This window comes from Heptranchias perlo, chromosome 11 (genome assembly GCF_035084215.1).
Source record: "Heptranchias perlo isolate sHepPer1 chromosome 11, sHepPer1.hap1, whole genome shotgun sequence".
Lineage (NCBI taxonomy): Eukaryota > Metazoa > Chordata > Chondrichthyes > Hexanchiformes > Hexanchidae > Heptranchias > Heptranchias perlo.
In genome coordinates, this window is record NC_090335.1 from 38622696 (window position 1) to 38766874 (window position 144179).

A 144179-nucleotide genomic window follows, 5' to 3' on the forward strand; every position below is an offset into this window, starting at 1 on the left:
TTTATAGAATTACCCCTTAGGTTCACACAATAAAAACAGGAATTGCTTGGAAAATGTAACAGGTTAATTCTCATTTGAAAAGGGAAGTAGGTTGATGTTTAGCTGTAACCATTCATCAGTTTAACCCACTGTGCATTTCCAGAATTTTCTAATTAAATTTCAGATTTGCAACATTCATGTTTTTTTTCTTTTTATCTCTGGGCTTACACATCTTTCACTTTCCCGACTCCCAGCACAGTTACAAAGAAGTTTATCTATGGTAGATGGGTGGAGAGGGCTGGATACTAACTGGAATGGCAATTGGTATCTCATTACACATTTCTTCTACTCTAAGATGGTTTATTTGATATACAGTCACCACCACTTATGGTGGGTACATTGGTGCGAAAACAATTTGTCTGCTATATGCATTGGACGGTTTAAAGGGGTAGCACTATTACTATTGGTCAAGACTGTAGCAAATCACTATTGAATAAACAAAACAAGACCGTATGCTGTGCAATTAGCTTTATTAAAACCACACTTGCTAAAAAGTCAAATACATATGTTTTTTTTATTCGTTCATGGGATGTGGGCGTCGCTGGCGAGGCCGGCATTTATTGCCCATCCCGAATTGCCCTTGAGAAGGTGGTGGTGAGCCACCTTCTTGAACCGCTGCAGTCCGTGTGGTGAAGGTTCTCCCACAGTGCTGTTAGGAAGGGAGTTCCAGGATTTTGACCCAGCGACGATGAAGGAACGGCGATATATTTCCAAGTCGGGATGGTGTGTGACTTGGAGGGGAACGTGCAGGTGGTGTTGTTCCCATGTGCCTGCTGCTCTTGTCCTTCTAGGTGGTAGAGGTCGGAGGTTTAGGAGGTGCTGTCGAAGAAGCCTTGGCGAGTTGCTGCAGTGCATCCTGTGAATGGTACACACTGCAGCCACTGTGCGCCAGTGGTGAAGAGAGTGAATGTTTAGGGTGGTGGATGGGGTGCCAATCAAACGGGTTGCTTTGTCCTGGATGGTATCGAGCTTCTTGAGTGTTGTTGGAGCTGCACTCATCCAAGCAAGTGGAGAGTATTCCATCACACTCCTGACTTGTGCCTTGTAGATGTTGGAAAGGCTTTGGGGAGTCAGGAGGTGAGTCACTCGCCGCAGAATACTAAGCCTCTGACCTGCTCTTGTAGCCACAATATTTATATGGCTGGTCCAGTTAAGTTTCTGGTCAATGGTGACCCCCAGGATGTTGATGGTGGAGGATTCGGCGATGGTAATGCTGTTGAATGTCAAGGGGAGGTGGTTAAACTCTCTCTTGTTGGAGATAGTCATTGCCTGGCACTTATCTGGCACGAATGTTACTTGCCACTTATGAGCCCAAGCCTGGATGTTGTCCAGGTCTTGCTGCATGCGGGCTCGGACTGCTTCAGTATTTGAGGGGTTGCGAATGGAACTGAACACTGTGCAATCATCAGCAAACATCCCCATTTCTGACCTTATGATGGAGGGAAGGTCATTGATGAAGCAGCTGAAGATGGTTGGACCCAGGACACTGCCCTGAGGAACTCCTGCAGCAATGCCCTAGGGCAGAGATGATTGGCCTCCAACAACCACTACCATCTTCCTTTGTGCTAGGTATGACTCCAGCCACTGGAGAGTTTTCCCCCTGATTCCCATTGACTTCAATTTTACTAGTGCTCCTTGGTGCCACACGCAGTCAAATGCTGCCTTGATGTCAAGGGCTGTCACTCTCCCCTCACCTCGGGAATTCAGCTCTTTTGTCCATGTTTGGACCAAGGCTGTAATGAGGTCTGGAGCTGAGTGGTCCTCGCGGAACCCAAACTGAGCATCAGTGAGCAGGTTATTGGTGAGTAAGTGCCGTAGCATCCAAGAGTGAGATTCTTTTTACTCACTGGGATGCCATTAGTTCAACATTACTGTCCATCTCTCATAGAGAGGATTAAGTACACAAGGCAATTTGATCTTAATGAGGTGCTATTTACTTATTGAACATGTTTGTTACTACAGTCAGTGCCGACTAGTGCAAGTTATAATCTGATACCTTAACGAAGTGCAAACTACTGAGTGAACACTTGTTTCTGCCCGAAATACGCGGCGTGTGTAACGCACTGTAAGCGGTGACCTTGTAATTGACAATAATATGAAATGGTTAGTGCTTTTTAGCCGATATAAACGACTGCCTGATTTAAACGTGGACAGTTTAAGTTGTAGGGACCGCGTAACCATCAAATTGCTAATTTACCTTTAAACATTGTGAGAAATCATTTTAATTCCATCTTAGCCTGAAAACTTTGTTGTTAGGCCCCTGATCGATCAGTGGGTAAATGCAACACCTAATGCGATGCAAAGTCATGTAGACCAGGAGATCCCACATTCAATCCCTAATCTATCTTGAGTTACTTGATCTCAATTTTGATAGTAGAAGCACCATAATAATTATACTCAATGCACCGGACTACGAGGAAAGGAAACAATTAAGGTTCATTCTCCTCATTAATATCCAGTGAGCCCCGCTGGAAAGTGCACATACATTGATGTAGGGCGAGGCAAGGAGAAGACTCGGTCATGATGTCTTCCCCCCCACCCCCCGCCATAACTAAACACATCACTGGCACACACATGAAGAATAGTCATTTGGCTCAGATATTGGAGGACTGCCTGTATTTTTAACCTTATATCTCAGTTTGAGTCATTTCCTTCAGAGAAGACTTAGAGAAAACCAAAAATAAAGCTTTGATGGTCACACACTTCACATCCCCTCTGGTTCTCATTGTCCCCTCTCAAGAATAACTTAATCACATAAGCCTATGAAAGAACAGTGCCAGAGTAATTATATGTCAGTCTGGGATTTGGAGATAGTTTAGACTAAAGAAAATGACTGACATTGTTCTCCAAGGGCTTTTTGCTTTAAATCGACTTTTGAATTAACCGCATGTGTGCTACTAGTTCCTCTGTTCACTGGTTGAAAAGAAACAGAACGCCAATTCCAATACTGTAAAATATTACATATAAGGTAAGAAAATTACTTTTGGACATAAGAATTTATAAAAGCTGATTCTGGTTCCAAGGATGCTGGTGTTTGCTCTGTAGTAATCCATATCAACTAGGATCGAGTGTCAGAATGATATTGACCTCCAAAAGAACATGCATAGGAGGAATTTTAACTCCCCCAATTGGCAGGAAAGGAACAGTGGAGCAGTTAAAATGGAGAGACTCCATTTTCTGTTCTCACCGATTCCCCATTTTGACGTCACTGGTTTCGGCGGCAGATGAGGCTCCTGCCAGACTCCAGCAAGAGCCTCCTAGTAATTTGTTCTATGATGTACATGGGTCCCTGATGGAACTTGAACCCACTCCTGAATAGGGTGCCCAACATGGCTGCCCCGCCAAGTGAAGCTGTCAGGAAGCCAGCAAGGCCTGCAAAGGTAAATTAAAGAAACTTTCTTCAATGGGGCCCGGAGGAGCAGGCGGGCAGAAAGCACATGCTCATTACGAGCTGGAATTGCGCTGCCCGTCATATTGGCATGGACAAAATAATAGGCGTCCAGGGCCCATGCCTGAAACAGATGTTAGGCCCGTTGCATTTGCAAGTAAAGGGTCTGAAGCCTGTTTGAGGCCCCCTGTGCAAAATTGGGTTGCCCTAAATCCAGGAACACCAGGTCTACATGCATACTAACCAGCGGTCCCTAAATGAACCACTACAGGCTGCCTCCAAAAAGGTACATTTTGAAAATATACTTACTTGAATGTGGAGCCGGGAAGTGTAAGAGTGCCCCACCCAACTCCACAGTCAAAGCACTAGCCCCTGCCGCTAAACCCCCTCCCCCCCGATCGTGACCTTGACCCCTAGATCGTGACCTTTGCCCCAATCATGAATTCGACCCCCCCCCGATCCCCGCAGCCACATCCCTCCCAGTCTCCCCCTCCTGATCACCCTCCCTTCCCCTTTAAGGACTTACTTGAAGGCCAATGCATTGCCAGCAGCGGCCTGATATTCCAGGCCCCTTCACAGGTGAGCTGCCTGGGGATGCTCAATAGGTGCCTGCAGCTCATCGATGTCATTTAAATGAGGCCCAAGGTCCAATACCAGGTGCATTTAGGGCCTACCTGTTCAGGCGCAGACAATGAATTTCAACTCCAGGCCTTAATTTATATAGATACAAATTTTATAAAATACAATAAAGTATTTTAGATTGTGTTAAAATAGCAGGCAAAGGAATGTCATACAAAATTATTAAGGGGCAGATCTTGACTTTGTGTGATATTGTAAAATGGGTGATAGTGAATCAGTAGCCCATTTTACATCTCTCCCGATTTTTATTTCTATTGAGTTTAATGGAAATAAAGATCGGGAGAGATGTAAAACAGGCTGCTGATTCGCTATCATCCATTTTACACTATCACACAAAGTCAAGAGCTACCTCTAAGCGTTGTACGCTAATACTGCCGAGTATAATTTCTAGACTTTAATGGTGGTAATAACATGATTCTCAATGTACTAAAATAGCACAGGCAATTTCACTGTAGGTACCAGAAAGAAATGTCCCTTCCCCCCACTTACCATAGCCATTTACAACCACTCCTCCCAGTGCTACAGTCAGAATTGATGGATAAGATTTCTGACTGCAACTGAAGCTGCAGTATGCCATACGTATTATGTGTGGCACAGTTAAATATAAAATTCCATTTATATTCTCTGTTATCTTATAAAAGAAATAGTATAGTTCTTTTAAAAAAATACGCATGGTGGTTTTAGGGCTTTGGCTCTGTCAGAGCAAGGTTAAATATAACTAGTAAATTTAGACATATTGAAAAACTGTAACAGTTCCAGCTTTATTAAATATATTAAACCTCCTTTTAAAAATGTTTGCAGATTAGGCCAATGTGTGCAACTGCACGTCCCACTGGTTGAGTGATGGAGGCACTCCAGTAAATCAGAGAGTGAGTCACGTCACCCACTTAGTCCCCCCACAGTGACATGAATATGGTTCTTGTACAACACCTCGAGTATCTCAGTGCACATCTGCAATACTGTTATGAAAGCAAAATACTGTGAATGCTGGAAATCTGAAATGAAAACAGAAAATGCTGGAAAACACTCAGGAAGTCAGGCAGCATCTGTGGCGAGAGGAACAGATTTAACTCCCCCATGACGGGCGGGAGAGATTAAATCAGCACACAAGTGAAACCCAATCCCAAACCACCATGAATGCACCTGCTTCCATTTCAACCGGGGTGTGTTTGGGGACCTCGGAGTAACCCATTCTGGAGAGGCAGGTCCATGATTATAACATGTTAATGAGGCTCCGTTCCTCAGATCTGGCAGCCATTTGAATTTCACGCTGGCTGGCCATGTTTCCCAGAGCTCAGGAAACCCAGCAGCTAAAGGGAGGCGGGAGCAGCCAGATCCAGCAGGTAAGTGCTTTTTAGAGAGCTGCTTGTGGACCAGGAGGAGCAGGAGTGCTTCTCCCCAGCCCCTCAAGCAAATCTTCTGCTGTGATTGCACCCCCCCTCCCCCAATTCCAAACTCACGATCTCTCCTGGTCCTCCCTCCCTCCCGATTGCCGATCCGATCCCCTCTCCTCCCAACCCCGCGATGTTTCCCGGTTGCTGGGGACCATTCCCAACAGTCCATGGCTGCAGCCTTCTACTGCAGGCTTTCCCGCTCGTCAACCAGCCAGCCTCTCAATCTGGCTGGCTGCCAGGAGGGAAATGGAGTAAAAAAAGATAGAGGTCCTGCCGTTAAATTCAGCAGGACATCCATGTTCCTGCTGAATTTAACGGCATTATTTCTGGGTTTCCCAGCCACTGACATGCATCCCCGCTCCCTCCCCATCTCCCCGTAAATATTGGGGCCCACGTTTCAGGTCGATGACCTTTCATCAGTTAACCTTAAATGGTGTCTTCTGGTCCCAGATCCTCTTATCTCTGCCTTCACCTGGCAGGAAAGCCACACCATCAGACCCTGATCTGCAGATTTAAAGAAGGACTCCGCTGTCTTCAGGTGGTTGGTTTGTCACCTACACAAAAGAGCATGTTAAAATCAGGATCAGTGTGAAGTAGATGGGAAATCACGAGTAAGTCACCCAGAGCATTTTAACTGCCCACTCACTTGGTTTCTGCTGGGCGGATAGGTTTAAAATCTTCCATTTGTTTAGTGATGATGCTTGTGTGGCATGACGTGATATGTTGTCAATTGTTCTGTTCCTGGCTGCCATTTACTGGTTTGACCTCATCTTGAGGAAAACATACAGATTAAAAGGAAGATTGCATAGAATTCACAGAACAGAAATAGGCCATTCCATGACCAAATTGATCTATGTCAGTGTTTATGCTCCACACGAGCCTCCTCCCACCTTACTTTATCTAACCCTATCAACATATCCTTCTATTCCTTTCTCCCTCATGTACTTATCTAGCTTCCCATTAAATGATTCTATGCTATTCACTTCAACTACTCCATGTGGTACTAAGTTCCACATTCTAACCTTTATCTGGGGTAAAGAAGTTTCTCCTGAATTCCCTATTGAATTTATTAGTGACTATCTTACATTTATGTAAATCTTCCTCAGTATTAACTATACCATGTGTTACTATGGTTTCAGGATGGAATGTTTTGTAACAGAGGTACAATGTCAATATATTGTGTGCCATGCTAGTATTGTGGAATTTTGTGTGTTGTGTTGCTGAATGAGACAAATAAAAGGACAGTTCTTGCTGGTCAAGATCTGCATGCCTCTATTTCATTTCTGCACCATTCCTCCCACAAGCTCCAGGCCAAAAATGCAAAGAGCTATCTCCTCAAATCTGGGCAGCTCCATAAAATTAGCAAGTATCCCTAGTCTTGGACTCCCCGACAAGTGAAAACATCTTCTCTACATCTGCCCTATCAAACCCCTTCATAATTTTAAAGACATCTATTAGGTCACCCCTCACCCTTTTCTTTTCTAAAGAAAAAAGCCCCAGCCTGTTCAATCTTTCCTGATAGTTATGACCTCTCAGTTTTGTTATCATCCTTGTAAATCTTTTTTGCACCTTCTCCAGAGCCTCTATATCCTTTTTGTAATATAGAGACCAGAACTGTGCACAGTACTCCAAGTGTGGTCTAACCAAGGTTTCATACAAGTTTAACATAACTTCTCTGCTTTTCAATTCTATCCCTCTAGATATGAACCCCAGTGCTTTGTTTGCATGTTTTATGATCTTGTTAACCTGCATTGCTACTTTTAATGATTTGTGAATCTGTGCCACTGGATCCCTTTGCTCCTCCACCCTACTTAGACTCTTATTTTCCAAGGAATATGTGGCCTCCTTATTCCACTCACCAAAATGCATCACCTCACACTTATCAATGTTGAAATTAATTTGCCATTTAAACGCTCATTCTACAAGTTTATTAACGTTCTTGTATTTTGTTGCAGTCTTCCTCAGTATTAACTATACCATGTGTTACTATGGTTTCAGGATGGAATGTTTTGTAACAGAGGTACAATGTCAATATATTGTGTGCCATGCTAGTATTGTGCTGTGTTGCTGAATGAGACAAATAAAAGGACAGTTCTTGCTGGTTAAGATCTGCATGCCTCTATTTCATTTCTGCACTATTCCTCCCACAAGCTCCAGACCAAAAATGCAAAGAGCTATCTCCTCAAATCTGGGCAGCTCCATAAAATTAGCAAGTATCCTCCTGGCACACATTCACTTACAACGGTTCTGAGAAGCCTTTTCCTTGAAGGCTTCTCAGAACCGTTGTCCACACAAGACATTCAGATGTTAGAAAGAGCACCCAGGCAGCCATCCAGGTGAACCCACACCACAGGTTGGTGGATCCCAAATGTGACAACATTACAAGTTTAGAGCTTATATCTATTTATTCTGTGAGCAACATAATGGGCGATGTACTGGTGATGTACTATTTTTATATCAAACATGTCATTGTTTAAACAAACATTATGTGATATGTCAGTGTTTTTGTCCAAGTATTTTATTACAATGATGATCTGTGAATGGTCTTTTACTGTCAGAATGATGCTTTGTTTTTGGGTGTGAGATGTCCCTTGATTTATTTAAAAGGTGTGTTATACTGTACTATATCTTTTTATTAAAATTAAGATCCAACAGAAAGAAACACCAGCAACACATGAAATAAGGACATGGAGGATTACACGGGAGTAAATACATGCTCAGAGAAGAGTGAATTTACATATGCTGTCAGTCACTGAGGTTAAACTCCTTCACCACAAACATAATTTCAGCATATAAGTCATTCTTGTGATAAACGTATTCTGATAGACAAGTTAAGTAGTTGCTGAAATAGGAATACCATTATACACAGAAAAGCAGAACTGTCCAACAATATATCAAATGTTTTTCATTGGCATTCTCGGTATGGTATCAGAGAATTTAATGGAATTCACAAGAGGAAGAAGTTTTTTTTAAATGTAAGACAACAGTGACATCTACATTGTAGAATCCAACTAAATTATCCCAATGTACAAAATTATCATTTCCTACCCCATCCTAATTCTGCCTGTACTGAAAAGGTTGAATACTAATGTAGGATTTTAAAAAGGGGTCAAACTTAATAACATCCAACAAGAACAAATAAGGATTTAATAGTATTCTATTGGTGTGTTTATTTTCTCATGTCCTAAAAGCAAGAATACCTTTCAGAAGCAAAATAATAAATACTCAACTATTCAATTTTGGAAGAAGAACACTGGGTTTCGGCATCTTGACAAATATATGCCGAGGAACAAGACAAATCCTCAAAACCCTTGCTAAGAACTGTATGGGGTTTAACCTCCCCGCATAGGCCTAGGATTGAATGATGCCTGTGTTGGCTTGCCAAACAGTTCTTACACCAATCAGTTCAGATTAAAGTTAAATTTTAGTTCCTTCATTTAGAATACCTACAAGCTACTGAGCAAATGAATGAACTTTTTCTTGCCAAATCATCAAGGAAAATGTCAGACAACTGGTCTTGCACTATAAGACTGTCTATTGGTTACAAAATCACAACTTAAGGTTAAAGATAGGTATTTGAATATTTAATAGTTCTGAATAGGTGTAGTCAGAGCTATCTAGCAGTCTGCATCACAAATGATTAATGGACAGTATTACTTAACAAAATGAGTAGCGAAAATTACATAGGCAATTCAGCGTATCACTATAAATCAGCATGAATGCACCCTGTGTATTAATTGTAGCAGTGATCAGAGGCTGAGATTATTATGGTTGTTGGTTATTTTAGGTTTAAACCCCTAGATAGCTGACAAGGCAAAAGTTTTAATAGCCAGTTAATTAGATAGATTTTTGACTAGATGCTGGTGGTTATCAACATTCAGAACTCACATGACCTGGTCTTTGAGTGGCACAGTTGGGTCAATCTCCTTCCTTCACTGGGATGCAGACATTAACGCCTGGAGGGTCAAATCGATTAGCCCGCTCTTAACAGCTGAGTTAATCCGTTCCACTTGGATCTTCAGTTTCAGCTTAACCCACTTTACACATGAGCACCAACATCTGAGCTAGCTTCATTCTCATCTTTTTCTGATCGCGGGCACTTATAAAGTTAAGTAACACTTTTCTCTAACTGTAACTGACTGGTACAACCTCACAAGCTAACTCAGTATTTTATTTCCTGCCCTTATATGCTGTACTTGTAAAGGCGTCTTTCTGCATCTGTTAGGTAAAGGTTCTGAGTGAACCAACAGAGAGGCTGCTACTTCGACAAAATCAAAAAGAGAGACAGCTTGTTCTCTCTAGAAAAGAGTCCTACAGGCAGTCTACTTCTGCTACTACTACTGACTACTGATTGTCTTTCACTGGAGGGGTGTAACAGCTCTCTGTTTTATGTCTTAATTTCATGGGGAAGTATTCCTACATTCACTTAACCAATCAGAGTGACATCTATGCCAGAAGGTCTTGCCACCTTGTGCCAATCAAACCTGCTAAATGTGGTGTCCTGTGACTGTCATTGAGTCATTGGGCACGTCTTTTTCCTCAGCAAAATATATTTGTCTTTATGATTTTTACGAACTTTTTCTTTTCAATCTTGCATTTCACGTGTTTTTCACACAAAAGGGGAGAAATTAAATATGTTTATATTCAATTAGGTGTTCCATTCGTGGCCTGAGCTAGGAATAATGGGATCTCATATTAGTAGTAAATGTCTGTAGTTTAAACACAGTCCTTTCTGGGGTCATTACTTAGGACTTTTTATGGCATTAATTTCTATATGTCCTTTAGCTTAGAAGATTTTTATAGCCAAATTATCTGAGAACTTCCATGGCCAATCGCCTGGGTGATGGTTTGAATTAACTTCTGTTGTGTTAGCTAAAAGCTTTTTCCTAGCTTTCAGTTCAACAGCTGAACTCCATTTTGTGTGGCCAGCTTTCAAGCTATAACTCCATCTTAAGGCATTTTCCCTATAAATCTCAAAAGGAACCCTTCAGGCAATTTACCGGGCTCTGTTCCTACAATTTCCTTCACCTTACTCACAACCAGTCTATTGAATCCATTGCTATTTTACTCTGCAGATGTGAAGTTTTTACCCCTGCAAAGATATCTGCCAATAAAATGGTTGTTTATATTTATTGTGTGTAACAACATTTTTTTTGCAGGAATAACAGTGTGATTTTGTTGTGTGAAAAGGATAGGAAGGGACCAGCTGAATTAATCTTTTTTATGAATGCCAGTGCAGAAGATGGCACTCTTGCCCTATAAAATGTACTGTTGTCACACGTAGATTTTATGAAAAAAACTTTTCTGGTCATTGTGACTGAAGAGTATTTACCTACCTCCTTCCTTTCTTCCCCCAGGATGTGCTCAGACTCGATCATCACATGCCACAGATTTTACACTGTAGCAGCACCTAACCATGATGTTGTGGGACCAGGGGTGAGACACCGAGAAGCTATTGCTGGAGGTGTTCTGACTTCGATCAGATAGATAAGAGTGGACCAAGCAAGGACAATCCCACTCAGCTGGACAATGGAGGCGGGGGGTTGAGGAGGTTGGTGTGGTTGACCATGTCAAAGGCTGCAGAGAGGTCTGGAAGGACGAGAAGGAATAGTGCAATGTGGTCATAGTCACAGAGGATATCATTTGTGACTTTGATTAGAGAGTGTCGTCTGCTCAGAGTAGGCTTACTAAAATAATAACTCGATAATGGAACTTCATAAACACTCTGCCTGATTTGCTGCCTGAATTAATTCAATACCATCAAACTTAAACAAAAAATAATCTATTTACAGTTCACAACAAATATGTAACAGTTATATCCAATTTCAATATGTTGTGAAATCAATTATTTCTTGTAAACTGTATTAATATATTAATTCCAAAAAAAATGATATTTAGGATTAAGTAAGTATCTATGGCTTGCAAATTAGTTCTGGCATTAGATGGAACGTATCTGGCTTGACCACATCAGGCATTATCAGGTCTCTCTCTCTCCTCTGCTAAAACCGTTCACTACTCCAGGATCATCTTGAAGACCAAAGATAACCCCTGGCTTATTTCATCCACTAGCAACCGGCTCCTTAAACACCTCCACCCTCACATCCAACAACAAATACGAGGAGCAATCACTAAGATTGGGACCATCCGATTAGCTGCCTCTGCCGCATTCCACCCTTCCCCTTTCCCACCAAGCCAAACTACCCCAAGTCTCTCCCCTGACCTAGCCCTGAACCTATCTTTCTCCAGTTTCTCTCCTATCTCCCCTCATGCACCACTCTTGCTCATCCTGTCCATGACACCCACCTCCTGCTCCCTTGACCCCATTCCCACTAGATAGGCTGACCACCCAACTTCCCTTCCCGTTCCCATGCTAGCTGACATTGTATGTGGTTCCCTCTCCTCAGGTACTGTCTCCTTTCAAAACCATCAACAGCACCTTAAAAAAAATCCACCCTCAACCCCTCTGTACTTGCAAACTACTGCCCCATCTCCAACCTCCCTTTCCTCTACATGTCATTGAACGTGTTGTTGCCTCCCAAATCTGTGTCCCAAGTTCCCGCAATTCCATGTTTGAACCTTTCGAATCAGGTTTTCACCCCTGTAATATCACTGAAACGGTCCTAATCAAAGTCACAAATGTCATCCTCTGTTACATGATCATGGGGCACTATCCCTCCTTGTCCTTCTAGCTCTCTACAGCCTTTGACACAGTCACCAATCTCCTCCAACTCATCTCCTCCATTGTCCAGCTCAGTGGGACTGTCTTGCTTGGTTCAACTCTTATCTATCCAAACCAAGTCAGAGCATCTTGAGCAATAGCTCATCTATCCTCCCCTACACCATTACTTCTGAAGTCTCCCAAAGGTCCATCCTTCGCTCCCTCCTCTTCCTCATCTCCATGCTGCGCCTTGGCAAATCATCCACAGACATGGGATCAGCTTCCATGTGGACACAGATGACATTCGGCTATACTTCTCCACCACCTCTCTCAACCCCTCCACTGCCTGATTACTTGTCCGACATCCAGTCCTGGATGAGCCGCAATTTGCTCGAGTTGATTGGGAAGACCAAAGCCATTGTGTTTTGCCTCTGCCACAAACTCCATTTTCCATGTTGTGTTCCTTAGTATGGTACAGCACAAGAGGAGGCCATTCGACCCATCATGCCTGTGCCAGCTCTTTGAAAGAGTTATCCAATTAGACCCACTCCCCTGCTCTTTCCCCATAGTCCTGTAACTTGTTTTCCCTTCAAGTATTTATCCAATTCCCTTTTGAAAGTTATCATTGAATCTGCTTCCACCACCCTTTCAGGCAGTGCATTTCAGATCATAACAACTCACAGCGTTAAAAAAAAATGTTTCCTCATGTCGCCTCTGGTTCTTTTGCCATTCACCTTAAAGGCTAGTACTGGTTCATCTGCAGTGTTTGCCAATTTGCTATCCACAGATATATCAATAAGATTACAAATGCATTATTGAGCTGGGCTTACAACGTTATCACTTTGACCACTGACCAACAATAACATAGTAGATTAGCACAACTCTACAGGTGGTCTGACTTTCCCAGAGTCTAGGGAGCCATTCATTGCACTCATTTTGTCATTTGTGCCCCTGTGCTCAATATAAGCCATAGGAATTTTATTCTCTCAATGTCGAGTTAGTTGTAAGACTGCAAGCACAGAATAATGCAGGTAATTGCTTTCTTAGAATCATAGAATGGTTACAGCACAGAAGGAGGCCATTCAGCCCATCGAGCTCATGCCGACTCTTTATAAGAGTAATTCCAGATAGTCCCATTTCCCCATAGCCTGCAAATGTTTCCCCTTCAAGTATTTATCCAATTCCTTTTTGAAAGCCATGAGTGAATCTGCTTCCACCACCCTTTCAGGCAGCGCATTCCAGATCATTACTACTCACTGCGTAAAAATGCTTTTCCTCATGTCGCCTTTGGTTCTTTTGCCAATCACCTTAAATCTGCGTCCTCTGGTTCTCAACCCTTCCGCCAATGGAACAGTTTCTCTTTATTTACTTTATCTAATTCCCTTCATAATTTTGAACACTTCTATCAAATCTTCTCTCAACCTTCTCTTCTCTAAGGAGAACAACCCAAGTTTCTCCAGTCTATCCACGTAACTGAAGTCCTTCATCCCTGGAACCATTCTAGTAAATCTTTTCTCCACCCTCTCTAAGGCCTTCACATTCTTCCTAAAGTGTAGTGCTCAGAATGGGACACAATACTCCAGTTGTGGCCGAACCAATGTTTTATAAAGGTTCAACATACTTCCTTGCTTTTGTAACCTATGCCTCTATTTTCAAGCCCAGGATCCTGTATGCTTTCTTCAACGCTTTCGCAACCTGTCCTGCCGCCTTCGAAGATTTGTGTACATGTATCCCCAGGTCCCTTTGTATCTGCACCCCCTTTAAAATTGTACAATTTAGTTTATATTGCCTCTCCTCGTTCTTCCTGCCAAAATGTGTCACTTCGCACTTCTCTGCGTTAAATTTCATTAGCCTATCTATGTCCTCTTGAAGTCTATTATTATCCTCCTCACTGTTAACTAAATTTCCAAGTTTTGTGTCATCTGCAAATTTTGAAATTGTGCCCTGTACACCCAAGTCCAAGTCATTAATGCATATCAAAAAAAGCAGTGGTCCTCTGGGGAACACCACTGTATATCTTCCTCCAGTCTGAAAACTAACCGTTCACCACTACTCTCTGTTTCCTGTCACTTAGACAATTTTGTATCTATGCTGCCACTGCCCCTTTTATTCTATGGGGTTCAATTTTGCTGACAAGCCTATTATGTGACAATTTATCAAACACCTTTTGAAAGTCCATATTCACCACATCAACTGCATTGCCCTCATCAACCCTCTCTGTTACCTCATCAAAAAACTCAATCAAGTTAGTTAAACACGATCTGCCTTTAACAAATCCATGCTGGCTTTCCTTTATTAATCCACACTTGTCCAAGTGACTATTAATTTTGTCCCGGATTATCATTTCTAAAAGCTTCCCCACCAACGAGGTTAAACTGACTGGCCTGTAGTTGCCGGGTTTATCCTTACACTCATTTTTGAACAAGGGTGTAACATTTACAATTCTCCAGTCCTCTGGCACCACCCCCATATCTAAGGAGGATTGGAAGATTGTGACCAGCACCTCTGCAATTTCCACCCTCACTTCCCTCAGCAATCTAGGATGCATCCCATCCGGACCAGATGGCTTATCTTCTTTAAGTACAGCCAGCCTTTTGAGTACCTCCCTCCTCTTTATCAATTTTTAGCCCATCCAGTATCTCAAAAACCTCTTCTTTTACTGTGACTTTGGCAGCATCTTCTTCCTTGGTAAAGACAGATACAAAGTACTCATTCAGTACCTCAGCCATGCCCTCTGCCTCCATGCGTAGACCTCCTTTTTGGTCCTTAATCAGCCCCACCCCTCCTCTTACTACCCGTTTACTATTTATACGCTGAAAGAAGTCTTTTGAATTCCCCTTTATGTTAGCTGCCAGTCTATTCTCATTCTATCTCTTTGCCCCTCTTATTTCCTTTTTCACTTCTCCTCTGTACTTTCTATATTCAACATGGTTCTCACTTGTATTACAAGTTCCTGCAAAGTTCTTGTAATTCTTAATTAAAAGAGAAGGGACAGACAAAAAGAAGGCTCCTGGGTGACCGATGCCCATGGTTCATGATACTCTGGCAGAGCACAAGTACAACAAAGCTTTTACGTTTATTTTAAATATTACACATGGGAGTAAAGTTAATTGGAGTTCATTTTCCTCTCATTAGGTACTTTTCTATATGGCTGTATAAGAATAATAACAGTGGCTATCTGGACATTTGTTGATTATTATATACGAAAGCAAAATGACACAGGGATATGAAAAATACTGTCCTTTTTAAAAAAAAAATCCAGTTCCCTCTTTAATCCCCACCCCCACCCCATCAAGTATTATAGTCTTAGCTTCCTAATACTGCTGCAGGTTAGGGGCAAGAGGCAATTCAATGAGCAAATAAAAAACTCCATCTGTACCTGAAATTGTAGCATAAATCATTTGGCCTAGGCACCAAAGCCTCGCAGCCAGGGGAGAATCAGGGCCAATATGTTGTGTTCTTTGGTGATTAATAGGATGTGCTTTTAGGTTAACCTGCACAGAAATACTTTCTTGATTTTCTTTGCAGCCTTCAAGTCAGACATTCTGTTCTAAACAAAATATTCTGTTGCTATTTCTATTGTTGAGTGTTGTAAAGTAAAATAAAGAACAGGGATAGAAGTAAATAATCCTTCTTCTTTCATCTGTCTAGGAATAAATTTAAAAGCTGCAATATTTCTTATTTTAGTGTTAAAATCACCCTTCAGCATTCAAGACTGTTGAAAGACAATAATGTGGCTGAAAGTGAAACAGTGAGGGGCGTATGGAATGATAGTGAATTAAATAACAAACAGGATGAAATATCAACTAAAATCATTTCAGACTCTTTATGTAACGACAGTGGTTGAGGGATTAAATGATTTATATGATGACTGTAGAGACACAATATTAGACTTTATTCAACAGTATTTTTTTAATTTCTTACTCTCTTACAATAATGCCTGGCTATAAGTTTAATTACTCAAATATCAATCAAAGTAGAATGTACTAGTGTAGACGTTATCTAGAGTCGTGACCTTTTCAGAAGATATTAGAAAAGCTAAAAAGGCTCAGAATGTTTCCATTTAAATAAAGTACAATTGTTATAATGGAATTTGTGTTGTCTTAGCTGCATGTTATAAGACATTAATATGCTCTTTCACCTATTGTCCTTTCTCTTCTCCCCATCCCCAATTCTTTGAAATGTAGTTTTTGAAGAATATGGCCATTGGTGTAATCAGATGTAATATTACAATTCTAACAATAGAAAGCACCATTAGTTAAGCCTTGTTACAAGATGCAACAAGGGCAGCTCTTTAGAGCAATTATCAACAATTTGCACATTAAAATTAGAATAAACCCTGAGTCTAACCCCCTGAACTTAGCTTAATTAAGGCCATAAATTGTTCAGACAAATCAAGACAGTTACAATTGGCAGAAGTAGGCTGTTAAAGTCACAAAATAGTTTCCAGATTCATCTCGTCTTTACCTTTTTTCATTTCAGTCTCTTCCTGCTCCCTTTCGTTCAACAGAGCATCACAAGCCAGGAGCAAAAGCTTTATTTATACAAGGCTAGTATAATTACCTCACTGCACTCCAATTATAGTCAAGATGTCCTTGTTTACACTGTAGTAAACTGGAAGAGTGTTTGTTAATAGTGCAGCAAACTGGGAGAGTGTTTAGGGTCTATGATACAGTGCTATGCATGCATCTAATACTCAAGTTATTTCACTCGACTGACTTCTTCATTGCCCGGAAACACAAAGCCCATAAAGAGGATCAGCACAGACTCGAGAGTCAGACTGGAGGCAAACCATCTTCCAAAGAGGATAGTCATGTATTATGTATTTAATATAGATTGCCTTCTATTTTAGTGCTCAAGCTCTAGAGAAATCATCCAAGTTGCTATTTAAACAATGTTGACGTAATTAAATAAATTCCACCTTATAGACTAGTACAATCAGACATGTATGAATCAAGACATGTTACAAGAATCCTCTCATTCTTCTTATTTTATGGGCTGTCTCCATGTATTGAAATTTCCTCAGGCTAGGCTTCAGCTAGGTCCAATAATGATTTTGCTGCTCGAAAATACTCGCTAGAAGTAATGAATGTCAGGACCAGCCTAAGCTTTGTCTTGTTAAACTTTGACCCTATGTCGAAGTTTTAATGTAGCTACCATCAAAAATAACACAAAGCTTTCCATTTGAACCAGCCTTTCACTGCTCTTTGTAATTTATATATCGGCCAGATTCTAGTCCACCTGAATTGGAAGCACGAAAGGGTTACTAATTCTAGCAGAATGGGTGTTTCATTAACAGTTGAAACATAGCAGAACTGAAGTCAGCAGTTTTTCCAGTTAAACTTTAAAGTTAAAGGCACATTTATTATTGACATTACAAACAGAATAATCAAAAATTTGGTTAAACAGTGGGACTGTTTTCCAAATATTGGTGATTTTTATGGTAACTTAGCGTGAGTCAGAAAATAGCAGATTTCATGTTACTGTCCATTTAGGCAGTGAATATTGTTATATTTTAACTCAGCATTAAATGATTTCCATCAATGGCCTAAAACACCAATTGAACTATTTTTAAAATTTGGTCTTTTGATGTAGATAATGCTGACAAGGGCACATTTATTACCCATCCCTGGTTGCCCTGAGTTGATAGTTTTTTTAACGACTGAGTAGCTTGCTAGGCTTCTTCAGAGGACATTAAGACTTGGGTTTTACTCCGATCTAACGCTCTAAATTATGCAGTATAACAGCAGAAAATTGGGCAGAGGCCTACCACTGCATCTCTGCCCCAACCTTAAAATTCCAATAGGGTTAGCCACCGGCCACCCCTTCACTGCCCTACCGCATATAAATGACAGTGATGAGGCAGAACCCAGCCAATCACCCAACTCCCATATCTTCTTTAGTTACTACTAGGAGAGAGGTGCTGGTAGTTCCTGGGCTAGCAGCGAAAAAGCAGCTGAACCACCTTTTGGAAGGAGAAGGCCCAGTTAAGGTGATTGGCAAAAGAACCAAAGGCGGCATGAGGAAATACTTCTTTATGCAGCGAGTGGTTATGATCTGGAATGCACTCCCTGAAAGGCTGGTGCAGGCAGATTCAATCATGGCTTTCAAAAGGGAATTGGATAAGTACTTGAAGGGAAAAAATTTGCAGGGCTACGGGAAAAGGGCAGGGGAGTGGGACTAACTGGATTGCTCTTGCAGAGAGCCAGCACCGGCTGGATGGGCTGAATGACCTCCTTCTGTGCTGTAACCATTCTATGATTCTATAATGGGTACCTCTCCCTCCTCTCAGGCTCCAGAAATTTATTTAATTTTAGATCTTGGCCCTGCTCACTGAGCAGAGGGACTTGGGACTTGGGACTTGGCCCTCTCAGAGAAATACACACATAGAAATCACAGCACGGAAACAGGCCATTCGGTCCAACCAGTTCATGCCAGCATTTATCCTACATTTGAGCAAATAGCCCTAATCACATTTACCTGCCCTGTTTATATATCCCTTTATCCCTTTTTCATTCATCCACCTATTCAACTAATCTTGATGTTGACATAGTTCCTGTCTCAACCACTAACACTGGAAGTGAATTCTACAGCTTCTGTGTGTAGAAGTTTCTCTTGCTCTCTGCTCTAAATCTCTTACATTTAATCTGGTATCTATGGCCCCTCGTTCTTGACCCCTGAACGACTGGAAATAGTCTGGTTCTATCTACCCTGTCCCATCCTTTCATAATTTCAAACACTTCTATCATGTCACCCCTAATTTGCATTGTTCTCACCAAGACCCAGTTTTTCAAATTGTTCTTCGTGTCTGTATTTCCTCATACCAGGCAACATCTTAGTGAATCTGTGTTGTACCCTCTCTAAAGCCTCAATATTCTTCCTAAAGCGTGGAGCCCAATATTACACAATGCTCTAACTGAGGTCCTAATAAGGTTTTATATAGACTCGTTGTTATCTCATGGCTTTTATAGTCTATATCTCTTGTAATAAAACCTAGAATTCCATTAGCCTTTTTATGGCCTTATCAACCTGAGGTGCTACCTTTAATGTCTAAAGAACCTGTACCCAAGTTCCTCTGCTCTTCCACATCATCGAACCTACTTCCATTTAGAATATATTTACTGTTTTTTTTAACCTAAATGTATCATTCACATTTATTGATACTGAATTCCCTCTGCTACTTTTTAGCTCATTCCCCCATCTAATCAGTATCCCGTTGCAGCTTTCTTTGGATTTCTGAAGAATTAATTATACCTCCTATTTTAGGATTGCCTGCAAATTTTGACTCCACTCCCTCTAGGCCAATATCTAAATCATTGATATATAGAGTGAACAGTAATCTGCTATGTGATACCTTGTCAAAGGCTTTCCTAAAGTCCATGTACACTGTATCCACTGAATTTTCCCATCTTCTATGTCTGCTACTTCCCCAAAGAATTCTGTGAGGTTTGTCAAGCACAGTCATATCTTTTGACATCTGTGCTGGCTATTAATGAACATACAAAATGACAGCTAGGAAAACACCCACTGGTCCATCTTGTGTGTCCCATATAGTTGTGATGCCTTATGCAACACAATACAAACTCTCCCCATCTGCCCAGAGCCATGTAATCTCCATGGAGAGGCGCAAAACCAGATTAAAACCCAGACCAATTAGGGAAAAAAATCTGTAAAATTCCTCTCTGACCCCTTTGCGATCGGAACTCGTCCAGGAGATCACAGAGACCCTGATTATTACCATAGGATACCTATTTCTTGTACGAAGTGATCTCCACCTCAGCCAGAAACAGAAAAGGCTAGCTCTTTCTTAAAGCAATACAGCGAATCAATGTTCACCGCACAAGCTATCGACCTGTTCCATGGGTCCACTATTGTCTGGGAAAGAAGAACTGCTTAACATCCAACGTAGTTCTGCCCTTACATAACTTGTAAGCGTGATGCCTGGTCCCCCCATATCTATTTATTCCAACTATTTTCTCTTTATCAATATACATGGTAATTTCATCCTTAATTAGAGATTCTATCATTTTCCCTACCCCAGATGTTAAACTAACAGAGGTGAAAGGACAATGTACCATCCAACTGTACCAACCTAATTCAAATTTAAATTGATTTTTTCTCTCAACAAAAAATTGCAATTGCAAGGTGTCTTTTTTGACAAGAGTTGTTCTTTCTCTTATTGAGGAAGGTTAATCTGCAAATATTGGGGAACAATTATAGGCCCCGAATTTGCACAGACCTTCCGGCAAACTCCTGCCATAATTTCAATGGGAATGCAGCAGAAGGCCCAGAAATGAGTCAAACCCAGATATGATGGGTCCTGGCCTTCATGGCAAGTTTTCAGGTAGCCTCTATCTATCCCAGAAATGATCTCCATGTCAGAAGGGGTTAGTTTGGGGGTGGGGCTTCCCTATATTAGGAGTTCCCGCTTCCCCAACCTCAGTGGAACCAAGCACATGGTTAGAGGCCATACTGTCCAGTGAGATGAGGAGTACCAGCCCCCAGAGGGGCACAAGTGAGCAAGGGAAGTGGCCTGAACTCTTAAAGAACTGGTAAATTTACAAAAAAAATTATTGGACCCAATACAAATGGACAGAAAAATCACCTCTTAAGGTTTTGGAGGAAGGAAACATGCACCCCTCTCTCATTAGTCAGCGTCGGAATTTCTGATCTATGTGGGCTGGCAGGTATCTGAGATGCATCTGTAGCAGTGACAGAGCCCATGCAAATGAAGCACTCTCCCGCTGATCCCCCATACCCTGGAAGGGTCAGTGCTGGAGAGCATCAGTTGACATAATCCAAGGGTAACTGCTGGAATCATGGGCCTTGCCAATTCCAGGCCATAGTTTTTAAGCTTGAAAAATTCACCCGCATGTTTTGTTTTATAATTCTTAGAAAAATATTGTAATTTTTTTACCATGATATTACTGAATTACACTGGTGTTTTAATGGATGCAGGATGTTGTCTATAAGTAAACTCTTTGACCTCATTTACAAGTCTCTAGCACTCATATGGAACTCATGGGATTATGTACAAGCTTAGACTTAAAATGGCCAAAAGTGAATTGTATTGTGAGAGTCACCTTAATTTGGAGATGTTTAAAATTAAATTAACAGAACTAGAAAAATAATTAGATATATGAAAAATGTAAAATTTACTTTCCTGATCACTTACATCTCACTCAGGCTGACAAGGATGTTGGGGGAAAAAAGAATTCGATAGGGCCCATTTTCAGGCACAGGTAGTGTGATCTGCCATTAACCCGTGCCCGATGGACCCTACACAGGCAATACGTGAATTTCGAGCTGCCTGCTACTTAACACGATATCTCGTGCAGCCAGCGCTACCCGCGCTGCTGAGAGGCTGCACGGAGAATGAGAAAGTCGAAAATGGGGCCTGCACAGCGCATGTCATCGGCTGCCTGCACCTCTTAAAGGTGCAGGTGCACATTTTAAATGGGACATGCAGAGTCCACTAGGAGTAGGGAAAGATGGCCGCAAGGATGTCAGGACCGGTGTGAGAGAGGGCCCCACATTTCTCGGATGATGCAATGAAGGCCCCGATGGAAGGGTTGGATGAAAGGAGGGCCAACATGTATCCGCAGGGTGGCAGAAGACCCTCCAGGAGGATGGCACCATGCATGTGGGTGCAGTGCCGAAAGAAGTTCAATGATTTGACACGAGTGGTCAAGGTGAGTGAATGCAAGTGTCAAGTGGCACATCCAACCAATTGCACCACTGCTCCATGCATCACACCCCCCATCACCCACCCACCAACAAACACTGCCCTTCCATACGCAATGTTGCACTCAGAATGCTGCATCTCACCCACACATAGTACCACACTTGCAGGCCACACAACCACCACTCACAGGTAACCCACACTGGCAGCTATTCGACTATAACAGACACATCACCCACATACCTTGCAGGATACTCACTGACACACTGTCCTCTGTCTTGCAGGAGAAGGTGGCGCATAACAGCTGGCAGCAGCGGAGAACTGAGGGTGGATGGGGACGCTTATGTGTCCTCGCCCCCCGCAGAGGAGACAGTGCTTTGGATCATTGAGCAGGCCGTCGCTGCTGCCATGACAACATGCCGTGCTGGATGTCCCGATGAAGGGGGCCTCTGCATATCTAATGCTCCTTCTCGTATCCCACATCTCCCTCCTCCCATAATCTTTTCTGACTCACGTACTGCAGATGCTGTCGGCACACACATCCTACTTGCTCCTCTCCTCGCTCCACAACTCAACCTGTTTCTCTTTGTCATTGCAGATACCCAAGAACACATGGCGGCACCGTCTGAGGAGGAGGAGGAGGGGGGGACACTGAAACCACACCATCACTCGATCTGACACTTGCTCCTGCCAGCTCAGAGACTGACACTGCGCGTCGTTTAGAGGCTAGGTTAGAGGAGGGATCTGCACGGGTGAGACACTGGGCAGAAATGTGCAGGAGTCGGGGCGGGAGGACAAGGTTGCGGGAGGACAAGGTCGCACACAAGTTCTGCTGCATAGGAGTCAGATGAGGACTTCAATGGGCCAGGCTACAGAAGATGGCTGATGGGTGTACACCACTAAATGCTTGGGGCACTGGAAAGTCTGCCAGAAGTGCCGAGTGGATGATCCATCTCAGCCTCCTCCCGGTATCCCCACCATCACAGAAGCCAGTCTTCAGCCAATTCGATTCACTCCACGTGATATCAAGAAACAGCTGAGTCCACTGGATACAGCAAAGGCTATGGGCCCCGACAACATCCCAGCTGTAGTGCTGAAGACTTGTGCAACAGAACTAGCCGTGCCTCTAGCCAAACTGGTCCGGTATAGCTACAACACTGGCATCTACCCGACAATGTGGAAAATTGCCAGGTATGTCCTGTCCACAAAAAGCAGGATCAATCCAATCCGGCCAATTACCGCCCCATCAGTCTACTCTCAATCAGCAAAGTGATGGAAGGTGTCGTCGACAGTGCTATCAAGCGGCACTTACTCACCAATAACTTGCTCACTGATGCTCAGTTTGGGTTCCGCCAGGACCACTCGGCTCCAGACCTTGGCCTTGGTCCAAACATGGACAAAAGAGCTGAATTCCAGAGGTGAGGTGAGAGTGACTGCCCTTGACATCAAGGCAGCCTTGACCGAGTATGGCAACAAGGAGCCCTGGTAAAATTGAAGTCAATGGAAATCAGGGGGAAAACTCTCCAGTGGCTGGAGTCATACCTAGCACAAAGGAAGATGGTAGTGCTTGTTGGAGGCCAATCATCTCAGCCCCAGGGCATTTCTGCAGGAGTTCCTCAGGGCAGTGTCCTAGGCCCAACCATCTTCAGCTGCTTCATCAATGACCTTCCCTCCATCATACGGTCAGAAATGGGGATGTTCTCTGATGGTTGCACATTGTTCAGTTCCATTCGCAACCCCTCAAATAATGAAGCAGTCCGAGCCTGCATGCAGCAAGGCCTGGACAACATCCAGGCTTGGGCTCATAAGTGGCAAGTAACTTTCGCACCAGACAAGTGCCAGGCAATGACCATCTTCAACAAGAGAGAGTCTAACCACCTCCCCTTGACATTCAACGGCATTACCATCGCCGAATCCCCCACCATCAACATCCTGGGGGTCACCATTGACCAGAAACTTAACTGGACCAGCCATATAAATACTGTGGCTACAAGAGCAGGTCAGAGGCTAGGTATTCTGCAGTGAGTGACTCACCTCCTGACTCCCCAAAGCCTTTCCACCATCTACAAGGCACAAGTCAGGAGTATGATGGAATACTCTCCATTTGCCTGGATGAGTGCAGCTCCAACAACACTCAAGAAGCTCAACACCATCCAGGACAAAGCAGCCCACTTGATTGGCACTCCATCCACTATGCTAAACATTCACTCTCTTCACCACCGGCGCATCGTGGCTGCAGTGTGTACCCTCCACAGGATGCACTGCAACAACTCGACAAGGCTTCTTCGACAGCACCTCCCAAACTCGCGACCTCTACCACCGCGAAGGTCAAGAGCAGCAGGTACATGGGAATAACACCACCTGCATGTTCCCCTCCAAGTCACACACCATCCTGACTTGGAAATATATCGCCGTTCCTTCATCGTCGCTGGGTCAAAATCCTGGAACTCCCTTCCTAACAGCACTGTGGGAGAACCTTCACCACACGGACTGCAGCGGTTCAAGAAGGCGGCTCACCACCACCTTCTCAAGGGCAATTAGGGATGGGCAATAAATGCCGGCCTCGCCAGCGATGCCCACATCCCATGAACGAATAAAAAAAAAAGAAAGCCTGCGCACAATGACAAGGAGCATGGAGGAGTCCAGCTCCAACTTGGCACAGGGCTTTGCACAGAGCTTGGAGTCCATCCTTTCCAATATGGATCGGGTGGTCACCTCCATCAGCACACCTGTGGAACCCACTAAGATGCAGCGCCTGATGACCGATGTCGCAGCTTCCATTGCAGCACAAACCAATGTCATCAAAGGTCTGCAAGCTATGGTTGCAGCTCTGACTGCTGCAATAGAAGCTCAGTCTGCTGCAATGGAAGCTCAGACTGCTTCAATGGAAGCTCAGACTGCTTCAATGGAAGCTCAGACTGCTGCAATGGAAGCTCAGACTGCTTCAATGGTAGCTCAGACTGCTGCAATGGAAGCTCAGACTGCTGCAATGGTAGCTCAGACTGCTGCAATGGAAGCTCAGACTGCTGCAATGGTAGCTCAGACTGCTGCAATGGAAGCTCAGACTGCTGCAATGGAAGCTCAGACTGCTTCAATGGAAGCTCAGACTGCTGCAATGGAAGCTCAGACTGCTTCAATGGAAGCTCAGACTGCTGCAATGGAAGCTCAGACTGCTGCAATGGAAGCTCAGACTGCTTCAATGGAAGCTCAGACTGCTGCAATGGAAGCTCAGACTGCTGCAATGGAAGCTCAGACTGCTGCAATGGAAGCTCAGACTGCTTCAATGGAAGCTCAGACTGCTGCAATGGAAGCTCAGACAGCTGCAATGGAAATTCCGACAGCTGCTGTCATTGGTCTGGGGACCACTGTGGAATGGGGCTTCCAGGGCATCACTGCACTCCAACAATCCGTTCTCCAGCTGATCACCAGGATTGCTGAGGCATCGCCCCGAGAGAGTGGCAGTGGCACCATGGCAGTCGGGCCTGCTGTCCTCTCTCAGGATGACAGCATTCCTGCTCCCACCCCTGCACTCTGTCAGTGACCCTGTTGTTGCCTATCAGCCAGCCAGGCTAGACTGCTGCAGCCTATACTGAGATGGTGCAGTCTGAAGTCGGGCCTTCCTTGCCCAGAGCTGCTCAAGGTCATCCTCCAAGGCCATCTGCACGCTCCTCCATTGAAGGCCAGCAGCATCCCACCACCCATGCTCCAGCCACTGGGGAAGCACCTTGTAGGAGCACTAGGATAGGCTAAGGCACACGAACAACAGGCACTAAGGCAATGCACAAGGGTGAATAGTTCTGTTCTGTTTCCATAATTTAATTTATTCATTGATAAATGTGGCTTTGAATTTCCATTTGGTGGTGGTTTTTATTTGTACAATGAGCTGAGGGGGAAACCAATGTGCAGTCAGATGGAGGGCAATTTGATTGTCTTGTGGGAGTGGAAAGGTGGGGAGTGTAGGACTGTTGGTGAGTTGGGGGATGTAGTTCACATTATTGATTGCGGGCACGAATCAGGCGAGCACGCACAGCCCTTGCAGACAAGGCGTGTGGTCCCTGTTGCACCCTTGTGTCTTCCTCTATTTCCTGTTCTGGCTCCTCAGCCTCTTCCTCCTCCTCAGCCTCTTTCTCCTCCTCCTTCTCAGCCTCTTGCTCCTCAGCCTCCTCCTCCTCCACCTCTGGCTCAGGGTCTTCTCCAATCATTGGTGGCAAAGGCTGGTCCCTCATGATGGCGAGGTTGTGCAGCATGTAGCAGACCACCACGAATCTGCCCACCTGCTCAGGGGAGTACTGCAGGGCTCCTCCAGACTGGTCCAGGCCTCCGAAGCGTTGTTTGAGGTGGCCTATGGTGTGCTCCACGATGTTGCGTATGGCAGCATGGCTCTCATTATAGGCCTGCTGTGCACGTGTGCCTGGGTTCCTGACCAGAATCCTGAGCCACGGCATGAGGGGATAGCCCTTGTCGCTTTTGACAAGGAGCCAGCCTTTGACTTGCCGAACCGTGTGAAAGATAGCTGGCAAATTGGACTGCCGCATGACGAAGGCATCGTGACTGCTCCCAGGGTAAAGGGCATCGACCTCCATGATTCAATGCATGTGGCTGCACACCAGCTGCACGTTCAGGGAGTGGAAGCCCTTTCGGTTGACGAAGACGGCCGAGTTGGTATGCAGGGCAATGTGCGTGCAGTCAATGGCACCCTGCACCATGGGGAAGCCAGCAATGCGAGCGAATCCCCGTGCTCGCTCGTTCTGCTTGTCTCTGTCAAGAGGGAAGGTGATGGACCTGTTCCTCATCTGGTACAGTGCATCTGCCACCTCCCTTATGCAGCAGTACACTGCATACTGCAAGATGTTGCACATGTCACCAGCAGAGGCCTGAAATGATCCTGGTAGAAATTCAGTGCCTCTGTGACCTTCACAGCCACAGGCAATGCTGTCCTTACCCTGCTCTGAGGCTGCAGATGTGGCTGCACCAATTGACAGATCTTGATCATGGCTTCCTTGGTGAACCTCAGACATTGGATGCAATCCTCTTCAGTCATGTTGAGGTAAGAGAATTGGTCCTGGAAGGCCCTCATTGGATACGGCCTCCTGCTCAATGCCTTGCGCCTCCTCGTCCTCCCTCTCCTCGCAGCTTGACCTGCTGTGCGTGGCCTCTCTGCATGCTCCCAGTCATGCTTAATGCCCAACGGGAGCCCTGGCAGACCACCCATGGTTGCCAGGAATAATGTTCAACCATGGTTGTAACTTTCCAAACCGTATGGCAGTACCTGCCAAACCACTCTCAAATGTACTGTATTAACTCTCAGTAAGTATAGGGAGCTTCACGAAACACTTCCTATTTCACCAGGAGCCAGAAGCAATAATCCAGCAACTAACCTGTAAATCCTGCATGGCCCCTTTAAATAGTGCTGGTGGGGGGGGTCCTCCAGGCACTCTAAGACACGTTCAGGTCGTCGGGGTTAAGACAGTGCGTTGAGTTGAGCGTTAAGGTCCAAAATGGTGTCTATCACTTTAAATCAGCGCTGCACACTGATTGCATGCATTTTCTCCTTACTTTACATGCGTCCGGCATTCGGTATTTGCACATGCACTAACTCCTATATCAAGATGGCGTCTGGCGCACATCACACTGGAAACGTGCATGCGCAGCCAAGACGCCATCTTGGATGCTCGAGGGACAACGTAGTGCCGAACCAACAGGCGCAACATGGCCCAATTTAGCGCCCATTGTCTTTTAACTATTAAACCATCAGACAAATTATAAGACAATATAAGGAAAAATACATAGCTTCTTACTTCAGCAAGAAATAAATCCTGAGACCTGAATGTATTACTCTGTGGGATATCTGGGCTCAATACAGAGGACTCTGCTTGCTAATAATCTTGGGAGAAATCATTGGAAATCAGCATTTCCCTAGAAAGGCATACAAGCAACAAACCACAGTAGCTTATACATGCTGTTCATTTATCAGTAACTGTTCTGCCGATTTGCATAAACCTACACTATGATTATCACTGTGACTGCCCTCCCAGATTAATGCTATAATACTGTCACACTAAACACGCTCAACATAATCTCGACGATAGGATAATTGTAATCCCGTTAGTCTTAGTGTTTATTTAAAAATCCTTTGTGTGATGGTTTAGTGGTTGAAAGACAATATCCTTGTCAGCCTGAGAGGTGTACGTGATCAGTGTTGTAAATTTTAAATTTTTCATATATCATTATTTTTCTAGTTCTGTTAATTTCATTTCATTTTTTCCCAAAACTAAGGGGACTCTCACAATACAATTTATTGTTACCCATTTAAAATATACGTTTCTGCATAATCCCTGGAGTCCCACATAAGTACTAAAGATGAATATGTGAGATCAAAAAGGTTACTTATGGACAACATCCTACATCCATTAAAATGCCTGCGTAATTCTGTAATTTTCTATGTAATTTGGCAGGATGACAGTAAATTTAATTTTGTTATGGGTTAGATCCTACTCCTGGAATCATTCTCTTTGATGCCAGCAGGAATTATGGAGGAGGATTGTAATGGCTTATAAAAGTCACCAATATATTCATATCTTTAAACCTCACATAGGTGTATTGATATTGTAAAATAAAAATTACTTCATTTTTTCCCCTGCAGATGGACTGGTGCATGATTTATTTCACCAAATCTGCCTCTAAAAAGTACATTGGTAAGGCTCTGCCCCTATTATAAATATCTACTAGATATCTACATAGTTAATAGTCTTGTGTCTAAATATTGAGAAGACCGAAGCCATTGTCTTTGGTTCCTGCCGCAAACTCTGTTCTCTAGCCACCAACTCCATCCCTCTTCCTGGCCACTGTCTGAGGCTGAACCAGACCGTTCACAACTTTGGCGTCCTATTTGACCCTGGGATGTGCTTCCGACCACATATCCACTCCATCACCAAGACCGCCTACTTCCACCTCTGTAACATCGCCCGTCTCTGCCCCTGCCTCAGCTCATCTGCTGCTGAAACCTTCATCCGTGCCTTTGTTACCTCCAGACTGGACTATTCCAATGCTCTACAGGCTGGCCTCCCATCTTCCATCCTCCATAAGCTTGAGCTCATCCAAAACTCTGCTGCCCGTATCCTAACTTGCACCAAGTCCCGTTCTCCCATCACCCCTATGCTCGCTGATCAACATCAACATCCGGAAACAACTCAATTTTAAAATTCTGATCCTTGTTTTCAAATCCCTCGATGGCCTCATCCCTCCCGATCTCTGTAACCTCCTCCAGTCCTACAACCTTCCGAGATTTCTGCGCTCCTCCAATTCTTGCCTCTTGCATATCCCCGATTTTAATCGCTCCGCCATTGGCGGCCGTGCCTTCAGCTGCCTAGGCCCTAAGCTCTGGAATTCCTTCCCTAAACCTCTCTGCCTCTCTACCTCTCTCTCCTCCTTTAAGATGCTGCTTAAAACCTACCTCTTTGACCAAGCTTTTGGTCACCTGTCCTAACACCTCCTTAAGTGGCTCAGTGACAAATTTTGTTTGATAACCTCCTGTGAAGCGCCTTGGGACATTTTACGACGTTAAAGGCGCTATATAAATGCAAGTTGTTGTTGTGTCATGTCATGTCACACACTTAAAAGGTGTTGCACATGAAAGTCTGACCGCAGAAGCATCACACCTCAAAAGTGTCACACCTCAGGGTATCACAGTTCCAAAGATGTGTGTAACATTTGGGGACTTTTGCCTTTATTAAGTGTGGGCGTGCAACAGCACCGTGTTGGGGGGCTCCACGTCTCTGCGGCGGACGGCGTGGACTGCAAGGCTGCTGGGGCTGGTCATGCTGTTCGTCCTCCGAGGGTGTCCACGCACCACCCATCTGGCAGGTGTTGGTCTGAGGGGTTGTGCAGGGTAGGTGGGTGGTCCCTCGCACTGGGGCTGCAGTTTCACGTCGGTCTGTCCTCTGGCTTGGCGGGGGTTGGTGGAGGGCAGGGTTTGCCCTATGTGACGCGGTGGCCTCCTGCGTGGGTGAGGGCTCTCCCACCCGCTGTGGAGTGCACCTTGGCAGCTGCCACAGGCTGCTGGCTGGAACACGACCAGTTGGAGGGAGACTGTTTCCCCCAGTGTGTGAAACACTCTGCGTTGAAGGTAAAATCCCACACTTCCTGTTTTGACAGCTGATTCAGCTCATTTAATGACCTCAACAAGCAAGGTAAGTACACTCAAGTGGAACCCCACTGGCTTTAATTGTCTGCGGGATTCCCACCAGCGGGGGCCGCGCACGCAGCCCCGCACTTCATCGGGGAACCCGGAAGTGGTCGGGATCGTGGCGCGATCCGGTCACGTGACTGGATATCGGGATTTTCGGGGCTCCCCCGCTGGAAACCCACAGGAAACCCGACAGTAAAATCGAGCCCCATATGTTTGTTAATTTTACTGTGAAGACAGATGTACATAAACAATAGTGTAATATGGGTAGGAAGTATTAATGGACCATTTATCCATTTGTATGGCTGCACAGAGGATTGGTTCTATCCAGAAATAGATTCATTCAAATTAGCAAAGAGTTTTTAAAAAATGACTTTCTGTTTTTTAAGGACTTGTCAATGGTCAATTCCTATCAATTCACTGGAGAATTACGTTAGATGGTGGGGGGGTTGTGGGGGCGGAGTGGGGGTTGGAAGCAGTTTCTGCCCAATTTTGCCACCACTCCCTCCTGGCAGTAACATCCGAGATGTGTTCAGTGCATGGGCTGAATTTCGGGACCTGAGCATCAGTGGGCTTTTCAACAAATAAGGGCCATTACATAGAGGCCACACTCAATGTCCAAACACACACTCTTTTTAACAAAGGGAACTGGATCACAAAGTGGGGACCCTGGCCAGATTTATCCGATTTCTAGCCGGACGACATTGTTGTAAATTCTGGCGCCAACCACCACCTCTGTTGAGATTGATTCCATCTATTCCTGATATTACTGATATAAAATGCAAACAACAACAAAACTCTCAATTTTAAACCTTCAATCCTACTGTGAAGAGGAAGAGGCTTGAGTTGATAGTTTCTGTATTGGCCCAGAAATTGCTCGGAGCGGTGAACTTCATAGATTTATACTAACCCACTAACTTACCGCGGTCTTTACTGGGTACACTTCCCCGAATAGGAAGCGGAGAAGAGCCCAGCGTTAGCTCCAGTGAAGCTAGGACTCATGGGAGAAGCGAAAGGATTGATCTCTCCCCTCAACCAATCAGATTGCAGCATCTTTGACATGCTGCAAACATTTTCTGCCAGCTGGAACGTAAAATCCAGGAGGTGGAAGGTATAACATTAAAATCATTGTAAAAACAGTCATAGATAGCAAAAAAAGAGGGTAAGAAATCATTGAATTAAATAAAAGAGACTGAAGGGAAAAGTAAAAAAAAATGTAATTACATTTTTTTTAATTAATTTTTTTTAATGACCAAGAACTTTTAAAATAAGGAGTTATGAGACTCCACATTTTTAAAAGTTAATTTTTAGTTGTTTTGCAGTCATTAAGACTTAAAACCTAGTTCAGACCTGGTAATTTTAAACGTACAAGTTTTGGTTACTTTCCAGCTGGGCAGATGAGCAAGTTGGCGCTGGTTCAAATGTTTCACTGATTGCAGCCGGCGATATCCCTTTAATACGAAGCTGTCATATCTTCGGCGAACCAGGAGGAGCAAGTTCCAGATTTCCGTGTTTGACTGCGCACGTGTGAACGACGGAACTTGCTCCTCGATTTTGCCACCAACAATGGTGAGCGCTGTTGAGCTCACTGTTCTTTTCTAAGCAATTTCTGGAGCAATATGACGTGAGGATTTGTATTCCCATTGTTTGATAATTGTTCGCATGATGTTACCCAAGGCAGCCTGTATGGTTGTTGATACTTCTACACGCCTGAAACAGCATTTTATTTTTCAGTAACGTGAATATTCAACAAAGTGGGCCATTGGAAAGAACGTAGGAACAGGATTAGGCCGTTCAGCCCCTCGAGCATGTTCTGCCATTCAATTAGATCATGGCTGATCTGTATCTCAACTCTATTTACCCATCTTGGTTCCATATCCTTCAATACCCTTACCCATCAAAAATCTATCGATCTCAGTTTTGAAATTTTCAAATATCCTAGCCTCAACAGCTTTTTGGAAGAGAGAGTTCCAGATTTCCGCTACTCTTTGTGTGAAGAAGTGCTTCCTGACATGACCCCTGAATGGCCTAATTCTAATTTTAATGTTATGCCCCCTTGTTCTGTACTCCCACCACCAGAGGAAATAGTTTCTCTCAATCTACCCTATCAATCCTTTAAATATCTTAAGCACCCCAATTAGATCACCCCTTAATCTTCTATACTCAAGGGAATACAAGGCTAGTCTATGCAACCTGTCCTCATAATTTAGCCCTGGTATCATTCTGGTGAATCTGCATTGCACCCCCTCAAAGGCCAATATATCCTCTTGAGGTTCAGTGCCCAGAACTGAACACAGTACTCCAGATGTGGTCTAACCAGAGCTTTATACAACTGTAGCGTAACTTCCACCCCTTTGTATTACAGCCCCCTTGAGATAAAGGCGAACATTCCATTCGCCTTTTTAATTAGTTTTTCTACCTGTCCACTAGCTTTTAGTGATTACTGTACATGGATCCTTAAATATCTCTCCTTCTCCACAGTTGCTAGCTTCTCACCATTTAGAAAATACTCTAATCTTTTTTAGGTCCAAAGTGGATGACCTCATACTTTCCCACACTGAACTCCATCTGCCACAATTTTGCACAGTGACTTAATCTATCAATGTCCCTTTGCAACGTTCTGCTCCCATCTACATTACTTACAGTGCCACCTAACTTAGTGTCATCAACAAACATGGATATACTGCTCTCGATTACTTCATCTAAGTCATTGATAAGAAGTTTACAACACCAAGTTATAGTCCAACAATTTTATTTGAAATTCACAAGCTTTCGGAGGCTTCCTCCTTCCTCAGGTGAATGTTCCACATCGTTCACCTGAGGAAGGAGGAAGCCTCCGAAAGCTTGTGAATTTCAAATAAAATTGTTGGACTATAACTTGGTGTTGTAAAATTGTTTACAATTGTCAACCCCAGTCCATCACCGGCATCTCCACATCATTGATAAGAAGGCGAGAGGATCTGTAAAAATAATAATAATAAATAGCCTCGTGGATTATAGCTTCCTTAATATCATATTCTTTGTGTGAAATGATTAGGTTTCAAACATTTACTAGAATGTGTCTCATGGATCAACCAAACAAGTGACAATTTCATGACTGTAAACTACTGTTTGATATTACCAGCAGATCACCTGTGACATTGGCAATCTGGAGCACACTTAGCTGCTAAGGCAGAGCTGCGTTTAAAATGGCCACTGCTCAAGAATCCCTTGTGGGGAAGTGGTATAAACAGGCAGGTCCAGGTAACTGTCGGTGTTTGTGAACTCATGAGCCAGTAATTTCCGTAGGAATTCTCCTGATCTCCCTCTGTAACTTCGGCAGAACCTCCCAGAGAAACAGTATAAATTATGGCATGAGATCGTGAGAATCCCTGTAGAAATTCTACCCCGTGCAACTAATTAGAGGGCAATTGAAGCTGCATGTAAGTTTCCAGTTCCAGGTCGGACTAACCCAGCATAAAGTGATTGACTTTCTTGTGTTTTTTAACGATTATTTTGGATCGACAACACAATATGACGTTTTAAAACGTGACATCTGGAGTGTTACGAATGTGTGCTAGAGACAAAACCGTTTCTACATATTAGTTGGTCTCATCTGGTGTTGCTGCACTCGAACAGTCAACCCATACTGAGTTAAAATGTGTCATTTTTATACTGATTATGGATATGATAATATTACTCCTTCAGGTGGGAAAGGCAATAAATGCATGAAATAAGCTTTGGCACTAAATGAACGAATTAAATAAACTTTGCTAATAAATTAAAGATTGAAGGAGCAATTGTGTGGGGAAGCAGAGGAAATTCATCAGATAAATTCAAGCTTCTTTTTGGAAGTGGGATTTGCTGAACTTGGGGATCGAATTAATTAAATAAACTCAGCACTGAAGCAAAGGGAGGGCAGAAACAAGACTGAATTATGTGTGCGCACCTTGGTCTAATTATTCCCTAACCTCTAACCCTGTTTCGTTTGAAGATTACATTTGATCCTGACTCCCCATTTGCAACACCACGAGAGATCAGCTATACAGTATATAAAAATGGACAAATGGTGGTTTCAAAATTGTAACCTTATCTTGGGGTTCAGACAAAGGTTATAAAATATTTGCTTTGCTCTAGTGGTTGATAACATCATCTGAACTTCTTGGTGAGATTATTAGCTTGTAATTGCTCTAAGGGATCCATTATTCTCTGTGTAATTTCACTACACTGAACGATTACATTTCTGAGCAGTAAAATTACCATTCACATGGAATAAGGATATTGATGTGCAGTTATATAGTTAAAAACTAATATTCAAAGGTCATAAGATCATTGGGTCACATGTTTCTGACATCTCACTGACCAGATGGATTTCATTATGGTAATTATATTATAAGCTTCTAATTACATCGACAGAATCAGTGGATATTTAAGTGAGCTAAAAAACATCTGCTATGTGGAGCTCTAAAATTAAGTTATGATTTACTTTTTACTTTCAGTGCTGTGTGAAGGAAACAAAAAGTGCTTATGTCCTGGCCAATTAACTTTGCAGGTTTTACTATGACAATTTCAATACGTAGGTTAAATTAAACAAACTGCAAATGGTAATGACATTAACAAGGCCTGCCATTGTCCAGTGAATCGGGTCAGACATGTAATTAGACTCTGCACATGAGGGATTTAAAATCAGCTCATATTGATCCAAGTATCTTTTTAGTTCCAATAGTGTTAGTATCAATTTTGTAAAAAAAAGAAACAGCTACATTTAATTGAAAGGAACATTTTCTGGGGCTTATTTTTGTGGACACTGTCTTAGAAATGTACTTCTCACTTGTTCAATGGAATTTGCTCGGTCTCCACCCAAGGTGCCATTTTCTACTGGGTGTCCACATAATTGAAAAAGGTTTTCTCCTGGTTTGGGAGAATTATGCAAATTAGGTTTTGGGTCATGAGCATTTCCCATTGGAACAGTGAAAAGGATAACATTGCACTGGTCTGTATTGATTTTAAAACATTCTCTTTTGTACAGGGGTAGTCTACATGAAAGCAGATGATATTTTTTAAAAATACAATACATTAAAAATAGTACAATTAATGAACATCATTGAACTAGTTAGAACATTATTGTGGCAATTTTTCTTTTCCATTTTTAGGTTATTCCACTGAAAAATACCAATAAAGGGTATCCAAACACTGCTGTAGTATTTAAAATGTTACAATGCTAAAAGGTTGATAATTATGCAAGACGTTGAAAGTTTATTTATCCACAACATTTTCCCAATTATTTTGTGATATATGCTGTAATAAACCCGCTGAAGGCTTAATAGGCAAATACACCACTCAGTATGTTAGTGAGCTAAACACATTGGAAAGTCCCAGATTTAATCCCCAGTCTGCATTATCTTAGCTGATCTCAGCTGTGGCAACCAACAGGAGTCTCACGTATGAGATACAAGCTCAGAAACTTAACTGGACCAGCCATATAAATACTGTGGCTACGAGAGCAGGTCAGAGGCTGGGTATTCTGCGGCGAGTGACTCACCTCCTGACTCCCCAAAGCCTTTCCACCATCCACAAGGCACAAATCAGGAGTGTGATGGAATACTCTTCACTTGCTTAGTTGAGTGCAGCTCCAACAACACTCAAGAAGCTCGAAACCATCCAAGATAAAGCAGCCCGCTTGATTGGCACCCCATCCACCACCCTAAACATTCACTCCCTTCACCACCGGCGCACAGTGGCTGCAGTGTGTACCATCCACAGGATGCACTGCAGCAACTCGACAAGGCTTCTTCGACAGCACCTCCCAAACCCGCGACCTCTACCACCTAGAAGGACAAGAGCAGCAGGCACATGGGAACAACACCACCTGCACGTTCCCCTCCAAGTCACACACCATCCCGACTTGGAAATATATCACCGTTCCTTCATCGTCGCTGGGTCAAAATCCTGGAACTCCCTTCCTAACAGCACAGTGAGAGAACCGTCACCACACGGACTGCAGCGGTTCAAGAAGGTGGCTCACCACCTCCTTCTCAAGGGCAATTAGGGATGGGCAATAAATACCGGCCTCGCCAGCGACGCCCACATCCCATGAACGAATAACAAAAAAGGCCTCCTCCTCTTACCTGAGGTAATCTCATTTATATGGAGATCTCCATTTCGTCCAGTACATTAAAACAGGGAAATGTCCCTATCCGAAGCCCACTAGCGCTGAAAAAAAACTTTTTGAAGATGGCAGCAATGCAGCAGTGTGGTGGAAGTGAGTACTTATTACATGGCTTTAATCTGCCCATCCCAAGTCCTGATGCTGAATTCATCACTACTTCAAAAGTTTCACAAAAAACAAAAATAAACTTAAAAAATGTGATTGGGTACAAATTTGGGAATCTCATATAAAACAGAATCTAATTTATTTTGTTGCTTGAAAGCAGAGCTTCCAGTCTTGGCCCATAATCAAGGTTGAGTTACTGGTTGTTTTTTTCATTTGTCTGCTTTTTTGGGCCTGTCTCAAATCATGAAATTGCTCATTTGCAAGTTTTCTATGTTGCTGTGAATGACAGATAAGAACATAAGAACATAAGAAATTGGAGCAGGAGTAGGCCAATCGGCCCCTCGAGCCTGCTCCGCCATTCAATAAGATCATGGCTGATCTGATCCCAACCACAAATCTAAAGAACACAAGAAGTCGGAGCAGGACCCGGCCACATAGCCCCTGGGCCCTCTCCGCCACCCACAGGGCATTGACCGATCCGAACTCAGCTTCATGTCCAATTTCCTGCCCGCTCCCCATAACCCCTAATTCCCTTTACTTCTAGGAAACTGTCTATTTCTGTTTTAAATTTATCTAATGATGTAGCTTCCACAGCTTCCTGGGGCAGCAAATTCCACAGACCTACCACCCTCTGAGTGAAGAAGTTTCTCCTCATCTCAGTTTTGAAAGAGCAGCCCCTTATTCTAAGATTATGCCCCCTAGTTCTAGTTTCACCCATCTTTGGGAACATCCTTACTGCATCCACCCGATCAAGACCCTTCACAATCTTATATGTTTCAATAAGATCGCCTCTCATTCTTCTGAACTCCAATGAGTAGAGTCCCAATCTACTCAACCTCTCCTCATATGTCCGCCCCCTCATCCCCGGGATTAACCGAGTGAACCTTCTTTGTACTGCCTCGAGAGCAAGTATGTCTTTTCTTAAGTATGGAGACCAAAACTGTATGCAGTATTCCAGGTGCGGTCTCACCAATACCTTATATAACTGCAGCAATACCTCCTTGTTTTTATATTCTATCCCCCTAGCAATAAAAGCCAACATTCCGTTGGCTTTCTTGATCACCTGCTGCACCTGCATACCAACTTTTTGATTTTCTTGCACTAGGACCCCCAGATCCCTTTGTACTGCAGTACTTTCCAGTCTCTCGCCATTAAGAAAATAACTTGCTCTCTGATTTTTCCTGCCAAAGTGCATAACCTCACATTTTCCAATATTATATTGCATCTGCCAAATCTCCGCCCACTCACCCAGCCTGTCTATATCCCCTTGCAGGTTTTTTATGTCCTCCTCACTCTCTACTTTCCCTCCCATCTTTGTATCATCTGCAAATTTTGATATGTTGCACTCGGTCCCCTCCTCCAAATCGTTAATATAGATTGTAAAGAGTTGGGGACCCAGCACCGACCCCTTTGGAACACCACTGGTTACTGGTTGCCAGTCCGAAAATGAACCATTTATCCCAACTCTCTGCTTCCTGTTTGATAACCAATCCTCCACCCATGCCAGAATATTACCCCCAATCCCGTGATTTTTTATCTTAAGTAATAATCTTTTATGTGGCACCTTGTCGAATGCCTTCTGGAAGTCTAAATACACTACGTCCACTGGTTCCCCTTTATCCACCCTATACGTTATATCCTCGAAGAACTCAAGCAAATTTGTCAGACATGACTTCCCCTTCATAAAGCCATGCTGACTTTGTCCTATTAAATTATGCTTATCTAAATGTTCCGTTACTGTCTCCTTAATAATAGACTCCAAAATTTTACCCACCACAGATGTTAAGCTAACTGGCCTATAATTTCCAGCCTTCTGCCTACTACCCTTTTTAAATAACGGTGTTACATTAGCAGTTTTCCAATCTGCCGGGACCTCTCCTGAGTCCAGGGAATTTTGGAAAACTATCACCAAAGCATCCACAATCCCTACTGCCACTTCCCTCAAGACCCTAGGATGGAAGCCATCAGGTCCAGGGGATTTATCCGCCTTGAGTCCCATTATTTTACTGAGTACCATCTCTTGAGTGATTTTAATCGTATTTAGCTCCTCCCCCCCGAGAGTCCCCTGTTTGTCCAGTGTTGGGATATTCTTAGTGTCCTCTACTGTAAAGACTGAAACAAAATATTTGTTCAGCATTTTTGCCATCTCCATGTTTCCCACCATTAATTTCCTGGTCTCATCCTCTAAGGGACCTATGTTTGCCTTAGCCACCCTTTTTCTTTTTATATAACTATAGAAACTCTTGCTATCTGTTTTTATATTTTTTGCTAATTTCTTTTCATAATCTAACTTCCCTTTCTTAATCAATCCTTTAGTTACTTTTTGCTGTCTTTTGAAGAATTCCCAATCTTTTATCCTCCCACTAAGTTTGGCTACCTTATATGTCCTTGTTTTTAGTCGGATACTATCCTTGATTTCTTTACTTAGTCACGGGTGGCTGTCATTTCTTTTACACCCTTTTTTCCTCAGTGGAATATATTTATTTTGAAAGTTGTAAAATAACTCCCTAAATGAACACCACTGCTCATGTACCGTCTTACCCTTTAATCTATTTTCCCAGTCCACTTTAATCAATTCCGCTCTCATACCATCATAGTCTCCTTTATTCAAGCTCAGTACGCTTGTTTGAGAATCAACCTTCTCACCCTCTAATTGGATATGGAATTCAACCATGTTGTGGTCGCTCGTTCCAAGGGGATCCTTAACTAGGACATTATTAATTAATCCTGACTCATTACACAGGACCAGGTCCAAGGTTGCCTGCCCCCTTGTAGGATCAGTTACATACTGCTCAAGAAATCCATCCCTGATGCATTCAATGAACTCGTCCTCAAGGCTGCTCTGCCCAATTTGATTTGTCCAGTTAATATGATAATTAAAATCCCCCATAATTATGGCTGTTCCCTTATTACATGCCCCGACTATCTCCTGATTAATACTTCTTCCAGCAGAGTTGCAACTATTAGGAGGCCTATATACTACGCCCACTAATGTTTTTTTTCCCTTATTATTCCTTATCTCCACCCAAACTGTTTCATTATCTTGATGCTTTGTCCCAATATCATTTCTCTGTATTACAGTGATTCCTTCCTTTATTAACATAGCCACCCCACCTCCCCTTCCTTCCTGCCTGTCCTTCCTGATTGTTAAATACCCTGGCATATTTAATTCCCAGTCGTTGTCACCCTGCAGCCATGTTTCTGTAATGGCCACAAGATCATACCCATACGTAGTTATTTGTGCCGTTAACTCGTCCATTTTATTACGAATGCTACGTGCATTCAGATAAAGAACTTTCAAATCTGTTTTGTGACGCTTAGTTCCTGCTTTTTCCTTTTTTAACACTTTACCTATTACTCCATACCTTCTGTCCCTTCCTGTTACGCTTTCCTCTCTCTCCCTGCTCAGGTTCCCAACCCCCTGCCACTTTAGTTTAAACCCTCCCCAACAGCACTAGCAAACACTCCTCCTAGGACAGCGGTCCCGGCCCTGCCCAGGTGCAGACCGTCCGGTTTGTACTGGTCCCACCTCCCCCAGAACCGTTTCCAGTGTCCCAGGAATTTGAATCCCTCCCCCTTGCACCATTCCTCTAGCCACATATTCATTTGAAATATCCTCCTATTTCTACTCTGACTAGCACGTGGCACTGGCAGCAATCCTGAGATTACTACCTTTGAGGTCCTATTTTTTAATTTACCTCCTAACTCCCTATATTCTGCTTTTAGGACCTCATCCCCTTTTTTACCTATATCGTTGGTGCCTATGTGCACCACGACAGCTGGCTGTTCGCCCTCCCCCTCCAAAATGTTCTGTAGCCGCTCCGAGACATCCTTGATCCTTGCACCAGGGAGGCAACACACCATCCTGGAGTCTCGGTTGCGGCCGCAGAAACGCCTGTCTATTCCCCTTACAATTGAGTCCCCTATCACTATAGCTCTGCCACTCTTTTTCCTCCCAGCCTGTGCAGCAGAGCTACCCGTGGTGCCAGGAAGTTGGCTGCTGCTGCCTTCCCCTGATAAGTCATCCCCCCCTATAGAAGGAGTTAAGGAAGAGGTTATTAAAGATATTCAGTCATTGGAGGGGTCACAGAGAAGGGCGACACGGTTGATCCCAGAGCTTAATAAAACGATGTATGAAGAAAGGTTTTATAGCAGGTAGTGTTTTTTTTAAGTGAACCTCGGTCCCTACTATAGTTAACATTTTCTAATTTCAACGTAATTTAAAAGGGGTAACTAAGCTAAGGCAAGTCATGGCAGCAGACCTCGCACCCGTGACATGCCCCTCCTGCAAGATGTGGGAAGTCATGGACACGACCAGTGTCCCTGCCGACCATGTGTGCAGGAAGCGTGTCCACCTGCAGCTACTGACCGATCGTATCTCGGAGCTGGAGCTGCGGGTGGATTCTCTGTGGAGCATCCGCGATGCAGAGAAACTCGTGGATAGCACGTTTAGCGAGTTGGTCACACCGCAGGTAAAGGGTGTACAGGCAGGAGGTGAATAGGTGACCACCAGGCAGAGTAAGAGGTGCAGGCAGGTAGTGCAGGGGTCCCCTGTGGCCATCCCCCTCTCAAACAGGTATACCGTTTTGGATACTGTTGGGGGAGATGGCTCACCAGGGGAAGGTGACAGCGGCCAGGTTCATGGCACCGTGGCTGGCTCTGCTGCACAGGAGGGCAGGAAAAAGAGTGGCAGAGCTATAGTGATAGGGGACTCGATTGTAAGGGGAATAGACAGGCGTTTCTGCGGATGCAACCGAGACTCCAGAATGGTATGTTGCCTCCCTGGTGCAAGGGTCAGGGATGTCTCGGAGCGGCTGCAGGACATTCTGGAGGGGGATGGTGAACAGCCAGTTGTCGTGGTGCATATAGGTACCAACGATATAGGTAAAAAACGGGATGAGGTCCTACAAGCTGAATTTAGGGAGCTAGGAGTTAAACTAAAAAGTAGGACCTCAAAGGTAGTAATCTCAGGATTACTACCAGTGCCACAGGCTAGTCAGAGTAGGAATGACAGGATAGCTAGGATGAATACGTGGCTTGAGAGATGGTGCAAGAGGGAGGGATTCAAATTCCTGGGCCATTGGAACCGGTTCTGGGGGAGGTGGGACCAGTACAAATTGGACGGTCTGCATCTGGGCAGGACTGAAACCAATGTCCTAGGGGGAGTGTTTGCTAGTGCTGTTGGGGAGGGTTTAAACTAATGTGGCAGGGGGATGGGAACTGATGCAGGAAGTCAGTGGGAAGTAAAGTGGTGACAGAAACAAAAGGCAGTAAGGGAGAGTGTACAAAACATGACCGGACAGATAGTCTGAGAAAGCAGGGCAAAGACCAAGGGAAGTCTAGATTAAATTGCATTTATTTCAATGCAAGAAGTCTGATGGGCAAGGCAGATGAACTCAGGGCATGGATGGGTACATGGGACTGGGATGTTATAGCTATTACTGAAACATGGCTAAGGGAGGGGCAGGACTGGCAGCTCAATGTTCCAGGGTACAGATGCTATAGGAAAGATAGAGCAGGAGGTAAGAGAGGAGGGGGAGTTGCGTTCTTGATTAGGAAGAACATCACGGCAGTAGTGAGAGGGGATATATCCGAGGGTTCGCCCACTGAGTCTATATGGGTAGAACTGAAAAATAAGAAGGGAGAGATCACTTTGATAGGATTGTACTACAAACCCCCAAATAGTCAACGGGAAATTGAGGAGCAAATATGTAAGGAGATTACAGACAGCTGCAAGAAAAATAGGGTGGTAATAGTAGGGGACTTTAACTTTCCCAACATTGACTGGGACAGCCATAGCATTAGGGGCATGGATGGAGAGAAATTTGTTGAGTGTATTCAGGAGGAATTTCTCATTCAGTATGTGGATGGCCCGACTAGAGAGGGGGCAAAACTTGACCTCCTCTTGGAAAATAAGGAAGGGCAGGTGACAGAAGTGTTAGTGAGGGATCACTTTGGGACCTGTGATCATAATTCCATTAGTTTTAAGATAGCTATGGAGAATGATAGGTCTGGCCCAAAAGTTAAAATTCTAAATTGGGGAAAGGCCAATTTTGATGGTATTTGACAGGAACTTTCAGAAGTTGATTGGGAGAGTCTGTTGGCAGGCAAAGGGACGTCTGGTAAGTGGGAGGCTTTCAAAAGTGTGTTAAACAGGGTTCAGGGTAAGCACATTCCTTATAAAGTGAAGGGCAAGGCTGGTAGAAGTAGGGAACCTTGGATGACTCGGGAGATTGAGGCCCTAGTCAAAAAGAAGAAGGAGGCATATGACATGCATAGGCAGCTGGGATCAAGTGGATCCCTTGAAGAGTATAGAGATTGCCAGAGTAGAGTTAAGAGAGAAATCAGGAGGGCAAAAAGGGGACATGAGATTGCTTTGGCAGATAAGGCAAAGGAGAATCCAAAGAGCTTCCACAAATACATAAAGGGCAAAAGAGTAACTTGGGAGAGAGTAGAGCCTCGAAAGGATCAACAAGGTCATCTATGTGCGGAACCACAAGAGATGGGTGAGATCCTAAATGAATATTTCACATCGGTATTTACGGTTGAGAAAGGCATGGGTGTTAGGGAACTTGGGGAAATAAATAGTGATGTCTTGAGGAGTGTACATATTACAGAGAGGGAGGTGCTGGAAGTCTTAACGCGCATCAAGGTAGATAAATCTCCGGGACCTGATGAAATGTATCCCATGACGTTATGTGAGGTTAAGGAGGAAATTGCGGGTCCCCTAGCAGAGATATTTGAATCATCGACAGCTACAGGTGAGGTGCCTGAAGATTGGAGGGTAGCAAATGTTGTGCCTTTGTTTAAGAAGGGCGGCAGGGAAAAGCCTGGGAACTACAGACCGGTGAGCCTGACATCTGTAGTGGGTAAGTTGTGAGAGGGTATTCTGAGGGACAGGATCTACAGGCATTTGGAGAGGCAGGGACTAATTAGGAACAGTCAGCATGGTTTTGTGAGAGGAAAATCATGTCTCACGAATTTGATTGAGTTTTTTGAAGGGGTAACCAAGAAGATAGATGAGGGCTGTGCAGTAGACGTGGTCTACATGGACTTCAGCAAAGTATTTGACAAGGTACCGCATGGTAGGTTGTTACATAAGGTTAAATCTCATGGGATCCAAGGTGAGGTAGCCAATTGGATACAAAATTGGATTGACGACAGAAGACAGAGGGTGGTTGTAGAGCGTTGTTTTTCAAACTGGATGCCTGTGACCAGCGGTGTGCCTCAGGGATCGGTGCTGGGTCCGCTGTTATTTGTTATTTATATTAATGATTTGGATGAGAATTTAGGAGGCATGGTTAGTAAGTTTGCAGATGACACCAAGATTGGTGGCATTGTGGACAGTGAAGAAGGTTATCTAGGATTGCAACGGGATCTTGATAAATTGGGCCAGTGGGCCGATGAATGGCAGATGGAGTTTAATTTAGATAAATGTGAGGTGATGCATTTTGGTAGATCAAATCGGGCCAGGACCTACTCCGTTAATGGTAGGGCGTTGGGGAGAGTTATAGAACAAAGAGATCTAGGAGTACAGGTTCATAGCTCTTTGAAAGTGGAGTCACAGGTGGATAGGGTGGTGAAGAAGGCATTCAGCATGCTTGGTTTCATTGGTCAGAACATTGAATGCAGGAGTTGGGATGTCTTGTTGAAGTTGTACAGGGCATTGGTGAGGCCACACTTGGAGTACTGTGTACAGTTCTGGTCACCCTATTATAGAAAGGATATTATTAAACTAGAAAGAGTGCAGAAAAGATTTACTAGGATGCTACCGGGACTTGATGGTTTGACTTATAGGGAGAGGTTGGATAGACTGAGACTTTTTTCCCTGGAGAGTAGGAGGTTAAAGGGTGATCTTATAGAAGTCTATAAAATAATGAGGGGCATAGATAAGGTCGATAGTCAAAATCTTTTCCCAAAGGTAGGGGAGTCTATAACGAGGGGGCATAGATTTAAGGGGAGAGGGGAGAGATACAAAAGGGTCCAGAGGGGCAATTTTTTCAGTCAAAGGGTGGTGAGTGTCTGGAACGAGCTGCCAGAGGCAGTAGTAGAGGCGGGTACAATTTTGTCTTTTAAAAAGCATTTGGACAGTTACATGGGTAAGATGGATATAGAGGGATATGGGCCAAGTGCAGGCAATTGGGACTAGCTTAGTGGTATAAACTGGGCGACATGGACATGTTGGGCCGAAGGGCCTGTTTCCATGTTGTAACTTCTATGATTCTATGATTCTATGATTGTCTGGTCCACACTTCTGCCAAGTGAGGTTCCCTGTTGGCTGCACAAACTTGGAAACTTCCCCTTCTGAGTGTCATTAAAGCCCACATTGATCTGTGCTCTCCCAATATCCACATACATGCATTTTGAAGCATGAATCACTAAGTTGCAATCAGGAGCAGAAACCCTGGCTGGTTTCTCCCCATCTATCTAGGAACACTGAAGCCCTGAAGATTGTAAAGCCCAATCATTATCTCACCTGAGCTGAGCTCATTGCAGAGTGGGAATTGATCCTGCTATCTGCCTGATGTATTTGGCTCAGTGCCACAGTATGCAATATTTACCCACTGAGTTGTTGAGAGAACAGATTATTTATCTTTCTCAGTTGGTCAACAGACAATCTGAAGACAGGATTTGCAACATGGTCATATAACTTGTGTTGAAAAATATCACTGCATCCCAAAAATATCATTGCACCATTTGTGCTCGATTCCCGTGTAAAAAAGATAACATGGTTCTTCCAGCTCTTCTTCTAATTGGCCAGTTTGTCTTTAAATAGAATGTTCAAATAAAGATGTCCCTGATTAATTTTATCCATATGGCTTATAGAATCCATAATCTAGGTATAGCATTGCTCTTGATCTACCTCTGTGGTTCAGGATTCCACAGTATAATTCACCTATTCCTCTATCTTTTTCTAACTGTATAAATTGCTTTTTTTGAGCCAAACTCTCCAATCTCCCATTTATTACCCAAGAACTCAATGTAGCTACATATATAGCATTGCCATTTTTATGTGAGTGCATAATTCTGTAGCGCATACACATAATACACACTTCACATGCATATTAATGTTCCCATTTCCACCTTTCCAGATACTAATCTATTAATACTTCACCTAAACAAGTCAGTTTATCACCTCATTATTCATTAACTATGAAAGTTTAACCAGTGTGCATGTTGTTAAAATTATTCTTTAAAGCAACAAACATTTTTAAGTAAGTTTAATCATATTACGATGTTCTTTAGTGTAATCTTTTCAAACTGAAGAAAGACCCTCCTCTTTTGGAGGGTTATGATGCTGCAGGTGTCAGCACCTCATCCACGTGGCCAATCTTCATCTGTGAACTTAACTATGAGCTTTGGCAGGCTGGTTGTCCATGGGAGCATCACAGCTGAGCCCCATTCAGTCCTCATCCAACATACACATAATACACTTTCCATCGAGAATCATTGAATAACAATCAGGTCTGGTAGCCTTACCTGATATTTCCTCTCCAAACCCACGGTACCATTAAAGCCAGAACATTGAACAAATCCTGGTCGTGAGATTTTCAATTATGATTAGTTTAACAGAGGTTAACTCACACCAAAAACATATACACGGCTGACACAATCTGTTGCAAATGCCTGGACAAGCCTTTACTTTATTCTCCATTTCATCAGTCTAAAATCACATTGTAGAGACATTGGAATACTATTTTTTTTATTAATCTAACAAATGATTCTTACACAGTAACATAATAATAATTTCAAGCAGGGAAAGACTTTCGGTCCATCCAGTCCACCTATCCACAGTATTCTTGTGTTCAGAAAAATTTAGCTACATTTTGGTGCCCCTCAAACTGACAAGATCATGATGGGGGGGCGGGGTGCAATGGATGTATTCCACAGTACATCTGAGGAGGAGGCACATCACCATTCGCAGCAGGCACGGTATACAGTTCTGGGATCTGCAGTTGCACAAGACAGAGGTGTACAACAAGGACCTGGAGAAGAGCAGAGAGGGGACCAACGGAGGGGCTGAGGCCGCAGGAGGCATTACCCACGTGAGAGGGTCTGCAGGCAGAGGCTGAGCCTCCTGGACCACTCTGAGGAGCAATGCCTATGCAGGCTAAGGTTGAGTTGGCAGGTGGTCGCAGACATCTGCAGCCTCCTTCATGAATAACTGCTCCCAGTTTGGCCTGGTGGGCAGTTGAATTCACCACTGCCCTCAATTTCATCATCTCCAGATCCTTCCAGGGCACCACCAGTGACATTTCCAGGGTGTGACAGTTGTCTGCACAGAAGTGTATGAGACAGGCGATGGATGGCTTGTTTGCCAGGGCATCGCCTGAGAGGACAGTGGGTTTCAACTCTCTGGCTGGCTTCCCACAGGTGCAGGACGCAATTGATTGCACACACGTAGCAATCTGAGGACCTCCACATGAGCCAGGACTGTTCATAAAGAGAAAGGGCTATCAATCCATCAATGTACAGCTCGTGTGTGGCCACCAGAGGAGGTTTCTGCATGTGTGTGCCAGATTCCCTGATAGCTGCCATGATTCATTCACTTTGCACGAGTCCGACATTCCGGATCCCTTCCACACAGAAGACAGCCTTAAGGACTGGCTCCTTGGAGAAAAGGTATACCCCTTGCAGACGTGGCTCATGACAACTGTGAGAAACCCCACCAACGAGGCACAGCAGCGATACAACCAGAGCCACATCACCACCAGGTCTGTCATTGAACAAGACATAGGAATGTTGAAGATGCACTTCAGGTGCCTGGATCGATCTGGGGGATCCCTTCAGTACTCACCAGCGAAGGTGTCCACAATAATCATCGTGTGATGCGACCTGCACAAAATAGCGCAGCAGAGAGGGTTACAGGTGGAGGAGGTTGAATGCACTCATCAAGCATCCTCATCTGGCGGCAACATTGAAGAAGAGGAAGAGAATGAAGAGGAGGAGGACAACGACAATGAATAGGAGGAGAAGGAGGAAAATGAAGATGGGGAACCCATCGCCAGAGCAGCGATGTACATTGCTGCCCATGATGCCATGGATTCCCTCATCTCTAACAGGATCTCATAATGAAGTGCGCAAATTGAAGAATTTGAGCTAATCAGGCCACCTGGAACAACCTCCACCACCAACCCGGCACCACCCCCACCACCCCCCCGCCCCCACTTTGTACAAAACAGTCCTTCAACCACGCGTGCACCCATTGTACACCCGCCCAAAATGGGTGTCGTCATGTCTTGGCATTAATGAAATGGCGATTTCACACACGCGACGCAGTAATGGCCAAGACGTGGCAGTGGTGATAATGATTAAATTTAATGTGCCATAACAATCAAAATTTTTTAAAGAACAACATGGCATCTCATCACACACCCATGTGCATACCCTTGGTGAACTACAATTGCTTAGCATTTCTCTTTCTACCTCTTTTACGTGGTGCATTCCCTGTGGCTTCTGCAGAGGTAGTGGCAGGTTGCTCAGATACCTGCCCTGTCTGCTGAGATGCTTTTGGCCAATGAACTCTCAGTTTTGGAGTGCCTGCAGGCCCCGCCAAAGACTGCTCCACTTGGATCTGTGCAGGGGCAGATTCAGCCATCAGGAGAGGAGGCAGCATTGCGGGTACTGGTTGAGGGGGGAAGCAACGGATGAGATGTGGGAGCGCTTTGAGTGGAGTCCCCACTTTCAGGTCCCCTTTCGTCATCATCCCTCTCCCAGGCCAGCGCAACATCTGCTGGACAGCAGGTTTGTGAGCAGGTGTGCTGCATTGTAAGGCCACAGATAAGGTATCTGTCAGCGTGTTTAAGGTAGCAGACATGTTGGCATCCAGAGTCTGCACGGCCGCTAACATGGCCTGCAAGGACTCATTTGACATCCATACTTGATGCTCAATGGAGGCTGCCACTCTGTCCATCGCAGACATGCTCACACTTACCTGCACCAACAATCCACTGGCGATGGAGTTGGACTCCTCCATCCAATCCGCTATTATGGAGAATGTGCATGGCACATTTTCCAGATGTGGAGCTGTACCTCTAACATTCTCATTCTCAACGATGGTCCCCGGGGTTCAGCATCTGTGTCCAACTGAGCAAAGCTCAGTGCGAGAGGAGTGCACCCCCCCAACGCAGACTCTCCACAGCTACCCCTGCCACCAGTGCCTGCTTCTGCACACTTGTGAGTGTTGAATCACCAGGTGACATCCCAACTAACTGTTTAATATGACCCACTGAAGTGCCAGTCTCTGCACTGGTGTATGGCTGGATGTCCTGTGATGATGCACCCTCAGAAGAATGAGATCCTCTGAGGCATCGATGTCTTCCATCTCGGCTCTTTCCTCTTGAAGACAATCTTTTCACTGACCATACTGAGGTCTGGAACAGTTCACTCATTGATAAAATCAATTTATCACGTGTGTGAAAGATGTTAAAGTTCTGTCACCAGCCATTTGCACGTTACCAGTTTCTCCACCTCTGACGGATAGGCATGCAATGGTCTGACTTATCCTCATGGCCTCCCCCTCTGCACCTGTGAGCTGGACTATTTGTGGTAGTCTACCTCCAGTTTTGGTCCTCTCCCTTGCATTTTGTGCTCTCTTCTACAAGGGGAGAAAGAACAGACCTTTGAGTGACTGAAGGTGATATTTTCACCATATGATTGCATTGCTTTGGGTGAGGCTGACAATGGAAGAGATGCATCAGAGGGTGACTATCAGACAGATACATCATCACGTTGCATCAGAAATGGAGTGAGTGGCAGTGGTGGGTGAATAAAAGGGGAGGTGAGGAAGTGCACAGAAAGTGAAGGATGGTTGATGCTGTAACTTAAGTGGGTGTAAAGAGTTATGTGATGGAGTAGGCGTGCCAACATAGAGTGAAGAGGGGGGGAGGGTCTTGTTGTACAACACAGGATGTGGGTGAATCAGCAAATGTACTCAAATTCCTGACCTGGTTAGGTCATTAAACCGCTTCCTGCACTGCAGCAAAACCTGGACACTGTGCTCCTGCTGCTCACCTCTTCTGCTACCTCCAGCCATGCCTTCTTGGTGGCAGAATCAGGTTTCTTCCTCCGATCACTTGGGTAGAAGACCTCCCTTCTGGTTCTCACTGCACCCAGCAGCACTTCAAGTGAATCATCCATGAACTTGGGTGCTGCCCCTGAACTCTTTGAATCCATGGCTTTCTTTCCTCCTTTCTCCCCCAAAATCCATTTTTGCATTGGCCCTTTAAGTAGTGAACTTTAGATTGCGTCATTCAGATGTACTTTACTTTCGGATTTCCCATGCGATTATCTACCCACCCGCTGAGTTCCTGGCGCCAGGTAAAAATCATGCCCCGCATCTTTGCAACTTCTAGTGGCTGGTTGCAGAGTAGCACTGCCAGAAATCTGGGAGCAGGTCACCTGCCTTGCTCAGTCATGGAATGGCGTGTGGTGCAAAAAAATATCAATTTTACCCCTAACATGTTGCCTTCTCTAGATGCAGTTTTACAGGAGATTCACTAGAGAGAGTGTGCTAAGCATTAAAAAAGCAGTAGTTGATGAGTATTTTATGTTGGGATCAAGTAAATTGTTTGATGTATTTGAATTCTATGATTGAATGAGAGTTATGCTTTTATCTACAAATATATGTGTAATGTTTACGAGCAAGGTGGGAATTCATTCATGTATTAACCATTAAAGTGGTACCATTGAGTTATCTTATTTGAATGTGATCAAGATACCAGCACTGGAGACAACATAATTCATTCAGCAGCAATCATGTTTAACCCATAAAATCATATCAAAAATCGATCTGGTTAGGTATATGATATAACTATATCAATTTTCAGACTTCTAGTCCTTCAATATTTAATAAAAAGAGCCTTTGAAGCTGCTTTCAATTGATCAGAAGCCATTTTTTTTATTATGACGCCCACTTTCAAAACAGACAGTGGATCCTATGAGGCAGAGAAAATGGGTAAGTAAAGCATTTTAAACTTTAAATAGAATAGTATATTAGAAATAAAAAGTAAATTAAAATAAATAACAAATATAAGAGGAGATTTTAAAAAACTGCAAATGCTGGCAATGTGAAGTGAAACAGAAAGTGTTGTAAATACATAGCAGTCCCTTCGTCTAAAAGGAGGAAAGATGAGTTAACATTTTGGGTGTAGATTCCGTAGCTTTCTACTTTTATTTAAGATAGAGAGAAATAGAGAAAAATAAATCATTTTTAGTGTTTATTTTTGGTGTGTGGGTTGATATTGCAATAATAAATCTACTTCTGACATTAGGGCATCATTGTTATTGTATTTTTAGGCTTTGTGTTTAATAATCATAATGTGTGATGTAAAAGATGACTGGCCCAGAGAAACTGAAACAGAAGCAGCTGGCAGTCTAAGACTGTAGATTGTCCATTCAAGAGTTCATTTCTCTAGTTTAAGGTTAACATTTCAGCAATAAAGGTGATCCTGACATTGAAATAGCTCAATTAGCATAACATTTGTATTAATTGAGTGTCACAGTTTATGAACTGAAAATATGTAAACTGGCCAGTCCAGGGAGCCTTCTAAGTCTTTGGACCTGCCGATAGTCTAAGGGTTAAATCTTCACAACTTCTGTATTTGAACCGACTGTTAAGAATATTCCCTTGCTAAACAGCTGCTCTGGAGCTGTGAGTAGACTGGCATTAAGTGAGAATAGATGTGCTCTGCTTGCATTACTGCTTGGTCTTGTCAAGAAGTGTGTCCCCATGGAGCTCAGCATAATTTTAATTTCTACATGTTGATGTGAACTAATTTTCTTAGTTGGTAAATTTGTGCTGGTCACAAAATTCAGTTTGAAAAATTAACTGTAGTTTCCAATTAAATGTTGAAATTAAAAAGATGCCAGGATTCAATGGTGATATCTGGGAAGTGCATTTGTGCTTGCCATCAGTACAAAGTTATTCCACAAAGCTTGCAGTTCATTTAAAAAAATTGAGACAACCTTCAATTGGTCACTGGGTAAATGTATCATGTGGTATGGTGTAATACTGAATGATATTCAATTCAAACCCTGATCAGTGGAGTGGGGAGGTAGATACTATGGTTTCATGGGGGTGGTTCATATAGCTCATCCCTGGAGTCTAGGAAGATGGCAATTACATGATATGCAGCTGAGAATGGTGGCGATTAGTAATTCTCTTTAGATTACTATTGTATAATCTTATTAAATGGTTTAATTTATCTGAGAAAGAATAGGTAGCAACCATGAGTTGTTCCCTGCAGTGTTAACGTTTCCTTCATCATTCTTCGGAATATGGGCATCGCTGGAACCGCCGCAGTCGGTGTGGTGAAGGTACTCCCAAAATGCTGTTAGGTAGAGAGTTTCAGGATTTTGACCCAGCGACGAGGAAGGAATGGCGATATATATCCATATCGGGATGGGGTGTGACTTGGAAGGGAACTTGCAGGTGATGGTGTCCCCATACACCTACTGTCCTTGTCCTTCTAGATGGTGGAGGTTGCGGATTTGGGAGACTCTGCCGAAAGAGCCTTGACAACTTGCTGCAATGCATCCTGTAGATAGTACACATGGCAGCCACAGTGTATCAGGCTGCAGAGGGAGTGAATATTTAAGCTCGTGGATGGGGTGCCGCTCAAGCGGACTGGTTTATCGTGGATGGTGTTGAGTTTCTTGAGTTTTGTCGCAACTTCACCCATCCAGGTAAGTGGAGAGTATTCCATCACATTCCTGACTTGTGCCTTGTAGATGTAGGAGAGGCTATGGGGAGTCAGGAAGGGAGTCACTCACCTCAGAATACCCAGCCTCTGACCTGCTATTGTAGCATGGCATTTATGTGGCTGGTCCAGTTAAGTTTCTGGTCAATAGTAGCCCCCAGGATGTTGATGGAACGGGACCTGAAGCCATGATCCCAAGCCTCCACAGCTTTTTATTTGCCAGCAAAGAAATAGAGTAGCACTCATGCCACTGGAAGTTTTCAGTAGGACATATGGGCGTAGCCTGCATCAGTCAGTCCAGTTTATAGGTGCATCTACTGAGTCATTGATATCCTGTTTTCCAGGGCTCATGGCTACATTGTCTTTTCAATGGATGCCAGGGAACATTGATTAAGGAGAATATTTTAGCGAGGGAGAAAGAGGATGTCCTGCAGAGGTCAAGGACAGAATCCATTTGGTTAGAGTTAAGAAACAATAGAAGTACCATTACACTACTGGTGTATTCTATAGGCCACCAACTAGTGAGAAGGATAAAGAGGAACAAATTTGCAGGGAAATTACAGAGAGGTGCAAGAGCCAGAGAGTAGTGATAATGGGGGACTTCAACTATCCTAATATAGACTGGGATAGTAATAATGTAAGGGGCAAAGAGGGGGTTTGAAGTGTGTTCAGGAGAACTTCCTTGACCTGAATGTTTCCAGCCCAATGAGGAAGGAGGTATTGCTGGATTGGTTCTGGGGAATGAGGTGGGTCAAGTGGAGCAAATGTCAGTGGGGGAATATTTAGGGAACAGTGATCATAGTATCATAAGGTTTAGATTAGTTATCGAAAAGGAAAAGGAGTACTCTAGAGTAAAAATACTCAATTTGAGGAGGGCCAATTTCAGTGGGATGAGAACGCAGATCTGGTCCGGGTAAATTGGAATCAAAGATTGTCAGGCAAAACAGTAACTGAACAATGGGTGGCCTTTAAAGAGGAGATGGTTCAGGTACAGTCTAGGTACATGCTCATGAGGGAGATAGGTAGGGCAACTAAAGCCAGAGCTCCCTGGATGACAAAAGATATAGAGAGTAAGATGAAGCAGCAAAAAGGGGCGTATGACAGATGTCAGGTTGATAATACAAGTGAGAACCAGAGAGGAAGTGAAAAAGGAAATAAGAGGGGCAAAGAGAGAGTATGAGAATAGACCGGTGGCTAACATAAAAGGGAATCCAAAAGTCTTCTAAAGGCATATAAACAGTAAATGGGTAGTAAGAGGAGGGGCGGGACTGATTAGGGACCAAAAAGGAGATCTAATCTTGGAGGCAGAGGGCATGGCTGAGGTACTAAATCAGTACTTTGAATCGGTCTTTAGCAAGGAAGAAGATGCTGCCAAAGTCACAGTAACAGAAGAGGTAGTTGAGACATTGGATGGACTAAAGATTGAAAAAGAGGAGGTACTAGAAAGGCTGGCAATACTTAAAGTAGATAAATCACCAGGTCCGGAAGGGATGCATCCTAGGTTGCTGAGGGAAATACGGATGGAAATTGTGGAAGTACTGGCCATAATCTTCCAATCATCCTTCGATACGAGGGTGGTGCCAGAGGACTGGAGAATTGTAAATGTTATACCTGTTTTGTTAGCCACCAGTCTATTCTTATACTCTCTCTTTGCTCCTCTTATTTCCTTTTTCACTTCTCCTCTGAACTTTCTATATTCAGCCTGTTGTTCAAAAAAGGGTGTAAGGATAAACCCAGCAACTACAGGCCAGTTAGTTTAACCTCAGTGGTGGGGAAACGTTTAGAAATGATAATCCGGGACAAAATTAACAGTTACTTGGACAAGTGTGGATTAATTAAGGAAAGCCAGCATGGATTTGTTAAAGGCAAATTGTGTTTCACTAACTTGATTAAGTTTTTTGATGAGGTAACAGAAAGGGTCGATGTGGTTGATGTTGTGTATATGGACTTTCAAAAGGTGTTCGATAAAATGCCACATAATAGGCTTGTCATCAAAGTTAAAGCCCATGGAATAAAAGAGGCAGTGGCAGCATGGATACAAAATTGGCTAGGTGACAGGAAACAAAGAGTAGTGGTGAATGGTTGCTTTTCAGACTGGAGTGAGGTATACAGTGGTGTTCCCTAGGGGTTGGTACTAGGACCACTGCTTTTCTTGGTATGTGTTAATGACTTGAACTTGGGTGTACAGGGCACAATTTCAAAATTTGCAGATGACACAAAACTTGGAAGTGTATTAAACAGTGAGGAGATAGTAATAGACATCAAGAGGACATAGACAGGCTGGTGGAATGGGCGGACATGTGGCAGATGAAATTTAGTGCAGAAAAGTGCAAAGTGATACGTTTTGGTAGAAAGAACGAAGAGAGGCAATATAAACTAAAGGGTACAAGTCTAAAAGGTGTACAGGAACAAAGAGATCTGGGGGTATGTGTGCACAAATCGTTGAAGGTGGCAGGGCGGGTTGAGAAAGCAGTTAAAAAAGCATACGGGATCCTGGGCTTTATAAATAGAGGCATAGAGTACAAAAGCAAGGCAGTCATGATGAACCTTAATAAAACACTAATTCAGCCACAACTGGAGTATTGTGTCCAATTCTGGGCTCCGCACTTTAGGAAGGTTTGAAGGCCTTAGAGAGCATGCAGAAGAGATTCACTGGTATGGTTCCAGGGATGAAGGACTTCAGTTACGTGGATAGACTGGAGAACCTGGAGTTGTTCTCCTTAGAGCAAAGAAGGTTGAGAGGAGAGTTGATAGAGGTGTTCAAAATCATGAAGGGTCTAGAAAGAGTAGATAGAGAGAAACTGTTCCCATTGGCGGAAGGATCAAGAACTAGAGGACATAGATTTAAGGTGATTGGCAAAAGAACCAAAGGCGACATGAGGAAAAACTTTTTTACGCAGCGGGTGGTTATAATCTGGAATGCTCTGCCTGAGGGGGTGGTGGAGGCAGATTCAATCGTGGCTTTCAAAAGAGAATTGGATAAGTACTTGAAAGAAGAAATTTGCAGGGCTGTGGGGAAAGGGCGGGGGAGTGGGACTAGCTGGATTGCTCTTGCAGAGAGTCGGCAAGGACCCAACAGGCTGAATGGCCACCTTCCATTTTATGATTCTATGATTCTTTGCTCTTCTTTCTTGTCTGTATAATTTTATTATAACATTGAGGATGTTAAAGGGCCATACTAATTATACATAATTTAAATATAGTAACTTGGGTTAGTAATAAAATAAATTTTCTTCTATAATTCAAAATCCATAAAAGATACTTTTATGTATACATCTATAAGTATTGTGTAACCTATGATGTGCTGTGATACAACATGGAAAGATTGGAAAAGCTCATTGTCCTATGTTTAGAGAATAGTATGTTGTATGTTAAAAATAAAACAGGTTTTGGTCCAACATAAATGCTCAATAAAGCATATGTTTTATACATGACCCTCTTAAATCCCCCATGCAGGAGTAAAGTACCATTGTTATCGCTTTGTTTTACAATACAGTTAATTCCCATGTTCTTGAGTTTTAAATTTGTCTCTGTAACACACCCAGAATGAATGTTAATATCATACGGTTTAATAAGTACCACCTGACAACAGATCTCTCTCTTAATGTCTGGGTAAAATTATTCATAGACTTTGGAACAAAGCACTGACAATCCCACAGCTAAACTAGTTTTTTTTTTATTTTTAATGCTGCCTCTACCACTCGTCACAAGAAATAAATCATTTATAGTTAAGATACACATAGGGATAAAGGGAGTTGTGAGGTAGAACTGCTTTTGTAATACAGATTATTGGATTTACGATGAGTATAGCCAGCAATGGTTGATACAAAGCACTCAGACCTGACAAATTACAGTAATAAAGTTGTGTTTTTCTTGTCTGGATGGTAATATCATTTTGCCGTGTATTAAAAAGGTGCCTAGAGAATTAGCATTTCTCTTCATTCTTTTTCCTAAAGATTTAATGAAGTGTTGACAAGAAGAATAATATATAAATAAAAAAGTGACTGTGAGAATGCTGATGCTTACATAATCAGTAAATGGTTTCAGCAAATTTCAAATCAAACAAATATAGTTTAGGAAAAAATGGAAGAAATGTTCATGATAAATTGTATAAAGCAAGAATCAATAGTTTTGTTTTCAAAAAAAATACTTTATTCATAAAATTTGCAGCAATACATACAATACAGTTGTCATATCACATTCCAAATGTACACAATACAGTTAATACAATTTGCAGGTTACATCAAGTACAGTTCAAATATGATTCCAACAATACGGTTACACATTGTACATAATTACAGTTCATGACCCTCCAGGGTGCCTCATTGCATCACACGCAATACAGATTATTGGTTACAGGTATGTTACAGATTCATTACAGGTACATTACATCAATTTGAATTTTACATTCTGCCCGAGGGTTTTTTTTCCCTGATTGCATCCCCTCGGTATACAGTGGCGGGAAGGCTCTAAACGGTTGCCTTTCCCCACCGAGCCTTTGCGGCGTCCGCACCTAGCTTCAGTGCATCCCAGAGCACGTAATCCTGGACCTTGGAATGTGCCAGTCTGCAACACTTGGTCGAGGACAGCTCTTTGCACTGGAAGACCAGCAAGTTTCGGGCAGACCAGAGGGCGTCTTTCACCGAGTTGATGGTCTTCCAGCACCAGTTGATGTCTGTCTCGGTGTGCGTCCCTGGGAACAGGCCATAGAGCACAGAGTCCTGTGTTATGGAACTGCTCAGGACGAACGTGGACAGATAGCACTGCATCTCTCTCCAGACCTTCTTTGCAAAGGCACATTCCAGAAGAAGATGGGTGACGGTTTCGTCTGCACCGCAGCCTCCTCGGGGACAGCGGGCGGTAGCACTGAGAGTCAGGGAGTGCATGAAGGATCTGACAGGAAGGGCCCTTCTCACCGCCAGCCAAGCTAGGTCTTGGTGCTTGTTTGAAAGCTCTGGCAATGAGGCGTTCTTTTTTTAAAAAAATATACTTTATTCATAAAATTTGTAGCAAAACATACAATACAGTTGTCATTTCACATTCCAAACGTACACAATACAGATTATACAATTTGCAGGTTACATCAAGTACAGTTCAATGAACACATTGTACATAATTACAGTTCATGACCCTCTGGGGTGTCTCATTGCATTATATTCAATACCGATTATTGATTACAGATTCATTACAGGTACATTACAGATTCATTACAGGTACATTACATCAATTTGAATTTTACATTCTGCCCGGGGGGGTGGGGGGTTTCCCTGATTGCAGCCCCTCGGTATACAATGGCGGGAAGGCTCTAAACGGTTGCCTTTCCCCACAGAGCCTTTGCAGCGGCCACACCTAGCTTCAGTGCGTCCCTGAGCACGTAGTCCTGGACCTTGGAATGTGCCAGTCTGCAACACTTGGTCGAGGACAGCTCCGTGCACTGGAAGACCAGCAGGTTTCGGGCAGACCAAAGGGCGTCTTTCACCGAGTTAATGGTCTTCCAGCAGCAGTTGATGTCTGTCTCAGTGTGCGTCCCCAGGAACAGCCCGTAGAGCACAGAGTCCTGTGTTACGGAACTGCTCGGGACGAACCTGGACAGATACCACTGCATCTCTCTCCAGACCTTCTTTGCAAAGGTGCATTCCAGAAGGAGATGGGTGACGGTTTCGTCTGCACCGCAGCATCCTCGGGGACAGCAGGCGGTGGCACTGAGAGTCCGGGAGTGCATGAAGAATCTGACAGGAAGGGCCCTTCTCACCACCAGCCAAGCTATGTCTTGGTGCTTGTTTGAAAGTTCTGGCGATGAGGCGTTCTGCCAAAGGACATTGACAGTCTGCTCGGGGAACCAACTGACAGGATACATCATCTCATTTTCCTGCAGGGTCTCGAGGACGTTACGTGCGGACCACTTACTGATCGCCTTGTGGTCGAAAGTATTTTTTTGCATAAACTTTTCGACGAGAGACAGGTGGGGCGGAACGGTCCAACTGGAAGGAGTGTTCCGTGGCAGTGTGGCCAGGCCATCATATTGCAATACCGGGGATAGGTAGAACCTCAGCACGTAGTGACATTTTGTGTTTTCGTACCAAGGGTCCACGCAAAGCTTGATGCAGCCGCACACAAAAGTGGCCATCAGGATGAGGGCCACGTTGGGCACGCCTTTCCCCCCTTTATCCAGAGATTTGTACATCGTGTCCCTGCGGACACGGTCCATTTTTGATCTCCAGATAAAGCGGAAGATGGCTCGGGTGACTGTCACGGCACAGGAACGAGGTATGGGCCAGACCTGTGCCAAGTACAGCAACACCGAGAGCACCTCGCACCTGATGACCAGGTTTTTGCCCACGATGAGGGATCGTCGATCCCACAGTCCCAGTTTCTGCTTCACCTTAGAAATACGCTCCTTCCAGTTTTTGGTGCAAGCCCCGGCCCCCCCGAACCAGATCCCCATCACCTTCAGGTAATCCGACCTGACGGTGAAGGGGACAAAGGATCGGTCGGTCCAGTTCCCAAAGAACATGGCCTCGCTCTTGGTGCGATTTACCCTGGCCCCTGAGGCCAGTTCGAACTGGTCGCAGATGCTCATCAATCTGCGGACCAACAGCTGATCCGAGCAAAAGACGGCGACGTCATCCATGTACAGGGAGGCCTTGACCTGAGTGCCTCCGCTGCCTGGGATCGTCACCCCTCTTATGCCTGCATCCCTCCTGATGGACTCGGCAAAGGGTTCGATGCAACACACGAACAAGGCGGAGGAGAGGGGACAGCCCTGCCTGACTCCAGATTTGATCAGAAAGCTTTCTGATTCCCACCCGTTGATTGAAACGGCGCTACTGATGTTTGTGTGGAGCAGTTGGATCCAATTGTGGATTCCCTCCCCAAACCCCATTTTGGAGAGCACGTCCATCATGGACGTGTGGGATATTCTGTCAAAGGCCTTCTCCTGGTCCAGGCTGATCAGGCAGGTATTCACCCCCCTGTCCTGTACGTAGGCGATCGTATCCCTGAGTAGCACCAGGCTATCAGAGATCTTCCTGCCGGGTACGGCGCAGGTCTGATCGGGGTGAATTACCACCTCCAGGGCTGACTTGACCCGATTGGCGATGACCTTGGACAGAATTTTGTAGTCCACGTTAAGCAGTGAGATGGGTCGCCAATTTTTGATTTCTTCCCTCTCCCCCTTTCGCTTGTAGATGAGGGTGATGATGCCTTTCCTCATGGAGTCTGACATGCTGCCTGCCAGAAGCACACCCCCGTTCTGCCAGTTGTGAATGACTCACGCAGCCATATCAACCATAATTCTTCATGTCATATCTCTAGGTCCCTTGAGCATACCTCTTTTATGTAAATCTACATTGTGCTATAATATAGGTGATTTTGAGAGAAAGGAGAAAGAGAGTTAGGAGAAAAAGCATTGTCTTGAGAAATATTCCGAATTGGATGTATTTTTTTCTATTGGATGTTATTTGGATAAACACTGTTAAAAGGTGTTCTAAATAAGGTATAAACCCCTATCTTCCACTAAGCACTAAACCAATGAGCCGGACTTTGCTGTGAGCGACACCGTTCGTCAGACTTGCACTTGCCCATAGACTTTCTATGGGGTTTTGCACGGCAAGTTGCTGTCAGCCAACCATTCAAAAAGCACAGCGCTCTCCACAGGACATCTGAGACCTGTGTGAACAGGGCAAGCAACGGTGTGTCTCCTTCACCAATCAGATTAAAGAATCGTTAATGATCAGCGCAGAGTCTGAACCAGGAAGTGTCAGTTAGAATAGTGAATTCAATGTCAAATCAGGTGCAGAAAGAGAAATAAAGAGAGGGAAAGAAAGATCGGATTAAGAGGGAGAGAAAAAATACAGAAAGAAAAAGCAAAAAAAAATGTATTTACATATTTTTTAAATCTCCAACAACAATTAAAAACTGAAGGAATGAGACTCCACACTTGTAAAAGTTAATTTTCAGAGGTTACTTGGTAGTAATTAAGACTTGCCATATAATTAAAACGGTACTTACACTGGAAAGGACAAGCCCTAACTTTTTTTGCCGAGTTTAGTCTGTATCTATGAGGTAAGTATAGGAATTTCACGCCATTCAGTACATTTGAATGGTGAGTCAGACAGTGAGATGCCATTTTCACGCAACTTTTGGAGGAGCAGGGCACCTCAGACAGCGACTTCCAGATTTCCACATTTAATTGCGCATGTGCGGTCGCCAGAAGTTGCTGTCCGATTTGCACATGAATAATAGTGAGTGCTGTTAGACTCACCATTACTTTTGCAGCAAAATCTGACCTAATGGACGCTAAATTGGGCTGTGTAGCACCCGTTGTTTCGGCGCTATACAGCCTCTCTAACATCCAAGATGGCGTCTTGGATGCGCCCGCACGTTTCCTGCGTGACGTGTGCCAGACGCCATTTTGTTATAGGAGTTATGCGCTAATACCAGATACTGGAAGCATGTAAAGGGAGAAAATGGCTGCAATCGGTGTGCAACGCTGATTTAAAGTGATCCACACCATTTTTGACCTTAACGCTCAACTCAAAGCACAGTCTTATCCCCGACCATCTAAACGTTCCTTAAAGTGCCTGAAGGACACCCCACCAACGTTATTTAAAGGGACCATGCAGGTGTTGCAGGTTAGTTGCTGGATTATTGCTTCTGGCTGCTGGAGGAGTGGGAAGTGTTTTTTGAAGTTCCCTTTTCTTATTGAGAGTTCCTACACTACTTTTGAGACTGCTTTGACAGGTACGGCCTTACAAGTCGGAAAGTCACAACCGTGGTTGAACAACATTCCTGCCAACCGTGGGTGGTCTGCTACGACTCCTTTTGGGCATTGAGCATGACTGGGAGCATGCAGAGAGGCCACGCCCAGCAGGTCAAGCTGCAAGGAGACGGGGGACAAGGAGGCGCAGGGTGCTGAGCAGGAGGCTCTACCCAATGAGGGCCTTCCGGGACAAAGCAGCCCGCTTGATTGGCACCCCATCCACCACCCTAAACATTCACTCTCTTCACCACCGGCGCACAGTGGCTGCAGTGTGTACCATCCACAGGATGCACTGCAGCAACTCGCCGAGGCTTCTTCGACAGCAGCCCCCAAACCTGCGACTTCTACCACTTAGAAGGACAAGAGCAGCAGGCACATGGGAACACCATCACCTGCACGTTCCCCTCCAAGTCACACACCATCCCAACTTGGAAATATATTGCCGTTCCTTCATCGTCGCTGGGTCAAAATCCTAGAACTCCCTTCCTAACAGCACTGTGGGAGAACCTTAACCACATGGACTGCAGCGGTTCAAGAAGGCGGCTCACCACCACCTTCTCAAGGGCAATTAGGGATGGGCAATAAATGCCGGCCTCGCCAGCGACGCCCACATCCCATGAACGAATAATTTTTAAAAAATTCTCTCACCTCAACATGACAAAAGAGGATCACATCCGAAGCCTAAGGTTCACCAAGGAAGCCGTCACCAAGATCTGTCAACTGGTGCGGCCACAACTGCAGCCTCAGAGCAGGGCGAGGACAGCATTGCCTGTGGGTGTAAAGGTCACCGAGGCACTGAATTTCTACAGCACAGGGGCATTTCAGGCCTCTGCTGGCGACATGTGCAACATCTCGCAGTGTGCAGTGCACTGCTGCATAAGGGAGCTCACAGACGCACTGTACCACATGAGGAACAGGTTCATCACCTTCCCTCTCAACAGAGACAATTAGAACGAGCGAGCATGGAGGTTCGCCCGCGTTTCTGGCTTCCCCATGGTGCAGGTTGCCATGGACTGTACACATTTTGCATTGCGTGCCCCGCACATCAGCTCGGCTGTCTTCGTCAACCAAAAGGGCTTCCACTCCCTCAACATGCAGCTGGTGTATGACCACACGCATTGCATCTTGGAGGTCGATGCCCGCTACCCTGGGAGTAGTCACGACGCCTTCGTCATGCGGCAGTCCAACGTGCCAGCTATCTTTCACCCGACTCAGCAAGTCAAAGGCTGGCTACTGGGCGACAAGGGCTATCCCCTCACGACGTGGTTGATGACCCCAGTCAGGAACCCATGCACACGTGCACAGCAGGCCTATAATGAGAGCCAAGTTGCCACACGCAACATCGTGGAGCACACCATAGGCCTCCTCAAAAAACGCTTCCGCTGCCTGGACCGGTCTGGAGAAGCCCTGCAGTACTCCCCTGACCGGGTGGGCAGATTTGTGGTGGTCTGCTGCATGCTGCACAAACTCGCCGTCATGAGACACCAGCTTTTGCCACCAGTGATTGCAGAAGATACTGAGCCAGAGGTGCAGGAAGAGGAGGCTGAGGAGGAAGCGGCGGAGGAGCAGGAGGAGGAAGAGGCTGAGGAGGAGCAGAAGGAGGGGTTGGAGCCGGAAGAGGAGGTGGAGGAAGATGCAAGGTTGCAGCAGGAACCACACACCTTGTCTGCAAGGGCTGTGCGTGCTCGCCTGATCCGTGCCCGCTATCAATAATTGGAACTACATCCCCCAACTCACCAACAGTCCTACACTCCCCACTTTTCCACTCACACAAGACAATCAAATTGCCCTCCATCCGATTACACATTGGTGTCCCTCTCAGCTCATTGCATGAATAAAAACCACCACCAAATGCAAAATCAAACTCTCATTTATGGATTAATAAATGAAATTATGCAAACATAACAGAACTATTCACCCTTGTGCATTCCCTTTGTGCCTTTTGTTCATGTGCCTTTACCTATCCTAGTGCTCCTACAGGGTGCTTCCCCAATAGCTGGAGCATGGGTGTTGGAAGGCTGCTGGCCTTCAATGGAGGAACATCCAGATGGCCTTGGAGGATGACTATGAGCAGCTCTGGGCCTGGAGGGCCCGGCTTCAGACTGCACCATCTAATCATGAGCTGCAGCAGTCTGGCCTGGCTAGCTGAGAGGCAACAACAGGGGCACTGGCGGAGTGGCAGGGGTGGGAGCAGCAATGCTCTCGTCCTGAGAGAGGACAGCAGGCCCGACTGCCATGGAGCCACTGCCACTCTCCTGGGGCAGTGCCTCAGCAATCCTGGTGATCGGCTGGAGAACGGATTGCTGGAGTGCTGTGATGCCATGGAAGCAACGTTCCACAGTGGTCCCCAAAGCCACGATAGCAGCAGTCTGAGCTTCCAAGGCAGCAGTCTGAGCTGCAAATGCAGCAGTCAGACCTCGGATGGCAGATGTTTGTGCTGCAATGGATGCTGTGACATCAGTCATCAGATACTGCATCATGGTGGGTTCCACAGGTGCACTGATGGAGGTGACCACCCGTTCCATGTTGGAAAGGATGGGCTCCAAGCTCTGCGCAAAGCCCTGCGCCAAGTTGGAGCTGGACTCCTCCATGCCCCTTCTCATTGTGCGCAGGCTTTCTGGCAGGCTTTCCAGTGCCCCAAGCATTTGTTGGTGTACGCCCATCAGCCGTCTTCTGTAGCCTGGTCCATTGAAGTCCAGATCTGACTCCTCTGCAGCAGAACTAGTGAGCGACCTCACCCTCCGGCGAGCTGGCACCTGTGGTATCCGTTCCCTCCGCCCCGGCTCCTGCGCACTTGTGCTTGGTGTCTCACCACGTGCAGATCCCTCCTCTAACCTAACCTCTAAAGGACACGCAATGTCAGTCTCTGAGCTGGTGGAAGCAAGTGTCAGGTCAAATAATGGTGTGGCTTCAGTATCCTCCTCCTCCTCCTCCTCGGGTGCCGTTACTTTTTCTGGGGTATCTGCAATGACAAAGGGAAACAGCTTGAGTTATGGAGTGGGGAGAGGAGCAAGTAAGAGGTGTGTGCTGACAGCATGTGCAGCACGTGATTCAGAAAAGATTATGGGAGGAGTGAGATGTGGAAAAGGAGAAGGAGTATTATATATGCGCGGCATGTTGTCACGGCTGCAGCGATGGCCCGCCCAATGATCCGCAGCACCGACTCCACTAGGGGGGTGAGGACGTGCAGCCGTGCCCATCCACCCTGCTGCTGGGTGTTATATGCCACCTTCTCCTGCAAGACAGAGGACAGTGTATCAGTGTGTGTCCTGCAAGGTGTGCAGGTGATGTGCCTGTCATGGTCGAATAGCTGCCAGTTTGTGTGACCTGTGAATGGTGGTTGTGTGGCCTGCAAGTGTGGTACTATGTGCGGGTGAGATGCAGCATTGCGTATGGATGGGCAGTGTTTGTGGGTGGGTGGGTGACGGGAGGTGTCATGCATGGAGTATTGGTGCAGTTGGTTGGATGTGCCACTTGACACTTGCATTCACTCACCTTGACCACTCATGTCAAATCATTAAACGTCTTCCAGCACTGCACCCATGTGCGTGGTGCAATGGTCCTAGCATTCACCTCCTGTGCCACAGCCTGCCAATGCCTGTGAAGCTGCAGTCTGGAGGGTCTCTGACCACCCTGTGGGTACATGCCTGCCCTCCTCTGCTCCACACCTTCCACCAGGGCCTCCAGAGCATCATCCGAGAATCATGTAGCCCTCTCTCTTGCAGCTACTCGTGATGCCATTCTCCCTTCTCCTACTTGGCTGTGTATCTGCCATTGGAAATGTGCCTGCATTTTAAGTAGTGCAGGCTGCTGATGACGTGCGCTGTGCACGCCCCATTTCCAACTTCCTCATTCTCCGTGCAGCCTCTCAGCAGCAAGGGCTGTGCTTGCTGCATGGAGATTTCATGTTAAGTAACAGGCAGCATGAAGTTCACGTGCTGCCTGCGTAGGGTCCAACGGGCGTGGGGTGGTAGCGCATCATCGCCCAGAACGGACCCTTATCCAATTTTCCCCCCAATATGTTTCATTACCATTTGGGGAGAGAGTAGGGCAGTGGAATTAGTTTTGGATTGCTGTAGCCAAAAGCCAAGCTAGATAATGAGCAAATGGCCTCCTTCTGTTTTGGAAACTTCTATGTTTCTCTAGTTCACTGTCATTAACATGGGTATGTTTTGTTCTTTATAAACCATGATGTACTACACTGCAGCTAACCACTTGTGCGAAGATTTTCTCAGCTTTCCAAATATGCATCTATCTTTTTTTCAAGTATCACCTCCAAAAATAATCCACCTGCATTTCTAATGATGAATGTTATAAAGTAGAGATAGAGAGATGCAGATAGAAAGAATATTGTTTCAATTGCATTATTTTGGGAATTAAGCAACACATTTATTTTAATTTTGGTGCTTAAAGGTTTACTGTAATTCTCAAAGTTTAGCAAGTAGTCTTCATGGGGCTTCACAGCCCTTCACTCTTAGGACAAACCCTGATCCCCAATCCCTGACTCCTTATCAAATTCAGGCAGAGTGCTGGGCACAGTTGGACATAAAAAAAGCATTTCATTGGGAACACAGAAGACAGGTTATCAATCAGTACAGCAGGGAACATGCCAGGTCATGCAGGAATCAAGCTTGACATTACACATAATTAGGCCTGTTTCAAGCAGTTTTACTCTGCATACAGCTGTGTAAGGCAACCTGAATCAAATAAATGCTGTTGTTTTTTGCACACAACAGATCTTAAGATACGGGCAAACAAACTACTCTTGCGACGGAGCCACACAACATTGAATCTGGTAACAATGAACATAGAGAGATAAGGGGAAATTGAGTCTGTTGAATTCTAAGTCAGAAATCAATAGGCCGAGGTTTTCCAGCTCCATTGCAAGTATATTCAGCAGGCTGTCCTTCAACTTACTAACTCAAATTTGCCAGGCTACTCCTGTCCTTAAAACTCCATCACCTAGGCAATGGAGAAAATCTTATCAAAAGCACATCCAAAATTATCTTCTTAATCACATTGTAGGCTGCAATGCCACTTTTTTGTTTAGGCCATTTGTTAACAATAAAAACATAGAAAAATTGTGCTATATGTTCTAAGTGAACATCTAAATATGTTTAAAGATGGTATCAAATTGAAAGAAAAAGCATACAACTCCACAAAGATTAGTGGCAGGTCAGAAGATTGGACAGAATATAAAAAACAGCAAAGAATGACTAAGGATGGAGAAATTAGAATACGAAAGAAAGCTAGCTAGAAATATAAAAACAGATAGTAAGAGTTTCTACAGGTATTTAAAAAGGAAAAGAGTAAGTAAAGTGAGCATTGGTCCTCTAGAGAGTGAGTCTGGGGAATTAATAACGGAGAATAAGAAAATGGTGGATGAATTGAACAGATATTTTGCATCCATCTTCATTGTAGAGGATATAAATAACATGCCAGAAATATTTGTGAATCAAGAGGTGAAAGGGAGGGAGGAACTTAAAACATTTACAATCATCAGGGAAAGGGTTCTGAAAAAAATATTAGAACTAAAAGCTGACAAGTCCCCGGGTCCTGACAAACTTCATCCTAGGGTCTTAAAAGAAGTGGCTGCAGAGATAGTAGATGCAGTGGTACTAATTTTCCAAAATTCCCTAGATTCTGGAAGGGTCCCATCAGATTGGAAAATGGCGAATGTAACTCCTCTATTCAAGAAAGGAGGAAGACAGAAAGCAGGAAACTATAGGCCAGTTAGCTTAACATCTGTCATAGGGAAAATGCTAGAATCTATTATTAAGGCGGTTATAGCAGGGCACTTAGAAAATCTTAATGCAAACAGGCAGCATCAACACGGCTATGTGAAAGGGAAATTGTGTTTGACTAGTTTATTAGAGTTCTTTGAGGTAGTAACAAGTAATGTGGATAAAGGGGATCCTGTGGATATGGTGTACTTGGATTTCCAGAAGGCTTTTAACAAGGTGCCACAGCAAAGGCTACTACACAAAATAAGAGCTCATGGTATAGGGTGTAACATATTAGCATGGATAAAGGATTGATTAGCTAACAGGAAACAGAGAGTAGGCATAAATGGGTCATTTTCAGGTTGGAAAGATGTAACGAGTGGAGTGCTACAGGGATCATTGCTTGGACCTCAACTATTTACAATCTATGATGTGGAGATGCCGGTGATGGACTGGGGTGGACAAATGTAAGGAATCTTACAACACCAGGTTATAGTCCAACAAATTTATTTTAAAATCACAAGCTTTTGGAGATTATCCCCTTCGTCAGGTGAATGAGTGAAAGGTTCTCAAATCGCATATCTTATGTCAGGCTGGGACACCATCACACCAATCGAAAGGTGTCGTTGGTGTTCAGACAGATTAGCCACGGAGAACAGTACGTCCCAGTACACTGAATATACATTGTTTCAAAATACACAGACAGAGAGAAAGAGACCCAAATGGCAGAGAGAGAGAGAATATTAAAAACAGATAACTTCTGTTTCCCCTTGCTGGTGGGGTAACATGTAGCGTGACATGAACCCAAGATCCCGGTTGAGGCCGTCCTCATGGGTGCGGAACTTGGCTATCAATTTCTGCTCGACGATCTTGCGTTGTCGTGTGTCTCGAAGGCCGCCTTGGAGAACGCTTACCCGAAGATCGGTGGCTGAATGTCCTTGACTGCTGAAGTGTTCCCCGACTGGGAGGGAACCCTCCTGTCTGGCGATTGTTGCGCGGTGTCCGTTCATCCGTTGTCGCAGTGTCTGCATGGTCTTGCCAATGAACCGTGCTCCGGGGCATCCTTTCCTGCAACGTATGAGGTAGACAACGTTGGCCGAGTCACAGGAGTATGAACCATGTACCTGGTGGGTGGTGTCCTCTCGTGTGATGGTGGTATCCGTGTCGATGATCTGGCATGTCTTGCAGAGGTTGCCGTGGCAGGGTTGTGTGGTGTTGTGGACGCTGTTCTCCTGAAAGCAGGGTAATTGCTGCGAACGATGGTCTGTTTGAGGTTGGGTGGCTGTTTGAAGGCGAGTAGTGGAGGCATGGGGATGGCCTTAGCGAGGTGTTCGTCGTCATCGATGACATGTTGAAGGCTGCGGAGAACATGGAGTAGATTCTCGGCTCTGGGGAAGTACTGGACGACGAAGGGTACTCTGTTGGTTGCGTCCCGTGTTTGTCTTCTGAGGAGGTCTATGCGATTCTTCGCTGTGGCCCGTCGGAACTGTCGATTGACAAGTCGAGCGTCATATCCCGTTCTTACGAGGGCGTCTTTCAGCGTCTGTAGGTGTCCATCGCGTTCCTCCTCGTCTGAGCAGATCCTGTGCATTCGTAGGGCCTGTCCATAGGGGATGGCCTCTTTGACGTGGTTGGGGTTGAAGCTGGAAAAGTGGAGCATCGTGAGGTTGTCCGTGGGATTGCGGTAGAGTGAGGTGCTGAGGTGCCCGTCTTTGATGGAGATTTGTGTGTCCAAGAAAGAAACCGATTCTGAGGAGTAGTCCATGGTGAGTTTGATGGTGGGATGGAACTTGTTGATGTTATCGTGTAGTCTCTTCAGTGATTCTTCGCCGTGGGTCCATAGGAAGAAAATGTCGTCGATGTATCTGGTGTATAGCGTTGGTTGGAGGTCCTGTGCAGTGAAGAAGTCCTGCTCGAACTTGTGCATGAAAATGTTGGCGTATTGGGGTGCGAATTTGGTCCCCATGGCTGTTCCGTCGAGCAGAAATTGATCACCAAGTTCCGCACCCATGAGGACGGCCTCAACCGGGATCTTGGGTTCATGTCACGGTACACGTAACCCCACCAGCAAGGAGAAAAAAAAGTTATCTGTTTTTAATATTCTCTCTCTCTCTGCCATTTGGGTCTCTTTCTCTCTGTCTGTGTATTTTGAAACAATGTATATTCAGTGTACTGGGACGTACTGTTCTCCGTGGCTAATCTGTCTGAACACCAACAACACCTTTTGATTGGTGTGATGGTGTCCCAGCCTAATATAAGATATGTGATTTGAGAACCTTTCACTCATTCACCCGACGAAGGGGATAATCTCCGAAAGCTTGTGATTTTAAAATAAATTTGTTGGACTATAACCTGGTGTTGTAAGATTCCTTACATTTACAATCTACATCAATTACTTAGATGAAGGGACTGAATGTATGGTTGTTAAATTTGTTGAGGACACAAAGGTAGGTAGGAAAGTAAGTTGCGAAGAGGACATAAGGAGTCTGCAAAGGGATATAGATGGGTTAAGTGAGTGGGCAAAAATTTGGCAGATGGAGTATAATGTGGAAAAATGTGAACTTGTCCACTTTGGCAGGAGTAATAGAAAAGCAGTATATTATTTAAATGGAGAGAGATTGGGATCTGGGTGTCCTAGTACATGAATCACAGGTACAGCAAGTGGAGATAAAAGTAGAGATGTTTTGCTACAGTTGTACAGAGCATTGGTGAGGCCACATCTAGAATACTGTGTGCAGATTTGGTCTTCTTATTTAAGAAAGGACATAATTGCTTTGGAGCCGGTTCAGAGAAGGTTCACTCGACTGTTTCCTGGGATGAGGGGTTTATCTTATGAGGAAAGGTTGGACGAGTTGGGCTTGCATACAATGGAGTTTAGAAGAATGAGAGGTGATCTTATTGAAACATATAAGATCCTGAGGGGACTAGACGAGGTAGATGCTGAGAGGAATTTTCCTGTTGTGGGAGAGACTAGAACTAGGGGTTACAGTTTAAAAATAAGGGGTCTCCCATTTAAGATGGAGGTGAGGAGAATTTTTTTCTCTCAGAGGGTCATGAGTCTGTGGAACTCCCTTCCCCAGAGAGCGGTGGAGGCAAGGTCATTGAATATTTTTAAGGCTGAGTTAGATAGATTCCTGATTAACAAGGGAGTCAAAGGTTATAGTAGGTAGACGGAAAGTAGGGTTGAGGTCACAATCAGATCAGCCATGATCTTATCAAATGGCAGAGCAGGCTCAAGGGGCCAAATGGCCTACTCCTGCTCTTAATTCATATGTTCGTATAAGTCAGAATGTAAAAAGTAGCAATTTAGTGTTTGGCTAAAATATAAAATATAAAATAATAGGTGTACATATAGTAATGGGTAGTTGGGGTGCTTTGCAGGATATTTGAAATCCTGAATTATCAGTCTGCTTGTAAGTGGTGCAAATATACAAAGCCCAAAAAAATTAAAGGGCACCACACACCATCACTATTTATCCTGAGCATTCATTAGTTTTGTAATAATATATTTACAGGTTATTTTTCCTTGCATCCATTCTTTAAATAATGGCTGATATAATGTCAGGATGAGTTGACTATGTAGGTGACCAGGCGATTTGTATCAAAAAATGATATACGTCAGTGGTGCAAAATGACAAGAGGAGATTAGTGAGCAGAAAATCCAACCACTCCTGATTGCTATCCAGTCATCCCTGAAGAAAAGAAAGAAGAAAAGAAAGAAAGAAGGAAAGAAGATTTTTTTTTAAAAAAATGCCCAGTGCAAGTCCCAAGACATTTCACACCCAATGTATTGATTTTGTTCTGCAGTCAATATTGTTATGTTGGGAAATGCTACTGCCAGTTTGCACACAGCAAGGTCCCAAAAACACTAAATGAACTACCACTCACACTGTGTTGGTCGAGAGAAGAGTGTTGATGAGCAGAACTCCCTATTCTTTGTATTGTGGGATAATTTACATCAACTTGATCAGGTAGACAGGGCCTCAGTTGAATTTCTCATCTAAAAGACAGCACCAACATTACATGCTCAAGTCCTGGAGTGAGGCTTGAACCCACAAGCTTCCAACTCTGAGGTAAAAACACTACCAACTGAGCCAAACTGACACAAGATCAATACCAGAACCATTACACATGTTTCATTTGTGTGGGATTGTAGATCTCCCTGACACTTTGCATTTGGTTCAAGAGCCGCTAACAATAATAACAAAAATACCTAACAAGTAAAATCACATAAAAAGAGGGTGCCCATTCACTTATTTCAGCTACTTCTCCAAATAAAAGGAAAACCTACTACCAAAATGTCAAGAATTCTCTGATATTAAAATAAACTCGATGAGTACTAATCACAGTGGGAACATATATCTGTTACCATAGCAATATGCTTTAGTGCAAGTACATCACTAAACTCTTCAGGGACAATGGTAACCTAATCTGTAACAGAGCAAAATGTTACGGATGAGGAAATCAGTATCTGAGCTAAGCCATTTATAAACAATAGTACAGGGAACAAATATTTAGATGACCTGCCTGACTTGGAAGTGATTGAATGAGTGAATTTTATGTGGAAGTTTGATCCGAGCAGCACCTCATATCAATGATATGCATAAGAACATGCATTGGACTATGTTATGCATTATTCCATGCTCCCACTGCTGAAAAAAATCCTTCTAACTAAAGTCTCACACCATGAGATTCTTGAGCCACTTACTAGGGAAGAGTCATGCTTTCCCATTGCCATCCTCACTATTTTTATCTTCGGAGTACCTTCTCCTAGGTGGGCTACAGCCAAAGGCTAAGGAGCCCCACCTACCCTTTTACAATGTGGGGGGACCACCCGCACCCATCGGACGCAAGTACCCCTGCTGAACATCACCCAGTATTCTGAGCCAGTGTTCCGGTCTCCGCCAGGACTCTCTGGAGTGGGACCCGAACCTGACATTTCTGACTCAGAAGCAGGGATACTACCAGAGACAATAGCCATTTCTATCCAAGTACCCCACGGATATCAACCCAGTATTTAAGAGATCATGTTCTAGACTCCACTCACCGGGGCCGTCACGAGTGAGGCTCGAGCTCTTCACTTCTGATTCAGAGGAGGGAATGCTACCACTAAGCCAAAAGCTCACTCCCTAAAAATTGTAAACAAACTAGCAGCTGTCTCGTGCATTGTTCAGGTGAGTTGGAAAATACACAAGCCTAGAAATTCAATGCAGCGCAAGCATGAAGCTGCTGGCAGGACCATGGCAAATTGGTCCTCCAGCCTCATTACAATAGTACTGGTGAGCTGTGGGTGCCATTTGCATTCCCAGAGGAAGCTCGCCGGTCGCACGCGGGGGTCGGGGAGGGAGGGGGTGGGGGGAAGGAGGGGGAGGAAGGAGGGCGGTAGAGTCCAAGGGCGAGGTAATCAGGATGGGGCGAGCAATGGCCAGCAGCGGCCTACGGTTTTAACTCATGCTCCTCCTAGCTCCACAATACGGTTAAGTACAACATTTTTAACTTCTCTGTTTGTGGCAGCCTCCAGCGATCCCTTTAAGGATCATTGTTTTGATTGCTGAGCGCTTGAAGAAACTGATTGCAGCATCCAATATAAATAGGTGCAACATGATCCAATTTCTAGTTCACTGTTATATAACAGATCATGTAATGCACAATTTATTATTATATAACATATTGAATCTCGCATGGCATTGCTCATAGTATCTACAACTTCATGAATCGTGTCCAAGAGTTGTTAAGGTGTAGGTCTCTGAGACCACTTTGTAGCTGTTTACTTGAATTTGGGCTACCTGTGAGACTGTGTTGGGTTGACCCAGCAGGCAATGCTTTTCGGTTGGGTTGGCTGGGATATTGAGTAGTAACACATTGGGGGACTGTGGGCACCATTGCTGCCAGCATTAGTGCAAGAAACAAAATCAGTAGAATTGCCACTCCTGTCTGGCTTGCAATTATGCAATGCTTCATGTCCATTGGTGCATGTTCGCTTTGCATGCTGCACATCATCAGTTCCCAGCTGTGTAAGTGAGGCATATCAAGAAGAATTACATGGTAGATATCAGACATACAAATGAGTACACAGACACAATAGAGCTGATAATGCAACGCCAGCTGCAAAGCACAAGACCACTGTCTGCGAGGCATTGGTTGTGGCTGTGCCTCGCACCATAATGCAATTCAGCTCATTTATATGTTTTTAAGGTGCTCTTAGTATATTGTGCATGAAAGGCAAGAAATGTGCTGCTGGCTGTCCTTAAAGTTGGACCCCATTCACTGAGCAAGTGCTGGAGATCTTGCTACAGATGACTCTGCAGTGAAAGGTGGAGAGAGCCACTCTGTGATTAGAAGTTCAGCCAGAGCAACAAAGGTGGAGGTGATAAAGATCGTCAACACAAGGGGAAATTTTTAACCCTCTCTGCTTGACGGGAATGGAGTGTAGGAGCTGTCAAAATGGAGCGGCTCTGTTTCCCACTGCATTTCCGCTGATTCCCAACTTAATGCTGCTGGTTTTGGCAGCGGATGAGGTGCCCCCGGACACCAGCAGGCCCCTCGTTAATGAATGCAAACTGGGGTTCCATGACATACATGGGACCCCGATGGAATTTTAAGCCAATCCTGTGCGGGGTGCCCACCACAGCCTCTGTCTGTTTCCAGTAGGAGCACCTAAATTAAGGTCCGCCTGAAAATCAGGTAAGTTGGCAGGACTTTTTTTTCCAGTTTTCATCCCGCTACCACCTCATTTACACATCTAAACAGTGAGATGAAAATCAGCCCCTTATCACTCATTCCTTCATGACCTTACACACAGACCCACATTGTAGAATTTCAGTGTAACACATTGCAATTGCTTGGCGTGTGCAGCTATGTTTCACAATGTTTCTAACTACAAGCATTATAAAGTATGTTCTCGTCTGTTCCTTCAGGCACCCAAATGGAGGATGCAGCCAAGCCAACAGTACAACCTCAACCTAGCACCTCATGGCATCCTGTGTAACCTACTCCTATGATATCAAGGTGTAGGAGCAAAGGTAGGTAAATGGATTTGAGGTACAGATCAGCCATGATCTAATTGAATGACAGAATAGGCGTGAGTGGTTAAATGGCCTACAAACATAGCAAAGGAGCCACTGCATTTTCAGTTGCATGTAGAAATGAGAGGCTAAACTAGAAATAAATTCCTCTCCTGTAGGCCTGGCAGTAAAATTGAATGGTTCTCAACTGGACAATTGAGTTCAAAACCAGATTTAACTGAGATTCACACTTCCTTCCTTTCTTAAGCAAGTTTTGCTAGTTAATGGAAGACCACTAAATGATGCATCACTGGTGCTGTGAAGAATCAGAATGCTCTATTTCACACTCCACACATGTAAGTTTCCAGATTTAACAAGAAAAGTCCACTGAACAGCGATGCAGTGAGTTTTTATTTTCTTGGGGAATAAAACAATTGGTCACGTTACATTTGCACTTGTTTTACGAAGGCAAATGAGCTCCAGAAATTTTTTTAACGTAAGTTCCCGTTGCCAAGATCAGCGCAGAAACCTACGTAAATTTCAGCATGATTTCTGCATAAGTGCGATCCAGGAAATTTGGGCCCATGACAGTGTCAGCATTGGCCCAGGGGTAGTATTCTTGCCTCTGAGTCAGAAGGTTATGGGTTCAAGCGCCCAATCCAAAGACTTGAGCATATAATCATAGAATCATATAATGATACAGCATAGAAGGAGGCCATTCGACCCATCGTGCCTGGGCCGGCTCTTTGAAAGAGCTGTTCAATTAGTCCCACACCCCCCCCCCCCCCTCTTTCCTCATAACCCTGCAATTTTTTTCCTTTTGAAGTATTTATCAATTCCCTTTTGAAAGTTAATATTGAATCTACTTCCACCCCCTTTCAGGCAGTGCATTCCAGATCATAACAACTCGCTGTGTAAAAAAATTCTCATCTCCCCTCTGGTTCTTTTGCCAATTATCTTGAATCTGTTTCCTTAAATATTGGCCTACCTGACAGTGGAAATTATTTCTCCTTATTTACTCAAAATCCTTCATAACCTTGAACATCTCTATTGAATCTCCCCTTAACCTCTGCTCTAAAGAGTACAATCCCAGCTTCTCTAGCCTCTTCACTGGCTGACACTTCAATGCAACACTCAGACAGTGCCACCTTTCAGATAAGATGTTAAACAGAGGCCTCAACAGCCCTCTCAGATGGATGTAAATGATACCAAGGCATTATTTGTAAAAGCACAGTGGAGTTCTCCTAGTGTTCTGGCCAACATCACTAAAACTGATCATTCCTTTTTTTATTCGTTCGTGGGATGTGGGCGTCGCTGGCAAGGCCAGCATTTATTGCCCATCCCTAATTGCCCTTGAGAAGGTGGTGGTGAGCCGCCTTCTTGAACCGCTGCAGTCCGTGTGGTGAAGGTTCTCCCACAGTGCTGTTAGGAAGGAAGTTCCAGGATTTTGACCCAGCGACGATGAAGGAACGGCGATATATTTCCAAGTCAGTATGGTTTGTGATTTGGAGGGGAACGTGCAGGTGGTGGTGTTCCCATGTGCCTGCTGCTCTTGTCCTTCTAGGTGGTGGAGGTCGCGGGTTTGGGAGGTGCTGTCGAAGAAGCCTTGGCGAGTTGCTGCAGTGCATCCTGTGAATGGTACACACTGCAGCCACTGTGCGCCGGTGGTGAAGGGAGTGAATGTTTAGGGTGGTGGATGGGGTGCCAATCAAACTGGCTGCTTTGTCCTGGATGGTGTCGAGCTTCTTGAGTGTTGTTGGAGCTGAACTCATCCAGGCAAGTGGAGAGTATTCCATCACACTCCTGACTTGTGCCTTGTAGATGGTGGAAAGACTTTGGGGAGTCAGGAGGTGAGTCACTCGCCGCAGAATACTAAGCCTTTGACCTGCTCTTGTAGCCACAGTATTTATATGGCTGGTCCAGTTAAGTTTCTGGTCAATGGTGACCCCCAGGATGTTGATGGTGGGGGATTCGGCGATGGTAATGCCGTTGAATGTCAAGGGGAGGTGGTTACACTCTCTCTTGTTGGAGATGGTCATTGCCTGGCACTTGTCTGGCGCGAATGTTACTTGCCACTTATCAGCCCAAGCCTGGATGTTGTCCAGGTCTTGCTGCATGCGGGCTCGGACTGCTTCATTATTTGAGGGGTTGCGAATGAAACTGAACACTGTGCAATCATCAGCGAACATCCCCATTTCTGACCTTATGATGGAGGGAAGGTCATTGATGAAGCAGCTGAAGATGGTTGGGCCAAGGACACTGCCCTGAGGAACTCCTGCAGCAATGTCCTGGGGCTGAGATGATTGGTCTCCAACAACCACTACCATCTTCCTTTGTGCCAGGTATGACTCCAGCCACTGGAGAGTTTTCCCCCTGATTCCCATGGACTTCAATTTTACTAGGGCTCCTTGGTGCCACACTCGGTCAAATGCTGCCTTGATGTCAAGGGCAGTCACTCTCACCTCACCTCTGGAATTCAGCTCTTTTGTCCATGTTTGGACCAAGACTGTAATGAGGTCTGGAGCCGAGTGGTCCTGGAGGAAATCAAACTAAGCATCGGCGAGCAGGTTATTGGTGAGTAAGTGCCGCTTGATAGCACTGTCGACGACACCTTCCATCACTTTGCTGATGATTGAGAGTAGGCTGATGGGGCGGTAATTGGCCGGATTGGATTTCCTGCTTTTTGTGGACAGGACATACCTGGCAATTTTCCACATTGTCGGGTAGATGCCAGTGTTGTAGCTGTGCTGGAACAGCTTGGCTACAGGCGCAGCTAGTTCTGGAGCACAAGTCTGCAGCACTACAGCCGGGATGTTGTCGGGGCCCATAGCCTTTGCTGTATCCAGTGCACTCAGCCATTTCTTGATATCACGTGGAGTGAATCGAATTGGCTGAAGACTGGCTTCCGTGATGGTAGGGATAGCGGGAGGAGGCCGAGATGGATCATCCACTCGGCACTTCTGGCTGAAGATGATTGCAAACGCTTCAGCCTTGTCTTTTGCACTCACGTGCTGGACTCCGCCATCATTGAGGATGGGGATGTTTACAGAGCCTCCTCCTCCCGTTAGTTGTTTAATTGTCTACCACCATTCACAACTGGATGTGGCAGGACTGCAGAGCTTTGATCTGATCCGTTGGTGTGGAATCGCTTAGCTCTGTCAATATCATGTTGCTTCCGCTGTTTAGCTTGCATGTAGTCCTGAATTGTAGCTTCACCAGGTCGGCACCTCATTTTTAGGTACGCCTGGTGCTGCTCCTGCCATGCTCTTCTACGCTCCTCATTGAACCAGGGTTGATCCCCTGGCTTGTTGGTAATGGTAGAGTGAGGAATATGCCGGGCCTTGAGGTTACAGATTGTGCTGGAATACAATTCTGCTGCTGCTGATGGCCCACAGCGCCTCATGGATGCCTAGTTTTGAGCTACTAGATCTGTTCTGAATCATTTAGCACGGTAGTAGTGCCACACAACACGTTGGATGGTGTCCTCAGTGCGAAGACGGGACTTCGTCTCCACGAGGACTGTGCGGTGGTCACTCCTACCAATACTGTCATGGACAGATGCATTTGCGACAGGTAGATTGGTGAGGGCGAGGTCAAGTAAGTTTATCCCTCGTATGGGTTCGCTCACCACCTGCCACAGGCCCAGTCTGGCAGCTATGTCCTTCAGGACCCGGTCAGCTCGGTCAGTAGTGGTGCTACTGAGCCACTCTTGGTGATGAACATTGAGGTCCCCCACCCAGAGTACATTGCTGCTTGTGGGACCTTGCTATGGGCAAATTGGCTGCTGTATTTCCCTGCATTCCAACAGTATCTACACTTCAAAAATATTTCATTGGCTGTGAAGAGCTTTGGGACGCATTCAGATCATGAAAAGTGCCATATAAATGCAAATTCTTTCTCCTTTCTAAAGCAGCAATAGTTCACAATCTCCTTGGTAAATGGTCATCTTTCAGTAATGGATCTTGTTTGCACTGATTAAAAAGTACAGGATCAAATTATTTCCCAGATTTATTTGTTTTATGACAGTTGCACAAAATAATCACATTTTGTTCTTTGCGGATGCATTTAGATATGAATATTCAGTGTATTTTCCAGTGTTACTGCGAAGGAAATTAGTGGTTGTTTCTCACGTTATTTGAAATCTGATCAATGCCTGAAAAGGAATCCATTATTTGTGATTGATGAGACCCAAGGGTCCAGAAAGTCATGGAACTACATCTCGTAAGATTGGACAGGTCAGAGTAGCTTGCTCTTAAATTTTAGTCAAAAGGTCAAGAGATCAGAAATCCCACAGCACATTAATCACAGATGGAATGACCAACTAACATTTTGTCCACTTTTCCCAAGGCAATTGCTTGTCTGTTGTCCAGGTTGTTAAAATTGGTAAAGTTTATGTTGGCTAATTCTGCCAACATTTGACACTGATATTATGGCTCCACAATTCCTTAGGGATTCCCCCAGTCTCCCATCATAACTCCCTTGGATGACCACCAGAACCTCGAGAAAATGGTGACATCCAGTTGTGCCGGGTCTCTGTCATTTTTCTGGGAACTTCCTCACTGTCTTCTAAGAGGCAGAAATTCTGTCGGCCCCTGACAAGGTAAATGGCGAGAAGGGGGCAGAGCCTAGAGTAAGGACTTTCTAACCCATGCAGTCAAGGAAAAGAATTGAGCAAACCATTGTGTAATAATATAAACTGTGTATAAACTGAATGGCATACTAATCCATTAGTATGCAGCTGGTCGGTCACTACATAGTGCACATTGGTAGTGATGGGGCGGTTATGGCCACAAAAAGGGGTTGATAGACTTACCGGCCCTTTAACACTGACGCTCAGGCACTGTCATTTTTAAAGATGCCTCCCTTGGGAGGCCAGACTGCCCACCTCTTTCAAGTGGTAGGCTTCCTGATCATACAAATCGGGGCCCTATGACATAGCTAGGACCTGGTTTGCAATTTTCACGTGTCCTGCCGTTGAGCAGCTTAACCAATAGTCCTTAAAGGGACCACAGTTGGTCGCTCCAAAAACGGGCCAAAAAAGTTTCTGAGTTATATTTTGTGGAGTCAGGAGGAGGCGTGCTCCCCCTCCACATCCAGTTTATCCAAGACTGGATATTGGACAGGCAATCTGACAGTACAAAGGCAGTGGTGGAGTCGTGAGGTGGTGTAGAGGTATGGCTGGATATTATCAGTGAAATGTGTTTTCCATGATTTAACATTTGATCCTAAAAAATAGAATTTTACAAGTTCACAATTTTTTTTTGACTTTTGTTCTGGTTTAAAAGTGTAAATAGTTTTGCAATAGTTAACCCCAACCCTTTTGATCTGGTATTTTTTCTTGCAGCCAAGGTAATTTTCTCCACCCTTTTCTTAGGCCTCAATATATAGCTGGGTACTCTTCTCATCTGCTGGTGTAAGTCCCCATTCATTGGCCGTTGTGGCTAAGGTCAGGGTTATTGCCCATATTCCCTTTATTCTGTCCTTTTGTAACAATCCTCTTGATCTGGGAGATAACATTGATCTTAGCTGTCATCTTTTCCCTCCAATATCTCCTTCTTACTATGGAAGTAGTAGCTTCATTTCTAACAGGATGCTTTGTTTCTAGGACTTCATTAAAACAGCACAGATGTAAAAACACTCTTTGCAGCAAAAGTAGCAAGCCTGAGGATTGGGAGCAGTTTAGAATACAGCAGAAAAGGGCCAAGAGATTGATTAAGAGGGGAAAAATAGAGTATGAGAGTAAACTTGCAAGGAACATAAAAGCAGACTGTAAAATCTTCTGAAAGTATGTAAAAAGAAAAAGATTAGTGAAGATAAATGTAGGTCCCTTACAGTCAGAAACGGGAGAATTTATAATGGGGAACAGGGAAATGGCAGAGCAATAAAACAAATATTTTGGTTCTGTCTTCATGGAAGAGGACACAAATAACTTCCCAGAAATGCTAGGGAACCAAGGGTCTAGTGTGAAGGAGGGATTAAAGGAAATTTACATTCGTAAAAAAATAGTGCTGGAGAAATTAATGGGACTGAAAGCCGATAAATCCCCAGGGCCTGATAATTTGCATCCTAGAGTACGAAAAGAGGTAGCCATGGAAATAGTGGATGTATTGGTTGTCATCTGGAATATTGTGTGCAGTTTTGGTCTCCTTATCTAAGAAAGGATATACTTGCTATAGAAGGAGTGCAGCGAAGGTTCACCAGACTGATTTCTGGGATGGCAGGACTGTCTTATGAGGAGAGATTGGGTCGACTAGGCCTGTAATCACTCGAATTTAAAAGAATGAGAGGGGATTTCATTGAAACATATAAAATTCTGACAGGGCTAGACAGACTGGATGCAGGGAGGATGTTTACCCTGGCTGGGGGGTCCAGAACGAGGGGTCACAGTCTCAGGATACGGGATAGGACATTTAGGACTGAGATGAGGAGAAATTTCTTCACTCAGAGGGTGGTGGACCTGTGGAATTCTCTACCACAGAAGGCTGTGGAGGACAAGTCACTGAATATATTTAAGAAGGAGCTAGATAGATTTCTAGACACAAAAGGCATCAAGGGGTATGGGGAGATAGCGGGAATATGATATTGAGATAAAGAATCAGCCATGATCATATTGAATAGCGAAGCAAGCTCGAAGGGCCAAATGGCCTATTCCTGCTTCTATTTTCTATGTTTCTATGTTTCTTTGCATTGCCTGACAGTTTATTTTAGTGCACAGAACACCATCTTTGGTGTTTTTCCCCATTGCTGGCTTTTTTTTATAACACAACCCAGTGGAATTTTCACCTTACTCCAATGCATTAGTCATCCATTCACATATTTTTTGATAATTGCATGCAAATACCACTAGCATAATGTGTGCCCAACAAAGAGAGAAAATAGTAATTTCACACTACCCTGGAAACTAGTCAGTGAGACAAAACTGTTCCTAGCACCACACCAGAGTATTCAGCTTTCTTATTGACTACAGCTAGGTAAACCACTGCTGTATGGAAAGGGTGTTTGTGGTAAAGACAGCTGATTAAAGACTGGATCATATTGCATTATTCGACTGATCAATTTTCAAATCTTTACATATTCATAAATTGCTCAGTAATTCATTACTCCCATGATTCATCAAACCATAAAATAGGAAAACCTAGATGGAATAAAAAAGCTCTTTCTGCCTTCAGTGTTGAATAATTTGCAGCTGTTTGTTTTGGACTCAACTCAGTTAAGTAACAGTACAGATAAGATATCGATAAAGATATGAAGGTTTGTTATTATTAAGTAAATAATCCTTTTGCCAAAAAATATATTAACTTCTCAGGAATTCAGACTAAAATAGTATGTTGACTGATGTGCAGTCCAATGCACTTATATGTATATCTGATTTTTTTTTTTAATTCCTGGCAAAACCCTGACTTATAATTCAAACTGGCCTAGTCATTTTGGTTATACACAAGTCTGCTTTAAGCCTTTTTGTCTGACTAAATTTAATGTCTTTGTACCAAAATACCTTCAGCTACAATGACAAGATTTACAAAACTTAGAAGATTTTATACTGCTGTCATGTCAACTTGCCATTACTTTTTGGAAAGAAATCCCTTGACATGATTGCAGTAGTAAGATAAAAAGGCTAATTTAAACATGAAAAACAACCTTTATTTTTCACTCAACTGAAATCTAAGCAGAAATACGGCAGCACATGATTTACACCCAACCAGCGAGAAATGAGCTAACCCCACGATATTTTCTGTGGTTGGATCTATTTTAAATAATGGTGGTTTGGGATTTAAAGGCCTGCAGCAGCGTAAAGGGGCAACAGCAGCAAAATTGGTTTGAAAGAAAAACTCACCTCAAGAATATCAGGTGTAGCAGAGCTCAGAGCCCCCAGGTTCACGAATGAAGGTATAAAGTCCTCCTGCAAGAAATCAGGCCAGATATGAAGGCAGTGTCTGGAAAAAAAGAGAGAATCTAACCACCTCCCCTTGACATTCAATGGCATTACCATCGCCGAAACCCCCACCATCAACATCCTGGGGGTCACCATTGACCAGAAACTTAACTGGACCAGCCATATAAATATTGTGGCTACAAGAGCAGGTCAGAAGCTGGGTATTCTGCGGCTAGTGACTCACCTCCTGACTCCCCAAAGCCTTTCCACCATCTACAAGGCACAAGTCAGGAGTGTGATGGAATACTCTCCACTTGCCTGGATGAGTGCAGCTCCAATAACACTCAAGATGCTCGACACAATCCAGGACAAAGCAGCCTGCTTGATTGGCACCCCATCCACCACCCTAAACATTCACTCCCTTCACCACCGGCGCATCATGGCTGCAGTGTGTACAATCCACAGGATGCACTGCAGCAACTCGCCAAGGCTTCTTCGACAGCACCTCCTAAACCCACGACCTCTACCACCTAGAAGGACAGGGGCAGCAGGCACATGGGAACAACACCACCTACACGTTCCCCTCCAAGTCACACACCATCCTAACTTGGAAATATATTGCCGTTCCTTCAAAATCCTGGAACTCCCTTCCTAACAGCACTGTGGGAGAACCTTCACCACACAGACTGCAGCGGTTCAAGAAGGCGGCTCACTACCACCTTCTCAAGGGCAATTAGGGATAGGCAATAAGTGCTGGCCTCGCCAACGATGCCCACATCCCATGAACGAATAAAATAAAAGAGCAACATTGGTTCACACAGGAGAGCAGAATAGCAGCGGCGGCAGAAGGTGGCCAGGCCAGTCAATACTAACTTGACCATCCCACGTATGACAATTCAATGCCAGAGAAGTTTAATGATAGGGCAGGCAAGATGTGAGGAGCCAGCCATACCTTCCAAGAATTCACTGTATATGTCTGTCACCTACAATGACTCATCTCTCTCAGTGTGTTAAAATGCTTGAATTGCTTACCATCAATATTCAGGGAGCCACACGATGCCCTTTATGCCCTCAGCCTTTGCTTGGAAGCATCCTTCACTCATAGACTTACAACCATTCACCACACTAAAAGCCTCGTATGGTATGTAATTGCATGCTGCATGCATTTGTCATAGCCCCTACTATGTTCTGCAGCTGACACGTGGGTTCTACTGTTTCTCACTGGTACCATTAGGTCTCCTTTCCTGTAGATCAGTAGCTATGTGGAGAGTGTCCAGTATGAATGGTGTGGCAGAATATTGCATGGATGATGCTGTTCTCTCTCAGGATGGTAGCACCTACAGTACTTCCCACCAGCCTCCTCTAATGCGGCACACATGGCTGAAAGGGTGCCAATCTAGGCTGCCACAAGAGGCGCTACCTGCAGCATTTTGGGACTTAGTTACCGTGAGACAAGGGCCACTCCAATACCAGCCAGCTCAAGCATTCCTGCTGCTGAGCTAACTCTTAGGAGAAGCACTAAATTAGGTTTAAGAGTTCATACAGTAAGATTCTGGCACCAAGGGAAAGTATGGTGGTAAGAAGCTTACCAAATACAATATAGGCTTACGCAAATACAGTATAGTTGTAAATAGAATTATGGTGATATTAAAACTGTTAGCACAGAAATTTTTCTTGGTAAGATGGCATGAATGGGAGCTTGTGAGTTGATGAACGTGTAGAAGGGTCTGCAGAAGATGGCATATCTGTGGTTGGAATAGGGAAGGTATGGACAGGGCTGCTTATGCAGTGGCCAGATGTGGTAGTCAAGAGAAGGTCTCCCATATCAGATTGGCATAAATGTCTCTTGTAGCCACTAACGCTTTGTCTTCAGGTGGTATTCCTCTTGCTGATGCCTTGCTCCTGACAGGGGCCCTCATCCTCCATGAGGAGGTCTCTCTGTAGGGCAAATTTATGCAGCATGCAGCACACTACCACCATCCATGAGACACTTGTCAGATTGTAATGCAGGATTCACTAAAATGAGTACACCTTCAAAATGCTTATGGTATGTTCAGTGATGATTCTGGTGGATAGTCTGATGTGGAAATATTAGCAGGTGGGTGCCATGTGCCTGCAGTGAAGCCTCACCAGGTTGAATTCTCTATTTTGCTGCTCCTCCCTTTCTTCTAAGGAGCAAAGTTAGAGGAAAAGCCACTGAGTCCTATCTGAAGGTGGTGGTGTAGAGGGGGCTCTCAAAAAATGGCACAAAGGCAAATGATACAGCAGGTGAAAACTGTGGTTAAAAAAACAAAAATAAAAAAAAATTCAACAAAAAGGCTTTAACAGTAACTGTAACTGAATAAATTTGTCACTTTGAACTAACTTGAGGTAATAATGCCTGGAAATGTGACACATGACATTACCAAAGCATTACCGCCTCATTAACATGCGCTCAACCAAAAAAGAACAGGTGTTTCTTATATCCTCCTGAAATTATGGTGGAAAATCAGGTGGGAGGAAAGTAGGTGAGCACCTATTCAAATAAATCCAGGGCCGATTTCTTGCCCCACTCCACCAAATACAGCCCCAAAATTGTGTGGAATGCAGATGGAACCTAGGCTAAAGAATCCTAACAAAACACACTTACTGAATAGCCACTAAACAAAAATATTAATTTGTGCTAATGAATGACAGCTACGAGTCCGGCATCAGATATGGGAAATTGCTGGTTTATCCCTGCTGTCAGTGTACTCTATAGTCAGCTGTCTTCAAATCTCTTAGCAATTAACAATCTATTATATATTAAAATTGATGAATGGGTCACAACAATCCATTTAAAAATGCATTAAAAACTGTTATGTCACACTTTGTCAATGTGGAAAAAAAAACATTTTAAAAGTGCTTAAATGCCTGTCATTTATTGTTAAGGGCAAAACTCATCGCTGGTATTGTGCTTTGGCCTGAGAGTCAGCTTGCAGTTCCAGTAAAAAAAAACACCGGTAGGTGTTGTGTTTTGCATAGAGAACCTTTTCATTGAAAATAATCAAGAATTAACCTTTTTAACTAACATTAGCACTCACACCTGTGGATTCAACAACTTACATTCATATAGCATCTTTTGCGTAGAAAAAAGTCCTATGGGTATTGCATAAAAAAGTAATAAGACATAATGGTCAAAGATGGTAATATTAGGAGCGTTGACCAAAAGCCTGATCAAAGAGATGAGTGTCTTAAAGGAGTAGAAGAAGGTGGAGAGGTGGAGAAGTTTAGGGAGGGAGGTCCAGAGTGTAATGCATAGACAACTGTAGCCACGGCTACCAATGGTAGGACAAAGGGGATGGGGGGGTTGCACAAAAGGACACAGTCAAAGGAAGGTACAATTCTGGAGCGGTTGTAGCATGAAAGGAGGTTAAACACATTGGGCTCGATTTTAGGGTCGGGTTTCCTGCGGGTTTCCAGCGGGGGGGCCCCGAAAATCCCGATATGAGGTCACGTGACCGGATCGCGCCGCGATCCCGACCACTTCCGGGTTCCCCGATGACGTGCGGGGCTGCGTGCGTGGCCCCCGCTGGTGGGAATCCCGCAGGCAATTAAAGCCAGCGGGGTTCCACTTGAGAGTACTTACCTTGCTTGTTGAGGTCAGTTAATGAGCTGAATCAGCTGTCAAAAGAGGAAGTGTGGGATTTTACCTGCATCGCAGACTGTTTCACACACTGGGGGAAACAGTCTCTCTCCAACCAGGCGTGTTGCAGCCAGCAGCCTGTGGCAGCTGCCAAGGTGCACTCCACGGGGGAGAGCCCTCACCCACGCAGGAGGCCACCGCGTCACATAGGGCAACCCCTGCCCCCCACCACCCCCCGCCAAGCCAGAGGACAGACCGACACGAAACCGCCGCCCCAGTCCGAGGAACCACCCACCTACCCTGCACAACCCCTCAGACCAACACCTGCCAGATGGGTGTTGCGTGGACACCCTCGGAGGACGAACAGCATGACCAGCCCCAGCAGCCTCGCAGTCCACGCCGTCCGCCGCAGAGACGTGGAGCCCCCCAACACGGTGTTGTTGCACGCCCACCTGCACAGCAAGAGGGAGGGCTACCGCAGAGAGAGACGCATCGCAGAGGGCACTACCCTCGCCACATGGTCCACAGACCGAGGCGAAGCTCCCCGGACCTCTCCGAGCAGCAGTGCACACGGAGGCGCAGATTCGCTCGACATGTAGTCGTGGAGATCTGCAGGCTCTTTCATGCCGAGCTGCTCCTGGCTGGCCCCAGCACCAAGTGCTTACCTGTCGCTGCCAAAGTCACCACTGCCCTCCACAACTTCTCCTCCGCATCCTTCCAGGGTGCAGCCGGCTACACCGCCGATGTCTCTCAGTCGTCTGCGCGGAAGAGCCCTGCAAATACACCTGCACCTACTCTGCAGTAACACGATGGGTGGCATCAGTGGTGGGTCCTCATAATGATACCCAGGAGCGGGCATTATTGGACACAACAGACAGGATTCGCGGAGACATGGCAGTGGTGGTGCCAATATAATGTATGCTGTTTGTTGCTCTGAAATTCAATATAGGTAACACCCATGGCAAACCCTCCGACACCCTTGTGCACCCCCTTCATGCTCACGAAACATTTGCCTTACGCTGCCTACTGCACATATGTGATGCATGCCCTGTGGCTGCAGCACAGGTGGTGGCAGGTTGATTGAGGCTGGCCGTGAGGGAGATGCACGAGAGGGTGAGTATGGGATAGAGCCATGAGATTGTATGAGGATTGGGTTGCGTGTTAGTGGCAGGATGAGTACTGGCGAGGTGAGTAGGTGGAGGTCAGATGAGGATGGGGTTTGAGTGGGTATGAGGGGTGATGTGACAGAGTAGTGTTGGCGGTGCCGAAGGAGATGTGGGGTTGGGGCAGTGTTGTGGCAGATGGAGTGTAGGGGAAAGACTTTGTGTTCTCACTGTGGCTGACCTACTGCGGTCATTGCAGCGCCTCCTGCACTGTATGCAGGTGGGCGATATGTTGGTTGCGCAGGTGACCCCCTCTGCCACCTCGAACCAGGCCTTCTTGGTGGCAGAGGCTGGCCGCTTCCTCCCGCCCGCCGGGTGGAAGATCTCTGTCTTCGCCCTCCTCCTCACCCCATCTGATGATACCTGGGGTGAGGCATCATTAAACTGGGAGCAGCCTTCCCCCTGGGCTGCTCCATGCTGAAATTTGTTCCATTGGTTGCAGCATCTGTCAGTGGAGGACTGCCCCTTTAACTAGAGAGCCTCCAGCTGACAGATCGTTCTGCGCATGCGCAGCCCGCCCGACGCGCAGACCAGCAGCGTGGACCCCGGAGGAGCAGGTAATTGATTCCTATTAGTGTGTTGCCTGCTACGATCGCGCGGGCAACCCACTAATTTCACCGAGCGTGTTGACCACGCTCCCGAAACCCAACCCGCCGGAAACCCGCAGGCCTGGTAACATCGAGCCCATTGTGAGGGGTGATGAGAATTTAAAATTGTAGGTATTGTTGGACTGCAAGGCAATGTAGGTCAGCAAGGATAGGGGTGACGGGTGAGCACTTGGTGTGGGATAGGATTCAGTCAGCAGAAGTGGAGGAGTGGTAGCCTGGGTATTTTCAGCTTACATGTGGAAGCTGATCCCCTGTTTTTGGATGATGTTGCCAAGGGGTAGCATATAGATGAGGAAGAGGATGGGACCTAGGATAGATCCTTGGGGCTCTCCAGGGGTTACGGTGTGGGGGTGGAAAGCAAAGCCATTGCTGGAGATACTCTGTCTGCAATTGGACAGGTAAGAGTAGAACCAAGCAAGGCAGTCCAATGAGCTGGACAATGGAGGAGGGGTGTAGGAGGAGAATGGTATGGTCAATCATGCCAAAAACTGGAGAGAGTTTGAGGAGAATGAGGAGGGATTGGAGAAATTCAAACATGAGGTTGTGGGAAAGATGGGCATGGATTTGGGAAGTGACAACATATTCAAGTACTTTGGAGAGGAAAGGAAGGTTGGAGGGGGGGTGCATTTTGCAAGGACAGAGGGGCTGAAGGTGTTTTTTTTGAACAAGGTGGTTGATGATGGCAGTTTTAAAAGAGATGGGAGCAGTACCTGATGAGAAGGAACCATTTACAATGTAAGCTAGTGTGGGGATCAGGAAGAAAAGTTGGGTGATCAGTAGTTTAGTGAGAATGGCGTAGAGAGTAGGGGTCAGGTCTCATGTCGAAGGTGAGCTCAGAGAGGGCATAGGGGAAGATAGGAGAGAAACCAGAGGAAGACGAGTTCAGGGCTAAGGCGGAGGGGGAGGTTTGGCTTGGTGGGCAAGGGGAAGGGGGAAGCAGCTGAGGCAGCACAACAGATGGTCTCAATCTTAGTGACAAAGAAATCCATGAACTTCCTGCATGATGTTGCAGGTGAGGGTGGAGAAGGGGAAAGGGGCAGGGGAAAGTGGTTTAAGGAAATGGTTGATAATGGAGAAAAGAAGCCAGGGGTTATCTTTGCATCCAGGATGGTCCTGAGTAGTAAACAGTTTTGCCAGAGGAGACCAAAGCCCAATTGTACTTTATGTATCATAATTCGAGGGGGCAGTGGTGGGTGGGATGAACGGGAGTGGAAGGAAGTTGGTGAGCTTAGCACCCAGCAGGCGTGTGACAGTGACTCTTCATCATCACCATCTTCTTCCTCCACCTCCTCTAACTGGCCAGGTTCCAGTTCTTGAGATCTGCTATGACAAAGGGAGAAGGGTTGGGTTGTGATGAGGGGAGAGGAGAAAGTAAGACGTGTGTCTGCAGTACGTGAGTCAGAAAAGTTTGTGGGATGAGGGAGAAATGGGAAAAGAGAAAGAGGATTAGGTATGCAGAGACCCTCATCATCAATCCCTCCAGCGCCACCAGTGGCCGTGGCCTAAGTGATGCCCCTTCCCCTGATGGCCAGCACTGGTCTCCTCCATGGGGGTGAGGACATATAGATACGCCCGTCCTCCTCCAGCTCTTTGTTGCTGCCGACTGTCATGCGCCATCTTCTCCTGCAAGAAAGAGGGAAGTGTGTCAGGAGTGTCCTGCAAGATGTTTGGGCGTTGTGGCTATCATGGTTGAACAGCTGCCAGTGTATGAGAACCGTGAGTTGTGGGTGTGCGGCTTACAACAGTACTAAGTGTAAGCATGTGATTTGAATGGTTGAGTACTGATTGAAAGAAATTATTGGTAGGTGGGTGATTAGGGGTGTAGTGAATTGAGCAATGGATGAGGCTAGTGGGGCAGTTGGTACGATATGCCACTTGAAACTTGAACTCACTCACCTTAACAACTCGTGTTAAATCATTGAACTTCTCCCATCACTGCATCCATGTTCTTGAAGCTATGCATCTACCTCTGCTATTTCCTTCCACTGCCTCTTAAGCATATGTCTGGAGGGCCTCCTCCCCCCCCTGCGGATACAGGATGCGCTTCCTTCCCTCTAACTCTTTCACCAAGGCGTCCAGTACATTATCAGAGAACCTTAGTACACGCTCTCTCCCAGGCTCAGCCATTCTTCAAAGTATTAGAGCACTGAATCACTTCACAAATAACTCCCACCACTTCTTGCAGCTGGAGGAGGACGGGCATATCTATATGTCACTTTAAGAAATGCAGGCTGCCTTTAAGAAGTGCAAGCCACTCGCAATATCGGGCCCCCTGCTGATGTGTGCAGCCAATCAACAGCACAGATCGCACTTGCTTCTCACAGGTATCATTTAAAACAGCAATCAGCACGAATGTAACGTGCTACCTGCATCACAACGACCGGACACGTGTTAATCGCGTACCGTGATCCCCGCACCTGTTTTCAGGGGTCATCCAAATTAATCCCCAATATGCCCAAAGGTAAAGTCTGAAGCATTCCCCTCCCTACCCATTCCTTTCCTCCTTCCCGTCTTCCCACTTCCCCTACTTCCTCCTCTTCTTTTACCGAATCCCGTTCACCCATCACCCCTGTGCTCGCTGGCCTACATTAGCTCCTGATCCAGGAATGCCTCGGTTTTAAAATTCTCATCCTTATTTTCAAATCCCTCCATGGCCTCACCCCTCCTTATCTCTGTAAATACCTCCAGCCCTACATGATCTCTGCGCTTCTCCAATTCTGGCCTCTTGTACATCCCCGATTTTAATCGCTGCACCATTGGCGGCCGTGCCCTTCGGCTGCCTCGGCTCTGAGCTCTAGAATTCCCTCGCTAAACATCTCTGCCTCTGTATTACTCTCTCCTCTTTTAAGTCGCTCCTTAAAACCTACCACTTTGACCAAGCTTTTGGTCACCTCTCCTAATATCTCCTTATGTAGCTTAGTGTCAAATTTTGTTTGAAATTCGCTCCTGTGAAGTGTCTTGGGACGTTTTACTACGTTAATGGTGCAGTGTAAATGCAAGTTGTTGTTGTTGTTCTTATATTCCTCTCCCTGCTTCCCTGCCTCCTCTCTTCTCCCCCTCCCCCTTTTCCCCTCCCTCTCCTTGCCCTTGTCATTCTCCATCCCCTGCCCTCATGTGCTCCCACGGCAGCGCATTTGAATAAATAATAAAATGTAGTTATGCTGTGCTTAAAAAGTGTCAACCTAGAAACATAAAGATGATATATTTTTTTAATCAATATTAAGTGCTTTTTGCATGCACTGTAAATAAACAATAAAATAATCAAAAGCTGTGTTAAGTTAATTTAAATGTAAGTAATTTTAACCGCCTCATGACGGGTGGGAGAAAGACAGGGGGTGGGGGGGAGGGGTGCAGTGCGGGGGGGCGGTAAATCGGCAAATATATGAAACCTGCCCCCAACCCGCCGCGAACGTGCCCACATCCATTTTAACCGGGGTGGATTTGGGGGCCTCAGAGTAACCTGCTCTGGAGGGGCAGGTATGTCATTATAATATGTTTTGGCAGCCATTTGAATTTAACAGCTGCAGGCCAGGTTTCCCAGAGCTTGAGAGAGGTGGGAACAACCAGCTCTAGCAGGTTAATGCTTTTTAGAGCGGTGCTTGTAGGCCAGGAAAAGCACGCGTGCTTCCCTGGCCCCTCAAGCAAATCTTCTTCCAAGATCAGGCGACCGCCCCCCTCCTATAAACCCGCAATCTCTCCTGGTCATCCCTCCCGATTGCCAGCCACACTCCCCCACCCCCACCCTGTCCCTCACCCTCTCCCTCCCTCCCCCGCCGATTGCCGGCCACATTCTCACCCCCCACCCCCACCACACCAACCCGTGATCTCTCCCGGTCCCCCCTCCCTCCCAATTGCAGGTCCCATCCTCCCTATTCCAACCTGTAATGTTTCCCAGTTGCCACGGCCATGCCCAATGGTCTCCAGCTGCAGTCTTCTACCGCCGGCTGCCGGGCGGGAAACAGAGTAAAGGAAACGATAGAGAAACTGCCGTTAAATTTGGCAGAACCTCCGCATTGCCAGCATTTACAGATTTCTCCCCCGCAAACATGTGCCCCCACTCCCTCCCCACAAATATCGGGGCAAATTTGGCATGAGCCTACCTCTGGATTTATCACAATGTGAGTTCTCAATTTCAACTGATTCATTTGGGAAAGAAACCAAGCAGAAGAGAGTTGCTTCCCACTGTCAGGGAGGTAAACAATGGGGGAGAAATTTGTACTCATTGCACCCATTTTCCAGGCAGAAAATGAGCACAAAATAAACCCAATTTCTGGGGTCAATGTATTGTGCCCCAAAGTCACCTTCTTGGTTACCATGTGAGTCCAGAAGAATCTGTAACCTATTCATTGCACCTTCCAGTGAAAGGATAATGTATGAAACATGAGCATCCTGATCAGATGAGGAATATATTGAGAACACTTGAGCAGAAAGTGCAAATGATGAAGTCAGGTATTAAAATAATTTAATTTCTGATAGTAACTTACATCAAATATTGGAAAGTTATAGTGGTCCAATGGCAGTGGTTTGATCTGCCTGTAATCAAGTAAAACTGAGAAGTTATACGTATCTGAACTGAGAGGTAATACGTATCAGAACTGAGAGGTTATACGTATCTGAACTGAGAGGTGATACGTATCTGAACTGAGAGGTAATACGTATCTGAACTGAGAGGTAATACGTATCAGAACTGAGAGGTAATACGTATCAGAACTGAGAGGTAATACGTATCAGAACTGAGAGGTTATACGTATCTGAACTGAGAGGTGATACGTATCTGAACTGAGAGGTGATACGTATCTGAACTGAGAGGTAATACGTATCAGAACTGAGAGGTTATACGTATCTGAACTGAGAGGTGATACGTATCTGAACTGAGAGGTTATACGTATCTGAACTGAGAGGTAATACGTATCAGAACTGAGAGGTAATACGTATCAGAACTGAGAGGTTATACGTATCTGAACTGAGAGGTTATACGTATCAGAACTGAGAGGTTATACGTATCTGAACTGAGAGGTGATACGTATCTGAACTGAGAGGTAATACGTATCAGAACAGAGAGGTAATACGTATCAGAACTGGGAGGTAATACGTATCAGAACTGAGAGGTTATACGTATCAGAACAGAGAGGTAATACGTATCAGAACTGGGAGGTAATACGTATCAGAACTGAGAGGTAATGCGTATCAGAACTGAGAGGTTATACGTATCTGAACTGGGAGGTAATACGTATCAGAACTGAGAGGTAATACGTATCAGAACTGAGAGGTTATACGTATCAGAACGGAGAGGTTATACGTATCAGAAAAGATTGAACATGCTGGGGCTCTTTTCTCTAGAAAAGAGAAGACCGAGGGGTGACCTGATAGAGTTCATTAAGATTATGAAAGGGTTTCATAGGGTAGACATAGAGAAGATGTTTCCACTAGCGGGGGAGACCAGAACTAGGGGCCATAAATATAAGATAGTCACTAATAAATCCAATGGGGAATTCAGGAGAAACTTCTTTACCCAGAGGGTGGTTAGAATGTGGAACTCACTAACACTAGGAGTAGTTGAGATGACTAGCATTTAAGAGGAAGCTAGATAAGTACATGAGGGAGAAAGGAATAGAAGGATATGTTGATAGGGTTAGATGAAGTAGAGAGGGAGGAGGCTCGTATAGAGCATAAGCACCAGCATGGACCTGTTGGGCCGAATAGCCTGTTTCTGTGCTGTGAATTCTATGCAATTCCATGTAAAATTGCAAAATATCTATCTAATCTTACTTCCAATATTATACCTGTTGTCATCTTTGATATTTCCAAGACCCCAGCAGTTCAGGAACTAACATATTCTATTCAGCGTTTCATCATCACTATTCAATGTGTGTGAGCTTCATGGCACTGGCAAAGCACTTCCCCACATGGAGAAAAATGAGAAGATGTCACTTTGATTTGTTAATTGTTGGTGTGTATGGGGAATAGTGCATGACACTGGAAGACCTAAAATAATACATAGAAATTAAAAATGAGGAAAACAATTTTTTTTAAATCACTGCAGCCTAGATCTTCCAATCAATGTTGTTTAATGCTCGTGTTAGGCATTAATTTAAAATAAAATAAATGGGTTATCAAAAAATCTAGGTTTACATCTTGTACATCATTCAGTCTTTCTTTGCCAGTAATAAAACATTACAATGAAATCCAGGCTGCAATCCCACAGAATGGTACAATTTACATGATAACCCATGAGATTATCTCACAGCACCATCTGACATAAAACAGATCTCTTGGGATTGTGGAAGAAAATTAAGGAGAGTGGCAAAAGGACACTACTGTCATCTTCCAATTAATTAAATACGTAACTACCATTCAGGAGCATCAGGATTTCTTGCAGCATGTTACAACTCTGTTTTGTACTCTTGAATGCAGAGGTAAACATTGCATGTGCAATTAACTATGATAAACGACTACACTGAGCATTTAAATTTTCATTACAGCCCTCATTTTTTAAATGGTACGAATCTGACACAAGAAAGGATCATATATTTGCAATAACTCATTAGCTGCCACTATTTGTTTAATGTAAATGTATTGCTTTTGGGTGATGAGGAATCAGAAGCAAGGGATGTAACATGCAAAAAGACATGCAATTACAGTCACTAATTACATAAACTACAACTGTTTATTATTAAAATGCACTTTTCAATTCTACAAAAATAAACTATGAGATTATTAGTATGCTTCAATCATTAATTTGATAAATAGCTGTCTTTTGGATTACAGGGTGAAGGGGTGTTCATCCAATTATATGCTTTACCAGCCTTGAACGCAGAAGAGGAGAAAAGTTGGACTGCCTGGTGTAGTGGCAAGTAGAGACTTTTAGCATAGATTGTGGAGACATTTTAGATGGCTAAAAATAAATTTATGGAAGTGGTTATGTAAACTAAGACAGAACTAAGGAGCTAAGAGAAAGGGGTGAGTAATTCATCGCTAAGAAGTGTTTAGACAATACATCCAGAAAGTCACTTTTATACCTGGATGGCACACTTGTGATTATGAAGAAAGGTAGAGTTAGAGAATGTGGGAAAGCAGAGGTATAGAAAACATGGAACACAAAGAAAAGGAAGCAATGACAATGAACAGAAAAGGTAGCTCCACAGCAGGAATAGAACAAGGTCAGGTGAGATAGCAGTCAGTATGCAGAATTAATCAATATTTGAGGAATTCCAATAGCAGAGCTTAGGTTAAATACATTAGTACTGCTGTCAACTGAATGTGCAGAAACTAGAGACACATCACTTGAAGCAATTATTGACAAATCTTCACGGAAATCAAAGGAAATTGCATTCAATTCAAAGGTAAGACAATAAATGTACTTTGCAAATGTCTTTATTTTATATTTTCTCTCTAACATGGATAGTCATCAGTTCAATAATGTAATTGCTTCTAAAATATATTGGTGAGTGTTTATGGAAAATGTTGCACTAGGCAAATTAAGCAATACTTCAGTTGTTGGCCCTGTTTTGCATCCCTTCCAACCCTACTCTCCTTCCTATCATGACTATGCCATTCATAAATGTTGGAAAATCACAAGGAAGAACCTCAGAGAAATTAAATCCACTGCAGAACTATGGTTCAATATGAGCTTTTTTTTAAAAAAAGACCAAGGTTAGCTACTTTAGACTTATGAGCGCTTTAGGTCTTTTCCCATCTGATTTAGTTGCTATGGCAATGTTACATCTGACTCACATCTTCGAACAATTACCTTGGCATGCAATGCTTCATTTGTCCTGCAATATACAGAAAAAGGAGTCAAGATTTGATCTAGGTGTTTTGCAAGGCTAGCACTTCCTTTCTTCCCAATTTTATAATGAACAAGCATGTAAATCAGATGATAGTATTAATTTATGATAAATTAAATTATATAATTATACAAATCAAATATCTGGCTCATGATAGCAAAACATGAAGGTAGTCATGAAAATGAAAATACTTCTTGTAAAATAAAACCATCAATACAAGTAACTCAGAACAGATTCATTTAGATGATACAAAATAACTCTAACCTTTGGAGACATTCAGAAGTGTGTAAGGCTAAAGTTGGCTATTTGATTCAAGTGAAAATAAATGGTGTTGCAGAATTAATTGAGTTACTGAGTTTTTCTAAAGAGATGATTCACTTAATCATAAAACATTTACATCCAAATCTATAAGGAACCTGGAAATCATTGAACGACGTTATTCTTTGAATGCTTAAAATCCACATATCAAATTTCTTACCGAAAATGGGCCCAGACATTTTTACCCCAAAGTCTTCAGTTCGGTATGAATTTAGGTTCTCTGCTCCCAGTGGGTGGACACTTTTGAAGGGAACATGGATTGGAGGTAGAGCTACAATATTGTAGCACTGATTCTCCAACCTGCATTCCCTCCAAGTGCAGCTCCCCAAAGGTAATATGCAATTGGGGAAGTTACCCTACGACCTAGACCTAAAGTGCAAGGAAGGTATTATTTAAAGAGCCCTCTCTTTTTAATCATAGGGCAGAAATTTCCAATGCCCCACACTACCATTAGTGCCTCTAATGCAAGGTAGCTTATCAGAAAATCATTGGTGTACTCGACGTGATTTTATATCCGCTGATTTCAATGGACATAAAATTATGGCCAGTGAACTTGGAAGTCTCCAATAAGCCACCTGCTGCATTCAAAGCTGTGAGTTATCTATTTTACTGATTCAGGCTTCAATCAAAAAGACTCCGAGGTACTTTGTCCCAAAGTATAATAGCTTTATTAAGAAGTTATAATAAATAGCAAAGTTTTTAAAGACAAGAATACAATTAAACATATACAACCTGGCAAAGTTTATCACTATACAAGGTTTTGAGGTGCACCTCTCGAAGGTCCTTGATATTATTTGAACATTTCCAGCCTCGCTCCAAGAATGTTCCAACACATACGATTTAATCCTCATCTTATATACGTTTTTAGACACATTGGGGGTTAAATTGGTTAATCCCCGAATCCGGGCGCGGGCATCGCGGTGCTACTGACGCAGCCAGCAGGTTAGATTGGTGCTGCAACTTCATTTACCTGATTGATGCGCAGCGTGGAGTCCTAGCTACATATGTCTCTCCATTTTCTCCGTTCTCTCCACTTCTCACTGGCAGGGGGGGTCCAAATCACGGGTGAGTTGCTCACACCTCTTAATGGCAGGCTGCACCTATTAAAGATACCCTGCAACTCTTATTTGCAAAAAATAAGATACGGGTCTGCACGCAGTCTGAACGGAGATCAGACATTGCACAGGTAAAACACAGATGCAGATCCCATCCCTATGTTTACAAACTGTTGAATTATGTTAAAACATTGACTAAAGGTTGCACATTACTAAACCCCACATCCTCCAAACTGCATGCCAGACCTCACCAATCTGCCAATCTGAATTTGTACCAGGCCTGCGAGAGACTGTGCACTAAGGTTCTCTGCTGACGCACTAGCAGCCTTGGTGCAAGAGGTGGATAGAAGGAGGGGCATCCTATATCCTCAGGAGGGCAAGAGGCCCTCCTGACATATGATCAAGAGGCAGTGGGAAGCAGTAGGGGACGAAGTCAATGCCAGGCGCATAGCACCACGAACATGGATGCAGTACAGGAAGAAGTTCAATGCTTTGACATGAGTGGTCAAGGTAAGTGAGGTCAACTGTCAAGTGACATCTCTTACCAACTACACCACTAGCCGCATCCACTGCTCCATGCACTACACCCCCCAACACCCACATACCAACAAACTCTTTCCATTAGTACTCAACTCTTCCAATCAGATGCTTCCTCTCACCCTCACACGTTACCACTGTTGCAAGCCGCAAACCCACAACACACATCACACATGCTGGCAGCTATTAAGCCATGACAGGCACATCACCCAGACATCCTGCAGGACACTCACCGACACACTTCTCGCTTTCTTGCAGGAGAAGATGGCGCATAACAGGAGGCAGTAAGTGGCAGCGGCATTTAGCCCCTCGAGTCTGTTCTACCATTCAATGAGATCATGGTTGATTTGTGACCTAACTCCATATACCCGCCTTAGCCCCATACCCCTTAATACCCTTGGTTCACAGAAATCTATCAATTTCAGATTTAAAATTCACAACTGCTGTTTGCAGAAGAGCGTTCCAAACTTCTACCACCCTTTGCGTGTAGAAGCATTTCCTAACTTCACTCCTGCAAGTCTTGGCTCTAATTTTTACACTATGTCCCCAATCCTAGTATTCAAGTATAGGAGACCTCCAAAAACAGGTACAAATGCATCAGCAGCCAAAAGCAATAATCCATCAACTAACCTATAAATCCTGCATGGTCCCTTTAAATAACGCTGGTGGTGGGGGAGAATGACCTCCAGGCCGTCTAAGACATGTTCAGGTGTTCGTGGTTAAGGCAATGCGTTGAGTGGAGCGTTAAGTGCCAAAATGGTGTCTATCACGTTAAATCAGCTTTGCACACTGATCTAACGCATACATATTCTCCCTACTTTACATGCTGCCGGCGTTCGTTATCTGCGCTTGCACAAAACCCTTTACCAAGATGGTGTCCGGCGCACATAACGCTAGAAGTGTGCGCACGCATCCCAGACGCCATTTTGGAACTTCGCGAGGCCGCATGGCGCCGAAACAACGGGCACTACACGGCCGAATTTCTAGCCCATAAGCTCTATATGGGCCCCCCATCAAACATCCTCCGCATCTCATGAATCTGCCATTTGCTTTACTTCCTTAAATTCCAGATGACACACAACATCTGACATCATGCCTCCTATATGATTAGTTGTCTCCAATTATCAAGAACACTTATCTTTGTCCAAAGCATCCTGCACTCCCACCAAAGTATGGATAACTCCCTTTACCCATCTTATGCACATGAGATAAGAATGACACAGGATGCTCATTATTCAAGGGGGCCCTCTCTGCACAAGGTGACTCAAAAGCTTGTTGATGAACAGAAAACTGTGTTCACAGGAAAAGTTGATATAAAGTTTTTCCTAACAAGGTTAGCAATATTGTATGGAAAGCTGGCCATTTTGAAAGCAAATTTAATTTACCATTTATTTGTAATTCCATAATTCATCCAAATTCTGCAGATCATCAGCAGATTATTTGACTATGGAGGCCAAATCAAATTCACCTGGGGTCCACACAAATGCAACTTCCAGCATGGGTCACAAGTTACGAATAAAAGTCGTGAACCTAGGCTGATTCCCCCCAACCCCTAGTCTATGTGCACCAAGGCCAATTGTAGCAAACCAACTGATGCCTTGGATGAGAAATTAATCAAAGCAGACCAGGAACCGAACCCGAGACCTCCTTGTTTGTACAGCTGCACTGGGCACTAAGCCATCAAGGGAACAAATACAGATTTTTCAAACTGTAATCTGAATCTGTGATTTTGTCAAATATATGACAAATTCAAACTATTAACATATTACAGGCTTTGTTAGGTACAATAGAATTTTAAAAATTTAGCTGAAGTTAACTTTTAGTAGATTGAGATCTATTTTTTCAAATTTGTTTAGTTCAAAGTTTGATGTATGCTATCAATCAGGTTCAAAAGCTTTGATTTAAAACTCCAACCATTTACTAGACAATCAATAGCAAAAGAGGGCTTAGACTCATATTCCCCTGATAATGTTTAACAGTAGTGACTTGCACTGTATGAGTTAATAGGTGAAACTTATCTTTAGCCAATATCACCAAAAACACAAAAAATGAAATAACATACAATTAACCTTTCAAAAATCCACAATTATATAAAAAGATTACTTTTAACAAACTTCTCACAATGTTTGCTATTCAGTACAATTTAGAGGGCCGTAAACCGTTTTACAGTATGTTCCAAGGTGGGTCGGAGGAGTGGGGGGATTCCTATTTTTACTTATTTCAGGCAAAATGCTACTATTCTTTATAGGCAGTGGTCTATAAAGCCTGTACTTTACAGTAGTAGTTTAATCTGATCATGCATTTCTTAACATGAAATTTGAGCATGCAGTTAGATTAGAAACATTGCAGTGCCAGTGATGGCTTTAGTGCCTTTCATGAGCTGACAAGCTTTCACATGAATCATGGCAGGTTCTTTCCAGTACACATAAAACAGTAACATTGACTCATGCATTTTTGCATTAGTCATATGTCACAGGACTAGATGATGAGCATACTGCTGGTACTCAGACAAATTTCCTCTTCCAATCTATTAGCATTTTTGGTAGTGGACAAAAAAAACATATTGGTCTTTAATACCATGTTCTAATATTTCAAAGGGTAAAACAGGACTGTTCATTGAAAAAAAAACCTTTCCTGGAATATCAGTTCAGATTAGATATTAGGATAAAGCAACACTGAAAAAATACTCATCTGCTTTACCAGATTTTATGTTTCTCTCTCACAGTTTTTGTTACCCTTTCTGATACCATTTGTCAAGAAAGCCAGCGGTAGCTTGTTTCCAAATGTCTGCCACTACTACGCTGAACCAGCCACTAGAATTTGCAATAGAGCAGAGTGCCTCTGCTACAGTTTGGGCTTCATAGGGATATAGGAACAGAGGGGTCAATTTTCGGATGGCCGAGCTGTTGCATTTGTGGCGGGGGGGGGGCTCCTAAAATTGGGGATTCCCGGAGCGGGTCCGGAGCGGGTCCGGAGCCCGGTTCTAACCCGCCCACTTCTGGGTTCCCCAATGACGTGAGTCGGTGGGCGCGCAGCCCCCGCATGCGGGAACCGGTGGGATCCCACTTAAGATCATTATCTGGGTACTTGAGGTCGTTTACAGACCTCGTTAGTTGGAGATTTTAGGAGGATTCAGATTTTGGACTACCCAGAGCGTGTTTCCCATGCTGAGGGAAATGCTCCCTGTTTAAACAGACGTGTTGCAGCCAGCAGCCAGTGGCAACTGCAAAGGTCCAGTTAAGAGGTGCGGGTTTAACCCTCATTCATTGCAGCAGGGCACTCTGTCACCTCAGACAAAGTTTTACCTGCCACACCTTTGTCTCCACACCCAAAATTATTAAATCATACCCTAAACTCTGCTGTCCAAACACATTTACCTACTTTGTGGACCCCCTCACACCATCAGGATGAGGAGGAGGGTCCATTGCTGCATTCCTCACTCCATTGGAGGACGAGCAACATCACCAGCCTCACCAGGCACGCCATCCACCTCTGCCACGTGGAGCTACACAACACAGTGCTGCGCAACAGGCACCTGCACAAAGTAGTTGTGCAACTATACATACACCCACTGTAGGGTGACCCAATGGGTGGCATCAAGGGTGTTCATACAGAACCTCATGAAAGGGCATTATTGCACAAGCCAGTCAAGAATGGCCAAGACGTGGCAGTAGTGGTGACAATATATGTAATGTGAGTTGATCAGAAATCAAATATAAGTAAAAACAATGACAAACCCTCAAACACCCTTGTGCATCCCCTTCATGCTCATGACATGTTTGCCTTACACTTCCTACTACACATACGTGATGCATGCCCTGTGGCTGCAGCACAGGTAGTGGCAGGTGGGGTGAGGCTGACCGTGAAAGAGATGCATGAGAGGGTGAGTATGATTCAGAGCCATGAGATTGTATGAGGATTGGGTTGAGTGGTAGTGGTGGGGTGAGTACTGGCGAGGTGAGTAAGTACAGGTAAGATGAGGATGAGCTTTGAGTTGGTGTGAGGAGTGATGTGATGGAGTAGTGTTGGCAGTGCAGATGGAGATGTGGGGTGGGGGGCGGTGATGTGGCAGCTGGAGTGTAGGGGAATGAGTAAGTGTACTCACTTCGGCTGACCTTCTTAGGTCATTGAAGCGCCTCCTGCATTGTATGCAAGTGTGTGATATGTTGGTGGTGCTGGTGACCTCCTCTGCCACTTCGAGCCAGGCCTCTGGTGGCAGAGGCAAGCCACTTCCTCCCGTCCGCCGGGGAGAAGATCTTTGTCCTCCCCCGCCTCCTCACCCCATCCAGTAGGACCTGGGATGAGGCATCATTAAACCTGGGAGCAGCCTTCCCCCTGGGCTGCTCCATGCTGTAATTTTGGCTCCTTTCTGCAGCATCAGTCAGTGGGGGACTGCCCCTTTAAATAGGGCTCCTCCAGCTGACAGCCTATGATGCGGGTGTGCAGTCCGCCCGCTGTGTAGCTTTCCAGCGCGAAACCCGGAAGCCAAGATAAGTGGCTTCAATTTACTTACGATCACGTGGGGAACCCACCGATTTCACTGGGCGGGTTACCCACACGCCCAGTCGACCCCCCGCTGACAACCCACCTCCCTCCTAATATCGGGCCAGAGTGTTCCGCCATTCAATTAGATCTTGGCTGGTCTATACCTCAACTCCATTTACCTGCCTTTGTTCCATATTCCTTGATACCCTTACCTAATAAAAATCTATCAATCTCAGTCTTCAAAAGTTCAATTGACCCAGCATCCATAGCCTTTTGGGGGAGCGTATTCCGGATTTCCACTGCCCTTTGTGTGAAGTGCTTGCTGATTTCACTTCTAAATGGCCCCAGCTCTAATTTTCAGATTATACTGTCTTGTTCTGGATTCCCCTTCCAGAGGAAACAGCGTCTCTATCTACTCTATCGAATCTCTTAATCATTTTAAATAACTCGATTAGATCGACCCTCAACTTTCTAAACTCAAGGGAATACAAGCCAAGATTATGCAACCTGTCATAATTTGACCCTTTAATGATACCCTGGTATCATTCTGCTGACACTCTGCTGTACCCGCTCCACAGCTAATATATCCTTCCTGAGGTGTGATGCCCAAAACTGAATGCAGTACTCCAGATGGGGCCTGACCAAGGCTCTGTACAACTGAACCTAAGGACCTTTTTTTTTAACCATATAAACTGTTTGACAACAATTTCTGTAACCATCTCCCGCAAACTGGAATCTGTGTCTTTTATTCTCTGCTGCACTGAATTGGCCTAGCCATTAACTACAATCACTATAAATTGCTTACTGAAATACACATAGGATGCACACTACCTCGCCAGTCAATTTAGAATGCAAAAAATATCATAACACTAGATCACTTTTTAATACCTAATCTACTAATAAATTTTATTTATAATTAAAAATAGTTCACAAAAGCAAAGTATAGAATAATTATACAGAACAATTAATAATTCACAATATAAATACAGTGATAGCTTTTGTTCTAGTACCTTTTCTCTGTAAATTCTTGAAAAGAACAATCTCGGGTGGTGAGTACATAGATGCTGATTACAGAATTCTACCACCTCCACACATATAATGCTAAAGATGAACAGAAAACTGTTGAACACTGGAACATTCTCAAGTTTTAAGTATATATTTTCTCTTTGAAGTTCAGGTAAGTTTCCTTGAAGATGGTATTACCTTGAGATGATATTACCTTGAGTGTGAAAGCCCTGTGACAATAACACCAATCCTAAATAATACTTTACAATGGAGCTTTGTCTTTTTCAAATAAAAAGCAAACTACTATAAATGCTGGATATCTGAAACAGAAAAAGCTGGTAACACACAATAGCTCAAACAACCTCCGTAAAACAGTCAAGACTTTGGGTTTGTACATCATAAATGCTGAGTTCTGAAGAAGGATATGAATCCAAAACATCAACTGACTGTTCTCTCTACAGATGCTGATTGTCCTGCTGCATCTCCAGCTTTTTCTGTTTCTGTTTTCTTCTTGCTCAGCGAATGAGAATAATCAGTATAACCATGTTATGCTAAACTAAGCACGAGATGACAAACACGTCATTGTTTGGTTTTTATCAATAACAAAATATATTTTTAAAAATTGGCCTATAACCATATAGAATATTTTACTCTTCAGTTTTTGAGGTACGAAGAAACATATTTTCCTCTATGTGTAAAGTTTACGTAGTGTCGCACAATCCTAACATCTTGTACCCTCCTTCGACAAACAACAGTCCTCAAACAAGCCATATTTCAAATACTTTATATTTTACACAACATAAATATAACCACAATGCATTCCATTTAACAACAACTCCCAGCCTCTTTCAGCCCTCACTTCTCTTGAACATCGTCCTTTTATTCTCATCTGGTTGGGGAAGATCCCCCCCACTCGAGTTGCAATTATTGTTAAAGGTGAGGTTTCTTAAAGGGACCATACCCTCTCTTAAAGAACACAAGAACATAAGAAATAGAAGCACGAATAGGCCATACAGTTCCTCAAGCCTGCTCCGCCATTCAGTAAATCATGGCTTATCTTCTACCTCAACTCTATTTTCCCGCGCAATCCCCATATACCTTGATTCCCTGAGAGTCCAAAAGTCTATCGATCTTAGTCTTGAATATACTCAACCACTGAGCATCCACAGCCCTCTGCGGTAGAGAATTCCAAAGATTCACCACCCTTTGAGTGAAGATATTCCTCCTCATCTCAGTCCTAACTCGCCCATCCATTATCCTGAGACTATGGGCGCTAAATTGGGCGTTGTTTCGGCACCATCCGGCCTCACCAACATCCAAAATGGCTGCACACGCATGTTTTCAGCGTGATGTGCGCTGGACGCCATCTTGGTATAGGAGTTAGCCCAGGTGCAGATAATGAACACTGGAAGCATGTAAAGTGGGGAGAAAATGGCTTCAAGCAGTGTGCAAAGTTGATTTAAAGTGATAGACACCATTTTGGGACGTACGCTAAACTCAATGCACAGTCTTAATCCCGACCATCTGAATATGTCTTTGAGTGCCTGGAGGACCCCCACCAGTGCTTTTAAAGGGACCATGCAGCATTTACAGGTTAGTGGCTGGATTATTGCTTTTGGCTGCTGAGACATTTGTAACTGTTTTTGGAGGTCTCCTATACTTGAAAACTAGGACTAGGGGACATACCCCAACATTTAGAGCCAGGACGTGCAGGAGTGAAGTTAGGAAACGCTTCTACACGCAAATGGTGGGAGAAGTTTGGAACGCTCTTCTGCAAACGGCAGTTGATGCTAGCTCAATTGTGAATTCTAAATCTGAAATTGATAGATTTCTGTGAACCAAGGGTGTTAAGAGATATGGGGCTAAGGCGGGTATATGGAGTTCGGTCACAGGTCTAGCATGATCTCATTGAATGGCGGAACAGGCTCGGGAGGCTAAATGTCACTGCCACTAGCTGCCTCCTGATATGCGCCACCTTCTCCTGCAAAAATGTGGGACATGTGTCTGGGTGATGTGCCTGTCATGGTTGAATAGCTGCCAGTATGTGTGGCCTGTGAGTTGTGGGTGGGCGGCTTGCAACAGTGGTAATGTGTAAGGATTAGAGGAAGCATCTGGTTCAAAGAGTTGAGTACTGATGGAAAGAGTTTATTGGTATGTGGGTGATGGGGGTGTAGTACATAGTGCAATTGGTAGGAGACGCCACTTGACAGTTGACCTCACTCACCTTGACCACTCATGTCAAAGCACTGAACTTCTTCCTACTCTGCATCCATGTTCACGTTGCTGTGCGCCTGGCATTGGCTTCGTTCCTCCTTCGCTTCATCCCTCCTTCTGTCCACCTCTTCCACCCAAGGTCTCTAGTGCATCAGCAGAGAACCTTGGTGCACGCACTCTCGCAGGCCTGGTACCAACTCAGATCAGCAGATTGGTGAGGTCTGGTGTGCAGATTGGAGGATGTGGGATTTAGTAGTGCGCAACCTTCATTCAATGTTTTAACATAACTCATCAGTGTGTAAACATAGGGATGGGACCCGCATCTGTGTTTTACGTGTGCGACGTCTGATCTCCGTTCAGACTCCGAGCAGACAGTAGACTGTTATTTTCAGCAATAGCAGGTACCAGCTACCTTTAAGAGATTTCTAAGAAACATCCTCCCTTTAAGTGATTGGGCTTCTCCTGCTGGTGGAAAGTGCAAATTGCATTGATTCCACGTGCAAGGCCTGGAATGGAATGCTGATTGCAGGTTAGCACTCAGGCCAGCTGAAACTCGCGCTCTGCCTGCGCAGGGTTCATTGGACGCGGGGTAATAGCGCATCATGCTACCCGCGCCTAAAAACGGACCTTATCCAATTTTTTCTTTCCCCCCCATTTCTGCGAGTTCTAGATTCTCCAGTCGGGGTAAACAGCCTCTCTGCATCTACCTTGTCAAGCCCTCTAAGAATTTTATAAGTTTCAACGAGATCATCTCTCATTCTTCTATACTCCAGAGAATATAGAACCATTCTACTCAATCTCTCCTCATAGGACAATACTCTCTTCCAAGGAATCTCGTGAACCTTTGGTGAGGTGTGGTTTGTTAAAGGGCCACATCCTTACTCAGGGATCAGGACCCTCATCAGCCTGTGACTGACATACCGACCCTCCATCACCCTGTTACACATCCTTCCCCCCAACCGAGAGCCAATGGCTCTAGCAGCCTGGGCCACAAGGCAGTACACTCGGGAGGGGGCATCAGCATTCCCCTGAGCCGATTCGGCTCCATGCTCAATGGTTGCCTTCTCAGTCATTTCACCAAGTTCTTGCCGCACATATTTTCGTGCCACATTGACAGTTCCTTCGGGCTATTTCAGAGGCCTTTGACGCAGCGTCTGATTTTTCAGCTTCTCCTTTTCGTGTGGACTCTGGCATCTCCGTTTCACAAGAATCCTTGACCACTTCACACTGGGTTTTTCCCGAGGGAATTTCTGGCTCCCACTCGCGTCTGTCATTTTGCATTTCTGGTGCAGCCACCATTTCGCGGAAGGATACTATCGGACCTACCAATAGCTTCACCTTTTCAGCAGCCTCCTGCAGCACTTCCTGGGTTTGCTTGGTTACCAGGGCCTCGTCCTCCTGTATAGAGGTGTCCTCTGCAGCTGTCATTGCAGTTTCAGTCAACTGCGAGACTGCTGAAACCATTTCAGTCATCTCTTCAGTACAGGACTCCTCCGCTGGGTACTCTGGTGCCATTACTACCTCAGAGAAGATCTCTTCTGCCTCTTCAGCGACCTCATCGGGGCAGATTTCGCTATTCACTTCCCCTGATGCGGTTGTGCTACCAAACACCATTTGTTCCATTACAAGTTCATTTGCCACCGTAGTCTCTTCGGCTACTTTCCAATTACTTCTGAAACTGGTGCCAATCTCAATGATGGAGATCTTTCATCAACACTGCTTTTGATGGCTTCTAAAGGTCAACGCTCCACTGTAAAAGTTATCTCCTCAGTATTTGCTTTAGGTTCTTCTTACTTCTCGACCGAGGCAGCACTGTTTACCCCCTCCACCTCGGGATGCGCCAAATTGGTTTCTACCTTCTTTGCTGGGATCATCTCCTCCATTTCTTCCAGAGAAGTAAAAGGACCCTCTGGCTTCTGACCTTCATGGCTGTCTTTGGGTTCGGTTGAAGATTGCATCCTCACATCATCATCCACATCTCCCAATTTGGCTTTCTCTTCCTTGCCTTTCGGTTGTTTTCCAGAAAGCTTTTTGATACTACTGCCTGTGAAAAGTTTCTTTAGTGGGCTGCCTTGACCTTTTGTTGTAAAGATAAGATTTCAACCTCAACCATAATAGGCTCCAAGGCTTTGGCTAAAAATTGGTCCTGGGCTATTTCGATCTGTCCAGCTTGAGACTCTGCTGGGGCTTTGGTAGTAGCGGATTCTGGTCTCGCTTGTCCCACAGACGATCCAATAACATCATGAGCAAATTCTGGTGGTGGCCGTGGAGCCCATTCCTTGGGTTTCTCAGAGATTGGAACTAGTTTCTCGGGGTTTCTCATTAACCGTACCAGCTTCAGCCATTGATCCTCGGCTGCACTTCATGGGATGATGAGCTTTTCCCGGCTGTGAGCTTTTGGCTTTATCCTCCACTTTGGAGCAACCGTTGCTCTCTCCACTCCATTCCTGCAGATTGTGCCTGCCCTTCGATTTGGTCCATCTGGTTCTCCTGCTGGCTTTACCCATGCGCTTTGTTCCTCTTGCCCCAGAGGAATCTTTCTCCAATATTTTGTAGTTTTCATCCTTATCTGGCCTTTCAATGTCTTTGCACTATTTAGGTACCACCATATCTTTTTCTTGTCAGAGCTCAATTTGGGTTTCCACTTTGATTCCCTCAAGCTGCGTTGATTACATGACTTCAGGTTTGTCATCCTAAACGACCTCAAATATTTCTGTTTCCACCTTCTTTGTAACCTCAGTTATGGTGGTTCCAATAGTCCTTCACTACTTGGCTCTTGCTCTATAATTTCAAGATCACCTTTACCTTACCATCTAATGATTGGGAATTTTCGGCTTTGGTCTCTTTGGATCCATTAGACAACATAATGACCTCTTCTGCAGAAATGCAGTTAGGCAGCGATTCCCTTTCTCCCTCGGTTTCTGCTGATGCAATAGCTTCAGACTCAACTGGTTCCTGAACCCCCTCAACGGTTGCCTCAAACACCATCTTGGTTGGCTGCATCGACATCTATTGCTTCAGTGTCTTGGTTCCCTGGAGTTTGCACTCTTTGGTCAACTGCTTCATCACCTCTTCCTTCAGTTGTTGTGACCTTTTGTAGCCCTGGTATCTTTTCTTCATTGTTTCTAGGCGTTTGGTCATCATCTCGCTCCTGTTGAGAAGGAATATCTACATGTCCCTCCATTTTCTCAGTTAGCATCACATCATCCTGAACTATTCCTTGAGCAACCATTATGTTTTGCTGTTCGAATGTCCTTGTTTGACCAACTTTTACTTCATTCTCCATTTAGAAAGACTCTAATTTCTGTTCAACACTTTCTTTAACTTTGTGTCAGCCAACCCGCCTTCATGCTGCTCTGTTCTGGAGCTCTGCAGCTCTTGCACATCAAGAGTTGAGCCTTTTCCCTGGACCACACTACTCGTGTCTGACAAGCAGCCAGTAGCTGCTTCTATTGCAGCCTCTACACTGGCAGCTGCAGTTTATATCCCTGGCATTATGCTCTTCTCTAGATTCCCAGTCCAGTCTGACTTGTCAGCCATTATATCTTTTAACACCACTACTGGAACTCTGCCTTTAAGCATGCTGTTAGCAATAGGGCTATCACCTTCAATTTCTCGTCCTTGTTTTGCTTTAGTTTCCCTGCTAGTCTGCCCAGTGCTCTGGTAGTTATTTTTGGCTGCTTGGCATCAGTAATTTCTTCATTTTGTGGCTTTGGTATAGCGTTGAGACGTTTGAAAGGCAATCGCGCTTGGCCAGCTTCTTTGCTGGAGTGACTGCTTTAGACTTATTCGCCTCCTTTATTTGGTTCTCTCTTACCGCTTTGTGAGCGGCCGTCTATTGTTGCTATCCCGGTCTTGGGGCCGGCAGCATTCCCCGGTGGCGCTGTTTCCTGTCGGCTCTATTTGTACAGAGTCCTGGGATCAGTGACAGCAGCTGTTGATCGGTGGTGGCCTGCCTGCGTGGCACTGCTTCCCTCTCAAGCTCGACTTCCTGGGGCCCTTCTTCCTCCTTCTCCTCAGAAGGTAATAAGACTAAAGCACTTTCTTCAACTTTTGTTGCTTCAGGTTCAGAAATTTGGTTGACTTCCGATTCCTGCTAAGCTACTGAAATTTCTGAAATCTGCTCTGTTGAAAGCTCCAGACCATTAGTCAACTTCAGTTCTTCCAGTTGTGCAATGAGTGAATCCATCACTGTTTCAAGTGGAGGTTCAGATTCTTGACCAGGTTCATCTGCTTGTCCTGGGGTAACATCATTACTTTCCACTGTCAAGTCTTTTCAGATAGATTTGTCCGCAACTTCCTCCTTCGTTGTGCAAATCTCATTTACCTCAACTTCTTTTCGGCTTGCGTGATTTTCCTCAGTGATGCTCACTGGCCAATCCGAATCCTTTTCGGTCTTGTGATCGTACTTATCTTCAAACTCCTTAATGTCGGCCACAGTGATCTTTTTAAAAAGCAGTCCCCAGTACTCCCTCCAGTCATGGTCCTGTTTTAGGACATCGGCTTCTTCATCCACAATAGCTTGCTCCTCGTACGCTGCATGCTGCTCCCTGTCACTCAGCACAGCATAGCCTTTACCCAGGTTCTGGAAATCCTGAGCGGCTCTCTCTTGTGCAGCCCAGTGGGCCTCTTGCTGGGCCTCCAGGAGCTGAGTGGTCCTCTCCTGTGTGCTCGTGTGGCCTGCACCAGTTCCCTAAACATTTCCTCCATGATGGGTTAGTCTCTTTCTTTCTCTATTAGAGACACATATCCCACTTCTGTCAGGGATCTTCCTGGGACCCACAGAGAACATAATAAGAGTCAGCCAAACTGATGCTTTCTTTTTGTTTTCTGGACAATGAAAGAACGGCTGACTGTAGGATACAACAAAAATGAAACAATTTTATACAGTGAATGAATGTGATGTGTTGTAATTTTCAGTGTGTCTTCCTGTTGTGTTTACACCTGGTGACTCATGCAGCCCGGCGTACTGATTGCACCTATTGCTTCTGTAGATGAGGGAATAGCAGTGGTAGCTGGCTGCTAAGTCATCTGCCTATGATAGAGAAAACACATTATTTTCATCTGTGACTATTGCACATACGCCAGGGCCAAGAGTGTCTTGTGCTGAAGTTATTGCAGCCTCATTAGTTTCTGATGCGGATATCAGCCACTTTTGTAGGGCTACATTTCGGACTAGAACTATCACTGATATGACTGCCACTTGATTGTTCCTAACCTTATCCATCCACACCACTGCTAAAGGATGTCTTCTCACAATGCCCACTGATCTGTCTAAGCATTGACCAGTGAGCTTGTATAAGTTCTTTGAATCCCTCCTTCATAGTTGTCTTGTAAGCTGTCTAAGCAAATTGAAGATCCCTTGACTGCTCCTTGGACCTGGGACCCCAAAAAGAAAAGAAAGAACTTGCATTTATATAGCAGCTTTTACATCCTAAGGATGTCCCAAATCACTTCACAGCCAATGAAGTAGCTTTGAAGTGTAGCCACTTTTGTAATGTAGGCAAATGTTGCAACCAATTTTTGCACAGCGAAGTCCCACAAACAGCAATGAGATAAATAACCACATAATCTGTTTTAATGATATTGGTTGAGAAATAAATGCTGGCCATAGGATCTTTTACAAACACCCGAGAGGGCAGACGGTGCCTCAGTTTAACATCTCATCCAAAAGACAGAAGCTCCAGCATCCCTCAGTACTGCACTGAAGCCTCCAAAGCAGCATAGAAAACATTAAGGGAGGAGGCTCGTGTGGATCATAAACGCCGGCATAGACCAGTTGGGCCAAATGACTTGCTTCTGTGCTGTCGACTCGATGTATCTCGATGTAGCTCCTCCTACTACTTTGTTTGTGGCCTGTATTACTACAGTTGCCATTGCATTGCCATGGTATTGCTGCCTGGATAATGTAAGTCTGCAGTGCAGACAGCTGTTTCTTCATCCCTGGCACTGCTGATGATATGATACTGAGTGCTCACACAGCACAATCCTTGTGCTGTAGCATCCTTTGTTAGAAAACAGCCTCACACTATCAGATGTATCCTGCAATGTTCATTTTGTATGCCAAACTCCCCCCCCCCCCCCCCCCCAATATCTGCTGGATCCAACTTGAATAAAGACAGCTGCTATAGTCAAATAGATCTACAGATAGAACTATTCAAAGTATAGATTGAGGTATATAGAGTAAGATGTAAAGGTCTTTCAGGGAAGAAATATATGCAAAGAATGTTGTGCTCTCAAAATTTTGTATACTGTCCCGTAGTGCTTACAGCATCAAAATCTGGATATCTCATTAATATTACAATTTATATATATTTTCAAGTAATACCAAATACAAAAATAACAAAAGCTGCTTAACAGCTTGCAGTGTGACTCACATCACTAATATTTTTCAGACTAATAATATGGACCCTTCCAATGGAAATGCTATATAATTTATATCTGTACACTTCTGGTTTAATACAATTCTGCAATACGGGGAACATAGTTCAGCGCCAATGCTATCAGACCAATATATTTTTATATGTCAATCTGGCATTTTTAGATGTAAATTCAGCTATAGTTTTCAAGCATAATGTTGATTTTTAGTTATTTGACTGTCTTGATATAATTGCTCCAAAGTATCAAATGTATGACATAAATCGAGTGATGTCGTAGTATACTTTATAAAACACAAAATATCTATTAAAATTAAAACCTCTCCGAATATTAGACCCATTGTTATTGAGCAGTTAATATCTAGGTTAAAAATATAAAATCCATTCAGTTGATATAGAATATTTGAACATTAACATTACACCTGATTATTTAATACTTTATCTGTGTAAAGTTGCAGTATCTCACAATTTTTTGTTAGATATTACCATTAAAAATGATATATTTTTGTGCTGTGGTTCCTAATTTGACAATCTGACTTGATGAAGACACAGGGACGGCTGGTGTGAGAAATTGAAAAATTCATGCAGTTGCAGTGGGTGAGGTTAGGGCTAAGGTAAATCAGGAGAACGTTCCTGGGTGTCATCCATCTGGGTTTCTAACAGAATTATTTGCCATACATACGTGAGGAATGTACAAGCAAGTGAAAATGCTGAAATTTCCCCTCAGGATTCTCATGCCACCTATTGTTCGAAGTTTAGTGAACATTATGGAATCAATCACATCAATCCAGTGATTATCATAGTTTAGTACCTAAAAAAATGGAAAACTAATCTGTTAACCCATTCAAAGCATAACCTCTTCATCAATCCTGTAAACAGATGCCATGCCCCTTATATGGTGGAGTTGACCCACACTGCCCAATATCTACTTGTACCATAGTGTAACCTGAGGGATGGAACGATATGTCCTCCTTAACATAGGAACTGGATTTTGTGACCTGGATTTTGAATGGTGAATGGATTCTTAGAGACAACCACCACACAAGTAAAACTGCACCTGAATTATCCACTCAAAAAAGCCTCAAATCCTTTAAGGCCTGCTGGAAGTCCGATCTACCTCATGTAAAGGAAGTCAAGAGAACATGCAAATGACTCTAACCTATTTGCTCCAACATCTGTCCCAAATCTGCACCAAAGAAGCATGAGACGGATACCACATTAAAGAGGCCATTTTGAGTGCTGCTACTGAAGATTGGTGTTACTTTGCTTGCACATCGATTGCTTTAGTATTTTGAAGGTTCAGTCAGGAATTTTGCCACTAGCTTCACTCAACTCTTACAAACCATTGCTGTGCACTGGGAACATGGATTTCCCAATGGGAATACTTCTGTTCTTATGAAAAGGAAAAAGATGCAAATATGGAAAATGGTAGATTGGAAGCTCTTAGAGTGACATATCACAGAAGGCATCTCTTCCCTATGCACATATACCCACTCATCAGGATCTACAGACCAAAAGGCCTTATTTACACTTTTTTGACTGTTAGTGCTTCAGAGGAGGTTATTGGGGAAATACATCAACTGCTGGCTGAAGACCTGAAGACCTACTGCCCACTTTCACCAGAAGAATAGCATTGCATGTACCAGTAAAGGTCACCAATGCTTTGAATTTCTTTGCATCTAGATCTTTCCAGGTAACATAAGGTGACCTTTGCCAGGTAGCCAAGTAACTGATCACCATTGTATCAAGAAGGCCACTGATGCTCTAATCAGGAGGACTGCGCAATTCATATCCTTCCCAATGGAAACAGACAAACAAAGAGAGGGACAGAGCTATCCAGCTCTACGGCCTCATTGGTTCCCACTGGTTCAAGGACTAATGGCCAGAACTCATGTGCCACTCAAAGCACCATATGACAACCTCCTCAATTTTAGGAATAGGAAAGGCTTTCATTCTATTAATGTCCAGCTAGTGTGCAATGCCTATCAACTTATCCTGCACATCAATGCCAGATACTCAGGAGACTGTCATGATGCTTTCATCATGTGACAATCTACCATGCCAGCCCTCATGACTTGGAGCTACATATCCGAATAGTTGATTGGTGGTCAGGGATATCCCCTGCATCATGGCTGGTGACTCTAGTAAAACTTCCACTGAGAGGGACAACAAATACAATGAGGCTCATGCCACACCAAGAAGTATCGTAGCGCAGACTATAAGAATTCCAAAGTCCTGTTTTAGATGCCTATATAAATTTGACTGAGCCCTGCAATACAGACCACTAAGAGTCTCAAGAATCATTGTAACTTCCTGTGTTCTGCATAATGTTGCAATGGAGAAAGGTATGCTACTTCCAGAAGCAGAAGGTAATGATGATGAAGAGGAACTGGAAGGACCTCCCTCCCCACAGAATAAGGCGGGTGCACAGGAAGGAGAGGACGTGGGACAGGAGAGCCAGCAGCCAGAGAAAGGAGGATACAACTGATAGCCCAGTGCTTTCAATAAATAACGTTTCACTCACCAAAAAAGTCACTTCATGCCTGCCTGTTCTCACACACTCTCACAAAATCCCTTATACTCAGAGACTTCTGCCAAGTTCCTTCGGAAGACAGAAATCTACATTTCCCCTGCCATCACCAAACCTCCAGAGAAAGAAATAAACTCAGAATTCTGAGCACAAGCCTTGTTTACTTCTCAAAACATATTCACTAAAAAGTGCCAAAAATTCCAATCACCCTATCGACAAATATGTTTACCTATGATGACCATTTCCCAGCTCCTGCCAACCAACTGCTGCCACCTCACCTCCAACCTTGCCGTATCTCTCACAGGTTCTTCTGTCTGCCCTTGATTTGCAGCACCTTCTCTTTGTGTGCTCTCAGGGTTTTCAGCACTGCTACATCTCACCTAGTTATATTTTTATGGCGCTGGTTGTATGCCACCTTTTACCTTTGGAAGCAGAGAAGACATGTTAAGGGCATGTGAGTGGCATGGACTGTTCCCCAATACATGTGCATGCATCCATATAAAGTGCATTGTCCCATTAAATGAAGCGTCCTTGAAGATTAGTAATAGCCCTTGTAGCAGACAATGGGAATTTCCAGAGTGGTTTTCAGTAAAGAAGATGCTGCACAGGTGAGTTCCCAGAGATAAACATTGGACAAGTTTAGCCCTGCCTGCCCGGCAGAAACCGGACGGGTATTTAAAATCCACTGGGACATTCCGCTCTGTTCCCGCAGCTTGGAATTTTAACTCGCACTTCTGAGCAGATACCAAAGACACCCACCTGAAGCCGATGGGTTCCTTCTTTAAATATGCAGATTGGGCTCCGATGACACCAGGGCCCCACCGCTTTTTAACCGTGACCTAAGCGGGCAAGCAGGAGACGTTAGTGGGAGGAAGAGCCGGGACCAGAAGTGGAGATTCAAAAAAAAAATTTTCTTGTGGAGCCAAGAGGGGCAGGACTAATCTTTCTGGTCCCACAAGGAAAGTTGAGGCCTCCCCTGACCCAGGCTCCTCCCCTTAACTGGGGGAAGACCTGGCCTGTGACTGCTTATGGTCCTGGTAAGAGGCACTTCAGATGAGGGTGGGAGATGCAAAGGGCTCAAGGAATGAGTCTCTGCAGTTCCTTGCTGTCCCCAAGTACTCTAATAAAAACTGCCATCTTTACAGACGTTGCACCGCTTTTGCACTGAAGTTTCCTGGGGCATAGCTGCTCACTGCAATGAACATTAAGGAAATTCAGGGCTATGCTATTAGCAACTTTATCTACCTTGCATGCTAGATTAATCGCACATGATCAATATTGTTCACTCAGATATACCAGTTGTCTAGTAACCTAATAATATCGACCCTTATGATCTCTCCATAGAGCACCTCACAACACATCAGAACCACACCACTTGATTGGCACCCCATCCACCACCCTAAACATTCACTCTCTTTACCACCGGAGCACCGTGGCTGCAGTGTGTACCATCCACAGGATACACTGCAGCAACTCACCAAGGTTTCTTCGACAGCACCTTCCAAACCTGCGACCTCTACTACCTAAAAGGACAAGGGCAGCAGGCGCATGGGAACAACCCCACATGCATGTTCCCCTCCAAGTCACACACCATCCCGACTTGGAAATATATCGCAGTTCCTTCATCGTCGCTGGGTCAAAATCCTGGAACTCCCTACCTAACAGCACTGTGGGAGAACCTTCATCTCATGGACTGCAGCGGTTCAAGAAGGTGGCTCACCACCACCTTCTCAAGGGCAATTAGGGATGGGCAATAAATGCTGGCCTTGCCAGCGATGCACACATCCCATGAACGAATAAAAAAAAAATCCACAACTTAGTGAGTCTCCACCACAAGAGCACTTATAAAAATCATCCACTGGATCCTGTGAATAAGCCAACTACAGGTCATAAGTACACTAGACCCAAAGTCCAACAAAGGGAGTACTAGGTACAATGATCAGTACACCCACTTTCAAATCAAGGGGGGTGTTGGAGCAATAGCACCAAATACATAATGTTGTGGCCACTATGAACACTATTACAAATGAGACGCCACAGATGATTGAACTGATTCAGTGGAATTAAAGAATCAGAGCTTTGCGACCTTTACAGCCATAGGCAGAGAAGTTCTAGTTATGAAGGATAGCCTCAAGTGTTCTTCTACTATTTGACATAGTTCAATAATTGCATCCCTGAAGAGCTGCAACCTCCTCCATCATTCTAGATATAACATTCTGGACTTGTAGATGCCCTCCCTGACATATCTTGTTCTCTTCAGAGTGCTATGATTGTGTTCCCTCACCTTCTGTTCATTCTGTTCCTTATCTGACACAATGATGGCAGCCTGTACAACATAAAAGATTTTTGGTGTGTTTTTGATGAGTTTCATAAAAATTTTGTCTCATTAGCACCAGCTCTGAACTCAACTTAAAGCTATAGGTTTACAAACCCCTTAAGAAAACAGAACTGCAATATGGTCTATTTTAATTGAATCCAGACACATTTAATGAGCTTAATTGTTTTGTTGGGTTTTGCAGCTGAAACTAAGATGTTGGAACAGCTGCCTGAAACTGGTAAATTCAATCTGTAATGAATGACTGTGTTGAACCAAGCAACACTACAATTTCTAGATGCTATTATACTGTCACAAAATTTTCCAAACCTCAATATTTGCCTCCATTGTTAGGGCAGAGTAGAGGGAGCTTTAGCGTGCTGTTAACTCATTTCTATCTGTTACTTTCTTACATTTCCTCTGAAACAGAAAAAAGTCACTGATAATTATAAAATAGCCAATTTGTCCCATGTGGAGGTCACAAAGTCTAAACATGCAACTTTCCTTAACTTTTGTAATATTTGTTAATTCTGATACTCTGATGGGAGGTATAATGGTGTCTTGACTGATCGGAATGTAAGCTTCACAGCAATAAAAAGTGATGAATTAGACCAGTTCAGCAAAACTTCCATTTCAATATCTTAAAACAAAATAGAGAAGACTGCTAGCAAAGGAGCTTACTATTGTTGGTACTGTTAACTTAAACAGAAAAGCTGTATGGATTTATATTATAATTATTTTAATTTTATACCTTGGATTTTATTAGGATGTTTTATGAAAAAGGACATGAATACATAATTTACTTTATAATTAAACTGCAGCTTACAACTCAAGATTTAAAAATTTTTAATAATTCCATAATTTATGGGCAGATAACATATGTTAAAAGTGCTAGCATGTTTTGTTTTATTACGTAACATATATAGAGCAATGAAACCCAAGGTGCATTCATGTGTTTGCTGGCAAATGACAGAGCAGCCCAGCACTTGATCCCCTGCCTGATGGCTGTTGAAGTGGAGGCGGTGCAGCATGAGGTGGTTGTGAGGAGGGATGTCCTCTGTGTCACTCCACAGAACTATCCCCATAGGTCAACATTGTTGCATGCCTATAAGGATGTGGAGCCAAGTTTCAAGCCACAACTGACTGTTACTGCCATGCTATGTGCATGGTATAGCAACTGGCATGACTTTGCTCTCTGATGACCTGGACCCTGTGAAGACAGTCCCCCAATGTTATTGCCAGGTAAGTGTGTCAAAGGTCTGGAGATGCGGTTGGTAGCATCTTGCTGGGTACCGCTAATCAATGGAATGCATCTGAGACAGTATTCTAGAACAATATGTCAAGGAACCAATAAGGGAACAGATTATTTTAGATCTAGTATTGTGTAATAAGACAATATTAATTAGTAATCTTATAATAAAGGATCCTCTGGGGAAGAGTGATCATAATATGATAGAATTTCATTTTGGGTTTGAAAGTGATGTAGTTAAGTCCAAAATTAGGGTCTTAAATTTAAACAAGGCCAATTATTTAGGTATGAGGGGCAAGTTGGCTAGGGTAGATTGGGAAATTAGATTAAAAGATATGACGAACATTTAAAGAAATAATTCAAAATTCCCAATGATTATACATACCCTTGAAGAATAAAAACTCCATGGGAAAGGTTATCCAACCTTGGCTAACTAGTTAAGGATAGTATTAGATTAAAAGAAGAGGTTTACAATGTTGCCAAAAAGAATAGTAAGCCTGAGGATTGGGAGGGTTTTAGAAATCAGCGAAGGATAACCAAGAAATTGATAAAGAGTGAGAAAATAGAATATCAGAGTAAACCAGCAAGAAAAATAAAAATAGATTGTAAGAGCTTCTGCAAGTATATAAAAAGGAAGAAATTAGCAAAAGTAAATGTGGGCCCCTTAGAGGCAGAGACAGGAGAAATTATAACAGGGAATAAGGAAATGGCAGAGATGTAAAGCAAATATTTTGTATCTGTCTTCACAGTAGAAGACACAAAAAACATACCAGAAATAGTGGGGAACCAAGGGTCTAATGAGAGGGAGGAATTTAAAGTAATTAAGATTAGTAAAGAAAATACATTAGAAAAATTAATAGGACTAAAAGCTGACAAATCCCCTTTACCTAATGGCCTACATCTGAGGGTTTTAAAAGAGGTGGCTTCAGAGATAGTGGATGGATTGGTTTTGATCTTCTAGAATTCCCTAGATTCTAGAATGGTCCCCATGGATTGGAAGATAGCGAATGTAACCCCGCTATTCAAGAAAGGAGGGAAAGAGAAAACAGGGAACTATAGGCCAGTTAGCCTGACAACAATAGTGGGGAAAATGCTAGATCTATTATTAAGGACGTGGTAACAGGACACTTAGAAAATCATAGTATGATTAGGCAGAGTCAACACGGTTTTATGAAAGGGAAATCATGTTTGACAAATCTATTAGAGTTTTTTGAGGGTGTAACTAGCGGGGTAGATAAAGGAGAACCAGTGGATGTAGTATATTTGAATTTTCAAAAAGCATTCTATATGGTGCCACACAAGAGGTTGTTACATAATATTAGGGCTCCTGGGATTGGGGGTAATATATTAACTTGGATTTTTTTTTTATTCGTTCATGGGATGTGGATGTCTCTGGCAAGGCCAGCATTTATTGCCCATCCCTAATAATTGAGGATTGGTTAACATACAGAAAACAAAGTGTAGGAATAAACGGGTCATTTTCAGATTGTAACTAGTGGGGTGCCTCAAGGATCAGTGCTTGGACCTCAACTATTTACAATCTATATTCATGGCTTAGATAAAGGGACCAAGTGTAATGTATCCAAATTTGCTGATGATACAAAGCTAGATGGGAAAGTAAGCTGTGAGGAGGTCACAAAGGGTCTACAAAGGGATATAGACAAGTTAAGTGAGTGGGCAAGAAGATGGCAGATGAAGTACAATGCGGGGAAATGTGAGGTTGTTCACTTTGGTAGGAAAAATAGAAAAACTGAATATTTTTTAAATGGTGAGAAACTATTAAATGTTGATGTTCAGAGGGATTTGGGTATCCTTGTACATGAAACACACAAAGTTAACATGCAGGTACAGCAAGCAATTTGGAAGGCAAGTGGTATGTTGGCCTTTATTGCAAGGGGGTTGGAGTACAAGAGTAAGGAAGTCTTGCTGCAATTGCACAGGGCTTTGGTAAGACCACACCTGGAGTACTTTGTCCGGTTTTGGTCTCCTTACCTAAGAAAGGATATACTTGCCTTCGAGGTGGTGCAGGTTCACTAGATTGATTCCTGGGATGAGAGGGTTATTCTATGAAGAAAGTTTGAGTAGAATGAGCCTATACTCTCTGGAGATCAGAAGAATGAGAGGTGATCTCATTGAAACATATAAGATTCTAAGAGGGCTTGACAGGGTAGATGCTGAGAGGCTGTTTTCCCTGACTGGACAGTCTAGAACTAGGGGACATAGTCTCAGGAGGAATTTCTTAATAGAGCGTTTTGAATATTTGGAATTCTCTACCCCAGGGGGCTGTGGATTCTCAATAGTTGAGTATATTCAAGACTGAGATCAATAGATTTTTGGACTCGAGAGGAATCAAAGGATATGGGGGTTGGGCGGGAAAGTGAAGTTGAGTCGAAGATCAGCCATGAATTTATTGAATGGCGGAGCAGGCTCGCGGGGCCATATGGCCTACTCCTGCTCCTATTTCTTATGTTCTTATCAAGGTGCACTGGCTATTGATCATCCTGACACACCTTCTTTAAAGGCATGACATACTGTGACTGGGGTCCTTCCGGGGAAGCATCCAACATTACAGCTAGTCAAGCATTCATATATCTTACAAGAATCTATGGGTCAGCAGAGAGAAAAAGAACAAAAAAAAGAGCAAAAATGGTAAAAGATAATGAGTAATTTCCAGACATTGCATCCAGCCAGTCTGAAACCAGACATATGGAAACCCTACTTCAGCTACATCCATTTAAAGTTAATGCCGGTGAGGTGTTTGCTCTGCTAATTCCTAATGTGTGATTCTCACAGAGCCAGTGACCAATGTAAACCTAACAGCTTCGCGAAGATCTGTAATTGAAAAGACCATTTTTAAAAATCGGGACTTTCTCCATTGCACCTTCTGGTACATCCATACTTTGGGAACCAGCAATGTAACCATCTAATTGTTCCCATATAAACGCAACATTAATGTCCACAACACGGCAGGCTGTCCAGGATAATTTTTCTGAAAATCTTTTTACTGTAGTATCTATCCTTTTTACCAAATTATCTCCTGTATAACATATTGCACTACAGCCAAATGAACCTGCTCACAATCAACTCTTGCAGCCCTCTCTGCAATCAGCCAGTTCTTATCCTTTAAATCCATACCAGAGATGGCCTTCAAAAAATATTCAAGAATCTCTCTTTTTAATTGGTATAGTCTATTTTGGCCCTTTTCTGTACAGTACCTGGCTCTGTTCCTTTGGTTCCATTCAATTCACCCAGATAATCTGTTTTGTCAATCTTCAATACTTATATTCTGAAAATGTAATCTTATTCTTATCAGCTGACTGGGTCTGCAAGGCAGGTGATGCAGGTATGAGAGTGCTGGGCAGTCTCCTGCTTGAAGGGAAGAGTTACATCTGTTGTGGAATTTCAGCTGTATTGATTGGTTGCCTTGTAAAATATTTTGCCAAGTTTACAACGTTGGTGTGTGGAATCATATGATGGGACAAATGATGACACCTAGATTCCTTGGCCTCGATTTTAACCCCCCCCACTTGATAGGCGGGAGAGGTTTGGGGTGGTTGGGGGGGGGTTAAAACATTGGGATCGGCCAACTTGACCCCAACTCGACCCCATTCCCGGCCGTTTCAATTTTTACTGACCCAAATCTGAACATCAACGAGGCTCCTGCAAAAAGCAAAGTGGTGGGGGGCGGGGGGTGGGGGGGGAAGGCGGGGACCTATTTAATATTCAAAATTCACAGCTCGATGCGGTCATCGACTCTGCGACTTATTTTTAACCTCACCACAGGAGGGGTCATCGCTGCCTGTTGCCTGGCAGCAGCAACGTGGTGGGAGGAGCCAACTGGCCAGAAGATGCCCAGGTAAGTTTTGCAACTTTACCTGTTTTTAAGCTCTTTGCGAGCCAGGAGGAACAGGGGTGCTCCCCCCCCGGCCTCAGAAGGAAGCCTTCGGCCTCCCCACCCCCTCAGCCATCTCAGCCCTTACGTTGCTGGCTACATCTCCCTCCCGATCGCAGCCCTGATGTTGCTGGCTTCCCTCCTCCCGATCTCAGCCCCGATATTGCTGGCTCCCCCTCGCCCTCCCAATCACAGCCCTGAAGTTGATGGCACCACCCCCCCCTCCCGATCGCAGCCCCTATGTTGCTGGCTCCCCCATCTCCCGATAGCAGCCCTTATGCTGTTGGCTCCCTCCTTCCCGATCGCTGCCCTGATGTTGCTGGCTCCCCCCCTTCCCACCTCCCAATCATGGACCGGAGCCTCCCCCCTCACTGACTGCCGGGGACCATCCTCATGGGTCCCCAGCTGCGACCTCCTGCCAATAATTTCTTCTCCTGCCCACCGGCCAAGCTGTCAATCTTGATGGCTGTCGAGCTGGAGTCTGCACAAGATTATTTAAATGAGACACTGCCTTGCCGGGTTCTTAACTCACTATCAGGCTCCCTCACACCCTCCCCACCTCCCCGTTAATATCAGGACCCTTGTATCTGCTTTGATTTTTTTTTTGTGGTGCCTGGCATTGTACAGCAATATACTTACAGAAATGTTGCAAAATATAATCAAACTCAATTCTGCAACCTCGCTCTTGTGTATAATCAATAGTATTGAACCCACGTCATATTTCCCAAAGTTATTGGTTACTGCTGATGTTGAAAGATGTGGTGGCAGTCACCATAACTAGTTCTACAATTACTTATCACTTCACTGAGCGCATCATTTACACTGATAGCGTGAATTCAATCAGCGTAATTGACGGGGGCAATGAAATTATAATAATTATTGCCGTGGTTAGTACTGTGCATTGAGTGCTTGAGACTGTGATCATGCTCTGAGTACAGGGTGAGTACTGTACTTTTATGTAACCCTTCTTCCCAGCCCACCAGATCACCTGTTGCTGCTATAAACCATCCCCCCACCCCCAAGCTATATGTAAATTAACATTTGTATATGGTAACAGGACCACTTACACTGAATAAGATTTAATTTTCTGTTCTCATATACAAGTGAGCACTGACACCAATTGTTAACTTAAAAGCCTTGATTTTAACTCCCTGATGAAAGTCGTGTGTCTGGGGACCGAAGGGGATGGCAAACCATCTGGCCATTCCTGTCAGTCCCCAGCCCAAATCAGTAGGGAAGTGCTGGCTGGCCAGCAGGCAGGAGCGGAATTTCGGGCAGCAGGAGGCCGCCACCTGGGACCAACAGGAACAATCCCCAGCACTCAGGTAAGTGGTTGGAAGGGGATGAGGAGGGCATCTTGGATGGGGCAGGGAGCAAGGACGCCCAAGGGGTCCTTGCTCCCTGCCCCATCCAAGAGATTGCTCCTCTGTGGGGTCCAGAGGAGCACTCTCAATCTCTACAAGTAATTAAAATTGGCCCTAACAATACATAATTATGGAAAATTAAATTACCAGAATCTGAGAAGTCAGCTAATTGTGTTGTTAATTCACTGAAAATTTAGAAAATGAGAAGCCTCTTTCATTGAGGTAGCATATGAAGATTGGAATTTTTTCACACGTTCCAGAATTGTCCTAGGTTGAGGACTTTTTAAAATAAAATGATGTCAATGATCTGTCTGTGGGGCCAATTTACCTGGTGTGTGGGTAGCAGTGAGAAATCAGTGCATAGGACACCTGATAGAGGGTGTGCCAATAACCATTTGTAGATGTGCTGTCTCAATGTGGAGGAATCTTGCTAGTCTAACCTTACGTGACTACACTAGTTGTGAGGCGTTTTGACAATAGAACACAATACTAAGGCTGCATCTAAGCTCTGATCTATATTTTTGAATCTAGTCTCCCTAAGGTGTTTCTTCAAAATACTGAATATCACCAATGAGGAAGACTGTCCCACTAGTTAACTTACTATTCATTATAAATTAGTGGTTCTTGCATTACACCATTATTTAGGAGCCAGCAGGTGGGTAAATTAATGGGGTTGCAGTGTTAGCAGAAAAAACTGCTTTGGCGCAGAATAATATTAGGCTGGGACACTCAAAAAGGTATAACAATCTGTTTATGCTTGCTGTTAACCTATGCTTCAGCTTTTTATGCTAACAGGCTATATGTTTCTGGTGGCTTCTTCCTACCCTTCTTTCCCTCCCCCACTCCTTGAGTAGATTATATTTCTCATAAATGTTTTATAATTTCCTTGATGTCAATGTACTACGTGTTAAGCAAATATTTTTTGAAAATTGTTTAGCAAAAGCTGATTATTGGCATTAAACAGAGAGGAAACACATTCTTAATTGGTCTGTGATATTGGGGAGAAATGCAATGTAAAGATCCCTTTGCTTTGACTTTTTCATGCAGGAAATGGGCATCTTCTGGGCTCTGTGGAAGAGAATTTCAAATACAATTTCATAATTAAGTTTTCATCAGATAAATAGAAAATTATGAAGATGCAGTGCATCCAGGCATGACTTCACATTCATTATAAAATGGCTGCATACATTTCAACTTGGTAGCAGAAACACTTTTAAATGATCACATTATGGTGAAATTATGTATAATGTAAACTACTGTATTTATAAATTAGATTCCAAAGGGCTGGAATTCCATGTCATGCATCAGTACCAGCAATTAACAATATTATCTGTAGTCACGGGCCATACTGCCATCTAGAGTGCACCAGAGACACTTTATGGCTTTCTTATGGTATAATTGGCAATTTTTTTTTACATCTATAAAGCAAAAGCAGATGATAGGAAAATAACTGTCCTTTAGCATACCAAAAAAATCTTTTGTGTTCTTTAAAACCAAACATAAAATGCTTGGCTGTAACTTAGGTGTTTCTGACGTTGTTTGACTTTGCATTGCTTATCTCCAAAGCCAATGTAATTATCTACTGCTGGTTGAGTATAAAAGAAAGTACCACAGTGTCATAGGAGGTCCAATTATGCAGTCTCTTCACCGTTCCAGACTGCATTGCACATATAACGCACAACGAGCTGATTTCATGTGATTTCGTGAGGTCAACTCATGTTAATAATTATCTATAGTCCTTTGAAAGCCAGTTGATACCCAGCCACTGCACTCAGTGCATGGGAAGGATATTCACAAGTCAACAGCTCGTAAAGGGCTGCTGCTCATAATTAAAGAAGAGCCGCGCACAAAAAAATAAAGACTTGCTACTAGCAGTTGAACATGAAAGCAAGGAGTAATGGGAGCAGGGCTGCTCCTGTTGAGGATGCTGGTCTGTAGGTCTTACTTGATGAGGTGCAGAAAAGGGGTTGCCTTATTTGTAGTGGAGGGGCACCTTCCAATGAAGAGCATTGTTAGAAATGTCTGGGTGGAAGAGGCGGAGTGAGTAAATACAGTCTCCCAAATCCATATGTCATGGGAGCACATGAGGAAGAACTTTTTTGGACTCAGGAAGATTGCCAAAGTAAGAGTATGCATAATTTACCCTCTGTTTAGTAGATGGCCTTAGGATGAAAGCCAACAAGTGTTCACTCAAATTAATGCTGCTTCACTGAAGTAATATGCAAAGCACTCAGGGAACCTTACAACTTACCTGCATGCCCATGTCGCTGATACAGAAAAATGTTTCTAATAGAAACATAGGAACAGGAGTAGGCCATTTAGCTCCTCGAGCCTATTCCACCAGTCAATTAGATCATAGCTAATCTGTATCTTAATTCCATCTACCCGCCTTGGTTCCCTAACCCTTAATACCCTTGCCTAACAAAAATCTATCAATCTCCGTTTTGAAATTTTCAATTGGCCCAGCCTCAACAACTTTTTGGGGGAGAGAGTTCCTTATTTCCACTACCCTTTGTGTAAAGAAGTACTTCCTGATATCACCCCCCAATGATCAAGCTCTAATTTTAAGGTTAAGCACCCTGGTTCTGGACTCCCCCACCAGAGGAAATAGTTTATTTCTATCTACCCTATCAACTCCTTGTCGCACGTTAATCTTGCAATACCACAAGCTTGCTGCAAACAAAAGACATTTGGTTTCTGCATGTTCGTGGGTTCACAAAAGAATCATAGAATCATTACAGCATGGAAGGAGGCCATTCGGCCCGTCGAGTCCGTGCCGGCTGTCTGCAAGAACAATCCAGCTAGTCCCACTCCCCTGCCCTATCCCTGTAGCCCTGCAAATTTTTCCCTTCAAGTACTTATCCAATTCCCTTTTGAAAGCCACAATTGAATCTGCCTCCACCACCCCCTCAGGCAGTGCATGCCAGAGGTGGGCACTTGGATGATACCACCTCTGCTCTTCCAAATTTTAACCAATGTTCTGCTTAGCTCAATTGGTAGCACTTTTGCCTCCAAGTCAAAGGCTTGTGGGTTCAAGTCCCACGACAGACTTGAGCACATAATCCAGGTTGACACCTCAGTGTAGTACTGAGGGAGTGCTATATTGTAGGATGTGTCATCTTTTAGATGAGCTGTTAAAATGAAACCCTATTTGCCTGCTAAGGTGGACATAAAAGATCCTATGACACTATTTGAAGAAAAGTAGGGAATTCCCCAATATCTTGTCCAACAATTCTCCCTCAACCAATATCATCAAAAACAGATTAACTGGTCATTCAATTCATTTGTTTTTTTGGGGGGCCATAATGTGTGAAAATTGGATGTTGCATTTGCCTACATAACAATGTTGCTGCATTTCAAAAGTAATTTATTGGTTGTGCTTAGGGACATTGTGAGGACATGATTAGGAACAATTTAAATCCTTGCTTTTTATTTGCTTACAAGAAAAGATCACTCATAACAGGAGGAAACAATAGCAAATTGGAGGGTCCCCCCAAACTATTGCCTATTGTGTTACTATGGGGTGCATCGCTCCTGATTTTTATTTCCATTGACTTAAATGGAACTCCTAGGACACAAGTGAAATAAAACAAACCCATTTTATTTACCCCAATTCTGAAGTACATGTATGTTAATATGTCTTTTCCAATTGCTCCTTTGTGAAAGTGTACGGTGCGTATCTTCGACTATCTAATCTTCAAGATTGCAATCTCCAAAACAGCTGAAGGTGCCTTCCATGTAGCACCGATTTTAAATGAATGAATTCCGAGCGTTAAACTTGAGAAATGGTGCAACTTGAGAATTAACATAATTTGTGAACCCTTAATGTTGGTATTGCAATAAAAGTGCAATAGCTCTCTGCTTTAAAAAATGCAGCATGGCTACAGAATGGAACTCTCTGTGCATAGGATGCAAAACTAGCCTAAGGTTGGCCCGCCTGATTTTCTATGCCCCACTCATCTGACTGGCACAATTGACATAACTGACCACACAACTGGCCCTATGGCCTATTTCAGCAGTTGCAAACACAATTAACGCTTTGTTAACGCAAAAATGTTTATATGTTTGCACGTATAATTATTTGCAGCTCCTTGACAGTTTCAATGATTTTGTTGTCTTTCATGTCAGTGCTAAATAGTGTTAGCACCATCATATGCCACACAAATCATAATAGCTATTAGTAGCAGTGCATGATCTCTATGCAGTACCACTCTGAAGTTGGCAGGAACAGATAAATTGTTATTAATGTGATACAGATTGTTTAAATGAGTGGACACTATGTGATGTACAACACACAAGAAAACCAGAAGAAGAGGTAGTGGATGTGCAAGGGTAATGATATTCTTGAGTGAGACCAAAGAAATGCCAGCATTTGAATGAAGATCCCAGGAGTTCTCCCATGAAAAAATGGAGCATCAAACTCGTGAAGGCATGACAAAGCCTCTCCGAAGATGTGTGGCGGATTGCAGGGATGGTGGCAGAGTCTAATGCCATCCTTTATGGCAATGTCAGAGAGAGCTTCTACAGCTCCAGGAACTTCTGCATATGTTCCACAGAACACAGAGGCTTCCTAACACATAACTCCATGGATATAGTGAGGAATGATCTTCTGGGTCTATATGTCCTAGTGGCTGGGTATCTGTAGGAGGGTCTAGATCTCCTGGAGTGTGCTTTATGATCCTGGTCTCCCTGGTTGCTTACTGTCCCTTCCTCGTCTTTCTCCTTCAACATAAACAGGGGAATATCCGTGAGGAAACCCATTTTGCTGCCATCCAATTTATTTTAGGGAAATTCCTCAAAATAAAAATTGTCTCATGGGAGACTTTCAAATGAAGTTAGGAGCCTTGAAAATAAAGAGCAAAAAATAATTATCCAAAAAAAACTACCAAAGAAAAATGACTCTCTACCTAATATGAAAATGAAACACGCTAACTCATGTCTAAGAATCCAGCTAAGCCTTGTTCAGTTGCTACTCTAAGGAACTCGTTTTATATTGGCAATCTTAGAATGGCGATTCCAGTGGTAACCCCGTTGGAGTTTGTGGGGTCAGTGTGAATGCATCTCATTTGCATGGGATCAGCATGTGCTTGTGCCATTACAGGTGCAACTTTGGTGCCTGCCAGCCACAAAATCTGCTGCCTGCCCACCATTTGGTGAGGGGAGGGTCACAGCTAATATAAGGAAAAAACCCTCCCTGTACCAGCAATGTATGCTGAAGAAACTGTAAACAATATAAGCAATTCTAATTAGTTAATGCAGCCTACACCTACTTTGATGCACAACTTGACAGTTTATCTAAATTAGAAGTGTGTAGTTCAATATTTCTCAGCATACTTTGTCTGCACCGCAGCAATCTTTTCGAAGGTAGACCGAGCAAATAGTTAGCAAGATGAGGTCAAATGTGAATCCGTAAACTGCATTTCACAGATAGCAAGTGAACACGCAGAGCAACAGTTATGATTGAACTCACTTACTTCAATTTGTACAACTTGTCTTTGTGTAATAACACAAAGTAACAAACTCACAACACTTCTCCATATCAGTCAGTCCTCATGGTTGACTTAAACAAAATAACTTCTAACTACCATCCTGCATTCTAACCTTCTGAACCTGGCTAATGCTTGTCCTCATATCTTTCAGTGTCTTTCACTGTATGCAATAATGTGTCATTGCTTACACCAGTTACCTTCCCATCCCTCTTAATTAAATAAAGGTATTCACTCCTTGTTATTATAATTTGACTTTCAAATCACTTTCTCTTTCAAAGCTACTTTCAGTTTTAATTCCTGATGATATTAGAAGTTAGTCTACAGATGCAGTAACTGGCCTCTCATGACCTACTCCTAACTGCAATTCCATTTGGCGCTGTGAAAGGCACAAAAATATATTAAGCAGCAATGGATTCCTTTTCTTCCCTTTTTTTCACAAATGTCATTGTCATTATGAACTTTAACCAGCAACCAATATAGCAGTTGTAGGAACTAACCCTTCCTAAAAGCTTGTAAATACACCTCACTATTGTTATAAGGCAATGTCGGTTATAAGGAGACTGGACCTTGGCTTTGAACTTTCCCATGTTGCATTTTATATTATGGGCCAATTGCTATCGCATGAAGCTCATTATAAGATGCAAAATGCTTGGCTCCCGGGCACAATAATAATAAGGGTTCATTATTCTTTTTGTCACAGCTCTTTATGAAGCTGCAGCTGGCAGCCAACACTGGATGTAAAACAGACTGACTTGAAGACCTGTGCAGGGATGCTGAATGAAAGCTGCTACTCAACGATATTCCACTATTTGGATATATTTTATTTCAATCTTAGATGAGAATAACTTCTAATGAGGCAACTGTACATAAGCAGATGTATAATTTTAAAAGCTATTGTGAGCTATTATTATCCAACAATCTGCTGCGATAATACAAAATGGCCTGCTTCTAACAAATGTACTCTGTGGGATTTGGACAGATGCACTTGATTGTTGGGAGGAATAGGCACTTCAATGGACTGTGCAGTGATCAGTAACAATGAATGGGGATCTCCTGCCAGGGTAGTACCTCTAGCCTTCTGGTGACTGGTGAATCATCACTGTCATTGGCAGAAGTCTGGGAGAAGGCTGCCAGCTCGTCCTGTCTACAATACAGGCACAAGTCCAGGTAGACTTAAGGTAAAAAGATATGCTGATAAATTACAAGATTAAAAAATGTACCTTGTGGATCTTCAAAGGAGGTGCTGGTTTTCACTACAAAGGCGGACACTAGGCATCTCTGGCGGCCATCTGAAACGAACGCTGGTCTCATTAAAATATGTTAATAGAGTTCTTGAAATTTAATTAGGACCCCTTTACAAAATTAGTGTCTTAGGGGCCTTTCATTCGCACTTTCTCATACCTGGCCAGAAAAACATGACACCAATGCTCAGGAAGCTGTTTGAAGCAACGGTATTTAAAGGGATCCCCACCTCTATTAAGGTAAGATGCTGGAAAGTCATTTTTGGCTACTGGGGATTTTAGAGTTTTTTTGGCTGTTTTGGCAGTAGTTCAGAGTACAGAGCAGTTGAACTGCAGAATCCAGCTGTACCGTTTGACTTCATTGGCTGAAAAGATGGGAATGTTGCTGGGATTACCATTGAGGCTGCCATAGCGATGAAACCAGTAGCAACAACAGCATCAAGCATGGCAGCAAAGACTTGTAGATGGTCAAAGAAGACGGCCAAGGAGGTGTCACAGCATCCGGATCTTCCGGAACAGGCTGTCATACCTCAACACATCAGAGGAGCAGTGTTTGAGGAGGCTGTGCTTCAGCAGACAGTCAGTCACTGACCTGTGTCACCTGTTGCAGCAGGAATTGGAGCCAAAATCAAAGCGCACATCTATTGCTCTGAAAGTAACAATAGCTCTCATCTTCAAAGCCGCAGCTTCATTCTAGGCTGCCACAGGGGACATCAGTCTGTTTGCTGTCTATACCTCCTCTATATCTACCTCTTTGACCAAGCTTCTGGTCACCTGTCCTAATATCTCCTATATGGCTCGGTGTCAAATTTTGTTTGATAACGCTCCTGTGAAGCAACTTAGGACGTTTTAATGCATTAAAGGCGCTACATAAATGCAAGTTATTGTTATATGGCCATCATACCCTCTTCGCAAGGAGAGAGCAAAACATCACCTTCCCCATAGAGGCTGCTGATCAGAAGGAGCGAGCTCTCAGATTTGCCTGCATCGCTGGATTTCCCCGGGTGCAAGGTCTTATTAACTGCACACTCATTGCCCTGTGTTCTCCCCATCACAAACCAGCCATGTTTAATAACAGGAAGGGGTTTCACTCCCTGAATGTTCAGTTGCTGTGTGACCACAGGCAGCGAATAATGCAGGTCTGTGTCCAGTATCCTGGCAGTAGTCATGATACCTTCATACTGCATTAATTCTCAATCCCCTGTTTTCGACCCAGACCAATGGGTAATCAGGCTGGCTCCTTGGAGACAGGGGTATCCCCTCTATACCCGGCACATGACTCCTGTCAGGAACCCGGACACATAAAAAGAAGCGCTGATACAATAAGAACCAGACCCAAACCAGCACTCTTATTGAGCAAACTATCCTGCAGTCCTGCAGTATAGCCATTCAAAGGAACCAAGCCTGGCAGTCAACACAAGAGGAATTCTCGGCCCGAACATGGGCCTATACCAATTTCCACCCTATATCTTGAAGCATTTCCTTTTTGACAGCTTCTTTCTCAGTTTTCTCCATTCCTCTCCTGAAAACTATGACTACTGCTAAGTATGGTCCCACAAGTAAAGGCAGCCCTCTAATACCTGTGTGAGCCTAGATAGTCAACAAGCTATGCAATGAAAACAATACAACTTACATTTATAGCGCATGTCACATTGAAGAGTGGGGAGAGGTGGATACCAGCGAGAATTAAATGAATTGGGAGGAGAAAAAAAGACCAAAGGCATGGTCAAAGCAATAGGTTTTCCAAAGGCTTTTGAAGTCACAAAGATGGGTAGCAAGGCAAAGTGGCTTTGGAAAAGAGTTCTAGACGGCAGAAACATAATAATCAAAAGATCAATATTGGAGCAGAGGGAAAAGGGACAAGCAATAACATTGTGTAAGAGGAACAGAGGTGTAAGCTGGAATGTGTGGTTGGGGAAGATTATACAGTGGGTTTGCAACAAGCATGAGGATCTTGAGGTTGATTTGCTGAGGGAGCCGGAATGGGAATGATGGCTATGCAGGAGAGGAGTCAAAAAGCAGATAAAATTTGTGCAGTGTCAAGGTGAGGAGGCCGGTGATGAGAGTATTTGAGAAAATTGATCCTCAAGAGTGAGCAGCAGTGGTGGTCAGTGATGGAATCAGAGCTAGAATCACAAAAACGTTGTCAGGAGGCAATCAGGATGGTTTCTGTTTTGCCTTAGCTTTAGGGAGCTTCATCTCATCCAAGCCTTGATCACCAGTAATTTCTGCAAAGGTTCTAACTCATGCTTACTCTGAAGCTGCCCGGAGATTCTAGAAATATCCAAGGCTAGACCCATTACAAATCTGTCTAGAGATAATAGAAACATCTAAGGCTAGATCCAATTGCAAGTCTGCTTAGACATTCTAGAAACGTCTTGGTCCAAACCCATCCCAAATCTGTCTGCAGATTAGAGAGTTAGAAAGGCTGTAAGATTTGATACCATCAAATCTTACAGCCTTTCTAACTCTCTAATTTGCAGACAGAAACCTGGAGAGTTTTCGTTTGTGAAGAAACCAGCAAAGAAATAACGAACCTGAAAGACTGATAAGAGTATTATTTTGCTTGGAACTGGCAGAAAGAATATTCATTTACCTAGTGCTGAGAGACAGAATTGAGAGAGCCCTGAATCTATGAGTGTTCATGAGAGTATTTAATTATATTTTGTAGAAGAAACTGACAGAATAGTTATAACTTGTCTAAGAAATGAATAGAATAATAAGTTGTTTGTCTAAGTAACTAACTAGCAAGTTATATTCTATTCAAGAAATTGACTAGCTAAGATTGCAAATTAAGGGGAGGACTGGATTCATTGCTGTCTAAGGTAGAAGATTGTGAGAAAAAGCACACTTTCTCTGATGTAAAAAAAAGAACTGGTTAGAACTGAAATTAAACACAGAAGGTGGGAGAGACCAAGTTGTCTTCCAGGAAGTATGAAGCTGTAGATTTGCAAAACAGTTTATCCAGTAGGTGGAGTGCTAACCTCCCCCCTTCCACAGAGTTTGGATTCAGTTTCTATCTGTTGCACCCCAGCCTCAAAGCTACTTGGGAGTTTTCAGATCATTCTGAAAGACTTAATGGAGACTTGGTACGAATCAAAGCTGTATAGGAGGAATTTGAGGCAAGTGAAGATACATTCCACCCATTGCTCTATGTTTTATGACCATTTGTCTGTTGAAAATTTAAATGCCTAAAGTGATTTCAACTCCATTGAAATACAGCTTGAAAATAAAAGATCCAGAGCTTCTCTACGAAACTGGAGGCGCTTTAGAAGCAGCTGTGCAAGATGTCTGTGAGACCACACCGGATCAGTTCGGCACTGTATTCATTAGAAGGACACAAAGCAGTATTTAATATGAATATTTGGTAACTTGCCCTGGCTTTCCACCAGAATATTTATAACAAAAGTCTAAATTTATAACTAAAGTCTTGATTAAATGTTTCACATTTGACAGGGACTACACTCAGCGTACAGATGGAGATTAGTTATTTACTACTAAGAGAATGTTAACCGTGTTAACAGGAATCTATTATTAAAATGAGATGTTAGTTCATAATTTCCCTGTCCAGTTTCTTCTTTGAGGGCTTAACGAAGAAAAGCTAACTCATTCACTCAGAGGTATGTTATGTGTCTCAAAAAAAGTTTGGTTTCTGTAAATTGTTTGCGTCAATTGAACTGGTTAATGTAGGATAGTTCAAGCGAGCCAAAATTTTGGCATCTAAAATCTCCTTGGACAGTAACCTGCCAGATGGTTTTGTAGCAAGGGGTTGGAGACATCTGACGCCTTGCAATTGATGTTCCCATGCAAAGTTTATGGGTTTAGCTATCCACATCTTTCTGTATATTTTATTGGGGACTTGTTCCCAGAATAGCTTTCCTATATATATATGTATATACAGGTTTACTCTTTCAGGATGGTAAAAGGAACCATCTAATTTATCATCTACTATTAGCTTCCTTTATTAATTTGGGAGCTTAGTTGGGATGATGTTTAACCCTTTATCATAACGTATCATCAAGGAATTGTTGAGGAATTTATCATCTACTACCAGGTTTCCTTTGCCGACAAAAAACAGACTGCTCTCATCAACAAAGGTCTTTACTTTTGGCCTTTTGAATAAAAAAATGGCTTTTCAGCTTCAGGTATTATTACAAAATGCTGTAACTCCTTTTTACTCACTGATGGATACCATGTTTGGTTCAGAGGTTCTATCCTTCTTTTGTGAGATGGCTTATTTGGAGGCAGAAGAGGAGCAGCAACCACAAGCACCCGTCCTCCCCCCACCCCCCCCCACCAAAACACACACACACCCAAGTCCCCCAACAGCTATGTCACTAGCAAAGATTCTCTTTCCAGCTTTATACACAATAACTGTATCCTTCAACCAATACAAAGAGAATCTGCACAGTCATTCACTCTCCTCTAATCCTAAACCTACAGTATACATACACACACTTAGTTTCCCTGTTCAGAGACTGAAAAAAAGCACAAATGGAACAGTGATTGAATTCCAGTAGTGATTTGTTACAATACAGTGCTGTGACTGAATTCTTTATCATAGAATCATAGAAAGTTACGCAACAGAAGGAGGCGATTCGGCCCATCTTATCTGTGCCAGCCGAAAAAGAACTATCCAGTTTAATCCCATTTTCCAGCGCTTGGTCCGTAGTCTTGTAGATCACGGCACTACAAGTGCATATCCAAGTACTTTTTAAATGAGTTGAGGGTTTCTGCCTCTACCACCCTTTCAGGCAGCAAGTTCCAGACCCCCACCACTCTCTGGGTGAAAACATTTTTCCTTAGGTCCCCTCTAATCCTTCTACCAATTACTTTAAATCTATGCCCCCTGGTCACTGACCCCTCTGCTAATGGAAATAGTTATCCCTATCCATTATATCGAGTCCTGACATAATTTTATGTACCTCATTTAAATCTCCCCTCAGACTCCTTTGTTCCAAAGAAAACAACCCCAGCCTATCCAATCTTTTCTCATAGCTAAAATTCTCCAGCCCTGGCAACATCCTCGTAAATCTCCTCTGTACCCTCTCTAGTGCAATCACATCTTCCCTGTAATGTGGTGACCAGAACTGTACGCAGTACTCAAGCTGTGGCCTAGCTAGTGTTTTATACAGTTCTAGCATAACCTCCCTGCTCTTATAATCTATGCCTTGGCTAATAAAGGAAAGTTTCCCGTATGCCTTCATAACCATCTTATCTATCTGTCCTGCTACCTTCAGGGATCTGTGGACATGCACTCCAAGGTCCCTTTGTTCCTCTTCACCTCTCAGTATTCTCCCATTTTTTGTGTACTCCCTTGCCTTGTTTGCCCTCCTCAAATGCATTACCTCACACTTCTCTGGATTGAATTCCATTTGCCACTTTTCTGTCCACCTGACCAGTCCATTTGTATCTTCCTGCAGTCTACATCTTTCCTCCTCACTATCAACCATACGGCCAATTTTTGTATCACCTGCAAACTTCTTGATCAAGCCCCCCACAGATCATTAATATATACCACAAAAAGCAAGGATCTAGCACTGAGCCTTGTGGAACCCCACTGGAAACAGCCTTCCGGTCGCAAAAACACCCGTCAATCATTACCCTTTGCTTCCTGCCATTGAGCCAATTTTGGATCCAACTCACCACTTTCCCTTGGATCCTATGGGCTTTTACTTTTTTGACCAGTCTGCCATGTGGGATCTTTTCAAAAGCCTTGCTAAAATCCATGTACACTGCATCAATCGTGCTACCGTCATCAACCCTCCTTGTTACCTGTTCAAAAAATTCAATCCAGTTAGTCAGACACAACCTTTCCTTAACAAATTCACACTGACTGTCCTTGATTAACTCGTGCCTTTCTAAATGATGATTTATGTTGTCCTTCAGAATTGATTCCAATAATTTGCCCACCACCAATGTTATACTGACTGGTCTGTAATTACTTGGTCTATCTCTTTCTCCCTTTTTAAACAACGATACAACGTTAGCAGTCCTCCAATCCATCGGCACCAGGCCTGTAGCCAGGGAGGATTGGAAAATGATGGTCAGAGCCTCTGTTATTTCCTCCCTTGCTTCTCATAGCATCCTGGGATACAGGTCATCCGGCCTGCCGATTTATCTACTTTCAAAGATGCTAAACCCCTTAATACCTCCTCTCCCTCTATGTTTATCCCATCCAATATTTCACATTCCTCCTCCTTAACTACAATTTCTGCATTGTCCCCCTCTTTTGTGAAGACAGACACAAAGTATTCATTAAGAATCATATCCACATCTTCCGCCTCCACATATTATCACCATGGTTTTACTTTCTTATCCATTGTTTCCATGCTGCTGTTCTTGATGCACAGCTACCTATCTTAATTTTCTTTCTAAGTGAACTTTCAGTGACAGGAGTCCGGGAGAGGAGCTAAGCTGTGTCTCTGAGACATAATGCTGAAACAAGAGTGCTCATCATTTCTTCAAGCACAGATCGCAGCTGGTCCCACTATAGGCTATGAACTCTCTGCAGCTGCGGGGACAGCCTAGCTCAGCTTGCCTTCTGACTCTTGCAGAGTCATGAGTGGTGGGCGAAGAAGTAGTGTGGAAGTGCTGCTAGCCTGAGAACCTCACCTTCTATAGCCACACCTATCCCGCTCCTACTTGAAGCCTCCATGTCACTGAGACCTCTGATCTAAGGTGCGCATTCCTGATGGTTTCAGTAACATCATAAAGACATCCCCACCTCAGAGTCATTTCAGACAGCCACGGGGCAGCCATGGTGTAGTATAGACATGCATTTATTTAGGTGACTGACACACCTTAAAAGAGGGCTGGGGAATTCATTACCTTCAGCATCACAGCAAGGCAGCAGAGATATAGGGCCATCCAGTTTTACAGGGTTGTTGCCTTTGCCATGGTCCAAGGTGCAATGGATGGCACCCATGTTGCATGAGCTCCTACAGATAATCCCCTCAACTTCATCAACAGAAAGGGCCTCCAATCCCTGAATGTAAAAATTGTGTGTGACAATATGCAAAGAATCCTATACATCAATGCAAGATATGCTGGAAGTTGTCACAATACATTCACACTTTGAAATTTGATCCTCCCTGATCTCTTCATGGAAGAAAATGATGTATGTAACAAAGTGTGCCCCCTGATCCCATGGTGAATGACCCCACTAAGAGTGGCCCAAACAGCAGCAGAGGAGCGCTACCATAAGGCACACACCTCTATGAAAGTTATTATCGAGAGGACCATTGGGACTCTTAAAGGGACACTGTTGCTACCTAGACAGTCGGGAAGGGCTCTGCAATATGCTCTATCTCATGTCTCATGTATAGTTGTAGTCTGCTTTACCCTGCACTACATGGCTGTACATAAAAGTTTGGACTTGAACATCCCTGGGGAGGTGGCCTTCACTACTTTGAATGCAGAAGTACATGGAGGAAAGCAGCACAATGATGTTCACTCAGAAGATCCCTGAGTGAGGGTATCAGAGGACATCTCATCACTGAAGTCTTCTCTTCTATTTAACATAGTCCACCTTTGACACCTCCCCTCACCTTAAAATAAAGGAACAGTCCCTCAATCCAGCACTCATCCTATAACATGACCATATGTCAGCCCTCTTTGTCCCTAAATCAGTATGCCAATAATAATCACCCGATTGAATAAGTCATCACCAGATAAGTACTCCCTTTCCAGTATGACTCTAAACTCTGTAAATAACAAAGCATGACATAAGTGCACATTCTCTTTTAATACAACAAAGTTCAAGGCAAACACATGCCAACCTATTCTTTCCTAACACTGCTTCCCGTGTGTGGCTAAAGATGCCTGTCTTTCAACTATTCTAGTGCTTCTCCTAGGTGCAACCTGAGGGCCAGTATTGCAGGAGGTGGTTGCTGCTCATGCTCTACAAAAACATTATGGGACTGAGGTGGCCCTCGTCTCATGGCAGCTTGCTCCTAGCAAGACAGCTCTGCTTGCTGAATCTCTGGAGTTTATTTCACTGGTGTGGTGCTCTGAGGAGGAAGGACGGAGACTGTCCTAAGAGAAGGCAAGTCAACTCCAACTGTTGCCATTCCATTGCATACTGTATCTGTGTCCCCGTTGTTCAGTGGGAAGACTGGTTTAGTGGTAGCTATCAAATCCTGAAAGCCATGAGAGACAGTAGCATGATCTGGAAGCTGTTTTGTAGGGTGCTGTCTATTCTCTCCCCTACTGCCACCACAGCTGCAATCTGTGCTTACATGGAGGCAGAGGCGCCAACTATTCCCTGGCCATGTCTTAGGTGGGCCTCTGCTGATGATTCCATTTGAGTTGCCATGCACCGCATTGACATCTATAACAAAATAAAGCTTATGTAAACATTGGTCCCTTAGAGGATGAGACTGGGGAAATAATAATGGAAAACAAGGAAATGGCAGAGGAATTGAACAGATATTTTGTATCTGTCTTCACAGTAGAAGACACTAATAATATACCAATAATAGTAGAAAATCAAGGGGCAAAGAGGAGGGAGGAACTAAAAACAATCACTATCACTAGAAAAAAAGTACTAGGTAAACTAATGGGTCTAAAGGCTGACAAGTCCCCAGGCCCTGATGGCTTGCATCCGAGGGTCTTAAAGGAAGTGGCTACAGAGATAGTGGATGCATTGGTTATAATCTTCCAAAATTTACTAGATTCTGGAAAGGTCCCAGCGGATTGGAAAACCGCAAACGTAACACCCCTATTCAAGAAGGGAGTGAGACAGAAAGCAGGTAACTATAGACCAGTTAGCCTAACATCTGTCATTGGGAAAATGCTAGAATCCATTATTAAGGAAGTAGAGGCAGGACATTTGGAGACTCATAATACAATCAAGGAGAGTCAACATGGTTTTATGAAGGGGAAATCGTGTCTGACAAATTTATTAGAGTTCTTTGAGGAAGTAACGGGCAGGGTGGATAAAGGGGAACCAATGGATGCAGTATATTTGGATTTCCAAAAGGCATTCGATAAGGTGCAAAATAAAAGATTATTGCACAAGATAAGAGCTCATGGTGTTGGGGGTAATATACTGGCATGGATAGAGGATTGGCTAACTAACAGAAAACAAAGAGTCAGGATAAAAGGGTCATTTTCAAAATGGCAATCTGTAATTAGTGGGTTCCGCAGGGCTCAGTGCTGGGGTCTCAACTATTTACAATATATATCAATGACTTGGATGAAGGAACATAGTGTCCTGTGGCCAAATTTGCTGCTGATACAAAGATAGGTGGAAAAGCAAGTTGCGATGAGGACACAAAGTGTCTGCAAATGGATATTGACAGGTTAAGCGAATGGGCAAAAATTTGGCAGATGGAATATAATGTGGGAAAATGTGAAGTCATCCATTTTGGGAGAAAAAATAAAAATGCAAAATATTATTTGAATGGAGAAATACTACAAAATGCTGTGGTACAGAGGGATCTGGGTGTCCTCATACATGAAATGCAAGAAGTCAACATACAGTTGCAGCAGGTAATCTGGAAGGCAAACTGAATATTGGCCTTTATTTCTAGGGGGATGGAGTATAAAAGCAGGGAAGTCATGCTACAACTGTACAGGGTGCTGGTGAGACCACACCTGGAGTACTGCGTACAGTTCTGGTGCCCTTATTTAAGGAAGGACATACTTGCATTAGGGGCAGTTCAGAGAAGGTTCACTAGATTGATTCCGGGTATGGAAGGGTTGTCTTATGAGGAGAGATTGAACAGGTTGGGTCTATACTCATTGGAGTTTAGAAGAATGAGAGGAGATCTTATTGAAATATACAAGATTCTGAGGGGACTCGATAGGGTAGATGCTGAGAGGATGTTACCCCTCAGTGGGAATCTAAAACTAGGGGGCATAGTCTCAGAATAAGAGGTTGTCCGTTTAAGACGGAAATTAGGAGGAATTTCTTCTCCCAGAGGGTCACAAATCTTTGGAATTCTTTACCCCAAAAAGCTGTGGAGGCTGAGTCATTGAATACATTCAAGGCTGAGTTAGACAAATTTTTGATCATCAAGGGAGTCAAAGGATATGGGGAAAAGGCGGCAAAGTGGAGTTGAGGTAAAAATCAGATCAGCAATGATCTCATTGAATGGCAGAACAGGCTCGAGGGGCCGAGTGTCCTATTCCTGCTCCTATGTCTTATGGTCTTATAGTAAATCAGAGCTGCAGACTCAAGAATCACTTCTGTCACTTGCCACACATTGTTGGAGACTAATCTTAGAGTCTGCACATAGGTATGATGTTTCTCAAACATCCTTCTTTTGAGGTGAGAACCATGAGTTCTGAGCCCCATGACTCTGAAGTCATAGGCAGCCTTCTCCTCAGCCTCTGCTAGGAAGGTGGCTCATCCTTACCCTATCCCCATTCGGCTAGCTCCCTCGAGGTCTATGAATCAATCCCACATCCTCACTAACACTAATTTCCCCGTGGTAAGGGAAAAAAAAATCCCTGTGGTGAAAGCATCTGAGCTGGTGTGTGGGAACGAAGAAGGAAGTTTTGCAGTGGGTTGTGTTTGAGGGGGTTGGAGCAGAAGAACACAGGGCAGGAGATCTCTGCTGGAACTCATGGTAAGGCTTGAGTCCAACTTCATCGCCCTCTCCCTTTTCATCATCATACTCCTTGTCTTCCTCATCACCATTGTAGTTCACAATGAAGTAGTTATGTCTCTGTTTCTGTTCCTCATCATCAGCGCCATCATCTTCCTCCTCCTGTGCACTATGTTGCTGTGGTGGATTTGCAGAAAGGGACGGTACAAGCCAAGAATGGATGAGCATTACTCCCTTAGGATTAGGAGACAGAGAAGGGGGTGGAAGCTTGTGGCTGTGAAGTGCTTCACAAGGATGCCACAGTGACAATCTCGGTGTTCAATCACTAACCTGGCAATAGTACTGTGCCCCGACCTTGCTATTTCCCACAGAAAGGGCGGAATGCCTCCCTATGATCTCCACAGCCTTCCCCTCAAATGCATGAGGTGTTTCAGATTGGGGATGCTTCCTCCTTTAATCTGCCTCTTGCCGGCACCACACTTCCGAAGAAGTTATGGCAGCGCAGCGGCAGAAGGTCCAAGGAAATTCAGGGCCAACTATTTTCTGATAAACTAGAATTATAAAATTATAAGTGATGTAAAACTATCAGCTTGCCAATGTGCCACAATCCAAGGCATTTGGAAAATATTATTTACCAATGGCATTTGACAACCTATGGAATAGTGGAGATAACACGTGAGAACAAAAAGAATGCCAGCAGAACTGAATGATGAATTAGCATCTCCTTTCATTTGTAAATATTTTTATTTCTAATACAAACACATGCATGTATTTCATGTCATCTAATGGGATTTTTGATATTTCAGTCCGATGTCAGCTTTTTAAAGTAAGACATAAATGACAATACATAGGCCTAGAAATTCGGGCACGCCCATTATTTGGCACGTGGTGATGCCTGAGGTGCCCCTGATATTGGACTCCGGGCCTCATTTACATTGAGCCGGTGAGCTGTGGGGAGCAACAGGCAGCTCACTGGCGAAGCGAGATGGTAGACCGGACGACCGCTGGTGTTGCAGCGGCCCTCAGGTAAGTGAGGAAAGGGAAGATTGGAAAAGGTGGGCATTCAGGAAGTAACGGTGGCTGGTGCTGGAGAAGCGACAGCGATCAGGGCGGTGGGGGGAGATTAGTGTTTGGCAGTGGCCCGAGTTCTTTGAATGTGGGGTCAGGAGGAGCACTGGTATGGAGCAGCTCCCGGCTCCACATTCAGGTAAATATATTTTTAAAACTTAAATTATTGGTTGCGGTCTGCAATGGTCCCTGTTAAGCTGCATGTAGGCCTGGTTTTCCTGAGTATAGTTGTCGCCGGCTGCTTCAGGGCAAACCAATCTTACAGTGGGGGCCTCTAACAAGCGTTAGGCCCCTGATTTGCATATGCAAAGGGCCTAATGCCTGTTTCAGGCATGTGAACTGCATGCCGATTTTTTTTGGCCCTTACCAATATGGCGGGCACACACTTGTGACTCGTAATGAGCTTGCTCTTCCTGTCTACCATATTGGAAGCCCAGGAGGCCATTTATCGCCAGAGAAACGAGCACTGCATGGGCAAATTTCTAGTTCATATTATCTGATCTGGTCCACAAGATGTTTATCTGTAAGGTAGAAATACATACTTTACCACTTTCAGCAGTTAGAACATGGTCTCACAGAGGTATGTAGAATCAAAGGTACAAATAACTTTCCTTTCAACATTATCAAACAAGTTTGCTTATCTTTGGAAACTAAAACCTACATCAATGCCAATGAATCACATGATTTTAGTAGCTTTTCATTTGAACATTCTTAGCTACTTCAGTGACTTTCAGTTCCAAAGTTTCTTTACCTCAATCACTGCATAATAAACAGGCTCTGAGTTAGCTTGGAACAGACTAAATAAAGTCAACGGTTCGTTGTAGATTTTTGAAATCTGGAAATCTTGGCCCTGAAATTCCATGCAGTTGCACAAGAGTTGTGCTGCTAAGTTCTGAGTTGTGCTTGCCAAACCCGTGCAGAGCTGATTCCTCCAGCATTTTGTGCGTCAGCTCATTTATGTCTCCACTGGAGAATTGATTGGACAAATCCTGTGTAAACGGGAGTAATGTGCTGTGGATGCGTGGACATTAAAGTGCAACCTTTAAAAAGCCAATTCTTCCTGAAGATTGCAGCAGTAGGGGGGGCGAGCACCAGGTAAGTAGAAAAGTGCTTGGATCATTCAGTTCACTGTCAGGTGTTTCGCGTTTCATGTGTGTTTTTATGCCCCTTTGTAAGAATGTCTGCTGCTGCAGGATCTGACACTGGCAAACGAACAAAGGCATGGCAAAGAGGAAGATAAGAAGTAAACACAATTTGTGGGAGAAGGAACTGCAAATCTTCCCAGATGAGATTGAACAAAGGAGAGACAGATTGCTTGGTCTGCATTTGAGGGAGGTACAGAAAAATGTGTCTCATGTCATATGGAAAACATACCTGTACTCTTACAGCTTGTACCTTTCTTTCCTGCAGATCCACCACAGCAAGAGGATGAGGAACAGGAGGAAGATGATGATGAGGAAGAGAAGGAGCGATGGAATTTCTTCCATTTGACTGTGAGGATGATGAAAGCAAGGAAAGGTGAGAGGAAGTCAAGGTGAAGGCCACCCACGACTCCCTGGACCAAGATCCTGCTTTGTGTTCCCCACTCGTTCTCACCCCTACATCACAAACTTTTTCACTCCCACACACCAGCTCAGACACTTTCACCAGGTTGAATTAATGTTAGTGAGGATGTGACACCAGGTGACTCACAGATCATGAGGGAGCTAAAGGAATAAAGAGTGGGTGAGAATGTGCCACCTTCCCATTGGAAGCTGAGGAGAAGGCTACCTATGGCTTTGAAGTCATGGGACCCAGAATTCATGGGTACATGTCTGAAAAGGATGTTTAAAATCAATGGATTGAAAATCAGGTAGGTTTTACAACAGGCATTGCTCAGGTTACTGCCCAGTTGGAGGAGTACCATAATAAATCCATTAAGCATTCACTAATGTTGCCAACAGTAAATCTAGTCTCATGTATATTAAGGTTTGAAAAACAGAAAATGTTTCAAATATACATTTAAATGAGAAAAGACAGGTTAATGTATTGGTGTAACCCTTCATTAGAACTCAGATCTAAGGTTTTGTTTCGATGATATTGGGCTAGAATTTCTGTGGAGGTTCTCCCAATCTCTCACCATAACTTTGACGGAAGATTGGTGGAAACCCCAGAGAAACAACGTAAGAGGATGTTTACACTGCTTCTCCAGGGTCTCTGCTGATCTTCCACTGCCATTATGGCGGGAGCTCAGGGAATCCCCACAGAACTTCTAACCCTTTGACTTACCCATGCCCCCTTGAATCTATTTTTAAATAAAAGTTGTTTGTTAAGATAGTTGAATCAGCACAACCTCAATCCTGGTTATTCCCCACTTGCTCTGAGCTGCCATGGGGTACAGAACAGTGGCAGGTGCAGTAGTGAGACAGTTATGTTTTATGTATATAGATTTTGAGCAGTCAGTTTTTTAGGGTCTGTGTCAGCTTTTTTGAAGCTGTTAGAAAGCTATTGCCAGTTATCTAGGTTGGCAGGTATGAGAATTGCACCATCAGCCATACACGTTGGGCAATTACATTTAATGTTAGCCAATATCCCGTGGCACTGCTCACAGGTTATTATTTTTTTAAAGGGTATAGAACCAGAATTATTTATTAAAAAATAAAACTAAGAGAGCCAAGACAATGGAAGAAATGGAGCAGAAGTGATTTTTCTTTTTAAAAAGGAAAGACAATTGGGGTTATTTTTTAAAATAAAATGGAGCAGAACTGAAGCTATGAAAGCCCGAGAGCACGACCAGGGTTATTAAAAAAAAGGTAGCACCTTTAAAAACAAAAGAAGGCACCAGAATTAGGCAATTTTTTTTAAAGGCATTGAGCTATGAAAAATAATGCAGATCAAGGGTTATTAGAACAAAAGAGGTTATTAAGAAGCATCACAACACAGGGCAATTAATAAAAAAGAGTACAACAATGGCTATTTTAAAAGAAAGACAGGACAACTGAACTTTTTTTTATATAAAAGGCAGCAGGTTTCAGGTATGGGGAAGAGCAGGAAATCAGGGACTATTACATAAAAAGAAGTATAATGGCCAATTTTTTAAAAAGCAGCACCACAGGGGAAATGTCTAAAAGAAGGGAAGCAATAGAAGCAAATTTTTTTAAAGTATTATAACAGGGGTTACGTTTTTTAAAAAGACAGAAAGAAGTTCACTGGAGTGAGTTGAAGAAGTAAAGTCTGCGTAGAGTGTTGAGCCAGAAGCTAGTTGGAGTTATCCTCAAGTATGTAAAAATGGAAATGCTTTGTAAGGAGTGTGGTTGGCATCCAAGCTTTCCATCCTATTAATAGATGTTTCTTCCACATTATGTTTTTTTATTTCAAACAGATGAAATAAAGATTATTAAAACAGAGTCCATCCTCCCTATTATTGTTGGAGTTTTAGGGTTGGATTCTCATCTGCAATCCCACCTGAAATGGGTTGAGATAATGGTTGAGAACAAGGCAAAATCTTCTTGTGAGGCCTAGCGCCACCTCACCGTTCCAGCCTCAATTTTCCACTTCTGCCAGGACCGCCGCTGAGCCATTCCTTCCCCGCCTACTGTGTGCACAAAGTTGACAATGGGGACAGGGCTCAGGTCCCCAACCTAGAATGGCCGGATAGGGGATATTGATTCAGCAAACGAACGTGAAATTGATACCTGGCACTTGAAAATAAAGTTATTCATATAAGGCCAAAGATTTCTCTTTCAATAAACCAACGCAACCACAAGCTCAGCCTCAAAAACAATGGGCAACAGAGCCACACTTATGGCAAACAGTGGGTCATTGGTCCTAGACAGCATGTAGCCTGAAAAATTGGCCCTTACATGAAAGACGTCAATATAGGCAAAAAACCATGAGCCACGGTGAGAATTTTCTTGGAAGCTGGTAGTTATTGATGAATCTTTAGTGACCTTATTCATTATACTTCATGTACAATGAAAACTTTGCTGTTGACTACTTTTGTTAATTAATGCTGATGTTATAATAAGTGCTTCACTGGATGCT